The sequence below is a fragment of the Globicephala melas genome, chromosome 13 (genome assembly GCF_963455315.2).
Source record: "Globicephala melas chromosome 13, mGloMel1.2, whole genome shotgun sequence".
Classification (NCBI taxonomy): domain Eukaryota; kingdom Metazoa; phylum Chordata; class Mammalia; order Artiodactyla; family Delphinidae; genus Globicephala; species Globicephala melas.
Window position 1 is genome coordinate 82,025,744 of NC_083326.1, and position 113,268 is coordinate 82,139,011.

The 113,268-nt window shown below is 51.7% G+C and overlaps 3 protein-coding genes across 21 annotated transcripts; 2 read left to right on the forward strand and 1 right to left on the reverse strand.

The window, feature by feature from the left end:
* The first annotated feature begins 14,403 nt into the window (after positions 1 to 14,403).
* Positions 14,404 to 63,625, forward strand: TMEM120B (transmembrane protein 120B). 4 transcript variants are annotated; one of them, XM_030860236.2, is made up of 12 exons: positions 14,404 to 14,609; positions 35,939 to 36,057; positions 37,840 to 37,956; positions 42,126 to 42,185; positions 42,808 to 42,903; positions 48,669 to 48,758; positions 56,048 to 56,113; positions 56,629 to 56,690; positions 57,884 to 57,976; positions 58,848 to 58,912; positions 59,269 to 59,337; positions 59,872 to 63,625. In XM_030860236.2, exons 1-12 carry the CDS (start codon positions 14,541 to 14,543, stop codon positions 59,983 to 59,985), a joined length of 1,020 nt encoding a protein of 339 aa, XP_030716096.1. In that variant the 5' UTR covers positions 14,404 to 14,540; the 3' UTR covers positions 59,986 to 63,625. The 4 variants fall into 4 exon arrangements, with proteins under 4 accessions (XP_030716096.1, XP_060166254.1, XP_060166256.1 ...); XM_060310271.1 differs by having other exon boundaries at positions 59,936 to 63,625; XM_060310273.1 differs by lacking the exon at positions 57,884 to 57,976.
* Positions 61,566 to 85,280, reverse strand: RHOF (ras homolog family member F, filopodia associated). Of its 15 annotated transcripts, none has more exons than XM_060310279.2 (9): positions 85,008 to 85,264; positions 83,839 to 83,943; positions 78,207 to 81,898; positions 76,052 to 76,132; positions 75,367 to 75,536; positions 74,990 to 75,077; positions 64,493 to 64,602; positions 64,271 to 64,405; positions 61,566 to 63,156 (listed from the first exon to the last, which is right to left on the reverse strand). In XM_060310279.2, exons 5-9 carry the CDS (start codon positions 75,502 to 75,504, stop codon positions 62,992 to 62,994), a joined length of 636 nt encoding a protein of 211 aa, XP_060166262.1. In that variant the 5' UTR covers positions 75,505 to 75,536; positions 76,052 to 76,132; positions 78,207 to 81,898; positions 83,839 to 83,943; positions 85,008 to 85,264; the 3' UTR covers positions 61,566 to 62,991. The 15 variants fall into 15 exon arrangements, with proteins under 15 accessions (XP_060166262.1, XP_060166263.1, XP_060166261.1 ...); XM_060310280.2 differs by having other exon boundaries at positions 84,758 to 85,264; XM_060310278.2 differs by having other exon boundaries at positions 84,576 to 85,264.
* An 856-nt stretch (positions 85,281 to 86,136) lies between these two features.
* SETD1B (SET domain containing 1B, histone lysine methyltransferase) lies at positions 86,137 to 109,823 on the forward strand. Of its 2 annotated transcripts, none has more exons than XM_030860228.3 (17): positions 86,137 to 86,390; positions 86,887 to 87,074; positions 87,326 to 87,424; positions 88,056 to 88,326; positions 90,427 to 90,539; positions 91,746 to 92,984; positions 96,560 to 97,387; positions 97,818 to 98,079; positions 98,166 to 98,503; positions 98,590 to 98,695; positions 99,267 to 99,740; positions 101,106 to 102,365; positions 103,229 to 103,395; positions 104,540 to 104,671; positions 104,758 to 104,877; positions 104,957 to 105,094; positions 107,180 to 109,823. In XM_030860228.3, the coding sequence occupies exons 2-17, from the start codon at positions 86,901 to 86,903 to the stop codon at positions 107,351 to 107,353; spliced, it is 5,895 nt and encodes a 1,964-aa protein (XP_030716088.1). In that variant the 5' UTR covers positions 86,137 to 86,390; positions 86,887 to 86,900; the 3' UTR covers positions 107,354 to 109,823. The 2 variants fall into 2 exon arrangements, with proteins under 2 accessions (XP_030716088.1, XP_060166253.1); XM_060310270.2 differs by lacking the exon at positions 86,137 to 86,390 and adding an exon at positions 86,736 to 86,778.
* Positions 109,824 to 113,268: the final 3,445 nt, after the last annotated feature.

A 113,268-nucleotide genomic window follows, 5' to 3' on the forward strand; every position in this document is an offset into this window, starting at 1 on the left:
ACCAGCAATTAAAGAAATGAAAGTTAAAATAACCCTGCCATGCATTACATACTGTCTAGACTAGAAAAATGTGTAAAAATCATGGACTGTGATATTGCCAACACTGTGGGGAAAAATGCACCATTACCTACCACTAGCCATCCTGGCAATTAGTTAAATCCTCCTGAAGAACCATCTGGAACCATGTTACAGAAACAATAAAGCTATTTTCTAATTCCACTTAACGACTACTGACTACTATATATTTAATAGATAGCAGGTATGAGGCACAGTACTTGGTACTTTACAGAGTTTTTAAAAATATGTACGTGTGTTTTCACAACAATTCTATGAGGGAGGTAGGTAGCCTTACCTTCATTTTAAAAATCTGCAGACTCTTAGGTTCACAAAAGTTAAGGAAGATACCCAGAGTAAAAGAGCAAAATAAGTGGCTGAGCCAGGATTCAATCTTAGACTTTTTGACCTAGGAAGACCTGCTCAGAACACCACATTGCCTCCCATTTCAGAGAATTGCCTCCAAGGGAATGGCACAATTAGGGCGGGGAAAGAAATTTACGCAAAAATATACATATTAAAGTAATTATGACACGTATTACAAAGGAAAAATTGGAAAATGCACACAGAAGACAATGTAAGCTGGGCCCGGCACACAGAAGGCTCTCAAAAAAAATTTTTTTAAAAAGCAATTCGGTGAAAAAGATCTCTGGCCCTTTAAAAGTCAGAGGCGGGTAAAACAGAAAGGAGGCGGGTTAAGAACTGACGCGAGAAGCTGCTTGCCTTATTTAAATGAGCGTGCGTAAAGGCTTGCCCTCGTTCCTCGCCACGTTCCTCACTCAGTGCGCGTGCGCTGCCTTAACCCGGAGGCGGCTCTCGGCTGCTCCTGCCTATTTAGGTGGGCGGAGACAGTCGCGTGAGTTCCGTGGACCTGCCTTCTCCCTCCCAATTAACCAGCCCCGCCCCTCTCTTGCACATGCGCGTACTTCGGCACTAGACCAGGAGGTCGGTGAATGGCTCCAGGAGTTGCGCCTGCGCTGTGGACGCCTCTGCCGGAAGTGGGCGGGATCGTGTTCCAAAGCCGAAAGGGCGGAGGGAGAAAGCGCGGCAAGAGTGGCTGAATGGAAAGCTGAATTTCGGGACCGCCCAAATGCCCTGCTGCACAATTACGGAAACTAGAAATGTAAGGCCAGAATGTGATCACTGGAACTTAATTTTCGATTTTAGAAACGTTTTACAAGACTATTCTTTTTTACATGTGTGTTAAGTAAAGGTTTTAGGTTGAAAGAATTTTCCCTGTTTTCTTTTTCCCCATGACTTTTTTTTTTTCCCTCTCTCCGCCGCACCGCGGCGCTTGTGGGATCTTAGTTCCCCCACTAGGGATGGAACCTGGGCTCCTGCGGTGGAAGTGCAGAGTCCTAACCACTGGACTACCAGGGAAGTCCCACCATGAATTCTTATATTCTGAAAGACTTCAGGACTCAATAAGGACACATTTGGGTGACTATGTGCCAGGTTGAAAAGAAGTATTATTTTAAAAAAAAAAATAAGGCACACCTTCTCGCCCACATAAAAGTAGGTCCTCGTCAGGAATCCCAGTCAGGAAATCATTAGGAAGAGATGTTGAATAAGAGCCAGAAAAGGAACAAGTCTGCATAGAGGTAAGTGTGATTTTGTGACGTAAAAGTTAGAAATGTTTTGGAAGTCCCCTGTGTCAGTTCATCAACTTGATTCCTTGTGGAAAACGTGTTATCTTTGGAGATTCAAAGATGAATATAATTCAGCCCCTGTCCTTGACGAGTTCACACTCAGAAAGGAAGGACGGCAGGGTTCAGGGATACGAATACCCTGGGCAAGGTCCTGGAGGTAAGCATGATAGTGTAGTGACTCCGGACACTGTCTTGACCAAAGTGGAAGGATGGCCTCACACAACATGGGAGATCGTGTTGAACGCCCTATGAACAGAGTGGGGGTAGACTGGGAGTGAGGAGGTCCAGATGCCAGGCTGAGGAAGGTTGGCTCCAAATCCAGTGGCCAGGAACCACTGTGTTTTCTTGAACTTGCTGTGCTGGCAGGGGTTGAGGCAGAAGGTGACTTTTTGACCACAGTGATTGGTTGAACAGGGAGAAGTTGGGAAAACTGTCTAAGAAAGTCTCAACCTGGCAGGCAGTAAAACCTCCCCAACTGCCAAGTTATGAATTCTAATTAAGGATGCAAACCATGAAAAGGAAAGGAAAGGTGATTCTTGGGTATCCTTAGGAAGTTGCTCAGACAATTACTGGGCTTTTCTCGTTTGGGTAGCCACCTTCTCTTTAAACTGTTTTCTCCTTGAGACAGAGCATCTTAGAAGAGTCCCAAGCCAAGAATGGACCTGCCCTGAAAGGAATGAACTGTTTCATAGGTACCTCATAAAGAACAGAAAAATAATGAAAATGCAAACAAGGAAACCCTTAAATGGACTCAAAATACACCAGTTAGTACAACCCTCCTCACAGGGGAGTCACACAGGGCCTCATGCTCAGAAGTGCCTTGTGCTTGGCTTAATATTCTGCTGTCACTGTTCTGAAATTCTTAATAACTTTTTATTTTATTTATTAATTTTGACTGCATTGGATCTTCATTTTTGCGCGCGGGCTCTCTCTAGTTGCAGCAAGCGAGGGCTACTCTGCATTGCGGTTGCACGGGTTTCCCACTGCGGTGGCTTCTCTTGTTGCAGAGCATGGGCTCTAGGCGCACAGGCTTCAGTAGTTGTGGCATGCGGGCTCAGTAGTTGTGGCTTGCGGGCTCTAGAGCTCAGGCTCAGTAGTTGTGGTGCACGGGCTTAGTTGCTCCACAGCATGTTGGGGTCTTCCCGGCCCAGGGCTTGAACCCATGTCCCCTGCATTGGCAGGTGGATTCTTAACCACTGCACCACCAGAGAAGGCCCTATATTATTTTTTAAACTTAATACTTTAGTTGTTTTCTGCTTAAAAGTAATTCATGCTCAAATGATTATCCCCCAAATCAGGATAGTGGTTACCTTAGGGGAAGGGAGGGAGAAGGTTAGTATCAGGGAAGAGGGGTCTGGGGTTATCTAAGGTGATGGCAATGTCTTCTTTTTGTTGTTGTTGTTGGCAATGTCTTATTCTTGACCTGGGTCTTAGTCACACAGATTCTCTTTATGATTACTATTTAAACTGTACACGTACAATTTATGCATTTTTCTGTATACATTATATGTCACCATAAAAAGGTAATATAGTCTCATTGTTGAAAATGTGGAAAGCAAATTTTTTTTTTACTAAAGATGAAGAATGTTGACATATTTCCACCACCCCAGCTCTGTGAGTAGTAGTTTTTCAGGTGAAAGAAAAAAAGACTATTTGTGAATAAATCTTTGTTGAGTTTTGCCTTTTGTTGGAAGAAAAAGAAATTCTGTGAAGTTGCCAGCAGGTGGCGCAATTAAATAAGATTTAGTCTTGCAGGCACAAAAGCAAACCAAACCAAAACCAAAAAGCAGCCAACACTTCTCCTGGTGATTGGAAAACGTTTTGGTGAATTTCCCACTACCTACAGTCCTCCTCCAATATCCACCATTATACAAAAGAACCTGGTAAATATGGCTTCATTAGGGAACTGTCAGACCTAATTCTTCAAATGCATCGAAGACACTGGATGTTTTCTCCCTGTTGCTTGACAGAGAGCCTCCAAAATAACATGGTTGACTGGGACCCAGGATATAGCGCTTTTTGTGTCTGCAACAAATGAGGACAGCAAAGATGTCTAATAATAAATACATTCCTCAAACATTCTTAGATGGCTTTTGTTTTTGTTTTTTTTTTTTTTTTGCGGTACGCGGGCCTCTCACTGTTATGGCCTCTCCCGTTGCGGAGCACAGGCTCCGGACGCGCAGGCTCAGCGGCCATGGCTCACAGGCCCAGCCGCTCCGCAGCATGTGGGATCTTCCCGGACCGGGGCATGAACCCGTGTCCCCTGCATCTGCAGGCGGACTGTGAACCACTGCGCCACCAGGGAAGCCCTCTTAGATGGCTTTTGAGACGAATTAGGAAGTGTTCAGTTTCTAAATCTTTATCAAGCACTTCCTTCCACTCACATCTCTTTGATAATGGCCACTGGAGGTTGGGTAAGTTTTCACATAAGAAAAAAAGACGCTTTAATCTGGACACTAAGCCAAAGAAAGAGATCAACGTACTCATCATCCTTCTCATTAAGATACACTTATTTGGGGGACTTCCCTGGTGGTCTAGTGGTTAAGACACCACGCTCCCAATGCAGGGGGCCGGGGTTCAATCCCTGGTCAGGGAACTAGATCCCGCACGCCACAATTAAGACCCGGTGCAGCCAAATAAATAAATAAATATTTTAAAAAATCAAAGATTTATTTGGGGCAAGGTTGGCCTGAGGACTGGGGACAGGATGGTGGTGGCCATGGGAGGTTGGTTACATATGAGGAGGAATGATCAGATAAGTAAATATATTAAGGATGACAGGAGCCAGGTTTCCCACTGCTGGAGAGGGGAATAGTGAATCTGGAAAGGGACAAACTAGAATGAACTCTGTGGACTGGAATTGGATATTGGTGTGAAGTCATGGTTTTCAATATTTATAAATAGAGTTATAAATAAAGGTGTAAATGTGTACATATATACATGCATAATATATAAATATAGACCCTAGATCTGTCCTCAGAGAGAAGAGAATAGTGACATCCCATAGTGATGAACACACACAACCAAGTACCCAGAACTTGGTTTCTAGGGAATTTCCTGGTGGTCTAGTGGTCAGGACTCCACGCTTTCACTGCCAAGGGCCTGGGTTCAATCCCTGGTCAGGGAACTAAGATCCTGCATGGCACAGCCAAAAACAAAAAACAAAACAAAACAAACTTGGTGGGACTTCCCCTGGTGGTCCAGCGGTTAAGACTCTGCACTCCCATTGCAGGGGGCCTAGGTTTGATCCCTGGTCAGGGACCTAGATCCCGCATGTCACAACTAAGACCTGGAACAGCCAAATAAATAAATATATTAATTAAAAAATCCAACTTGGTTTCTAAATGCCATTCTCCACTGGAAAGAACCAGGAATGCTTGGAGAAATGGCTGATTTCAGAGTTGGAGCCGGAAAAGTATAAGATGTGCTTGGAACATCTTTTTGTGTCAAAAAGTAAGGAAATGCGGGCTTCCCTGGTGGTGCAGTGGTTAAGAATCCTCCTGCCAGTGCAGGGGACACGGGTTCGAGCCCTTGTCTGGAAAGATCCCATAAGCCGCGGAACAACTAAGCCCGTGCGCCACAACTACTGAGCCTGTGCTCTAGAGCCCGCAAGCCACAACTACTGAGCCTGTGTGCTGCAACTACTGAAGCCCACGCGCCTAGAGCCCATGCTCCGCAACAAGAGAAGCCACCTCAATGAGAAGCCCGCACACCACAATAAAGAGTAGCTCCCTGCTCACCGCAACCTGCGTGGCAACGAAGACCCAACGAAGCCAAAAATAAAATAAATAGAAAATAAATAAATTAGAAAAAAAAGTAAGGAAATGCTTGAAGAATGTTGGGGATCTATCAAAAAGAAGTCAGCTAAAAGTGAATCTCAGTGGCCAAGTCTGTGACAACTTGAACATCAAAATAGTTATAGTAATGGATTATAACTCGTTGACTAAGATAAAAAACATGAATTCATGCTGATATAAATAAATGGAAAGTTTGATGAAGAACAGGGTATTTACGTAGTTAGAGTATCTCCCATAAAATACTTGCAAAGGGAATAAGAGTAACTTGACAGGGGAGAAACCGGGAAAACACTACCTTAAGCAAAGTGAACGTCGTCAGTAGTGGGACACATTGGAATTCTGTGCCACCTGTTGAGCTGCAGTGAGGAGAAAATAGCATCACTTCTGCGGTTGTCCCAGCAAAGATACCTAACCTCAGTCTAATCAGAGGACCTATTAGGCAAACCCTAAGTGAGGAAAGTTCTACAAAGTAACTGTCCTGTCCTGTTCAGAAATTTCAAGAGCAGGAAGATGAAGGTAGATTGAGGAACTGTTCCATATGAAAGGAGACTAAAGAGACATGACAACTACACACGGCAGGTGAGCCTGGATTGGATCCATTTACTATGAAGGACGTTTTTGGCACAATTGGGAAACTTGAATGGGGTCTGAGGATTAGAAGGAGTAATGTATCAGTGTTAATTTCTTGATTTTGATGCTTGTACTTTGGTTGATTAGGAGAATGTTCTTGATTGTGGGAAATGCCCACTAAAGTATTCAGGAGTGATGGGGTGAACTGGATGAGCAATCTATGCTGAATGGGTTTGAAAAATAAGTTATTTGTACTGTACTTGCAACTTTTCTTTAAGTTTGAGAATTTTTTGATAAGTTAAAAAGTATATGTATATAAATCAACACACAGAATGGGAAAAATAGGGGCTTCCCTGGTGGCGCAGTGGTTAAGAATCCGCCTGCCAATGCAGGGGACACGGGTTCGATCCCTGGCCCAGGAAGATCCCACATGCTGCGGAGCAACTAAGCCAGTGCGCCACAACTACTGAAGTCCGCGTGCCTAAAGCCTGTGCTCTGCAACAGGAGAAGCCACCGCAGTGAGAAGCCTGCGCACCGCAACGAGGAGGAGTCCCCGCTCGCCGCAACTAGAGAAAGCCCGCGTGCAGCAATGAAGACCCGGTGCAGCCAAAAATAAATAAATAAATACATTTATTAAAAAAAAAAACCCCACAGTGAGATACACTTCACACAAAATTACAAGGTTGGCTAAAATGTAAAACAGAGAAAATAACAAGTGTTGACCAGGATGTGGAGAAATTGGAACCCTAGTACTTTGCTGGTGAGGATGTAAAATGCAGCCACTTTGGAAAACAGTTTATTGCTTCCTCAAAATGTTAAAGTTACCATCTGACTAGGCAATTCCACTCCTGAGTGTAATACAAAGTGAAAAGAAAACGTGTCCACACAAAAACTTGTGCACAAATGTTTGTAGTAGTATTATTCATAATAATCAAAAAGTGGAAAAAAAATTTTCCATTTACAGTTGAATGGATAAACAAAATGTGTAACTCCAGTCTGAGCCTGAAGGCTTTAGAACCAAGAGAACTGATGGTGTAAATCCCAGTCCCAGGGCAGGAGACTGAAGTCCCAGCTTAACGGGTCAGGCAGAGAGAGAGAATTCTCTCTTCCTCTACCTTTTTGTTCTATTCAGACCCTCAGCTGATTGGATGAGGCCTTCTTATATTGGGGAAGAGAAGCTGCTTTACTCAGTTTACTGATCCAAACAATCGCTTCTGGAAAAACCCTTGCAGACACATCCAGAATAATGTTTAACCAGATACCTGAGCATTCGTGGCTCAGTCAGTTGAGACATAAAGTTAATCATCTTGATAGCTCAATAAAGCTATTATTAAATATATATACATTTTACTGTTCAAAACTGTCAAGGTCGTGAAAAAAACAAGGAAGACTGAGATACTATCACAGACCAGGAGAATATGGAGACATGATATTTAAATGTGGTGTCAGATTGAATCGTGGAACAGAAAAAGGACATCAGTAGAAAGACTGGTTAAACTTGAATAAATTCTGGAGTTTAGTTCATAGTAATATGCCTTTGTTAATTTCTTAGTTTTGATAAAGATGCCATGGTTATGTAAATTGTCAACATTAGGGGAAAATGAGTGAAGGAGAGTAAATGGGAACTCTCTGCACTATCTTTGCCCTTATGTTTGTAAATCTAAAAGTACCCCAGGACTTCCCTGCTGGTCCGGTGGTTAAGACTCTGTGCTCCCAATGCAGGGGGCCCGGGTCCGATCCCTGGTCGGGAAACTAGATCCCACATGCCGCAACTAAGACCCAGCAGAGCCAAATAAGTAAATATTTAAAAAGGAAAAAAGAAAAGACTCTGTGCTTCCACTGCAGGGGGCGCGGGTTTGATCCCTGGTCAGGGAACTAAAATCCCACATGCCGTGCGGCACAGCCAAAAAAAAAAGTATCCCAAAATAAAATGTTTGTTTTTTTAAAACCCAAATATATAAAGTTAGTGCTTTCTGGTGCTTACATATCAGGCACTTTACCTACGTCATCTCATTTAGTCCTCACAACAATCCTACAGAGCAACCCCCAACTTACAGAGAAGGCGAATTATGTACTCAGGGTCAGGCATCTGGCAAGTGGCAGGGCTGGGATTTGAACTCAGGTCTGTCTGACTAGTAAATCACACAGCCCCAGCCAGCCAGGACTTTACAGTCCCAGGTAGGCCCAGTAATGCAAATAACTGAATAAGGACATAAAGGACATTTTGATACCTGGAGAGTAAATATTAAACAAATAAATTTTTATAGATAATACTGTTTACATTATAAACCTGTGAACAGAAAGATAGGGGTTTAAAATTTCTATCAAACACCTGAACAACATTTCAGGAAAAACATTAAAGGAGGGGTGGTGGTGTGATGAATTGGGAGATTGGGATTGACATATATACACTAATATGTATAAAATGGATAGCTAATAAGAACCTGCTGTATAAAAAAAATTAAAAAAAAAAAACTGGGTTTAATCTACTGTGTTCAGACTATTAAAACCCTTTTGCCTCTACGTTTTCCGTCTATCAAAACTGCTCTATTGGGGCTTCCCTGGTGGCGCAGTGGTTGAGAGTCTGCCTGCCGATGCAGGGGACACGGGTTCGTGCCCCGGTCCGGGAAGATCCCACATGCCGCGGAGCGGCTGGGCGCATGAGCCATGGCCACTGAGCCTGCACGTCCAGAGCTTGTTCTCCGCAACGGGAGAGGCCACAACAGTGAGAAGCCTGCGTACCGCAAAACAAAAAAACCCAAAAAACTGCTCTATTTAGTGCCACCAATAAATTTTTGTTGCTTTGTTTTCTTCTTTTAAAAGTTATTTTAGCAGAAAAAAGAAAATTCCATCAGTTTATATGGTGGACTATTTCTTTTTTTTCACTTGCCCCAATATTATTTATTGGAAGAGAAATTCTTTCAATTCCCTTCTTTCCTTCTTCCCTCCCACCATATGCTGGACTATTTCTGTTATACTAAATTCACCCAATCTCTTTCAGGGTACACAAATGATCATATAACTTTAATCAGTATATATACATTATTTGGAGATCTACTTTTTTACTTAAACATGCTTTAATGTACCTGTTTAAAGGTATCCATTTAGTTCCCATAATAATTTTTAACAGCCATATAGTATTACATGAAATAGACAGGTTATAGCTTTTTTTTTTTTCCTGTTTTTTAATTTTTTGGCTGCACCTCGTACCGTGCGGTACCATCTTAGTTCTCCAACCAGGGATTGAACCCGGGCCACCACAGTGAAAGCGCTCAGTCCTAACCACTGGACCGCCAGGGAATTCCCAAGACAGACTGCAGCTTACTTAACTGTTTTCCTCTTGTGGGGCACTTGGGATGCTTCCAGTGTGTGGCTGATCTGAAAAATGCTGCTATAACCATCTTTGCACAAATTGCTTGTTACAGTCTTGGGGACTATTTTTTTTTGTGGGAGGGACTATTTTGAGCAAGGGCGTTTGTGGGAAGCAGACGAAGGAAAAGTCCCTGGAATTTTCACTTCTCCCTGGGCAGCTGCTCTTATTTTAGAATAGGCTCTTGGCATCCTGCAGTGCATAAGTAACACAGCTACCAGTAGCTGGATGAGCTGGGGAAAGTTCTTTCACCTCTCTGTACCTTGGACTCTTGCTATTTCAAGTGTGGTCCTTGAACCAGTAGTATTGGCTGGGAGCTTGTAGAATTACAGAATCTCAGATCCTTCCTAGAACCTACTGAATCACAATATGCATTTTAACAAGATCTCCAGGAGGTGGTTTAAAGCACACTGAAAGCTGGAGAAACCATGCCTTAGAGTACTTACCTGTCGAATAGGGATAATAAAGGTCCTTCCTCATAAGGTCGTCGTGCATTATACATATACATAGTGCATTAACACATATACATAAAGTGCATAGAAGAACGCCAAGCACATAGTAGGTGCTATGTGTTCCTTTATTTTTTGGCCACGCCACGAGGCTCGTGGGATCTTAGTTCCCAGACCAGGGATTGAACCCTAGCCCTGGGCAGTGAAAGCACCAAGTCCTAACTACTGGACCACCAGGGAATTCCCGTTTGCTACTTTTATGACTCTCCCCAGCTGACTGAGCAAATTCTACAGCTGGTAGGTCCCTAAGTAGAGTGCCTTAAAATAAGCAAATAGGAGAGATTTCCCCCTGGTGGTGTAGGGAGGGGGTGGGGGAGGAATCTTGCAACGCACATTCTCACCATTCTCACGTATCACGGTCAAAATCCCTAAGAAGAGGCACATCCAGCCCCAGGAAGCTGATGAGTGAGTCTGAAAGCTCTTTGGGCAGAAACCGGGACAGGGTGGCAGCCAGGTAAGATCTGATACTTCTGGCACCTAAGCAGCTACACTGATGGGGGTGGCCAGCCTGTGCCATCTACAGAAAGGCTTGTGAATAATGCACGTAAAGTCCTGACCCCACAGAGAACAGTCCCTAAGATTTGCAACCTGACCGCTGGCCAGCTTGCAGAGAAGGTACATCTGCCTAGCTCTCCCTGGGGGGCAAGGCCAGCCTCTTCAGCCCAGGATCGAGCAGCTGCAAGCATAGGTAAAGGGGGATCGTCGTCCGAAATCCTCTGCTTGGTGACATTTAATTCATCCTTCAAGGCCCTGGATTTCCTTTTCTTTTTTTGCTGTACGGGGGCCTCTCACTGTTGTGGCCTCTCCTGTTGCGGAGCACAGGCTCTGGACGTGCAGGCTCAGCGGCCATGGCTCACAGGCCCAGCCGCTCTGTGGCATGTGGCATCTTCCCGGACCGGGGCACGAACCCGTGTCCCCTGCATTGGCAGGCGGACTCTCAACCACTGCGCCACCAGGGAAGCCCTGGATTTCCTTTTTGATTCTACTAACCCCAATTAAATAAACTATTTTGTTTTTTCACCAAGTGAGTGATTTATCTGGTTTTGCAAACTTCATGACACATTGTATCAGGAGTCTCAACCTCAGCTGTCTCCGGCCTACATGAAGTAGGCTAGGGCAGTACAACTTAGCCTGCAGGGGACTGTGGCAGCTGGCGAGCCTCCTGTGAAGCGGACATGTGTTCCTCTGGTCCAGCCCATTGCCGAGCACGAACATGAGCCCAGTGTGGCCAGATCTTTCCACTTTTCAAGAGAAAGTAAAAGTCTGGATTTTTATATGAAACTGTCATCTTTTTCTTAATTAAAAAAATTTTACATTTAAAAACTTACATTTAAAAAAAAACTTACATTTAAAATGTCTATATTTAAAAACTTAATTTAAAAACTTTTGTTTATAATCCAGCCAAACTGGAAACATCCTAAAGTTACCTCAACTGGTGAACGGATAAACAAATGGATCCATCCATACAATGAAATACACTCAGCAAAGGGAAAAGGAATGAATTACGGAAACATACAATAATCATCTGAATCTCAACTGCATCATGCTGACTTCTGCTAGCCAAGATGCAGTAATATGGACCAGATTTACTTTCTCACCTGAAACAATAAAAGAATGGAGAAAATAAATATGAAATGATGTGTTTCTTCAAGACGGTGGACATCAGTCAATGGAGGACGGTGATCCCTGAGACACAGGAAACAAGTGGGGTTAGCCCTGTGATTGTCCAGCTTATTGTCTTTTTTTTTTTTGGCTGTGCCATGCATTATGTGGGATCCTAGTTCCCCAGCCAGGAATCGAACCCGCGCCCCCTGCATTGGAAGCATGGAGTCTTAAGCACTGGACTGCCGGCTAAGTCCCCCAGCTTACTGTCTTGAGAGAGTTTCCAGGCCATGGTACAGGGCAGGGGGACCCCAGGTGGAGCCTGGCAGACCCCCTGAGTTGAGACGACAGAACTGAGGGTCCAGGGAAACCAAGGAGGTTAGAATTCTAGAGAGGAGACAGCTGCACATGGAGAATCCAGAGGTCTGCAAAGAGTCCCCTCTAGGATCAGCTGAGCCCTGGTCAACCCATGCTTACAAGTACAACTACCGGAGGCCAGGGAAAGAACTACCTGAAATGATCAGAGGTAAGAGTGTGTGGCACCTACATAGGCCCAGGAATACAGCCTGTTCCTGCACCAGCCAGACTGGAAAACTTCATGATTCGTGGGCACTGGTCTTGCCTCAGTAGTGGAGAAAAATTAGCTCCAGACTGAGCACTCTTTGGGTCCCAGGTAAGTGATAAAAGCAAGATTCAGGGCTTCCCTGGTGGCGCAATGGTTAAGAATCCGCCTGCCAATGCAGGGGGCACAGGTTCGAGCCCTGGTCCGGGAAGTTCCCACATGCCGCAGAGCAGCTAAGCCCGTGCGCCACAACTACTAAGCCTGCGTGCCTAGAGCCCATGCTCCTCAACAAGAAAAGCCACCGCAGTGAGAAGCCCGTGCACCGCAACGAAGAGTAGCCCCCGCTCGCCACAACCAGAGAAAGCCCGCGCGCAGCAACGAAGACCCAATGCAGCCAAAAAAAAAAAAAAGCAAGATTCAAAAGAATCAAATGGTTTCCAAATAACCACATCCAATATAAAGCTCAAGAATATTTTTTAGAACTACTAAAATACAAAAGAAGGAGGAGGAAAAGGGAGGTGGAAGGCAACAAGGTCGACTTCACAACATCTGACATCCAGTCAACGATAACAGGCTGGCAAAAAAATCCTGTTTCACCCTTTTTGAGAGGTGTTGTTATGGGTTCAATTGTCTCCCAAAAAGATATGTTGAAGTCCCAACCCCCAGAGATGAGAATCATAAATCAAAGTTGGTCATTAATTAGCTGTGAATCTTGAGTAAGTCACGCTCTTTTTCACGCCTCAGATAAGAACTGCAAATATTTCTCTGTGTGCTCTTGTGCATTTTCCCCATGCAGAGTTCTCAGAGGGGTCTATGAACCCCAGAAGTTGAGAACCTCTGCAGTAGATGATCTTTAATGTTTATTCCTTCAACAAATATTTATTGAGGGCCTACTGTGTGCTTTAGGGATCCAATGATGACCAAAACAGAGACAAGATCCCTAAGATCTCATGGAGATTATATTATATACCCATGGAGGGAAACATGCAACCAACATGGAGACAAACACTTCCATAGAATGGTAAGTTGTATGAAGGAGATAAAGCAGGTGAAATGTGACTGGGAGGAGGCATGACCCGTTGGGTGTTCAGGAACAGTTTTTTTTAGAGATGTTGTTACAGGTTGAATTTTGTCCCACAGAAAGATATGTTGAAGTTCTAATACTCACTCCCTCAGAATGTGACCTTATTTGGAACTAGGTTTTTGCAGATGTAATTAGTTAAACTGAGATGAGTTCATGTTGGAGTAGGGTGGGCCCTTAATCCAAGGAGACTGGTGTCCTTATAAGAGGAGAGGACACACAGAGACAAGCACGTAGGGAAAGAGGCCATGTAAAACAGAGGCAGAAATTGGAGGGGTGAAGCTGCAAGCCAAAGAATGCTGAGGGTTGACCACCACCACCATAAGCTATGAAGAAGCAAGAGAAGATTCTACTCAGAGTCTCAGAGGGAGTATGATCTTGCTGACTCCTTGATTTCTCACTTCTAGCCTCCAGAACTGTGAGAGAATACATTTCTGTTGTTCAAGCCACACAGTTTGTGGTACTTAACCCAGTTTGTAATTCGGGCAGCCCTAGGAAACTAATACAGGTGTCATTTGAACTAAGGCTAGAATGATGAGAAAAAGGCAACCATATGAAGATTTAGAGGGAAGAATATTCCATGCAAGGGTAGGAAGAAAAAACCAACAAAAACCGTGGCTGGAGAGTACTTATCGAGAGGGATGAGATAGGAGATGTGACTCGAAAACTAGGCAGGGATAGATCTTGCAGGACCACGCCCGGGAGGTAACGGAATTTGGATTCAATTAGCATTGAGGTGGTTATGTCATTTGAGCGACAGAAACAGCTGTCAGGAGAGTCACCTAGAGTCTTAGAGGGCAGGATCTAGGATGTATTGGTTGAAGTAAATAATGACAATGTGAGATGACAGGGCCCTCTCTCCAGGCCGTCGTTGGCTTTGGCTCAGTTAAGGCAATGCTCCCTCCCCGCAATCTCCCTTCTACCTCCGGATCCCAGACACCCCCAATACACACAATTTAAGTAAAATAAGCTCTACAAATGCGGTTTGCGGACAAGTTCCCCACCCAAACTAGGCGAGAGAGATTCTGGAGGCGCAGAAGCATTCCCAAGGGGGGGCAGCCGTAGACCCTACCAAGTTCTGCAAAGCTACAGCAACCCCCCGGCAGGCCCCCGACGCGCGGGGGCGGAGCCGGGGCGGAGCGTACGCATGCGCAGGGCCTGACTCCCGGCGAGGGGTGGGGCGGGCACCAGGGCCGGGGCTGTGACGTCAGGTGCGCGCGTGGCTCCCGCTGCGCAGGAACAGCTGGTGCCTCGGAAGGCGGCCGGCGAGCGGACAGGCGTGGGGTGCTGGTGGCCGGCCGCGCCACGCTGCAGGAGCAACCGCCTCCGCCTCGCACCACTGCACCATGGCCGGCCAGCTGGAGCGTTGCGAGCGCGAGTGGCACGAGCTGGAGGGAGAATTTCAGGAACTGCAGGTAGGACCGGGCCACCTAGTCCTGAAACTCTGCTACCTGATGTGCAGGGTATTCCGCTTCCTGCTTGCCCAGCCCGGGCGGTGGGAACCATTAGGGCCCAGAGGTTGCCCCTGGCTAGGCCCTGGGGGCTGGTGGTCCGCGTGAGCCAGTCCCCTCCCATCTCCCAGTATTTCAGTTCTTCATCCCCTTTGGGCGCCGAGTCGAAGCTCCCCATTTCCCCCGCCCTCGCGCCGGCTCTTTGCTCCGCGCACCTCCTTCGCTGCAGAAAGTTGGTCTATGGCCTCTGAGGGGAAGTTCCAGGCGTGTCCATGTGGGGGAGGCCGGAGGGGACAGGTATGTTTGGGGACTCAAAGAGAAAGCCCAGCGCCCACCTCCTCAGGGGTCTCCCCTGACCCCACCGCCGCCCTCCAGCTTTCGGCAGCTCCACTCGTCCTTTACTCTGGCGGGCCAGCCCTCTCCTCTGCAGCTCCATTTTGAGAGGTGTGCTTGGGAGCCATTCACCTTGAACCTGTAGACTTTGCTTAGGGGTTAGAGACCCCTATTCTCAGTCTTTGGGGCTCCTGTGTCTGTGCCCGCCTCTCCGACGCTGCTGCAGGCCGAGTTTGGTGTTGTGGATGACATCTGTCACTTGTGACAGCTGGGCTGCCTCCTTTAGTGATAGAGGCTGCTCCCAGCCCTCACCCATTTGGCCCAGAGCCTTACACTGGGTGGGGTGAGGGCGGGTGTAAGAGGCCCCTTGAGAGAATGGCATTGCCGCTGCGCGGGCCTGGCAGGAGAAGTTGTTTCCGATAGGAGGTTCGCAGAGGCCTCAGCTATCTACCTTGGTGACTAAAGACGCCTCAGGAAACCTTAGGGTTGGCCAAGAGTGATGCCTGGACCATTTTTGGAGATGAGGCTGTTCCCTCCGCAGCTACCGGATTGTGTCTCTTTTCTCCAGAGTTGGGCTCTGTTTGCCTTAAATCACATGGAACACCCCAGCCCGCTCCTTCCTGTCCTCAGCTGGAGCAGTGACATTTTCTCTGTCCATGTAGCTCTTGTCTGCAGTTTGGTTGGCCTCTTACTGTGTCCAGAGGAGGGGAGGGGAGATTGGCAAGGGTGTCTGTGATGGGTCTTTCTAGATATGATGTCGTAGGTCCAGGTGAATAGAGAGAGGGTTGCTGGAGAGACTGAGCAGGAAGGCAGGTGCTTTTTCAGGCATGAGCACAGAGTAAGGTACCAGAACCAGAAGGGTACTTTTTCTTGGCCTGTCCAGCATGTGTGGGTTCGTGCCCTTTCCTTCAGGCCCAGGGCTTAGGGCCCACTCAGTTCCCAGGGGACCCTTCAGGCTCCACTGCCATCGAGAAGACTCAGCTATTTCTTAACGCTTTGTCCTGCTAGGCTCTCAGGTCATGTGCAGCTGTGGAGCCATGGAGGGTATTAGAGTGGGAAGTGCTTCAGAGCTATGCAATTAATGCACTTAACACCAATTAGATAAAGGAGACTTTTGACTTGTTGTTATGTTCTTACTTGGTGTCTCTGGGACTCAGGTGTGTGAGGGACAGAGAGGAATTGGGAATTAACCCTGGATTTTGTCCCCTGGTGCACAGCAAGGGCTGTAGAAGGACTGACCAGGTGGAAACCGTGATGTCCCCTGCTCACGTCTTCGGCAGTGGGGGAACTGGACTGGACTAGGTCTGACTTCTCACCCTTCCCCCCAACCCCCATAATAAATGTAAGAGCTCTGAACTCCTGAGACGAAAGTCTCTGGAAATACGCATATAATAAGTAGGGTATATATTGTCATTATGTTTGTGTTGGGTGGACTTTCAGATATGAGACATTTGTTGGGGAACAGGGAGGTCACAACAGGTAGGCAGGTGGGCAAGGTTAACAATAGGAAGGCTCTTTTTTTTTCACCAGAAAATCCCGGCCTGTCTTAATTTGCCTATATCTGCCTCAGAATCTGGGATTTGTGGGTTTCATGTTCATATCTCTCTGATTCTGTCTTTCTTGGGATGATGTATAATATCTTTGTGTTTTACCTCTTCTTCCCTTTTTCCAGTGAAGGGAGGAAAGAGGAAATCTAATTTCAGATCCTAGAGGATTTGAAAGGTCTTTGGAATTCCTCCCCATCCCTAAAAAAGTCATAATCTCTGGGACTTTCTAGAGGAAAGGATCTGTTTTCTTTTGCCTGTGATTTGCATCTGCCAGGGCCTCTCTGGACTCGGGGGCAAGGTCGAGTCACCGTGAGGACTTTGGTTTTGCCTGGTTGCGGTTTCGGCCATGCCGGTGAATTGAGCATTAGTCTGAGACCAGTGCGTGTTTGGCCCTGTGGCCTGTGGTGTGACCACAGAAGGTCACTTACAGATGTGGTGGCAGGTGATTTAATGTGCATTTCCTGTCTTGCATCTCTGGAAACCTCGTCCCTCTCCACCCAGGAAGGAGGTGGCCCGAAGAAGCCTCTCCCTAACCCTGACCTCACAGAAATGCAGGGTAGGCCATTGTAAGATTTTTGGCTTTTGTTACCAATGAAACGGGCATCCCTCTGGCTGCTGTGTATAGAATAGACATGAGGAGGACAGGGTGGAAGTAGGAAGATAAGTATTATTTTATTAAAACCCTTGAAAAAAAAAAACCCTGTGAAATAGATCCTGTTATACCCATCTTGCAGAGTGAAAAATGTACCCCAAATCACACGGCTTATGAGTACTGGATTCAGGATTCAAACCCAGGCATTGAACATCAGAGTCTATACTCTTTTTTTTTTTAATTTTTATTAGAGTACAGCTGATTTACAGTGTTGTGTTAGTTTCAGATGTACAGCAAAGTGAATCAGTTATACCTATACGTATATCCACTCTTTTTTTTTTTTTTTTTAGATTCCTCTCCCATATAGGCTGTTACAGAGTATTGAGTAGAGTTCCCTGTGCTATACAGCAGGTTCTTATTAGTTATCTGTTTTATATATAGTAGTGTGTATATGTCAGTCCCAATCTCCCAACTTATCCCTCCCCCCACATCCCCTGGTAACCATAAGTTTGTTTTCTATATCCATGACAGGGCCTGTATACTCTTAACTACTACCCAAGGCAGGTCTGTGCCCCGGGTACTCTTTTGTTTCTCTCCCATCTTGCATTGCCTTCTGGGCCTCTTTCCCTAGAAGTGGGTTCTGTGGAAAGAACTCCAGACAGGGAGTCAGGATTCCTAGGTTCAGGCCTGAACTCTGCCACTGCCTAGCATCTGACCTTTAGCAAGCCGCCTCTCTGAGCTTTTCTTTATCTAGAAAACAAAGGCTGACAATAATAGCAGCAACGATAAGAGCTGACTGTATGATACATGGATTATTCCATTTAATCTAAACGACAGCCTGGCTTTACAGATGAGAGTGAGGCTAAGAGATGTTAAGTAACTTGAAACTCGAGGAGCCAGAATTTGAACCCAGGCCTGCTGTATCCATCAGATACTTTTTGGGTTCCTAACACAGTGGGCTCCAACAGTATCCTGAGACCCTTGGCTCTCCAAGGAAGCTTTTGGACTTGTGGGGACTCATTTCATTTGTACGGTGCTTTAACATGATGCGTTAGTAAGGATTCTTAGTGGTAAGTGGCAGAAACCCAGTTGAACCAGCTTTAAGCCAAAAAACAAAAATGTTTTATTGGCTCATGTAGTGGGAAGTCCAGTGGGAAATGGCTTCAGGCAAGGCTGGATCCAGGTGCTTCAGTGATGTCTGTGTGTGTGAGTGTGTGTATGTTTCCTCTATGTCAACTTCATTCTCAACAGTCTCTCCCATGTTGTGGCAAAGATGAGCATTGGCAGCCTCAGGCTGATATCTACCAGTTCAGCAGACCTCAGAAACAGAGCATCTTCTCTCCTGTAATTCTGGCAGGAGTCCCAGGGCTAACTCTCATTGGCCCGACTTGGGTCATGTGATTATCCCTTACTTAACCAGACCCTGTGGCACTAATTGGCTGGGTCTTGGTTAACATGTCTCCCCTGGAGCCCAGGACTGGGATAAGTGCTGTTCAAACCACGTGAAATAAGAGTGGTGGAGGGGTGGTCCCATGAAGGAAAATCAAAATACTGGTAGTAAAAAAAAAAAAAAAAACAGAGAAGGATGCTGGACAGGTATCTTTCTAGGAGTAATAGAAACAGTCTATATCTGTGCCTCACAAACTGTGTTAAGGCACCTCCAAGGAGCTGCAGCAAGCTCACAGGGGGACTGTGGGATAATTTAAATTTTCAAGGGAAACACAATATCTGTCATTAAAAAGAATGTTTCACACATCTTTTTTTTTTTTTTTCGGTATGCGGGCCTCTCACCTGTTGTGGCCTCTCCCGTTGTGGAGCGCAGGCTCAGCGGCCATGGCTTATGGGCCTAGCCGCTCCGCGGCACGTGGGATCTTCCCAGACCAGGGCACGAACCCGTGTCCCCTGCATCGGCAGGCGGACTCTCAACCACTGCACCACCAGGGAAGCCCCACACATCTTTTTAATGATGTCATATCTTTGTGAAGTTGGGTTTTGGGGGCTGATTAAAATCATTTAAATACTATGTGAAAATCAATTTAGAACAAGAAATGAGGATGACAGTGTCCAATCTATTCCCAAGGTTTGAGATTTTGTGCAGAGCCCGACAGGCACACACATCCGTAAATAATTTTGGTTACTTCTGAATGAAATAAAAATACTTTTGTCAATTTCTGTGTATTCTTTTTTCCCCAAGAGGCTACTAAGTTGGTAGGACATAAATACTTTTCAATTATTTGGCTTAAGGACTCTGTGAAAAGTTTACTGAGACGCTAAGGGTGTGGTGAACCAACAAAGTTTGGGAACCTTTGTTTTATGTCCTGATTGTGGTGGTGGTTACACAACTATATGTATTTGCCAAAATTCGTTATGTATACCTGAAAATTGGTGAATTCGTATGTAAATTCTACCTGTAAAGCTGATTTTCAAAAACCAGTACATGCCTGTTAACATATAGCTCATCCCCTAGCTCTTCCACAACTGAGGAAACTTAAGAAGTGGCAGACTCTGGACATGAAGGCAGTCTGACTCTCAAGCCTAATCACTTAACCATTATGTTATTCTGTCTTCCAAATGCCTGACATGCATGCTGATGCCCTCACTTACTGCTCCTATAACAGACATTACTAATCGATCCTGGCGCATGACTCAGAATCTTTCCCAGTATAGAATTGATACAGTTTAGGTGAAGTCAACTTGCTATCTTTGGTAGTGTTTCCATGGCATACTGAGTCTTAGTTCAGTATATTCAGCATTCAGAAATCTTTATTTGATGTTGATTCCTTGGAAGGAGAACTATATAAATGCAGTCTCTTGAAAACTTAGCACCAGCCACACCTGTAAGTGACCACATTTTAGTGGTGGCCATGGCTCTGTTGCAGTCTGCTGGGTTGCCCACCAACTTGCAATGTTCCTAGACCAGGGCCCTGTCTGAAAATGGCATATGATTCCATTGCTGGAAATTCTTTCTTTCTTTCTTTTTTTAAAATTTTTGGCCGCACCGCGTGGCTTGCAGTTTCTTAGTTCCCCGACCAGGGATAGAACCCTTGCCCCCTGCAGAGTTCGGACTCCTAAGTGTGGACTCCTAACCACTGGACCACCAGGGAATTCTTGATTGCCGGCAGTTCTTGCAATAAACGTTGACTCAAGAGTTGTGACTCAGCCAAGTTGTGTTGAAAGGGCATCTCTAGATGTTTCACAGCTGTGCTGGCACCTGGACTCATTAACCTCATCTTCCCAGTGGGGCAGAGTTTGGGGCCTCAGAGGATAGGAGAGGCGGCAGATCTCCAAATCTTCCAGCAGAAATTCAATTGTTTGTGTCTCCCATACATGGTATAAAAGGATGGTAATCAGACATGTAGGAAAGGAGCTATGGGTATCTCAGCTTACAGAGCCAATGTTAGTGTCTGTCTCTCTCTGATCTATTCTACATTTTTATAAATAATACATATCCACATAGTTAAAAACTCAAATAGGAGATATGTATAAGAATTCTGTAACAGCTGAAAACTGGAAACCTAACTGTCCATCAGAATGGATAATTCCACTGAACATCCATAGAGTGTGGTATGAAGATCAGATGAATAAACTAGAGCTATATGTATCAACATGGATAAATATTTTAAAAAGAAAAGCAACATTGGGAGGAGATATGGGGATATATGTATATGTATAGCTGACTCACTTTGTTATAAAGCAGAAACTAACACAACCTTGTAAAGCAATTATACTCCAATAAAGATGTTAAAAAAAACCCCACCAAAACCTCAAAAAAAAAAAAAAAAACCCAGCAACATTGTGTGAAAAGTTGCCAAGGGGTATGTATAGTATGACATGTATAATAAAGTTAAAAGCATTCAAAACAGCACTATGTTTTGCTTACTGATACATGTCTATGTAGTACAAATATAAAGACTTGCAAGGGAGTGATATGGGCCAGATTCAGTATAGTGGAGATTTGGGCAGGGCCCTGGCAGGAAGCAAATGACTCTTCCAAATGGGTGTCACTGAAAAAAGTCTAAGGAAGGGACTATTTACAGAGGTGTGGCAGTTTAAAGACGAGGTCCCTGGAGCTGGAACCAGTCCTCATCCTAAGGGGCAGAGGGAAGGGGCGGTCACCAGAGCTTGTTGCAGGGAAAGGGGAGCTGCAGGACAGGAGCTGCAGTGGTCAAAAGCTGTAGCAAAGCAGGGAGGAGGCAGGAGGAACCAATACCCCAGCCTCTCTCTCCTCCCGCTCTCCAGTCTTCTGTCCTGGCATCCCATTGGCTAGGTAGGAGGCAGGGCAAGGGAGCCTGGGAGATGCAGTCCATAGAGGTCAACCTCCCAGGGCACAGAAAGACAGAATTGATCTGGGGTGGGCGTGGGGGTGGACATAACCAGCATAGAGGTTCCCCTCATTGGGGGCAGCAGATGGGAATACCACGTAGAAAGAGTACATAGGGCCTCTCAACTCTTTGTGCCCTATTATTTCTTAAACTGAGGGTGAGAATATGGGTATTAATGTTATATTTGTTTTCTATTATATGATTTTCTGTCTTTTTCAATATGTCTGAAATATTTCATAATAAAATGAGCAGGAGACCAAAAAGTAACCTAACAGTACCAAAAGGCTTATTAAAAAAAATAGGCTCGGGCTTCCCTGGTGGCACAGTGGTTAAGAATCTGCCTGCCAATGCAGGGGACACGGGTTCGAGCCCTGGTCCGGGAAGATCCCACATGCTGCAGAACAACTAAGCCCATGCGCCACAACTACTGAGCCTGCGTTCTAGAGCCCACGTGCCACAACTACTGAGCCCACGTGCCACAACTACTGAAGCCCGCATGCCTAGAGCCCGTGCTCTGCAACAAGAGAAGCCACCGCCTGCTCACTGCAACGAAGAGTAGCCGCTGCTAGCTGCAACTAGAGAAAGCCCGTGCACGGCAACAAAGACCCAATGCAGCCAAAAATAAATAAATAAATAAATTTATTTAAAAAATAGTCTCAGTCATTTATGTGGTTATGACCATGCAAATATCATTTACTGAAGAATTGAGTAGTGTATGATGCTTGCGTTTTCTCTCGGAGAAAGAAATTTTTATTTATTTATTTATTTATTTTTGGCTACTTTGGTTTTTCGTTGCTGTACGTGGCTTTCTCTAGTTGTGGAGAGCGGGGGGACACTCTCCGTTGCAGTACGTGGGCCTCTCACTGCGGTGATTTCTCCTGTGGAGCACGGGCTCTAGGCGCACGGGCTCAGTAGTTGTGGCTCGCAGGATCTAGAGCACAGGCTTAGTAGTTGTGGTGCACAGGTTTAGTTGCCCTGTGGCATGTGGTATCTTCCCGGACCAGGGCCCGAACCCATGTCCCCTGCACCGGCAGGCGGACTCCCAACCACTGCGCCACCAGGGAAGCCCGAGAAATTTTTTTTTAAATTAATTTTTTTAAATTAATTTATTTTTGGCTGCATTGGTTCTTTGTTGCTGTGCGCAGGCTTTCTCTAGTTGCAGCGAGCGGGAGCTACTGTTTATTGTGGTGCATGGACTTCCCTTTGTTGCAGAGCAGGGCCTCTAGGTGTGTGGACTTACATAGTTGTGGCACGTGGGCTCAGTAGTTGTGGCTCGAGGGCTCTAGAGCGCAGGCTTAGTAGTTGTGGCGCACGGGCTTAGTTGCTCTGCAGCACGTGGCATCTTCCCAGGCCAGGGCTCGAAACCATGTCCCCTGCATTGGCAGGAAGATTCTTAACGACTGCGCCACCAGGGAAGTCCAGCATTTGATTCTTTGCTGACAGTATTTACCTTATAACTATACTCTTTCCTCCTGCCTCCAAAGCTCCATCTTTAGATATTTTATCAAGTGCGTCTCTTTTTTTAAAAATAGATCTTTATTAGAGTATAATTGCTTCACAATACTGTGTTAGCTTCTGTTGTATGACAGAGTGAATCAGCCATATGCATACATATATCCCCATATCCCCTCCTTCTTGAACCTCCCTCCCATCCTCCCTATTCCACCCCTCTAGGTCATCGCAAAGCACTGAGCTGATCTCCCTGTGCTATGCGGCTGCTTCCCACTAGCTATCTGTTTTGCATTTGGTAGTGTATATATGTCCATGCTACTCTCTCACTTCGTCCCAGCTTACCCATCCCCCTCCCTGTGTCCTCAAGTCCATTCTCTATATCTGCGTTTTTATTCCTGTCCTGCCTCTAGTTTCTTCAGAACCTTTTTTTTTTTTAGATTCCATATATATGTGTTAGCATATGGTATTTGTTTTTCTCTTTCTGACTTCACTCTGTATGACAGACTTTATATCCATCCACCTCACTACAAATAACTCAATTTTGTTTCTTTATATGGCTAGTAATATTCCGTTGTATATATGTGCCACATCTTCTTTATCCATTCATCTGTCGATGGACACTTAGGTTGCTTCCATGTCCTGGCTATTGTAAATAGAGCTTCAGTGAACATTGTGGCACATGACTCTTTTTTTCTTTTTTTTTGCGGTACACGGGCCTCTCACTGTTGTGGCCTCTCCCGTTGCGGAGCACAGGCTCTGGACGCGCAGACTCAGTGGCCATGGCTCACGGGCCCAGCCGCTCCGTGGCATGTGGGATCTTCCCAGACCAGGGCACGAACCCGTGTCCCCTGCATCGGCGCACATGACTCTTTTTGAATTATGGTTTTCTCAGGGTATATGCCCAATAATGGGATTGCTGGGTCATATGATAGTTCTATTTTTAGTTTTTTAAGAGAAATGCAAATCAAAACTACAGCGAGGTATCACCTCACGCCGGTCAGAATGGCCATTATCAAAAAATCTAGAAACAATAAATGCTGGAGAGGGTGTGCTGGAAAGGGAACCTTCCTGCACTGTTGGTGGGAAGGTAAATTGATACAGCCACTACGGAGAACAGTATGGAGGTTCCTTAAGTGTGTCTGTTTTCTTTGCTTGGTCTTGAACTAGATAGTTGGGGGGTTGGGACTTGCTTCGGGCAGCAGAATAGAGTCCTTTCTTCCATAGCTGCTTGTCTGCTTTGGTGCCCCCAGCACTTTGGGTTATTTTTGGAGGTAGCAACTTGAAGTGGGAGTCAATCACGTTTAATAAGCTGGTACTCCTTGCACTGTGTGCAGAGACCCAACTCCCAGTTTTCAGTGAGTGTCTCCCTTGCTCCAATACACTGCTGCCTAGTTTAGAAATAAAAATAGGGGTTTGGCATTCTGGCATTTTCTTTGAAAGTTAAACATATACTTACCATATGACCCAACAATTCCATTCCTAGGTATCTATCCAAGAGAAAGGAAAATAGGTATCTACACAAAGACTTGTACATGAATGTTCATGGCAGCATTAGTCATAGTACCCAAAAAGTGGAAATAACCCAACTGTCTAACAGCTGGTAGATGAATGAACAAAATGTGATATAAGTGCTGAGTAGTAATAAAAATTGATACATACTACAACATAAATACACCTCAAAAACAGTATGCTACGTGAAAGAAGCCAGACACAAAGCCACATATTGTATGATTCCATTTATATGAAGTATCCAGAAAAGACATCTATAGGGACAGAAGGTGGATTAGTGGTTGCCAGGAGCTGGGAGGAGGGAAGAGTGGGGAGCGAGTGCTCATAGACACTGGAGATCTTACTGGATAATGGAATGTTTTAAAACTGGATGTGGTGATAGTTGCATAACTTGGTAAATGTATAAAAATCACTGAATTGTACACTTAAAATGAGAATTTTATGACATGTAAATTATACTTCAATAAAGTTGTTAAAAAATGATGGTTTAGGGGCTTCCCTGGTGGCGCAGTGGTTGGGAGTCCGCCTGCCGATGCAGGGGACACGGGTTCATGCCCCGGTCCGGGAAGATCCCACATGCCACGGAGCGGCTGGGCCCGTGAGCCATGGCCGCTGAGCCTGCGTGTCCGGAGCCTGTGCTCCGCAACGGGAGAGGCCACAACAGTGAGAGGCCCGTGTACCGCAAAAAATAAATATAAAAATAAATGACAGTGACCAGGGCAAGAGCTTGGTAATAAAGAGTCCAAGATTTATGGCTTCTCTTCTTACCTGGTGTGGTTAACTTTGCCCAGATGGAAAGCTCTGTTCTTTGGCATGTTAATCTAGATTCTGACACTTGCCTCTTAAAAAGCCAAACAGAATAAAATGGCATTTGTTTGCTTACATTAATAGGGAAGTCAAAGGTGTACCGCCTTCAGATATAAGCCGATCCAGGGGCTTAAATGAAACCGTCAGGGCTCAGCCTTTGTTTGCCTCTCCATCCTGTTCTCCTCTCAGTTGGATTCATTCCCAGGCAAGGCAGCCCCATTAGCTCTGCTAAGGTAGCAGGGGTAGCTCCTGCTACCTTGAGAACTAGGGGAAAGAGAGTTTCTTTTTTTTTTTTTTCCAACAGTTCTGATAAAAGCCCCCCACTGAGGTTCATTGGTTTTGAATGCTCGTCCCTGAGTCAGCCAGCCTGGTCAGGAGGCTGATATTCTGATTGGCCAGGCCTGGGTCATTTGCCCTGGAACCTGGGGTAAACCTGCTCCTAGCCAGATCTCATGGACTGAGTGTTGGGGAGGGATGCATCTCCAAAGAAACCATAGGGACATTAACCAGAAAGGGAACAGCTGCTGAGCTGGCAAAAACAACAGAAAGCTTCCATCTGGCGACTAGTTGCATTCAAGGACACAGGGCTGGCTGGATGAAAGGCAGGATTGGATTGCCTCAGTGTGGCTCATCCTCCTGTTCCTGGAAAAAACGTCTCAAAGCACAAGTCCAACTGAGGGTCTGTGGGGACTTCCCTGGTGGCGCAGCGGTTAAGAATCCACCTGCCAATGCAGGGGACACGGGTTCCAGCCCTGTTCCGGGAAGATCCCACATGCCGCGGAGCAACTAAGCCCGTGCGCCACGACTAGCGAGCCTGCGCTCTAGAGCCTGCAAGCCACAACTGCGGAGCCCAAGTGCCACAAGTACTGAAGCCCGTGTGCCTAGAGCCCGTGCTGCACAATGAGAAGCCCGCGCACTGCAGCAAAGAGTAGCCTCCGCTCGCCACAACTAGAGGAAGCCTGCGTGCAGCAATGAAGACCCAACGCAGCCAAAAAAAAAAAAAAAGAGACAGCTGTTGTAAAATGGTACAGCCTCTCTGGAAAACGGTATGGCAGTTCCTTGAAAAAGTTAAACATGGATTACCTTATGATCCAGAAATTCTACTTCTGATTATATACTCAAAAGAATTAAAAGGAGGGACTCGAACAAATATTTATCCACCCGTGTTCATAGTAACACTATTCACAATATCCAAAAGATGGAAGCAACCCAGGTGTTCATCAACAGATGAGTGGATAAAATGTGGTATATACATACTGCAGGATATTGTTCAGCCTTAAAAAGGAAGGAAATTCTGCCACATGCTGCAATTTGGATGGACCTTGGAGCCATGATGATATGTCTAAATAAGTCAGGCACAAAAAGTATAAATACTGTATGATTCAACTTATACCTAGAGGAGTCAAATTCATAGAACTAGAAAGTAGAGTGGTGGTTGCCAGGGGCTGGGGGGGGAACAGGAAATTGAATTATTGTGTGACAGGTTTGGAGTTTCAGTTGCAATGATGAAAAAGTTCTGGAGATGGATGGTGGTAATGGTTACTCAGTGATGTGAGCATATTAGATGCCACTGAGTTGTACACATAAAATGGTTAAGATGGTAAATTTTATGTGTATTTTGTTACAAGTAGAAAATTTTTTTTAATTTAATGATTAACATGGTAAATTTTATGTTATATATTTTTGCCACAGTTGAAAAAAGACTGAGAGACAGCAGGTCTGGAAAAAATTTAGAATCCAAGAAATGAGTTGATAATCTTTCCTGCTGCTTGTGGGACTGGCATGAGGTAGAATCAGCAGAGACTGGGCGTGGGCAAGGAGTGCCCTGGGGATGGAGAGCGTGTCACACTAAGGGCCTTGTTTCCAGCCCCCCAGACCCCACGTTGTCCTCAAGACTGGCAAATCCTGAGCCTGGAGCCGAGGGCAGGGTGGACTGGACGTGTGGTCTCCAGTATCAGATCTCCCTTGGGAAGTGGTTCTAGCCAATGGCAGAGAGAGAGACTGAGAACTCTTAGGGATCAGGAATGATTGTATGTGCCAAGGGACAAAATTATGGGAAGGGCCATGGACTTCCTATCCCTACTCAGTCTGATGCCTTAGGATTGGGCAGAAAATATCACCAGTGAAGCATCGGAAAAGTGCCCTTAAGAAAGTCAGTGGGGGGAATTCCCTGGCAGTGCAGTGGTTGGGACTCTGTGCTCTCACTGCAGAGGGCACAGGTTCGGTCCCTGGTCAGGGAACTAGGATCCCGTAGGCCGTGCAGGGTGACCAAAAAAAAAAAAAAGTCAGTGGGGATAGCAGTGAGTGTTGCTTGGTGAGGTGTGGAGGACAGCTGTCATATGCTGTGGGTGGGAGTGTAAATTGTCACAGTCACTTTGCAGGCAATTTGCCAAGATCTGTTAAAACTAAAATCAAGCCTGTACCCTGTGACCCAGCAATTCTACTTCTCTTCCCCAGAGACACTTGCACATTTCCCCAGAGAGACAGTGCAAGGATATTATTCAGTGCTGCATTGTCGGTTATAGTCAGAGACTGGAAACAACCTAAACACCCAGTGATAGGAAAATGGCTAAATAAACTATTGTATGTCCACAGCATGAAGTACTGCACAGGTCTAAAAAAAATGAAATACATCTATATATTCTTATGTGGGTAGATCTATAAGACATATTGTTGAGTGAGAAAAGAAAGTTGTGAAATCATATCTATATTCTGATACTGTTAATATATTTAAAAAAATCAGAAGTATGTGCTTTAGGGTATAAGCTATGCTGCTGTAGCAAAGAGGTATCCTAATAAAAGGGTTTAAATGAGGTAGCTTCTTTCTTTCTCGCATAACAGTTCAGAGTGGGATGTGGTCCAGGGTGAGTGGTGTTCCAGTTATCTGTTGCTGCATAAAGCAACCGTTATTGCATTTTGCTCACAGAGTCTGTGGGTCAGGAGTTTAGGCAGGGCATGGTGGGGATGGCTTGACGGTGCTCCATGAGGTCAGTGGCCTTAGCTGGGAAGACGTGAATGGCTGGGAGTAACTCACATGGCTGGGGCTGGAATCATCTGGAGGTTTCTTGACCCTCATGTCTGGGACCTGAGCTGGAATAACAAGGTTTGTCTTAGTTGGGGCTATTGATCAGACTGCCTCCATGTGACTTCTCTATGTGGTTAGGGTTTCCATGCAGCATGGTGGCCCCAGGGTAGTTGAACATTTTGTTCCAAGAGCTTGTGTTCCAGCAAATAAGGCAGAAGCTGCGTGGCCTTCCGTGACTTTTTCTCAGAAATTGTATAGTGTCACTTCTGCCATTTAAAAAAAATTGAGGTATAGTTGACTTAACAGTACTATATGTTTCAGGTGTACAATATAGTGGTTCACAACTTTCTTTAAAATAAATTTATTTATTTATTTATTTGGTTACGTTGGGTCTTCATTGCTGTGCACAGGCTTTCTCTAGTTGCGGTGAGCGGTGGGTACTATTTGTTGTGGTGCGTGGGCTTCTCATTGCGGTGACTTCTCTTGTGGTGGAGCATGGGCTCCAGGCGCGTGGGCTTCAGTAGTTGTAGCTCACGGGCTCTAGCGCGCAGGCTCAGTAGTTGTGGTGCCCAGGCTTAGTTGTTCCGCGGCATGTGGGATCTTCCTGGACCAGGGCTCAAACCTGCGTCCCCTGCATTGGCAGGTGGATTCCTTTTTTTTTTTTTTAACATCTTTATTGGAGGATAATTGCTTTACATTGTTGTGTTAGTTTCTGCTGTAAAACAACGTGAATCAGTGATATGCATACATATATTCCCATATCCCCTCCCTCTTGCGTCTCCCTCCCACCCTCCTTATCCCACCCCTCTAGGTGGTCACAAAGCACCGAGCTGATCTCCCTGTGCCATGTGGCTGCTTCCCACTAGCTATCTGTTTTACATTTGGTAGTGTATATATGTCAATGCCACTCTCTCACTTCTTCCCAGCTTACCCTTCCCCCTCCCCGCGTCCTCAAGTCCATTCTCTACGTCTGCGTCTTTATTCCTGTCTGGCCCCTAGGTTCTTCAGAATCTTTTTTTTTTTTTAGATTCCATATATATGTGTTAGCGTATGGTATTTGTTTTTCTTTTTCTGACTTACTTCACTCTGTATGTCAGACTCTAGATCCATCCACCTCACTAAAAATAACTCAATTTCGTTTCTTTTTATGGCTGAGTAATATTCCATTGTATATATATGCCACATCTTCTTTATCCATTCATCTGTTGATGGACACTTAGGTTGCTTCCATGTCCTGGCTATTGTAAATAGAGCTGCAATGAACATTGTGGTACATGACTCTTTTTGAATTATGGTTTTCTCAGGGTATATGCACAGTAGCGGGATTGCTGGGTCATATATGGTAGTTCTATTCTTAGTTTTTTAAGGCACCTCCATACTGTTCTCCATAGTGGCTGTATCAATTTACATTCCCACCAGCAGTGCAAGAGGGTTCCCTTTTCTCCACACCCTCTCCAGCATTTGTTGTTTGTAGATTTTTTGATGATGGCCATTCTGACTGGTGTGAGGTGATACCTCACTGTAGTTTTGATTTGCATTTCTCTAATGATTAGTGATATTGAGCATCCTTTTATGTGTTTGTTGGCAATCTATATGTCTACTTTGGAGAAATGTCTATTTAGGTCTTCTGCCCATTTTTGGATTGGGTTGTTCGTTTTTTTGATATTGAGCTGCGTGAGCTGCTTGTATATTTTGGAGATTAATCCTTTGTCAGTTGCTTCATTTGCAAATATTTTCTCCCATTCTGAGGGTTGTCCTTTTGTCTTGTTTATGATTTCCTTTGCTGTGCAAAAGCTTTTAAGTTTCATTAGGTCCCATTTGTTTATTTTTGTTTTTATTTCCATTTCTCTAGGAGGTGGGTCAAAAAGGATCTTGCTGTGATTTATGTCATAGAGTGTTCTGCCTATGTTTTCCTCTAAGAGTTTTATAGTGTCTGGCCTGACATTTAGGTCTTTAATCTATTTTGAGTTTATTTTTGTGTATGGTGTTAGGGAATGTTCTAATTTCATTCTTTTACATGGAGCTCTCCAGCTTTCCCAGCACCACTTATTGAAGAGGCTGTCTTTTCTCCAGTGTATATTCTTGCCTCCTTTATCAAAGATGAGGTGACCATATGTGCGTGGGTTTATCTCTGGGCTTTCTCTCCTGTTCCATTGATGTATATTTCTGTTTTTGTGGCAGGCGGATTCTTAACCACTGAGCCACCAGGGAAGTGCCTAGTGGTTCACAATTTTTAAAGGTTATATTTCACTTATGCTTATGATAAAATGTTGGCTGTATTCCCTGTGTTGTACAGTATATCCTTTTTTTTTAAAACATCTCTATTGGAGTATAATTGCTTTACAGTGGTGTGTCGGTTTCTGCTTTATAACAAAGTGAATCAGCTATACATATACATATATCCCCATATCTCCTCCCTCTTTCATCTCCCTCCCACCGTCCCTATCCCACCGTCTAGGTGGTCACAAAGCACCAAGCTGATCTCCCTGTGTTATGCGGCTGCCCCACTAGCTATCTATTTTACATTTGGTAGTACATATAAGTCCATGCCACTCTCTCACTTCGTCCCAGCTTACCCTTCCCCCTCCCCGTGTCCTCAAGTCCATTCTCTACTAGAATATATCCTTGTAACTTATTTATTTTATGCATAGCAGTTTGTACCTCTTAATCCCCTACTCTTATCATGCCCATCTCCCCCTTCTCTCTTCCCACTGGTAACCACTAGTGTGTTCTCTGTATCTGTGAGTCTGTTCTTGTTATATTCACTAGTTTTATTTTTTTAAGATTCCACATATAAATGATATCATACCGTGTTTGTCTTTCTCTGTCTCACTTATTTCACTAAGCATAATACCCTCCAAGTCCATCCATGTTGTTGAAAATGGCAAAATTTCATTCTTTGTTATGGCTGAGTAGTATTCCACTGTATATATATATACCACATCTTTATCCATTTGTCTGTTGACGGACATTTAGGTTGCCTCCATATCTTGGTTATTGTAAATAATGCTGCTGTGCCTATATCTTTTTTAATTAGTGTTTTCATTTTCTTCAGATATATACCCAGGAGTGGAATTGCTGGATCATGTGGTAGTTCTATTTTTAGTTTTTTGAGGAACCTCCATACTGTTTCCACAGTGGCTGCACCAATTTACATTCCCACCAACAGTGCACAGGGGTTCTCTTTTCTCCACATCCTCGCCAACATTTGTTAATTGTGGTCTTTTTTTTTTTTTTTTTTTTTTTTTGCGGTACGCGGGCCTCTCACTGCTGTGGCCTCTCCCGTTGTGGAGCACAGGCTCCGGACGTGCAGGCCCAGCGGCCATGGCTCACGGGCCCAGCCTCTCCGCGGCATGTGGGATCCTCCCGGACCAGGGCACGAACCCGCGTCCCCTGCATCAGCAGGCGGACTCTCAACCACTGCGCCACCAGGGAAGCCCAATTGTGGTCTTTTTTGATGACAGCCATTCTGACAGGTGTGAGATGATATCTCCCTGTGGTTTTGATTTGCATTTATTTGATGATTAGCAGTGTTGAGCATCTTTTCATGTGCCTGTTGGCTATCTGTATGGCTTCTTTGGAAAAATGTCTATTCAGATCTTCTGCCCATTTTTTAATCAGATTGTTTGCTTTTTGGGTAATTTTGACATATTTTATTGGTCAAATCAGCCATAAGCCTACTTTTAATGAGAGGGAACAGAGAACCCACTTCTCTATGTGAGGAGTGCTAAAGGCTTGGTGGTCTTGTTGTAAAACAGTCACAGGTGGGAAGCCCTGTCACATGAGGTCACCCGGGATCCAGGTTCGTTTGGCTGAGGAGGGCACAGTGGGCTTTGTCATTTGTATTATGTGGCTTCCATCTCTGGTTTCAAGGTAACTGGATCCATTGTTGCCATATGCCAGCCAGGGAAAGAGAGAGCGGAGGGCGAGCCATTCCTTATAAAAATGTGGTTCAGTTATTCTTGGCAGAAAATGTTGGCTTGACATGTGAAAACTGAATAGCTAGAAATGGCAGGTGTAATGGTTAAAAAAAAAATGTGGTTCAGAACTTACATCACTTCTGCTTGCAACCCAGTGGCTAACTCTTGGTCATATTGCTACACCTAGCTGCAAGGGAGGCTGGGAAATGTCTGTAGCTGGACAGCCACGTGCCTGGCTACCACTCAGTAGGGTCCTGTTATTAAAAGGATGCAAAGGAGAATAAGTATTAGGGGCAATTAGTTTTTGCAACAGTGTGTATTTTTCATATATATGTATACATAGTTAAGTGTGTGTATATAGAAATAGGTCTATGTGGAATATAGAAATACATAGATACATACAGTCTGGAAGAATACATAGAAAAAGATCTAGAAGAAACTGGTAACAGTGGTTACTTCTGGAGAAGTGGGAGAAGACAGGATAGGGGTATATTCAAAGCCGACTCTAGCCATAGCTGCAGTGTTTTAATTTTTAACGAGGATGATGTCTTCATGTTTACTTGTGAAATTAAATATTAATTTAAACTGAAGGCCTGGTAAGCATCGGGCTGCCGATGTTTCAGTCTTGGTCTTCTCGTGCTGTGGTGGGACCCAACACCAAAGAGTGCCAGGAGGTGGCATGGCCCAGCTGGCATTGCTGGGGACTCTCAGTTCAAAGACCCCACATTCTCAAAGGCTGCTTAGTTGGGGGGTCTCTCTGCCCCCATCCTCCTCGTCCAGTTCTGGAGGGTTTCCTTTGTTACCAGCAAATATTGGTTGAACATTGAGGACTGTTTTGGCACTGAAGCCTCTCTCTGTACAGATTACTTATTAATTACAGGTAGAAAGCTGGTCACTGTACAGTGGAGAAGACAGGTGGACACCACCTCTCCCAAGCAATCAAAGTTAACATCACAGACACCACGTCCCTCCTGATGGGAGACGCTGAGGGCCCAGCGTCACTTTACTGGCATTTCTGTCCCAGGTGCATAACTAAAATTCAATCATGAGGAAATATCAGACAAACCAAGGTGGAGGGACATTCTCCAGAACAACTGGACCGAACTCTTTAAAAATGCCGATGTCACAAAAGACGGAAGTTGAGAAGCTGGTCTAGACTAAAGGAGACCAAAGTGATATGAATAGTAATACAGGGCATCAAACTGAATCGGGTCCAGGTCTGGGGGGAAACTGCCTTCAAGAGATAGTTAGCATCCAAATTTGAATTTGAATTTGGATGGTATTGGAGGTGATAGTATTGTATTGTATCAAAGTTATATTTTCTGTATTTGATAACTGAATGTATAAGAGAATGTCATGTCCTTAGGAAATATGCACTAAAGTATTTAGGAGTAAAGAAGCCTGTTGTCTGCAACTAACTCCCAAATGGTTTAGAACAGGAGTAGACAAACTCTTTTGGCAAGAAGGTCAAGTAGTGAGGATTCTGGGCTTTGCGGGCCATGTGGTCTCTGTCACACTACTCTTGCTATGCTGCTGTGATGTCACAGACAATATATAAATGAATGGGCAGGACCGTGCTCCAGTGAAGTTTATTTATGGATACCGAAGTTTCAATTTCATGTACTTTTCACGTGTCACGAAGTATTCTTCTTTTGATCTTTTCCAACCAGGCAAAAATTATTTCTAGCTTACTGCCCATACAAAATCAGGGGGCCAGATTTGGCCCGTGGGCTGTAGTTTACTGTTACCTGATATAGAAAAAGAATACACCCAACACACATAAACGCACACACACATGGTAATAAAGCAAATATGTCATAATGCTAACAGTTGGTGAATCTGGGCGAAAGGTATAGGGGAGTTCTTTGTACTCTTAAAATTCTTTTGGAAGTTTGAGATTATTTATTTTATTTTAAATTTTTTGGCCACGTCGCGCGGCTTGTGGAATCTTAGTTCTCTGATCAGGGATCGAACCCAGGCCCCCTGAAGTGGAAACACCGTATCCTAACCACTGGACTGCCAGGGAATTTCCTGGAAGTTTGAGATTATTTAAAAATAAAAAGTTAAATTAAAAAAGAGACACAGTTTTCCTCTCTTGGGGCCCGGGAAGGAGTGAGGAAACTGTATAAGTCCAGGGGACTGAGCCCTCTCTTCTGGGGGCCAAGGGGGTCTCGCTCACAGCGTTCTTCCATGTGGCTCTGAATTGCTATCTGTTCACTTCTGGGCCTTCACTTTTTCCTTATTTTCTGGTTTAACCTTCATATCTAGGAACCTGCTTGACAGACATGAGAGTTTAGGCTGTGGCCTCCCTGTCTGACCGTCCTCTTTTTCTCTGTCTCTCTGCTAATACAATTCTCTACCACCCAAGCAAACAGCCACTTTAAATATGTTCATTGCATTATTGTTTTTAATTTTATGGTCCCCATCCCCCATATTGTTTTCTCCAGATTGTTGGTATTTGTCTTAGATTATCAAACTCTAGAAGAAACTGGTCGTTTCCCTGCATATGGCATTATTTGGGGGGAGGTGTGCTGTGGCAGCAATGTCGAGAAATTACTGTGTTCCATTCTCCCTGCATTGGGGTGAAGTCTCTTGTATTTCCTCTGGCCTTATGGCCCTGAATGGTTTTTTCCAGGAATGAGATGTTGAGTGTATTGGAGTGACTGTGCCTGGGGTAGGGAGGGTTGGCTTTAAGGGAAGAGGTGTGTCCTTTTCTTAGTTGACTTAGCAAGAGCTCTCTTCATTGCCAGGATCAAAAACCCAACTCAAACTGGACTAACTGGAAAGAAATTTATTAATTCATGTAACTAAGAGTATCAGGTAGCATTACATTCAGACTCAGTTAGATCCAGGGGCTGAAATGGTGCTATGAGAATGCTGTCTCTTACCATGTCTCAATTCTGTTTTCCGTTTGGCTTCATTCTTAGGCAGGCTCTCTCCACTCAGCAGCCCCAGGTGTACCTTCTACCAGATTAGCAAACCCAGGAGAAAGAAGGCATCACTAAACCAATACTTCTAGGTAAAAGTCCCAGGGCTGACTCTCATTGGCTCAGTTTGAGTCATGTATCCACCTCTGAACCAATCAGTTGCCAGGGGATTGGAGGATACTGATTGGCCAGGCCTGGATCACATGACCACTCTTGGCATGGGAACTGTTAGCTCTACTCAAACCATCTGGATTAAAACTTGACAAGAGGTGGCTGACCTCTCAAAGGCATATTTGGTTGCTGTTCCCATCAGGAAGGATGGAACCTGCACAGGAAAAAACAGTAGTTCCTTATTACAGAAATGCTGTGCTGTGCTGTGCTGCCTTCCCCAAATCCAGTCCCAATTTTATAAGCCACATCTTTGATAGGTGTAGTTGTATCATCTTTTTTTTCCTCTCTCTTTTTTAAAAATTAATTTTATTGGAGTATGGTGGCTTTACAATGTTGCATTAGCCTGCACTGCCCAACAAAATGAATCAGCCATACACATACAGATGTTCCCTCCCTTTTGGACTTCCCTCCCATTTAGGTTACCACAGTGTAGTAGGTAGAGTTCCCTGTGCTCTACAGTATGTTCCCATCAGTTGTCTATTTTATACGTAGTATCAGTAATGTGTAAGTGTCTATCCCAGTCTCCCAGTTCCTCCCACCCCACCCCTTTCTCCCTTGGTATCCATAGTTGTATCATCTTAACTGTGAAACTGTGATTGCTGTAGTCACATCCCCAGACACAAGCAAACTGAAAAATGACCCCGTTATGTCCTCCTGCACACGCTACCTGGGCTGCTCCGTCCCTTAGGATATTCACAGGATCTACAGGCAGAAGCTGGAGGAGCTGACCGCACTCCAGACTTCGTGCAGCAGCTCCATCAGCAAGCAGAAGACACGACTGAAGGACCTGAAGCGCACGCTCCAGAGGTAGGCTGGCTGCAACTCAAAGGCTCCCCTGAATCCCAACTCAAAACTGGCCCGGCTTGAGCAGAGAATGGAAATTTTAATGGAAAAAACCAGGAGTGGCTTCAGGCATCACTGGATCCAGGGGTCAAAGGGTGTTTTTAGGAATCTGTTTTTTTCCTCTAAATTCTGCCTTCCTCTAGGTTGGCTTTACTTTGGCTGAGATGGTCACTGAGATGGCCACCAGCAGTGCCAGGCTTTTATCCTCCAGCCTTTCTTCCTCCTGGCTCGGCCACACCAGCAGAAGTTCTGGGCATGATCCCAGAACTTGGCTGGAATTGGTCACGTACCCATCTGCAAACCAGTCATTGAGACTCTGGTTGGACAAGACTTGGTCATATGTTCACTTTATGGACCTGGGGGATGGGACAGCCCTACTTGAACCATACGGGATGGGGCGAGGATGAGGCATAGTTCCCCAGAGGAAAGGTGTTCTAATAAGTCCTACTGGGCAGGTAAATAGCAAGTATCCTTCTCATGGGTGTGGGAGCTCACTCCTCACCGGGCTCTCTGGTGGAGGGGGTGAGAAGTCTGGCATCCCTGGTGGGGATATGCTTGAGCTCATGACTTAGTTCAGTTCCTGAGGCCAGGATCACCTGTTCACTTCCTAATCCCGTGTCTTCACGGCTTGAGAAGTGCTCTCATCCCCTGCAGGTGAAGGCGTCCACTGGATACTGTGACCCCCCCCAGGGAGGCAGGAAAACATGCTCTGAGTGGCTCGTCCCAGGTCACTTAGCTGGGCCTCCATTCCAGAGTTTGTGACAATTCTGGAATCCTGGTCAATTCTTCCTTTCCCTGGTGGACAGTTTTTGGGACGGTTACTGATTATACCCCTATCCTTGACTGACCATTTTGGAAATGGAGGCCCGTTAGTCATGGTGTAGAGTGTGGATGGTTCCATGTAATGACATCACCACCCTTGGAAAAACACATCTTACTGATGACAGGACTCAAGAGTCTTTCATCTGTCTAGGGTTTTTCAGTCGTGGCACTATTGATAATTCTTTGCTTTTGGGGGCTGTCCTGTGCATGGTCGGACGTTTAGCAGCATCCCTGGCTTCTACCCACTAGATGCCAGTAGAACCCTCTACCCCTGTCTTGACAACCAAAATGTTCCCAGACAGTGTCTTCATGGTTTGGGAAGTGCTCTCATCCCAGGTTTCCCCAGTTGAGAACCACTGAGTTAGAAGGTTGACCCGTGAGTTATGTTCTTACACCAAGGAGCCCTGCTATTCTGAGAGTGTCTACGACTTGCTTTCCTGGTTTTGAGATTAAGTGTCACCAAAGAATAACAGTCAGACCTTGGTTGGTTGACTGATTATACTTTCAAAGCATCCTTCCTGTCTGTACTCTTAGTAATCTTCAGGTTGTTCCTATAGAGTAGCCTGGAAAGTAGTACTGCCAGTAGATATCCATTGAACTTGTACTTTGTGTCCGGTATTCTAAATGCTTAACATTGCACTTATTCACTTTATTCTCACATTGATATTGTCTATAAGGTAAGACTGATGGGATGTATCCCTGTGTTTGAGGTATGGAAAATAAGGCAGAGAGGTTGAAGGACATTCCCAAGGTCACAAGACTAGCAGGGAGTCAGCATCAAACGCAGAGAATACAGGTGGAGGACTGAGGTTGTGAGAAGCATTGTGATGGCAAGATGGGAGGGCGGTACCCAGAGTTTCCAGATTCTTCCTGCAGTCTGTGTAACGCCCCTGCTTCTCTTTACGCCCACACCTCTGACCACAGGTACAAGCGCCACACCAGTCGGGAGGAGGCAGAGCTCATTCAGCAGTTGGGCGCCAACGTCAAGGAGCGGCAGAACGTCTTCTTTGACATGGAGGCCTACCTGCCCAAGAAGAACGGGTAGGAGCTGGGGACCTACTCCCCAACCCCCAGCGCTGTGGGCAGATGCCCCGGCCTGGAGCACCTGGTCTGTGTGACTCCTGCCTCCCTGTTGGGGCTTGAGTTGGAGGTGAAAAGGAGGGAACAAGGGCAGGAAAGAGAAGGAACCTTCCTTACACATCTCTCCATGGACCCAGGAGGGGACCTCAGCCCCTCCCGTGTGGTAGTGACATTCCTGGAAGGGCTTTTTCAAGGAACAAGATGAAAGATCTGGTTCCCGGGATCTGCCACGTTCCTGATGCCACCTGGGGTCCAGAGGAAAGGTGTTCTCTCTTAAGAGAACAAACATTTATGGAGAGCGTGCTGTATGCCTTGCATCGTGCTGGGGGCTCTCCTGATGTCACTCACTTCATCCTCAACAACCTGGTGAGTCAGGTCCATGAATCCGCATCCTTCAAGGTTCAGAGAAGAGACATTAGGGAATATCTTGCCCAGGTGGCTCAGACCGGGTGTGACTGAGCCAGGATGTGAACACTAGACATTCTGACTCTAGAGCTTGTGTTCTTTCCATCTTCCTCCTTCAGAGAAGTCCCATCTCCTTCCAAGTGACATCACCGCCACCCTGTTCCAGAGAGAGATCCTTACAATATTGTATCATGACTTGACGTGGGCAGCTAAAAGTACGTCCTGGGAAGCACCCTGACTTTCTTCCTGGTTTGGCCTAGCCCTAAGTCAGAGCCTTCTACCAGAACCCTTCCTCTTGTCTTCTTTTTTGCTGTATTTGGTTAAAAACTCTAGGCTTTGGGTGGCGATAGCTTTCTACAGAATGAAACAGCATAACCTTCTTTTAGAGTGTGGCTCAGATCCACTTTCCCAGCTCCAATCTCCCTAGTCCTCTGTGCATGTTAACATTAGTCAGGAGTCCTTGGACTGTAAATGACAGAAAACCCAACTCAGAGTTGCTTAATTAAAAATAGGGGATTTATTGGCTCTTGTAACTGTAAAGTCCAGGTGTATCTATAGGTATGGCTGGATCCTGCTGCTCAAATGATACTGTTAGGCTGTGTCTCTCATTTAGCTTTCTTTTTACTCTCTTTTCCAGCGTATGAGTTTTATTCTTAGGCAGGCTTTCTCTACAAGCTAGCCCCAGCAGCTCTGGGTTTGCATCCTACCCACTTAGCAAATCCAGTAGAGAATGCCTCTTTGTTCTTTAGTAGTTCTGGGAAACGTCCTGTTACTGATTCTTATTGGCCTAGATTGTGTCACATGATCGTTATTGACCCAATCGGGAAGTTGCACCACCTTAGCTGAACCTGGGTCATGTGCCTTACCCTAGAGCCTAGGGGAAAAGTGATTCTCTGAAGGGAAATTGTACTGCCCTTCTAGGAAGTGGGGACTATATGCTAGGTGGGAAAAATGGATGGTCTTTTCACACCTCTGCTCCAGGTACACCAGACGGGAAATGCCCCTAGAATTTACTCATAGCTAGAAAGAAGGCTTTCCTGTTCCCTTTTCTCCTCTCAAACTTCTACTCATCCTTCAAAGCCCAGTTCACATGTTACCACCTCAGTGAAGCCTTTCCAACCCCCTCTCTCTCCTTCTGTGAAATTAACCCTTCTTCCCCTGAGATCTCATAACCCTTTATTTGCACCTTTATTAGTGTGTTAGAGTACAGGCTATTGTAACAGAAGCCTAATGGCACAATGGCTCAAACATGCGTGGTTTTTGTCTCTTACACACAACAGTCCAGAGGTGAGTGGACTCCTGAAGGCCGAGAGTGGTGGGCTCCCAAGGTCACCTAGGGACTCAGGGTCCTTTTCCAACTTACTACTTCACCCCCGCTTGGGCAGTTGTCCTCAGCTACATGGCCAAAGCTGGCTCACACCATCTCATTTTCAGGAAACAGGGAAGAGTCAGGCAGCAGAGGGCAAGCAGATCCCTTTTTACAAAAATGTTTGCCATTTCCTACTGAAGCCAAACACATACATACCATACGACCCAGAAATTCCACTCCTGGGTGTGTGTGTGTGTGTGTGTGTGTGTGTGTGTCTGTGTATGGTGGAAATGGGTGCTGAATGTTCACAGCAAGGAAGCTAGACACAAAAGGCTGCATATTGCATGAGTCCATTTATACGAAATGTCCAGGATAGACAAATCCATACAGATGCAATGTAGATTAGTGGTTGCCAGGGGCTGGGGGGAGTCGTGAATGTGCTGATAGTGGGTATGGGCTTTCTTTTGGGGGTGATGAAAATGTTCTGGGATTAGGTGATGCTGATGGTTGCACAACATTATAAATATATCAGAAACCATTAAATTGTATTATTTATTTATTTATTTATTTATTTATTTATTTATTTTGCGGTACGCGGGCCTCTCACCGCTGTGGCCTCTCCCGTCGCGGAGCACAGGCTCCGGACGCGCAGGCTCAGCGGCCATGGCTCACAGGCGCAGCCGCTCCGCGGCATGTGGGATCTTCCCAGACCGGGGCACGAACCCGCGTCCCCTGCATCGGCAGGCGGACTCTCAACCACTGCGCCACCAGGGAAGCCCTATAATTTATTTTTAATTAAAAAATTTTTTATGAGCTCACTTTATTATTTATTTATTTATTTTTTTTAGTTCCAGGTACACATAGTGAGTTGATATTTCTGTACATTACAAAATGATTACCACTAAGTTGCATACTTTATTTTTAAAATTTTTTTTAATATTTATTTTATTCAACAAGTTTCATGAGCATCTCCTTTGTGCCCAGCACCATTCTATGTACAGTGGATAAAGCTCCGAATAAGTCAAAGTTTCTGCGTTTTCAAAGCTTACATTCTAGAAGGAAGTGGGGGATGAAAATATATATGTACATACACACATATGTACATAATATAATCATAATTTTTTTTATTGCAGTATAGTTGATTTACAATGTTGTGTTAGTTTCTGGTGTACAGCAAAGTGATTCATTTTTATACACACACATTTGTATATTCTCTCATATTCTTTTCCATTATAGGTTATTACAAGATATTGAATATAGTTCCTTGTGCTATACAGTAGGACCTTATTGTTTATCTATTTTATATACAGTAGTTTGTATCTGCTAATCCCAAGCTCCTAATTTATTCCTCTCCCACCCCTTCCCCTTTGGTAACCATAAGTTTGTTTTCTATGTCTGTGAGTCTGTTTCTGTTTTGTAAATAAGGTCATTTGTATCATATTTTAGTTTCCACGTATAAGTGATATCATATGATATTTGTCTTTCTCTGTCTGACTTACTTCACTTAGTATGATAATCTCTAGGTCCTTCCATGTTGCTGCCAATGACATTTCATTTTTATGACCGAGTAGTATTCCATTGTTCATATATATATATATATATATATATATATATATATATATATATATATCTCAAGTTAAAAAAAAAAATAAAACATTCACAGCAGCTCTATTCATAATAGCCAAAAACTGAAAACAGGTCAAATGTTCACCAACAGTAGAATGAATAATTACATTGGGTACCTCCACTCCGTAGAATAATATACACAACGGGAAAGAAGGAACCACTGATGCAGACAATGTGGATGAAGCTCACAGACTTATTATTGAGGGAAAGAATCCAGACATAAAAGAGAATACATTGTATACATTTATGTGAAGTTCAGAAACAGGGAAAGCTAACACAACAGTGGGCATCCTTGCGGGGGGGGGCGCGGTTTACTGACCAGGAGGGGGCATGAGGGCACCTCCTGGAGCTAGAAGCATTTTATTTGATCTGGGTGTTGGTTACATGGATATGTAAATATATAAAAATTCATCATGTTGTATACTTAAGATTTGTATGCTTAGGAAGAACCCTTTTTAAATTGACCTAGAAACTGTACACATGCCTTCACCTCATTGGCTGGAGCTTAGTCACGTGCTCACATTAGCTGCAAGGGAGGCTAGGAAATATGGTCTCTAAGCCAGCTGAAATGGGGAGAAATGGGTTAATCATGAAGGTCATGTCACAGCTGTCGTGTTCTCTACTTAATCATTTTCATTCTCGCTCCACGTGAGGCTTTCACTGCTGAGCTTAGCACCCTGTTTTCTAATATCCGGTGCTCAGTGCTATGCTTATTAAGCTTGGATATTTTTGGTTGGGGACCACTCCTGGGGCTGTTAACATGGTGACCCTCACAGGTCTTTCCTTCCAGGCTCTACTTAAATCTGGTTCTCGGCAATGTGAATGTGACCCTTCTCAGCAACCAGGCCAAGTAAGTATCCCAGGCAACCCTCCACTTGGCTTTACAGAATCCAGGCATCTTGCTCTTGCAACTCAGGAGAAATGGGACCAAGCTAGTATTTTTGCATAAGTAAAAAAACATTCACAGTTGGGAGTCTGGCTTTGGTCTTTTGGACGAGACTCTGAGGTCTCTTCCTCAGTGGGTAGACCACCTGGGGGAGGTTTCCTTCCTTCCTTTCACAGAGTCAATACCTGGGGTGGACAGGACTGCCACTTTCCCATGAGAAATGGCCCCTGCTCCGTTCCACGCCTTGTTACACACATTCCTCCTGGGAGGTAGGCAGTCCAGTCCTGTCCACCCCAAATCCATCAGTTACCAGGGGAAATGGAGCCGTGGCTTTTCCACTGAAGTAGCTGGTTGGGGGAGGAGACCCTACCTCTGCTTCCTGCCCATCACAGGCTTGGAACCTTAAGCCAGGAGTACAGGGACATGAAGCTTTGCACACTGGCCCTCTTTCCCTAACTAATCATCACCATTAATTCAAAGTCTCTCCCTTAGTGTGATCAGCAGGTCAAGATCTGATGGGGTCAGGGTCCTTCCCCCAGGTGGGCTATAGTTATGTGACCTTTCCTGGGGGTGTCTGTCTCTGCAGATTTGCCTACAAGGATGAGTATGAGAAGTTCAAGCTCTACCTGACCATCATCCTGCTCCTGGGTGCTGTGGCATGTCGATTTATCCTTCACTACAGGTGATGGGGTGTGGTGGTGTGTGTGTGTGGGCATACGGGGGTGAGGAGAGGGCCATGAGAGAGGGATCCAAGGTCTCTCTTGCATCTACAGCATTTGGTGTGATAAGGTGTAGGGTAAAGAAGGACCATTTCTTTTTTTCTCTTTCATTTTTTAAAAAATTAAATACATTTATTTTTGGCTGCGTTGGGTCTTTGTTGCTGCGCGCGGGCTTTCTTTAGTTGTGGCGAGCGGGGGCTACTCTTTGTTGCGGTGCGCGGGCTTCTCATTGCGGTGGCTTCTCTTGTTGCGGCACATGGGCTCTAGGCGCATAGGCTTCAGTAGTTGTGGCTCGCGGGCTCTAGAGCACAGGCTCAGTAGTTGTGGCGCACGGGTTTAGTTGCTCCGCGGCATGTGGGATCTTCCAGGACCAGGGCTCGAACCCGTGTCCCCTGCATTGGCAGGCGGATTCTTAACCACTGTGCCACCAGGGAAGCCCAGGAAGGACCATTTCTTATGGGAAATAGCAGTCCTGTCTGCCCTACATCTGTCCAACAAGTATCTACTAAACGGCTGCTGAAGCGACCTTTTAACGTAGTAGTTAAGAAAGAGCCCAAGTGGTCCACCCATACAATGTAATACTATTTGGCCACAAAAAGGAATGAAGTACTGACACATGCTATAACATGGATGAATCTTGAATACATGATGCTGAGTGAAAGAAGCCAGATGCGAAAGGTCACTTACTATATGAACCCATTTGTTTGAAATGTCCAGAATAGGCAGATACCATAGAGACAGAGAACAGATTAGTGGTTGTCAGGGGCTGGGGGGAGGGGAAACGGGGAGTGACTGCTCAGGGCGACATGGGTTTTTATTTTGGAGTGGTGAGAATGTTCTGGAATTAGATAGTGGTGATGGGTGCACAACTCTGTTAATATACTGAAAACCACTGAGTTTTATACTTTAAAAGGGTGAATTTTATGGTATGTGAATTATATCTCAGTTACAAAGAGAAAGGCAGTGGGGGGTAGGGTGGGGAGAAAGAAAGGAAGGAAGGAAGGAAATAAAAAGAAAGGAAGAAAAGAAAGAAGGAAATAGATTGACCACAGACTGCCCATGTTTGAATCCTGGCTTTGAAACTTACTGGCTGTTGCCATGGGCAGCTTCCTCTGGATGCCTCAGTCTCCCCATCTGTAAAACGAGGATGACACCAGGCCCTGCCTCCCTGGGTTGTCATGACAATTCAGTGTGTTAACACGGTGCGTGGCTCTGCCCAGTGCCAGGCACCCAGCATTGTGGTTGAGAGTGCCGGCTGCCCTGTTAGCATAGGATGAGGCCAGTGAGCTGAGGCTGCGCTGCCCCGGGGGTTTCGTTCCTCTCTCTGGCCCTGGCTTTTCTCCCCAAGTGTGGCTTGGGCATTTGGCCCACGTGTCAAGGGTTTATTTCCTGACAGGCGCTTGGCTGGGAGTCCAGTTGCTGGTCTGCCCACTTGAGTGTCCAAACAAAGGCTCTTTCAGGCCCTGGGCCCGTGGCGGCCTGCTGCCTCAGGCCTGGCGCATTTCCCTGGAGGGCAAAGGCTGCTCACGCCAGTAACGCCTGCTCACATGCCCCCTGGAAGGGGTAGAAGTTCTTGATGTGCAACCAGATTGCCTTGCCCTGGGGCCTCTAGGGCCCTCAAAGGACAAACCTGTGGTGTGTTGTCGAGATCTAAGGCTCACTGAGGGCCTGGCATTTCCATGTCTCCCATCCCTTTCTGTATTCATTTCCTGGGGCTGTCGTAACAAGGCACCACAAGCTGCGTGGCTTAGAACAATAGAAATATATTTTCTCACAGTTCTGGAGGCCAGAAGGCTGAAATCAAGGTTGAAATCACAGTTGGCAGGGCCGTGCTCGCCCTGAAGGCTCTAGGGGAGGATCCTCCTTTGCCTCTCCCAGCTTCTGACGGTGACCAGCAGTCCTTGGCGTTCCCTTGGTTCAAGACTGACTCCAGCCTCTGCCTCCGTCGTCATGTGGCTATCTTCCCTGTGTCTCTCTCATGGTCTTCTAATGAGGACACAGTCGTTGGATTTAGGGCTCACCCTAACCCGGTATGACCTCAGGAATTCCCTGGCGGTCCAGTGGTTAAGACAACACGCTTTCACTGCTAAGGGCCCGGGTTCAATCTCTGGTCGGGGAACTAAGATCCTGCAAGCCATGCGGCATGGCCAAAAAAAAAAGTAACCCAGTATGACCTCATCTTAACTAAATTACATTTACAAAGATCCTATTTCCCAATAAGGTCATATTCTGAGGTTCTGGGTGGATATGAATTTCGGGGGGGGGGACACTGTTTAGCCCACTACGCCTTCTGTGGGTTAAAAATAGGGCAGGCGAGGGGGCCTGGATGGGCAGCTCATCTCTGAACCTGTTTCCTCATCTGTAAAATGGGAAGTAGTACTGTCTTAGTTTGGGTTCCCCCAGAAGGAACCACCCCCACAAGACAAGTATTTGAGTGCCCATAGTTTATTTGGGAGGTGATCCTAGGAAACACTGGTAGGGGAATGGAAGTGAGACAAGGAAGGGTTATCCTGTGGGCACCTGGAGTTCAGTGCTGCTGGGGAACTGTGGGACAGCGAAGGATGTGTCTCACTTATCCCACCCGAGGGGCGAAGGAGCAGGTGGTATTTATTCTCCGACTGCTGTCAGTCTAGGAAGGATTGACTCCCAGAGAGTGTTAATCCCCCTGCCCTCCTGCTCTGCCTCTGGCACCAGCAGGGTGAGCTCTGGTGGCCTGAGAAAGCCTCTAGGCGCACCAGGAGTTGCACGTTCTGGCTGTTGGAAGCCATGCAGATGGGAATGGGTGGGGTACATGCACCTGCCATGAGAGCCAGCCCTGTGGGGTTGTTCAAGGGTCCAGAGAGATCGTCCACGTAAAATGCCTGCAGCGTTGCAAGTTCCCAGTAGTTAGTGTTCGCCTAGTGTGTCAGGTTGCATAACGGTCCCCAAAGATGTGCGTGTTCCAGTCCTCAGAACCTGCGAACGCGTGACCTTACATGGCAGAAGATCTTTGCAGATGATTCAGTTAAGAATCTTGAGATGGGGAGATTCTCCTGAATTATCCGGGCGACCCAGTGTAATCACAGGGGTCCTAGTAAGTGGGAGGTAGCAGGGTCAGAGTCGGAGATGTGATGACAGAAGCAGAGGTCAGAGTGATGTGAGGCCCTGAGACAGGGAATGCGGGCGGCCTCTGGAAGCTGGAAAAGGCAAGGAAGTGGATTCTCTCCTGGAACCTCCAGAAGGAACACGGCTCTGACCTGATGACCTATTTCAGACTCTGACCTCCAGGACTGTAATAGAATAAATGTGTTCCTTTAAGCCACTAAGTATGTGCTCATTTGTTACAGCAGCAACAGGAAACTCAAACACTTTGGCAGGGCAGACTGAGACCAGCACCTCAAGCATGTCCCTAACGTGCCAGGGCCATAAAACTATTTTCACTCCTCTCTTTACTGATATAGGAAGGGACCAGTGGAAACTATGCTGGTAACCACCGCTCGCTTCTGGGGCTGCCTCCTGTCTGGAGATATCTAAGTGACCCTCTGCAGTGGGAGGCCATCTTCACTCCCCCGTTTCCTGTTCAAGTCAAGTAGGCCTTTGATTTCCTCAGAGTTAGGCATATGAGACTCATTTCTTGGACTCTGGGCGCCCTGTGGTGCTTCCCAAATTATTATGACAGGGGACACCCATGGCTCTTCCTAGGCTGCAGGCACTGTTCTAAATTCAGCTGATGCTCACAGCAGCTTACCCGGGAGGTGCTGTGACTCTCCCCACTTCACAGATGGGGAGGTGACGGCACGGGAGAATCACTGACTTGTCCTTGGTCCCACAGCTGGGAAGAGGCAGAGACTGGATTGGAACTCGGACCCCGTGTCTCCAGAGTCTGTTCCTGACCCTCCCGAGACTACCTCTGCAGGCAGTGGTTCAGCGGGGCTGAGAGTCTGTCATCTGTGACCATGAAACAGGGTCACATAGCTTAAAAGACACCTTCCAATGTCTTTTTTAAAGATAGCATTTAGTATATCAAATTGATTATTTGGTCTAAGATTTAAACAGATATTTTAATATACACATTTATGCAATATGTAGCATTTGTGCTATAATTGTCTACAAAATAAAAAGCGGAGCATGGGACTTCCCTGGCGGTCCAGTGGTTAGAACTCCACACTTCCAATGCAGGGCACGCAGGTTAGATCCCTGGTCGGGGAATTAAGATCCCACATGCCTCACATGGCGTGGCCAAAAGATAACAAATAAATAAGTAAATAATAAATAAAAAGTGGAACAATATAAGTGAGCATAATAGGTACAAGTATCCATTTCAACAGGTCAAATTTAGTTATTATCAACACTAATGAAAGCACATTTCCGTATATTTAACCTTCAAGGCCCTACTCAACTGTCATCTCTCTTCTTTGGGGACTTTACACATTTAAGTAATTAGGAGTCTCTCATCTTCATTCTTACAGACTCTCCCAGACGCCTCCCAACGTCTTTTATTATTGTTAAAGTTGTATCCTCCCATTTCCCTCCCAGGGCCTTTGTAGTTGGGGAAAAGGATCTCCCAGTTCAGGGATAGAATGGAGGAGATCGGGGGTGTTCTCCCTCCCCATGCAGTCATTTCTGTTCCCACGACAAATGGATCTGTGTGACAGCAGGAGGTACAGAGCTGCTTCCTGTTGGGGTCAAAGATAGAGGCTTTATCGAGGGCCCGTCAGAGAGAGCCAGTGGCGGGGGAGCCCTCTGAGGGGCTGTCTGTTGCTGGCTCTGTCCCAGGATCCTTCACCCAGGAATGCTCATGGAGGGGGTCAACCTTCCCATTGTACAGATGGCAAAGTTGAGGCCAGTCAAGGTCACGCACAGCGTGTCTAAGGCTCTCCCCTCTGACCACGGCACAGCACGACTCTAGCTGCCATGTTCTGCCTGCCTTTAAGGCCTGTTCTGCCCACTGTAGAGGAGGCAGGGTTTTTTTTAAATTTATTTATTTTATTTTTGGCTGTGTTGGGTCTTCATTGCTGCGCGCGGGCTTTCTCTAGTTGCGGCGAGCGGGGGCTACTCTTCGTTGCGGTGCGCAGGCTTCTCATTGCGGTCAGTGGCTTCTCGTTGCGGAGCACGGGCTCTAGGCACGCGGGCTTCAGTAGTTGCAGCACGCGGGTTCAGTAGTTGTGGCGCACAGGCTTTGTTGCTCCGCAGCATGTGGGATCTTCCCGGACCAGGGCTCGAACCCGTGTCCCCTGCATTGGCAGAAGGATTCTTAACCACTGTACCACGAGGGAAGCCCAGGGAGTTCTTAAGTTCATCTTTTTGTATGTGCAGCAAAGTTTACAGACGGTTTAAGGGGATGGAAGGAGTTTACACTGGAGTTAACACTGCAGATAGTTTAAAATTGCAAATTAGGTTTCCTGCTTAAAGTCCTTCTCTTGTCATCCCACCGGAAATTTCATATCAGACAGATGTCAAATTTAGAAGGGAAACAGGTTGTCGTGGGCTGGGCGGTCAAGGAAGGAGGGGAAACCTCAGCTAGAGCCTTAAGGGCGGGTAGGATTCATGTAGAAAGGTGAGCGGGGGGATGGGCATTCTACGTGGAGAGAAGACACGCCGCCGCCTTCCCGGGGTCACTGGGGGTTTCTGGAGGCATGCCTCTGTGGGCGGTTCTCATCCTGGTTTGCTGTCCAGCTGTGGTGGCGGGGACAGCCGTCCCTGGTTCTCATGCCTGCCCCCCCTCCCGGGCGCTGTTTCTCTATGCCAGGGTGACAGACGAAGTCTTTAACTTCCTGCTGGTATGGTATTACTGCACCCTGACGATTCGGGAGAGTATTCTCATCAGCAACGGCTCGAGGTAATTGGGGGCCCAGCTTTGTGGCGGGTATGGGGGAGCCAAAGGGAAATCTGTCATGGAGGTGAGGGCTGTCACCCTCGCCTTGCGTTCCCTTCCTCCTTGTGGGGGTGGGGTATTCATGACCGTTCAGACCCAGGGAGGAGGAAAACGGTATCGGCTGCTGCACCTCATTTGCTGTGCTCAGTCTCTTGCTTACAAGAAACCCTAACTCAAATGTACTACTTAACACAGTAGGAAATTTATATTCTCATATCAAGGAATGGGTCCATTGGCACTGACTTCAGGTAAGGCTTAATCCAGGTGTTCAGACAATGTCATCAGGACCCAGTGTCTCTCTGTCTCTCACCTTTGCCTTCTACTGTGCTGTTTTTATTCTCAGATTCCAGGTAGGAGCCCCCAGCCGCTCCAGGCTCACATCTTTATTTCTAGCATTCCCAGCAAAATAGGGCACGTTCCTCTCTTCCAAGAGTCTCGCTGGGTCCTACTGGCACTCACTGATCACGTGCCCATCTCTGAACCAATCGCTGTGGCCAGCGAATGCGCCGCTGTGATTGGCTGGTTGTGAGCCTTGTGCCCACCCCCAGGGCTGTCAATGAAAGCCTAGAAGCTGAGTGTCAGGAGAGGAATGGTTTCGCAGAGGAAAATCAGGGTACTGTCACCAGAAGGTTGAATGGATTCTGGTGAGAAAAGTGGATGGTCCTCTCACAGGGCAATGAGAGTCTCGGGACTGAGTTAAGATCCACGACTTGCCACTTGCAGGACCCATTTTCCGCAGGTCGGATGCCTTTTGGGGGTGTCCATTTGAACCTCTGCACACCATTCTTGTCCGTTTTTCCTGAAACAAAAAGTAACAACCTCCCACCCCTCCCCACTTCCTCCTTCCTGGGGGCTGGTAAGGAACGGCCAGGAGCTGTGTGTTTAAGATTGGGGTGTTTGCCAAACCCCCAAATAATTTGCCACCATCTTACTTCTCTGCCCAGTGGTCTCTTATGGCATATCCCTGCCCTGCCGGGCCTTACCCTGAACGTAGAGCCAAGAGGTAAGGACCAGGGGAACAGCAGTTCTTAGGTATGCAGCCCTGTAGCATGTAGCCCTTTAGAAAAGATCAGTGTTTCTCAAACTGCATTCATTCTTGTCCCATGCACACCATTTTTACCATGTCCAATATCACCTGGATGATAATTTTCTCACATTTTAAATCCATCCTTCCTTTTTTTTTTCTACTTAAATAAACATTAATTTATTTTAAAAGGGAACTATTTCACCACCATATGTGGAAAAGCAGCATCAATTGCAGGAAAGAGGAAATAGTGTAAAAATAGATTTTCATTTTCATTGTCTAATTTATTGAAGTCAGTAATCTTCCTTCCTGAGGCCTGCTATTTCTCTTCAGCGTGTGTATGTATGTAAAAAGGGAGATGAGCAGATCTCGAGAGGCATTAAAGGTGTCCTAGCATTTAACTGAGACTCTCTCCTTGACTTAATCAGGAGAATGGAAAGAAGAGAAAACATGACTTCTCACCACGTGATTCAGTATCATCTAGTGTTACACTCAGGTACCATCTAAAACTTGGTGGTACATGCCGCATGCTTTGGGAAACACTGAAGTAGAAAATCTTACCAAATAAATAACATTTGTAGTTTTCCTTAATTGTAGTGAATAGTGTCTTCCAGCTTTTGGGTGGGGTCGGAGGGGACTCAGAGTAGTACATAGTGGGGAAATGGGCCCAGGACAATGGGCCAGGCTTTCTTGTTACTAATTCTCTTTGTGCATCCCTGGGCTTGCTGTCGGCCTTGGAGTTTCCTCCTTCTGCTGGACTCATATTAAGAGTGTTCAGGGACATGCTACATCTCTAACAGTCACTAACACTTTAGTAAGAGTTATCCTGGTCACTTTTTTCTGTGGATGTGGTTGGGGAGGGGGTGGTGGTCCCCGAGAGGAGGGAGCAGGACTGAGTGGAGGTGCCTGCAAGTGTGGGGCACACCCAGAAAACAGGGAGGAGGGCTGAAGGGGGAAAGTGGGGTTCCAAAGCCCCCTCACTTTCCTGACACTTTAATGGGGCCTTTTCTGGGGCCTCCCTAGGGCTTGTGCTCTGATGGGACAACAGATGTGTTGGTGGTGGGAGTGTGGAATGAGTGGGGTGGGCCCGTAAAGGTGTCTCGTTTTCTGGAATGACTGTGGGAGTTGTGGCCAGTTTGTGGGGGAGGGAGGCACGGCAGGTGGATGGAATCTGGGTGATTAAAACTTGTGACTCATCCTCAACATCTGTTGCGTATTTAGCCTCCATCCTCCCCCAGCTCCTTCTCAGAGCTGATTCCTCTCCTGGGGGCGGGCAAGGGAGATGCCTGTGAGGTTTCCCCTCACACTTGGCACTTATTAGGGAATAGCTAAGAAACCCTTTCAAGAAAGCACAGTGAGGAAGAGGGAGTGGGTCCGGATTGGTATGAATACTACCTTTCTTATTTCTGAAGCGTCTCAGGGCTACCTCTGGAGCTCACAGTCGATACCCAGTAAACACCCCAGGGTCTATGTAGAAATGAATTGAACCCAAGCTCTGCAATGAGGGGAAGGTCATTGGGGCCATACCTGTGTTCGAAAGACAGCTGGAACTGAGCCATATGGGTTTCCTGGAGGCCTGCTGCCCAAGTTTTGGCCTGACGGGGCCTTTTTCGTCCTGTTCCCAGTTGCATCCGAGACCTGAATTAGGGGTGTATTGGGGGAAGAAGGCCTGGAGAGGTGGGGTGTGGGGAGGGTGCCCCCCATCATGGGCTGGAGCCACCCTTGGTTTGTGTCTGATGCTTCCCATGTGAGATGTAGCTCATTAGCTCAATTAGTGTAATAAGCAGGTCAACCTCCCTTGCAAATTTTGCAAATGACAGAAAACCACCTGATAGGAGTAAACATGAGGGGTATTTATGGGAGCATATGAATCGTTCAAGGAGGTCAGAAGGGCTCAAACAATGTAACAGCCCCCCTCCTTCTCCTTATTCTGTTATCTCCTTCACTGGCTCCCAGCAGCCCAGGCCAGCATTCTACCAGATCAGCAGTCCAAGAGGAAAGAGCATCTTTCCTCTACTGGCCTAGGGGTGATCTTGAGACAGACTTCCAATTGGCTAGGTGCAGGTCACATGCTCATCCCTGCCCCAATCACTGTGGCTGGAGGGATGCAGAGCCCTGATTGGCTGGCTCTGGGTGATGTGCCCAGTTATCTTAGCTCCACTGAGCCACCCAGACTGAGAGTGGGGGTGAGGTGATTCCCCGAAGGAACGATAAGGGGGAGAACCAGAATAGGGAGTGATTGACAGGCAGGCAAAACAGATGTCCTCTGCCCTAGTTCCGGGCCAGAATGAATAATGAATCAGGAATCACGCTGGCTTTTCTGGCAAGCCAACCCACCAATGCCTAGATCTGATGGGTTTTTATAAGGGCCTTTCCTAGAATACAGAGGTGTAGGGGTGGCAGGGGCAAGAGGGTGCCTCCGTGTAGAAGCCATTCCCCCAGCCGCCCAGATTGACCCGAAGCTCAAAGCCAGCCAGGGGTTGAATAGTGACTGGTGCCCAGGTCTTATGCACACATGGCTGAAGGGCCCTGAAGGGAGCTCTCCGGCCACAATCCCCAGATACCAGGACGTGCTGTCCCTACATGCTGGCCATGCAGTGTGCCACCCTTCCTGGGGCATCTACCGTCTGCTCATTTAAAAAGCCCACAGGCTCCTGCAGGCTTCGTTTCTGTGGCAGAACGGGCCCAGAGGGTGACTGCTAACGGGTGCGGCTTTCTGTCCGGGGTGATACGGGTGATACAAAATGTCCTAAAACTGATTGTGGTCGTGTTTGCACAACTCTCTGAATATACTGAAAACCACTGAGTTGTATACTTTAAATGGGTGAATTGTACAGTGTCTGAATGACATCACAGTAACACTGTCATATAGACACACACATGTGAACGAAACCAGCCCAGAACCCTGGGGTGTGCAGATGGACCATGGGGCTGCTGAGTGCGCGCTGGGGAAGAGGCCATTTTTAGCCTCTCCCAGTGCCGCTGAGCTGGGTTTATTGGTGGCATCTGTCAGCGCTGGGCTCTGGGCACAGTGAGCTGTGAAATTAAAAGCTGCTGCCCAGGCAAGCTTGTGGCCCAGAGCCTGTGTCTGCCTCCAGCCGTTCCTGTACAGAGAGAGGGCATTTCTCAAGGGACCTTTGCGGGTAGGACAAAGGACAGTGGGGCTTGCCAGGCCTCCGGGGCTTGCAGAAACTTCTTGGTAGCTCTTCAAGCTGAAAGGCTAAGGGTGGGGCTAGCTGTGTTTTCAGTCAGAAAATTAGAGCCAAGGGTCCTTGTAGACTCTTGACGGGCAAGACAGGGACACAGGGAAGGGGAGACTGGGAACAAACAAGTGGACGGATGTCTCATCCTGTCCCGTGAACTCCCGTGGCACCTGCATCAGTCTCCTGTCACCTCTGTGCTGGTGGCATCTAGACCAGCTGCACCTCCTGGACATCACTTTTTTCGTTTCAACATTTCTTGAGTACCTACTGTTTACCTGATGCTGTTAGTGCTGGGAATAAAGAGCCACCTAAAACCTTGCTCCTCAGCACAGCCCCTCAGGCATCCACAGGCCATTGCCTTAACCCCCAGTTTATGGCCAGAACTTCTTTTTTTTTTTTTTTTGGCCACACCCTGCAGCATGTGGGATCTTAGTTCCTTGACTAGGGATCGAACCCATGCCCCCTGCATTGGAAGCACAGAGTCTTAACCACTGGACCGCCAGGGAGGCCCCTTTCATTTCTTTCTTTCTGTTTATTTTAATGGCCAGAACTGTTGAAGGGCTGCAAAGAGAAGACAGGGGTAAGATGCTGTTCCTGCTTTTATGATGTCTGTGTTCGGGCTGGAAGGTTTTAAGAGCAGTCAGATCCACTTATGAGGACAATGCAGATTAAAGCCTCCACGACACACCAATCGTCACATAATAAGACAGGGAGAAATTTTAAAACTGGGTATCCAGCATTGGTGAGGGTTTGGGGAGCTCGACAGGCTCTACTGAGGATGGGAGTGTAAATGGGGATAGCCGTTTTGGAGGGTAATTTGAGAAGTAACCACGCACGTGCCCACCGACCCAGCCATCCTGCGTACTTCCTGGTAGCTGCCGTGGAGAAACAGCGTCATCGCACGGGGGGGCTTCCACAGTGTGTCGTGGCATCATGGAGCATGATAGCAACATTTCAGGAACGGCAGAGCCACATCCTGAAATGTCGTGTCGCATTTAAGAAGTCAGTGACAGGTCCACAGATAGCTGCCTGGGAGTCGAGACAAGAAAGCAAGTTGCAGGATGATTTTAGTTCCAAAGAAAAGTCTAATCCAGCAGCTCGTCCCCCAAACCAGCAGACCCTCAGGTGCCACCGTTTGGTGAGCAGGAGCGCCCTGGACCCCATCTCCCCACTTGGCTGCACTCTAGTTCTCTCCCGAGAGAGTTCTGGAAAGACAAAGGTTGAGTGCTACTCCCACGTGGATGCCTCGAGGTCCCAATTCCTGGCATCCCAGGGTGCATTTGACAGGGCAGATTGCTGCCACATCATGTTCCGATAACTGAGCTCCTGGAGAGGGGCCGGGGAGCCCAGCAGAGGCCTGAAACACTCGGGGACTTCGAAGGATAAGGGCTGCCTGTGACACCGCGGAGCGGGTGACAGCCAGGTTCCCTGTCCTGCTGTGGAGTGAGAGCCCTGAGCTGGGGGACCGCTGGGCTCTGACGGCACGGTTCCCGCAGCTTCTGGACTGACTGGGGCGAGGGCCTGCTGTAGACGGAGGAGCAGATGAGCCTAGGGCATGGGGCTCCCAGAGAGAAGCTGCGTCGGGGATGGTGCGAGATGCAGCGTGTACAGCCCGTTGTCTTTCTGCATCTGTGTGGGGTAACGTAGGTAGCTACAGCTCTGCATAAACGTGTGCGAGTGTTCTGTGTTTATTCAACACGCTTACTGAGCACCTGCTCTGAGCCAGGTGTCACAGATGAACAGACAAAATCCCTGCTCTTTTGAGCAGGGAACGGGGTTCAGGAAACAAATGAGAAGAAAATAATTTCAGATAGCATGAGCACCATGAAGAAAATGAAGCAGGGTAGTGTGTTACAGATCGGGGCTGTCTAGCTGTTTTATTTATTTATTTTTAACATCTTTATTGGAGTATAATTGCTTTACAATGGTGTGTTAGTTTCTGCTTTATAACAGAGTGAATCAGCCATACATATACATATTCCCCATATCCCCTCCCTCTTGCGTCTCCCTCCCACCCTCTCTATCCCACCCCTCTAGGTGGTCACAAAGCACCGAGCTGATCTCCCTGTGCTATGCGGCTGCTTCCCACTAGCTATCGATTTTACATTTGGTAGTGTATATATGTCAATGCTACTCTCTCACTTCATCCCAGCTTACCCTTCCCCCTCCCCGTGTCCTCAAGTCCATTCTCTACGTCTGCGTCTTTATTCCTGTTCTGCCCCTGTCTAGCTGTTTTAGATAAGGTGCAGGGAAGGCCTCTTGGAGGAGGTGACAGTTGGTCCGAAATTTGAACTTGGACCAGGAGCCAGGCAGGCCAAGGTCTTGGAGCAGAGAGGACAACAAGTTCAAAGACTTTGTTAGTCTGCTCGGGCTGCCATGAAAAGATACTACAGACTAAGGGACTTGGAACAACAAAAATTTATTTTCTCACGACTCTGGAGGCTAGAAGTCAAGATCAAGGTGCCAGCAGGATTGGTTTCTCCTGAGACCGCTCACCCCTGGTGTCTCTTCCTCTGCTTCTAAGGACACCAGCCCTGTTGGATTAGGGCCCCACCCTTATGACCTCATTTAACCTTAATTACCTCTTTAAAGGCCGTGTCTCCAAATATACTCACATTTTAAGGTACTGGGGTTAGGACTTCAACGTAGGAATTTGGGGGGGGGACACAATTCAGCCCATAATAGACCTCGAGGAAGCAAGGGGCCTGATCAAAGAAAAGGATGCTTGGAGCCTCTTAGGGTGGGGGGAGGGGGGACGGGGAGGCGGGGCTTGGGGTCATGAGGAGGTTAGGGATGTGTTCTGAGGGTAGTGGGAAGCTGCTGGAGGCCCGAGTGCCTCTCTGGGTCTCTGTGTGATTGTGCATCTCGTTGGACAGAAAGAGAGAAGTCCTGGCGTGGGTACGTTTCTTCCTCCAAGGAGCTGTCTCTGGGTCACAGGGCACCCCCCCGCAGACACAGGCTGGGAAGCAGGGAGACACTTGCGTTTCTCTCCTGGCCTGAGCTCCTTTTCCTTCTCTTCTTTTAAGAATCAAAGGCTGGTGGGTGTCTCACCACTACGTGTCCACGTTCCTGTCTGGAGTGATGCTGACCTGGTGAGTGTCCCCCGCTGTGCCCCAGGGCCTCTGCTCACTCTCCCCAAGGAGCCAGTGAACTGAGCACTGGTGGTGGCTGAGGGGTCCAGATGCAGGGGCCTTATGGCCTGACATCTGGGCCATGACGTAAAGCGTGAGCTTACGACGGGGCTGCAGGGACACCCCAAGTCGGCTGGGGACTTCTCCGAGGAACGTCCTGTCTGCCTCCTGGCCGGGGTGACAGCAAGCGAGTCTGGACAGAACAAGCACAGGGACGAGGCTGTGACTGATGGAGGGTTAGGGGGAATCGGTGGGAATTTAGGCTTCAAGATGCCTGCCTGCACTCCCCTGGTTGTAGAATGGATTAAAGCAGTGATGGAAATTACCTGGTCCAGCCCCAGGGACATGGTGATAAAGAAGGTAGAATTGGGTTTTAAATCTTCTTTTCTCTTCTGGTTGGAACAGAGATGGGGTGGGGATGAACAAATGATTTCAGAGCGGGGGCTAATCTTTGCTTTTCCCTCCCTTCTCTGCAGGCCTAACGGACTGATTTATCAGAAGTTTCGCGATCAGTTTTTAGCGTTCTCCATTTTCCAGAGTGAGTGTCTCTTGCTTGGATTCAGGGGAGGCTTGGTGTGGCTTTCACCGATGGAGTCTGTTTTGTGAAGGGTGTGTCTTGTGTGGAAGGGAGGTGAGACTGGGGGAAGTCCCTGGTCGGCCAGGGACAGGGGAGGGTCCCAGAAATCCAGAAGGAGCCATCCACCCCCCATCAACTCCATCCTGCCGCCCAGCCCCTGGCCTTAAGAGAGCAATGTCTGACCCACACCCACGCCCTGGATCTCCAGCCACTGCCTTTTTCTTCCCTGGATCAGAACTGGACCAATTGTACCCTTCAGGAACTGAGGGGTGTTGGGGGCACTAACTCTGTTTTCCTCAAAATGGAAATTTATGTTCTTTTTCTCATTTAAGAATAGCTCTGGATTTATATACAACGAGGGGTTACCTCTGAGAAGCAGAAATTGGGTGGTTGGGGGACAGGGAGAGAGTTTTACTCTTTACTGTTTGTTCCCCTTAAATCTGATGCCAAGTGCATATTACCTATTCAAAAAATACAATTTAATTTTTAAATAAAACCCTGCTTACAGGCAAATACAAACATAAGCCAAGAAGGAAAATTACATATAATTACATATAATTCCACCCTTAGGGTGTTAATTGATCTATGTCCTTTCAAACATTTTTATTCATAAATATATATATATACACACATATACTGCATTATGTGTAGTCTACAAACATGGGATCCCTCTACACAGCTTTGTTTATAACCTAGTTTATATTCTATTAACAATTATCGTGGGTATTTTTCCACGTCAACACGGAATTCTGCCTCCTTAATTTTTAGTGACTACAAAGTACCCCATTGTATGGAACTGTCTCTTTCATGTCTTGGTGCTGGGAGCACACAGCTCCCATTCCAACAAGCATCTGATGAGTGCCAACTGCATGCCTAGGAAAGCTCCAGAAGTTTCTAGCCTAGTTGGGGCTTAGTTGCAGTCTCAGATAACCTGAGCTCTCTTTGAAGGAATAAAAGCAGGTTCAGACGTGTGTGTGTGCGTGTGTGTGCGTGTGTGCGTGCGTGTGTGTGTGTGTGTGTGTGTGTGTGTGTGTGTGTGTGTGTTGGGGGTGGGAGGAGGTTGTACCCTCTGGGCAATGGAGACCTGCCAGCCTGCAGTGGAGGTGTCGCTGGGTCTTCCAGTCCCTGAGCTGGGCGCTGGGCTCCCCCTGCAGGCTGTGTCCAGTTCCTGCAATATTATTACCAGAGGGGCTGCCTCTACCGGCTGCGGGCCCTAGGGGAGAGGAATCACCTGGACCTCACGGTGGGTGAGTAGCCTAGCCTTGGGGGTGGAGGGGCAAGCACCGGCCCTCCCTGCTCCCCCAGACCTCGCCCTGCACTCCTCACTGGGAACAGGTGCCAGTAAGAACCTGACAAGACCTGCCACACGCGAAGCCAGTCTGCCGACCTCACCCCAGTTGCTTTTCTTTTTTTTTCTTTGGTTTGACATATATACACTAACACAGTTGCTTTTCATAATTCGTCGTGGGATTCCATTTCAGCTGACAAGTGCGAGACCAGCTGTGGGCCAGGCCCTGGATGCTGGCCTCTAGCTTCTTTTTAAATGGATATTTTTTGTCTGTGTCTTATGATGTACATAATCTTAGTCTAATGTTTTTACACTTATGCAATTTATGTGTGCTTAACTTTCACTCAGCAAGGTGGGTGCCCCATTAGGAAAAATCGGAGACTCCTCATCTAAACTTTCAGGGGAAAGTGTGGTTAATAAAAATCTTCTATCTTTTAAGATGGTCATTTCCATCGAATTACTCTGCACAGTAGGCTCTATTTCATCAAGACTCGATTGAAGTGATGCATGCAAAAGCCAATTATAAAATGCAAAATCCCGTGCAAATTAAAGAAATTACTAGAAAGCTAGTGCCGGCACATCAGTGTTCTGTAAGAGTTGTCAGCCCACTTGGTTCACAGTGACTTGAGGCGTGAGGGCAGTCAGGCCTGGTGGCAGGTGTTCTGCATGTTTTTTCCTGGGTTACTTTCCTAGTGAGCGCTCACCCACCTGGAGGAGGTGAGGGCTGTGCCCCTCCCCCATCCGTGCGTTTGAACCTGGCTAATCTCAGAGTGACTGGCCTGCCTGGGCCACCTCACACGGGCCCTTCGCTCCCTCCTTCCTCCCCACAGAAGGATTTCAGTCCTGGATGTGGCGAGGCCTCACCTTCCTTCTGCCCTTCCTGTTCTGTGGCCACGTGAGTCCCCCTGGAGTTTGTGGGTATCCCCTACACTGGGCAGACCTCCTGGGAACAGAAGGTCTTCAGGGCTCTCCCTCTCTCACAGCCATCCCCGAGCTGGGCCCCACGGGGTCCTGGGGCTGAGACGGCCCCAGTGTCCAGGGATGCCAAAGGCAAGAGCCAGAATCGGCCCTCGGCACCAGCACGCCCAACCCCAGGCGGGGTGCCCCAGTTTCATTTGGGGGGGGGCTGTCAGTGTCTCAAGGGCAGTTGACAGCAGAAGCTGGGGGGCTTGGCGCTCTCCCTGGGCTTTCCCACGTGGGTCTCCAGGGGACTCCGGTGGGCTGAGCAGTGCCTGTCTCCCCTCTCTGCAGTTCTGGCAGCTCTACAATGCCATCACGTTATTTGAGCTCTCCAGCCACGAGGAATGCAGAGAATGGCAGGTATGGTGTTTGTGTGTGTGTGTGTGTGTTTTGTGGTGTGTGTGTGGAGCGTGTGTGCGCATTGGTTGGGGGTTTCCTGAGGAAGGTTGGGGCCGCTCAGGGAGAATTCCTTCCTCAGCTCCCCCTGCCCCCTGCCTGCCCTGTAGGGCCCTGCAGTCCAGAGCTCGCTGCAACTGGGGCCTGGGAGACCATGGGAGGGAATTCGGGAGACCAGGGAGCCCCTCAGTGGTCTGAGAAACCCAAGGAGGTTCGCGCTAGGAGGGGGGCCACGGGAGGAGCCCCCCAGGACTCTGCCTGACCCCGTAGGACTCACACCCTTCACCCAGTTAGCCCAGATCTCTGCCTTCTGCTGGCAAACGCTGCAGTTCGCAGGTAGCTTGTGCCAAGGGGGTTCTGAGCTCCCGGGGGGCGCGGGGGGCATTTCAGCAAGGAGAGCTGACCCAAGCCGGCGCGGCCTTTGCCTTCTTTCTCTTGTGCTTTCTGCCTCGCCTTCCCTGCCCTGGGCACCCCTTTCTCTGCATGCCGCCCGCCCAGGTGTTCGTGTTGGCGCTTACGTTCCTTGTCCTCTTCCTCGGCAACTTCCTGACCACACTCAAAGTCGTGCACACCAAACTCCAGAAGAACAGAAGCGAGGCCAAGAAGCCGTGAGCCACGGGGCCGGCGCCCCTCGACCCCCGGACTTTGAGACTGCAGGGGATCCCAGGCGACACCCTCGCTGCCGGGTTCCTCCCAACCAGTGCCAGTGGCCACTGGCAGCAGTGACCTCAGGGGCCAGCGGCATCGCTGGGAGCAGAGCCGAGGCCCCGGTCCCCGGCCGGACAAGAGGAATGTGACCCCAACCTGTCCGTGCAGTATTAGCCCGTCCCAGCCTCCCTATTTATGACATATTTAATATCGGCGCACCCCCTTCCCTAGAATCTGCCGCCCTCTTACCCCGCTGCTCTCCGCGAGACTGCGTCAGTCTTCCTGGGGGGTGGGGGAGGCTTAGCCTCAGGGTCCCCCTCTGTCCCCCATCCTGTCGTTTGAGCCCTTCAGGTTGGGCTTCGGACGTGCCTCGCTGGGGTTGGGTTTCCGCTGACCTGCTACTTACTGAGTCCCAGGCGGGTGGAAGGAAGCCCTTCCGTGTTCCGGGGAGCCGCCCTCCCCGGGGCACCGCTTCTGCCGTAAGCTCCCGGCCTCCGCGCGTGCGCCGCGCGGGTGTTCAGGTTCTCGGAGAACCGCTGTCCGTGTCTTTGTGCCTCGTACTCTTTGTGCTTCCTGAGTCTTCAGCCTGCTGGCCGCCAGGTGGCCCTGCCTCCCACAGGCCCAGGGCTTGGCCTGAGGCGGGAGGGTTTTCTGAGGGTCACCACCAGAGGGCGCCCCTGCATCGTCTGGCTGGTGTGAGGGCTATTTTTTTTTTTTCCTCTCAAAGTTTGGGTCCACTTTTGGGGGCTTCATGACTCCCACCCCTCAGCCCACCTTCCCAGATTCTCTCCGTGAGCACTCAGGGCGTGGGGTCAAGCCCCTCGGCAATGGTTGGGACGTAAGCCAGCGTGGAGGTCACCCACGCTCAGGCTTCCTCCCTTCACCTCAGAGCTTCTGGACCGTGGGGGGCGTCTGAGCAGGCTCACTTCGAGGCGGCGGCCACACTCTAGAGGCCAGGGCAGGTCTGTTGGTCACCTCACGTTAGGTTCTGTATCTGTGGGGAGGGTGAAGAAGCGAACAGTTTGGCTACATTTTCTGCGTCTTCTCATATGAGCCTCAGCCGTCCTTAACGACTTACTTAGAAATCCCTGTCGACCAGAGTACATAGATGGTGTCCCTAATCATGCTCTGGGTGTCAAAGGGGTTTAAACTTTTAAAGTATGAAATTTCCCCTCCCCTCCCCTCCCCCCAGTAAGATTCCACATAAAAATCCAGATTTCCACTTTCCCTAGAGAAATGGAAAGATCTAGAAACATTCCCACAGAGCAGCATCTAGCTGGGCTGAGCTGCCTTGTCTAGGGTGGGGTGCTTGCTTTCTAATTTGCCACAGGCCCCACCACTCCCTTTCATCCCTGCCCTACTTCACTCATTTGGGTCTCCCATCTGGCCCCTTAGGCACTTGGGTTTGCCCTAGACTAGGAGTTGGCGAACTTTTTCTGTGAAGAGCCAGATGGCAAACATTTTAGGCTGTGAGGGCCAGATGGTCTCTCACTCTAGTCTAGTCTGCAACTGGAGGGCAAAAGCAGCCAACGCGTAAACGAATGGGCTGTTTTTCACTAAAACTTTATTTACAAAAATAAAGATTTGGCCCACAGACTGTGGTTTGTGGACCTCTGTCCGAGACCATCATTTGTCCACGGAGCCTTGGACCGAATGCTCTCTTGATTCCCCAGGACGCGGCAGGGCCTTGGGGAACCTAGGTGGGGTGGGGTAGACTTCAGAAGTCTCTTTCTCAGGCCTAGTGGGCGCTGAAGCACTGGGCAACGGAGGAGGCTGAGGCAGGAGATACCGGGGATGGCAGGACCACCTGAAGCCATTATCTCATCTTAGGTAACGCTGATCCCTGGGCTTACTCAGGAGCCACCAGCTCTCAATCTCTGGGGCATCAGAATCACCTGGGGCACTTGTTTCAAAACTCTTGGGCCCCTGACCCCAGACCTTCTAGGAGGTTCAGTGAATCTGCACTGGGGGTTAATCAAGTCTGTTCTCGCAGGAGGCCAGGATGGCCTTGGTTCCAGATCTCCACATCTTGGCAGAATTGGAGGCTGTGAGAGACGGGAGCTCGATGACTCTTTAAATGAGCCAGTGCCGTCCTTCTGCAGACAGTCTGTAGAGAGACCTGACTTGCCCAAGATCACTCGGAGCTGGTGTCACTTTTCATCTCGGGTTTCTGGCAAGTAGTGGCGAGCGGAGGGGTTGCAGGTGAGGAGACACTGAGCGAGGGTCACATGGATCAGCCAGATAATACTTTTTGCTTTTTGAGAGAGGTTCTTCTCTGCCTCACGTGCGTCCAGCTCTGGAAAGATGGCGGCCAAGCCGAGGGCTGAGACTTAAGTCCTCTGTTTGGCAGGGAGGAGGGAGGGGGCTGGTGCCGGCCCCCCACGTTTGGGGCTGGGGCCTGTGTTCTTGTGATAGGCCTCGGTCCCATCCTGGTGCCTGAGTTCCTGCGGGGAGGAAGCAAGAAGCTGGAGGATGCAGCCGTGCCTATCTCAGGAAACCAGGGAGGCGGGTGACTGGGGAGAGCAGGCTTGGGGGCCGTGTGGAACGCTGCCAAGTCCACATTTATCCTCATACCAGACGTCATTTCTCATCTCAAGCACAGGCTTTGAGGACCTATTGGGTGTGCAGAAGGGGACACACAGCTGGGGGTTGGTAGTGATGAGGGCACTCCTGAGTCCTGGGGACAAATGCTAGTTCCAGGGTACAGAGGGACTGAGTCCAGCACCCTCGCTCACCACCACCATGCAGGCTGGAGGGGAGCTCGTGGTCAGAGCCCCAGCTGGGAAAGGAGAGAGTTCCAGAATGTTCCAAGAGCCTGGCCACAGGCTCCAGACACCAGGCCCTGGAGACGCCCGACTCCGAGTGCCCTTCGAGAGCTGGGGAGGGTGCAGGATCCGGGGAGTAGTCTGGAGCTGGGGACCTGCGTCCTCTCAGTTCTATCGTGAGGGCCGTGGGCCCCGCCGGGAGGTGTCAAAGCAGCAGGCACAGGCGGTGTTGTTTCTGCCGCTGTGCTTTCTTCAGAGCACTGAGGGCAACTTTGGCGGCCTCTCGGAAGACGTCCTCCACGTTCTCCCGAAACTTGGCAGAACATTCCAGGTAGAGGGCAGCTTGGATCTGTTCGCAGGCGCTCTGGCCCTGGTGGGGGGAGGGGCCGCGATTAGACGAGGGGCCTGGAGCATGCGGTCTCCTGTGAGACCCCTCACAGATTTGGGGGCTTGCTGGGGGCGGAGGCCTCGGTGTGGGGATGCTTCACCCCAGGGCCAGCACTCCCCAGTGTGTGCGGATGGACCATGAAGGCCAGTGTGGTGTGGCCTGTGGGCTGTAGCTGCTGGGAGCTCTGTCCTGGCCTCCTGCCCACGCTTCCCCTGAACTCAGGCAGAGACGGGGGCTGACTTCAGCCGAGAACTGGGGTGGTGTGTTGTGTCTGCCAGGCCTGTGAGGAGAGTTGAAGGCCTCAAGACAAAAGGGCTTCCTACGTGCTTCTCTCCCCTGCTCTTCCCGAAAGCGCAGTTAGGGCAACTGAGCTGGCTATTAGAGTAAAAACAGTATTTCTAACACAAATTTATTAATGCCTGTTCCTTTTTATTAAACTTCATTAGTTTTCCTTCGTGTTCCTTTTATTCTGCCATGCCTTACCCAGAAGGCCGCAGGGTTTGGTCAGGCTCATGAAAGGAACCCTGCTTTCCAACGCAGGCCTGCCCTTCCAGGCCTCTGGGGAGATGGGACAGGGTGGTGGTTAAGGGCTCAGGCTCTGGGGCTAGAGTGACTGGGATGGGATCTTGGCTCCACTTCAGGTTAGCTGTGTGACCCTGGGCAAGCTACTTAACCTCTCTGAGTCTCCATCTCTCCTCTGTAATATGGGGGGCGCTAATAGTACCTGCCTCAAGGTTATAAGGATTACATGAGGTAAGTAATGTAAAGTGCTCAGGCAAGTGGCCTGTCATTATTAATATCTAAAAATTATTATTCTTAACCCCGGCAGTCCAGTGGTTAGGACTCGGTGATTTCACTGCCGTGGCCCTGGGTTCAATCCCTGGTCAGGGAACTAAGGTCCTGCAAGCTGCTCGGGGCGGCAAAAAAAAGAAAATCATTATTTTTAGAATCCTGCTGGCTTCAGCTCCCGAAAGGCTGCTAAGGCACACCAAATGCAGAGGCCAAAGACCTGGGAAGCTTTCTGGCCATGGCTGTGTCCTGGGCTCCTGGCGATGGGGTGCAGCGGAGCGGGGCGGGGGAGGGGCCCCTGGCCCACCTGCGTGTAGGTGATGGGCTCCAGCTGGGCCGCCCGGAGCTTGCGCAGCTGCTCCTTGTCTTTCCTCAGGTCTGTCTTGCAGCCAACGAGCAAGATAGGGATCCCACGGCAGAAGTGGGTGACCTCCGGGAACCACTGTGGAAGGAGAGGGTGGGCATCAGGGCTGGGGCCCCGTCCGTAGCCCCTCCTCCAGAGGCAGGCAGGCTGGGAGAGGGGCCTTACCTTGATGAGAACGTTGTCATAGCTGGTGGGGTTCATGACGTCATAGCAGATGAGCACGAGCTGGGTGTTCTGGTAGGACAGGGGCCGCAGCCGGTCATAATCTTCCTGCCCTGAAACCAGACAGCAGGTGGAGGTCAGGGAGGTACCACTTACTTCTCTACCTGAGTCCCCTGTCTGGGCTCCGATGCATGAGGGGTTGGGGGTCTCCTGGGCAAGAGACTCTAGGCCTCGGTTTCCCGTCTGTAAACCAGAGGTGGCGGGCTTCCCTGGTGGCGCAGTGGTTGAGAGTCCGCCTGCCGATGCAGGGGACACGGGTTCGTGCCCCGGTCCGGGAGGATCCCACGAGCCGCGGAGCGGCTGGGCCCGTGAGCCATGGCCGCTGGGCCTGCGCGTCCGGAGCCTGTGCTCCGCAACGGGGGAGGCCGCAACAGTGAGAGGCCCGCGTACCGCAAAAAAAAAAAAAAAAAAAAAAAAAAACAGAGGTGGCAGCCCGCAGTCCTACACGAGATAAAAGCCATGCAGGGACTTCCCTGGTGACACACTGGATAAGACTCCACGCTCCCAGTGCAGGGGGCCCAGGTTCGATCCCTAGTCAGGGAACTAGATCCCACATGTATGCCGCAACTAAGAGTTCACGTGCCACAACAAAGGATCCCACGTTCTGCAACTGAGCCTGCCTGCTGCAACTAAGACCCATCACAACCAAATAAATAAATATTAAAAAAAAAATAGCCATGCAGTGATCAGAGATAGGCCTGATTGCAGGGTAAGTGCTGGAAAAACTGCTAGTAATCATGCCAGTGATGATCACCCCTCCCTCCCATCCTTATCCCTGGTGCTCAGGTTAATAGCGCAGACTCTGAAGCCAAATCTGAAGTGAAGCCTCCCCTCCCTGAAGTTTCAGACCAGTGGGGTTGGGTAGGCCCAGGACACTGCAGTCAACCGTGGAGTGCGCCCCCCGCCCCCCGCCCCCCCCCCCCGGCTGAGAGGTGCATGGCCTCTGGTTGAGCTCCTCCTGCCATTCCTGCCAACACTAGGAGGAGGGTGGGGGCATGCTAGAGGTGACAGACCGTGCGCCCATCCAGGTCCACTCGGCACAGTGGCTGTCAACCCCTCTGCATACCAGACTCACCAGGAAGAACTGACAACTTCTGACACTCGGTCCCTCCCAGCACCACCTGAATCAGAACCCAAGGCTGGGCTTGGGCGACGGTTGGTTTAAAAAAAAAAACTTTTTTAGTAATTTTTTATATTGACAATTTCAAACTTACAGAAAAATTACAACAGAGAGCACAGAACTCCCTTACTCAGATTCACCGAGGCCTTACGTTTTGCCCACTTGCTTTATCTGTATATATACACTTTGAATCACGTGAGAAGGAACTGCAGACCTTCGGCTCCCCCGCCCCCACCCCCACCCCCACGGCAGAGTTCCTATGCGGTTTTTCTAAGAACAAGGACGTCCTCTCACCTACTCAGGACAAGTATGAAACTCAGAAACCAACACTGACATTGTACTCTTCTAATCCAATCCATAAGCTGTATTCAGATTTCACCAATAATGTCCTGTAGTATTTTTTTCCCTAGTTCAGAAGCAGGCCCGGGATCACACACTGTGCGTGGTTGTCATGCCCTATTTTTTGTTTAAAACTACCACAGTGAGAACTGAGAGTCTTTCAGGCCCTATGGCGACCCCTGGCCACCTCTGCAGAAAGACCCAGGCGGTGACTACCTTCCAGGGAACACAGAACTCAGAGCCCAGGAATTCCTGCCCCATCCTCTAGCCTGTGGGTGCCAGGGAGGTGCCACCTGCCCTCTGATCCCTCCGTGCCAAAGGCCTCTCAGGACAAGCAGCCTCTCCCAAGAGCACAAACAGGACACATCCTGCTCCCAGACCCCTGCTGATGACAGGACACGGCCGCCATCTCCTTTCCCACTGGCCCTCCTCAGCCCAGGGATCCTTGATGGTGTGCAGTGACTGGGAACCCAGATCTAATGATGGCTGGGCCGGGAGGACTGTCTGTGCTGTCACTCAGCCAAAGTTCCCTCAACACTGGAGAAGGGGTGAGGGGTAGTCAGGGCCCCGCAGACTCAGGCCCTCCTGCCCTCATTACCAGAAAGCTGGAGAGATCCTTGTAAGATGGTGGGAAACCGGCCCAACGTGCTTTTCCAGCCCATCTCCCCTTCCCATACATGTCCCCTCTCCTGACCTTTGTCCACATCTTTCTGATAGGGTAGTCACTAGCCCCATGTGGCTATTTGAGTTAATTAACATTAAAAATTCAGGTTCTCCGTTGCATTGGCTACATTTCAAGTAATTAACTGCCCCACGGGGCTAGTGGCTACCGTAATGGGCAGTGCGGGTGTGGAACATCTCCATCATTGCAGAAAGTTCTGCTGGATGGCATGGCACTATCCTCATCCAAGCCACCGTCAGTCTTCTGTGCCACCTCCTCCCTGGCCTCCTGCTGCCCCTCAATCCATTATCCACCTGGCAGCTGGATGGATGGTAACACAAGTAAAATCACACCCCTCTCCCCTCAACTGAAACACCTTCAGTGGCTCCCTACTGCCCTTTGCAGAGAATCCAAGCCTCTCCCAGTGGTCCACATGACCCTGCTGCCCACCAGTCTCGACTTCATCCCCCTTCCTCCTGCCCCACTCACTCGCTGCAGTACAACCAAGGCAGCCTCCTTGCTGTTTCTCAAACCTATCAAGCTCTTGTGCCACACCTGGAATGCTTTTCCCTCATTTTTTCCCCCATTTCCTTCCTAGCATTTCATTTTTAAACATTCAGACTGACCATCCACAGTATTTCCTTTTTCAAGATACTTGCCTTCTCTCTACTACTTACTGGTAATGCCACCTTATACGTCACACTTTTTCTTTTGGCGACCGCGCGGCCTTGGGATCTTGGTTCCCCAACCAAGAATTGAACCTGGGCCCTTGGCAGAGAAAGCCCAGAATCCTAGCCATTAGGCCACTGGGGAACTCCCATCACACTTTTTAGAGTGCCTTTGCCTATAAATGATTAAGAAACCTTTACAGGAACTTCCCTGGTGGCGCGGTGGTTAAGAATCCACCTGCCAATGCAGGGGACACGGGTTTGAGCCCTGGTCCAGGAAGATCCCACGTGCCGTGGAGCAGCTAAGCCCGTGCACCACAACTGCTGAGCCTTCGCTCTAGAGCCCGCAAGCCACAACTACTGAGCCCGCGAGCCACAACTACTGACGTCCACGTGCCTAGAGCCTGTGCTCTGCAACGAGAAGCCACCGCAGTGAGAAGAAGCCTGCAAACCGCAATGAAGAGTAGCCTCCGCTCACCGCAACTAGAGGAAGCCTGCGCGTAGCAACGAAGACCCATGAAAAGAAAAAGAACAGCAAAGACCCAACGCAGCCAAAAAAAAGGAAACCTTGACAACAACCACCTGCCTGATGTGCTAGTCAGGGATCTTATGAATACTCCCATTTACATATAAAGAAACATGAGATGTGAACTGACCCCTCTGAGGTCACCGAATCAGAGCCAGGCCTGACTCCACATTCATTCAAGTCCAAGGCCAGCGTTCCTTCTGCTGATACGCAGCAATGCTCCATTCTGCTCTGTAGTGTGCAAAAACAGGTTCTGGGCCTCTACGATGTAATGATGCGGCTCAGAATTCTGGCCTCACATACACTCTGATTCCCTTTTAGAAACACGGCAGGAGGAGACAAGCAGTTGTAAAATGGGGCTACGGTGTTCTGACGTCTCCTCCCATCTTGCCCGGCTGATTCCTCAGAGAGGCCTTCCCTCACCACGCAAAGTCCATCCACAGCCTGTACTCACACATTTGTTTACCGCCTGTCTCCCGGGAGACTGTAAGCACCCTGAGGGCAGGGTCCATGTCTGTCTAAAAATCATTCCTGGCACAGGGTAGGTGTCCAGTCACTATTGGCTGGTGGGTGGTTGAGAAGTTGTTCATCTCTTGTCAGACTTAGCAGAGACGAGGGCTGAGACATGCCACTGGGCTTTGCAATTAGGGCCTGTGCTGACTGCAGCAAGCTTGATGAGGGCGGAGCCAGACTGCAGTGGGTTGAATGAGGAAGTCAGACCAAGCCTGCTCCTGGCTCAGGGCCTCTCCCTTGCTGTTCCCTCTTCTAGAAGGCTCTTCCCAGGTAATAGCATGGCTCACTCCCTCCTTTCCTTCAGGTCTCTGCAGAAATGTCACCTCTTCCAAGAGAACTTTCCAGACTGCTCTGAAACAAGAGCCTCCTTTGCAGTCTGTCCCATGACCAGCTATGGCTTTATTTTTCTTCCTAGCAAGTATCACTACCTGACATCACAGTTGTTTTTGTTTGTGGGGGGAGATGTCCCTCATGAGCACGTAAGACCCTGAGGACAGGCCATCTCTGTACTCCTCACTGTTAGATCACCTGGCGCACACAGGCTCTATAAACATTTGGGGAATGAACGAATGAACAAACGAGCCGGTGAATAAAGTGGAATAATCATCTCTATGGCTTTCAGGTTTGCAAGGGCATTTCACTTCCATCACCCGTTAATTTTTTTTTTTTGGGCCGCACCTCGCAGCGCGCGGGATCTTAGTTCCCCGACCAGGGATCGAACGCGTGCCCCCTGAAATGGAAGCGCGTATTCCTAACCACTGGACCGCCAGGGAAGTCCCACCCGTGTTAATTTAAGCAGTCGCCCCCCCACACACCCCCCCGGGAAGCTGGGCGGGCAAGTTCTTCCTGTTAGGAGCCCACGTGGCTGGGGGTGGGGCTGCAGGTTTCAAGGTCACTGACAGGCTCCCTGTGAGCTGAAGCACCAACGCGGTTCCCAGCTCCAAGGCCAGTTTCCTGCCCAGACGCTGTAAAAGCTCCAGTCCTCCCGGGAAGCCTTCCTAATTGGGAATTAATCTCTGGACCTCAGTTTCCTCATCTGTGAAATGCGTATGTAAGGAGCAGGTGAGCCTCGATAATAACAGTAAAAATGGTTAGTATCAACAATATTTATTGGCCGTGCTCTCACTCATCACATGCCAGGCCCCATTCAAAGCCCTTTACCTGCATAGACTCATCACTCCTCACTATGATTCCTCACTACTGGCTACTGTTTTTGTTTTGTTTTGTTTTGTTTTGTTTTTGTCGAGTCATGCAGCTTGTGGGATTTTAGTTCCCCGATCAGGGATTGAACCCAGGCCCTTGCCCGTGAAAGCGCGGAGTCCTAACCACTGGACCGCCAGGGAATTCCCACTACTGCTATTGTTATCACCAATTTACAGATGCAGAAACTGAAGCACAGAGAGGTGAAGTGACTTGCCCAACGTCACACAGCCAAAGGGAAGCTTCATAAAGGACAGAAGACCATAGGTAGAACTATTGGGGTGCTTCTCTCTCAATCCACCCCAGAGGATAGGGAGCTGTCCTCACTCTACAAGCCCCAACCCTGACCCAGTGAGGAAAGGCTGCCAACAAGGGGATCTTGAGAGGGAGGGACTCTGGGAGAGGATGGGTAGCCAGCCCAGATCCCATCGCCTCTTCCCAGTTCTCTTTTTTTTTTTTTTTTTTTGCAGTACGCGGGCCTCTCACCTTGTGGCCTCTCCCGTTGTGGAGCACAGGCTCTGGACGCGCAGGCTCAGCGGCCATGGCTCACAGGCCCAGCCGCTCCGCGGCATGTGGGATCTTCCCGGACCGGGGCACGAACCCGTGTGCCCTGCATCGGCAGGCGGACTCTCAACCACTGCGCCATCTGGGAAGCCCCCAGCTGTCTTCTTGACTTGACTGTGCCTGGCTCAGCTTTCCCCAGGAGTTCAGTGTGAGCCTCCACATAGGGACCACGCCTGCAGACTATGGACTTCTGGGTGCTGTCGACCTCATGGCTCCTTGGGAGGAGTGGAGTGTTCTGGACACCCCACCCCTATGAGTCAGGAGAGCCAAGCTCCACTCAGACTCATTTTCCATGATCTTGGCACCTTCCCTCTCTGGGCCTCAGTTTCCTTATCTGAAAAAGGGGGTGATAACCCTGCCCTTGATATTGGAAGTAAAGGACTTGTAGGCTGAGCAATGCTGGGCAAAGGTGTGGGCCTGCGGTTACTATTGAAATAGAAACTGAATGGGGACCTGGGTGGGGGATTCTAACCGCAGATCTTGGGACCCACGAGCTCTAGGAGGCCTCCCATCCACTAGGTGATACAACTACCCTCCCCATTTACTCACAGTGATGCCCAGGCTTAAAGGGGGCAAAGTCATCTGCCCAGAGGCGAACAGGGGTCCCACTCTGGCCTCTGCAGATGGGCTTGAGAGGTTAAAAAAGCCCCCCGAGGGCTTCCCTGGTGGCGCAGTGGTTGAGAGTCCGCCTGCCGATGCAGGAGACACGGGTTCGTGCCCCGGTCCGGGAAGATCCCACATGCCGCGGAGCGGCTAGGCCCATAAGCCATGGCCGCTGAGCCAGCACGTCCGGAGCCTGTGCTCCACAACGAGAGAGGCCACGACAGTGAGAGGCCCACATAACGCAAAAAAAAAAAAAAAAAAAAAAAAAAGCCCCTCGGGTTATGTGCAAAAGGACACATTTGCTTCTGGAGAGGAAAGGTCTTCTGATCCACAGCTCCCCCGGAAGCTGCCCATCTTCCTGAAGCTGGCGGTGCCGCAGGGCCTGAGGAAGTGAGGCTCACGCGAGCGTTATTTCCTTTGTGGGAAGCTCTGCCATGACAGTCATCTTCCCGGGGGCATGGTCTCTAAGACCTGGTGCCGGGTAGAGGAGAGGGTGTCATTGGGCCACAGTGGTCCCCAAATCTGCCAGAGGACATCTACAGGGCACGTGGTTCCCATCTCTGGCCGGGGTGTTGGTCAGGGGAGGGAGGGGTGCAGGCAGCGTGAGAAGGGGAAGCTGCCAGAAGAGGAACCCACTTTTACTAGTGCTACTGGGGCCCGCCCACCTGTGTCTCCTAACCGCGGTCTGGAGCTCAGACCACGCATGCGCCATAGACCCACAGCGTCAGCTCCCCCGCCTCCAGGGCTCCTGGCTCCTAGGCACCCCTCTTGTCCGTGATTCCTGTCTCAGCGACTTCTTTGCGCCCCACTTTTCCTACTGTTCCCATCTCTGGCTGGGAAGGGGACCACAGCTCCCCGACCTCCCGGGGCAACTCCAGCCAGTCCTGTGATGCCCCACCCCAAAGCCCAGATAGCTCTGTCTCCGGTTGGTGTCTTAACATCCCACCTCGCCCCCACCTCCCCTCTCTCTGCCCAGGAAACTTCAGACTTCACCGCAGCTTCCTGCCTCTGAGGGTGTCTGGGCAGGCAGATGAGCTGCTAGGGCAATGGGTGCTCACAGCGCCCGCCCCCTTCACCTTTGCGCACTGCACTGAGAGCTCCATCACCCCTCCATCCACCCTCCCGCCGCAGTGGTGTCTGTAACTGCTTCCGCAGGACGGAGACAAGTAGCCAGACTCTCCTCCCACACGGACCCCTGTGGCTGAGGTCCTGGGTGTGGAGAAATTCAGCCTCTCGGGGGGGGGCACCCCATCCCACAGCTCTGAGCACCACTGGTTGGCTGGAAAGATGCTCGCTCCCCTGCCCCCCACCTCCCACCATAGGGTCTAGCCCATCAGGTTCTAGAACCTTCTACCATAACCTTTACTAGACTTGGGGCTTCCCTGGTGGCACAGTGGTTAACAATCTGCCTGCCAGTACAGGGGACACGGGTTCGAGCCCTGGTCCGGGAAGATCCCACATGCCGCGGAGCAACTAAGCCCGTGCACCATAACTACTGAGCCTGCACTCTAGAGCCCGTGAGCCACAACTACTGAGCCCGCGAGCCACAAGTACTGAAGCCTGCATGCCTAGAGCCCGTGCTCCACAACAGGAGAAGCCACCGCAGTGAGAAGCCCACGCACCGCAACGAACAGTAGCCCCTGCTCGCGCAACTAGAGAAAGCCCACACGCAGCAACAAAGACCCAACGGGGCCATAAATAAATAAATAAACAGATAGATAAATAAATAAATAAAACCACCATTACTCATCTCTACCTGGGCCACTCCCTTCACCCTTGTCTCTATCTTTTTCTAGTTGATCACCTGGCCATTCTTTCTGCCACTTTCTTCGGATATCTGTCCACCCCAGAGAGAGAGACGAATCTCATCACCTTTATCACAAAGGACCTTCTCCAGGGGTGTCTCTGCACCCAGGTTTCTTTTTCATTCATTCATTCCACAAGCCTCGCTCTAGGACAAGCACCACGCTGGGCACTGGCGTGTGGAAGAGGAGTGACCCAGGCTTTCCTTCATGCTCCTCCTGACAGTGGGGCTTCCCAAGTCACAGCGGGACACCCTTGAGGGAACAGCCACGTTTCTTCCCCCCAGAATATCCCTCCTGGGCCATCCTGCTGACTGTGAGGCCAGTCTACTCCCCCAGGGATGCCACTGAGAGGTTCAAACCCCAGCTCTGCTTTTCTGCCGCCTGGAACAGTCCTGCTGGGAAAGCAGAGGGTGGGGGCCGGCACAGAGCTCTGCAGGCAGCGGGTTCAAAAGAATAGGCTTGGGCTGGGGCCTGGGCCTGAATGGCAGGAGGTTAAAAAATCACAATGACAGTGAGCCCTTTGCAAAAGCCAGGCCCTGCACTAAGTGCTGCATGTCACATGAATTTGATGTAATCCTCACAACTATTTTAGCCTTGATTACAGAGAAGGAAACTGAGGCCTAGGTGCCCCCACTGACACGCAGCCAGGGGGACCAGCATCAAAGCCCAGGTCTGACTCCAAAGCATGTGGCAGGAAGCTGTGGACAGGTAATCATCGCCCTGAGTGGTCACTGCTCCTGGTGATTTGGGAAGGAGCTCTCCCCATCCCTCCCACAGTAGCTCTTAGTGAAAATCATTCCTTATACCAAGTAGAAGCTTTCCAGAACCTCTACAGGACAATCTACGCTCATAAGTTCTTTGAGCATCTTTCTCTGGGTGAGGCCAGAAAGACCAGAAGTGATCCTTACTCTGGGTCCGATGAGGGAGGCTGCGGTGAAGCCCTGAGGGCAGAGGAAGGAAGAGAGTGAAATCTTCCCTCTGACTCTCCCTGCCCCACCAGCACTCCACCCACAAAGTGGGGTTAATGAACCTGCCCCCACCTGGGTCCCGGACAGGAAACATGTGAAACTGAAAGTGTCCCAGACACACCACGATTTTTACTGCTCTTGTGGCCACGCCCTTGGGAATTCCTCAGACGCCTTTGGCTTTCCCAGTTCAAGGGGCTGGAGGCATGGCCCTGTTCTGGGGGCAGCCCTGCAGGGCCCTCATCCAACAAGAGAGGGCCCTTAGAGGCCACTATAGGGGGGACACACCCATATGGCAAAGTCAGGAATGAAGGAGGGGTTTGGGGCTGGGAGAGGCCCTTTCCTGAACCTCTCCAGAGTGGAATGAGAGATGTCACTGGCAGCCTTATGGAGCGGTGGGCAGGAGGGGGTGGTCCTGGATTTTGGCCCTATCCAAGACCAGCTGGAAGACTTGACCTCATACATACAAGGCTTGGCCGACAGGGGAAGGGACACCTGATGACATAGTCCCCTGCAAATTACTGAACACTGAGTCACAGAGGCTGGGTGAGGCCCCAGCTGGGATCCTGAGCTTTGCTCCCCAAAGTTGATTCAGCCCAGAGGGGCGTCAGGGCAGGATGGAAGCTCCCCAAGGGTACCAGTACCAGCAGTGTTACCCAAATCCTCCCGTTGGCTGTGCTCCTCCACCCATCCCCCAACAATAGGAACGCTGATGACTGTGACGCAATTAGCATAAATACACTTGCCTTAGGAGCTGCAGGTGGCAGAGAGAACCTTATTTTGAACCTACATTCCCTAGAGCTCTGTTCCTTCTTCAGTGCCAGGAAGAAACAGAACTGTAGCCACAGAATCCTAGAACCACAGGCTCAAAATTATAGACCATAGAATTCAGAGTCATGCACCATAGTCCATGGAATTCCAGACACATGGGACTCAGAATGTGTAGCTCTAGGGCCCTAGAGCCTCAGGGCTGTTGGCCACAGAATCCTGGAGTCACAGGCTCTGATCTATAGCCCAAAGTATTCTAGAACATAGGACCCAGAAATGCAGCCCACTGAACCCTAGCACCAGGGGACTCAAATCTGCAGCCCACGGAATCCTAAGAGACCACAGCATGTAACACGAAATCCTGGAACCATAATAAGCAGAAGCAAAGCCCACGGTTTTCTAGAGCCATAGGAGAGGAAGGAACCCGTGAGCCCTCAGAACATCAGCGCTAAGAGGGTGGCTCAGGAACTCACCTCTTCCAAATACCCTCCTTTTACAGATGGGGCGCCTCTGTCGGCCTCCAGCACCACCCAGTCAGGCGGTGGTCAACCGGTTCCCAGCCAGCGCCCCTCCGCGGCCTCCAGGAGTGACGGGATGTCAGGGCCCCGGGAGAGGCAGAAGGGCGGGCGGGGATGCCCGGCGGGGAATGCCCCTCAGGGGAAACGCTCCTGGCGGACCCTAGGACCCTCGCCGCGCAGACGCACTCACCGGCGGTGTCGTATAAGTTCAGGGTCACCTCCTTGCTGCCCACGGTCACGCTGGCCGTGTACTTCTCAAACACGGATGGGGCGTAGTGCTGTCGGAGAACGGGCAGTGTTGGTTCTTAAGAGGTGCGGCAGGGACCCAGGGCCCGACTGGATCCCCACCCCCACCTTCACCCCATCCGGCTCAGCCCCCCTCACTCTGCTGGGCTCTGGAATTCCCGAGGGGGCGCCCCGGGGTGACGGCCGCCTCTCCGTGCGCAGGACGCCAGGGACCTGGGGTCCGGGTTCGGGGCGCAGGCTGAGGTCTGTCCCTCACCCCCAGTGGTCCCAAGCCCGTCTCCCTCGCCCCCAGCCTGCTTCCAGCCCCCCGGCGGGCCTCACCTCGGGGAAGGACCCCTGGCTGTACACCATGAGCAGCGAACTCTTGCCGCAGCCGCCGTCGCCCACAACCACGATTTTCAGCTGCTTCTTGCCCGGGCCCGGGGCGGCAGTCGGGGCTGGGGCCCCAGGGTTGTCCATAGCCGGGAGCAGGCAGCACTGGCGGCGGCGCCCTGAGGAGAGCGCTAAGGTTGAGCGATCCGGGGCGGGCGGGGCGCGGGCTGGCCCCTAGGGCGGGGCTAAGAGAAGCCCCGCCCTCGAAGCCGGCACCTCCTCCGCCAGGCAGCCAGCCGGGGTCGACCTCCCAGACTATTTCCTTCCTGCTAGGCTCTCGGCCCAGAGTCTTCACCTCTCATTCCCAGGGAAACTGAGGCAACTGAGAAACGGAGTGCTCAGCGGCAAGCGCACCTCCCATCTCTCCTGCGAGTCACGGCGCCCCCCACACCCCAACCAGCAAGATCTGATAGTTTCCGCCCCTTCCCGCCTGGCACCCTTGATTGGCAGTCTCTGTCTTCAGGCAGGGACCCTCTGATTGGCCGACTCGGCCTCCTCCATCGGGCAGGGTCTCTTTGATTGGCGGACTGCCCCCCAGCCCTCGGGTTCGAGGAGCCTTGGTCTCAAGCTCTGGGAAAAGCCCCCCAGCTTCTCCCCGCCCCAACTATGTGGCCTCGGGGAAGTCCACTCTGACCTGTTTTCCCCCAGAAGGTAGCGTCGGTGGTTCCAAGAAAGATCCTGGCATAGGGGTCCTGTCTGCCCACGTGGTCTGGCCCTATGGGAGTGAGCCCGTGTGTGGGTTGGGGAATAGCGGTTCCGCTTACCTATCACCCCACCTCCCAAAGGTGGAGATCTGGCGCCCTCTGCCGAGCGATGGCCTCGGCGCGGCAACTTTGGTAACAGGTGAGTGGCCCCAGAACCCTTTCGAGGGTTGGCCCCAAACCAAGCGGGCGGGAACCTCTTTCTAGCAAGGCCCAGAGGCGTGGGAACCAAGCAAGACGCCGTCGAGAAGGGGAAGGGGAAGGTCAAGGTAAATCTAGTTGAGATCAGCTGGGCCCCCTTCCGTCCACTTTGGAGACTGATAACCCTGCTCCCACCAAGAAATTTGTGTTCTCCAGCCAGCAGCCACATATCCTTCATCCCAAGCTTTCTCCTCAACCCCCGGACCCAAACTGCTATTTACTGAGCATTCACTCTGGCCAGGTACTATCAGGGCGTCTGGGCAAAACCACCCCTGCCTCCCACCCCTTCCCTCCCTTGGACTGTCTTTTGCACAAACCAGGCCAGTGGTCAGGAGTGGCAGAGGGACCCCCAGGATCAGGCATGTACCAGGCAGGCACTGGGACATGGCTAGGTGAGAGCAGACTCTTTCCCAGCTGGGGTAGGACATCTGACAGTTTCCTCAGAGAAGGGCTGGCAGGATTCAGGATTTTCTTGCCCTCATCCCACCCAGAAGATTCCCCACTTTCAGGTACTCAGCAAGGATCAGGTAAATTTTACTTCGGAAAGAAAATCGTCAACCTGGCACCATAAATGCCTGGTCAACGTTTTCAGAGACTGCAAGGCATAATCTGGCCACCAGATGGCAGCAGAGACTGCCCCAGGAAGCCCCCAAAGAGTCCAGAGCTGGGAAGAGAAGACCCAGCTCCAGGTTCTTAAGCGGAAAGCCCTACTCTTGTCACCGGGCCAGAGGGCATCTGCTGGGTCAAGCACCCCTAGACAAATATACAGCAATTCATTCATTCCTTCTTTGCAGCACACGTTTATTGAGAGGCAATTGTGTTCCTGCCTTTGAGGAACTCAGTCCTGGGGGAAGCAGTTAAAGGAGTCTGCGAGACGAGAACAATTCAGACACCGGAGCCCCCGTGGGGTTCAGAGGAAGTTGAGAGCTGGGCAACACATGAACTAAGCTTGGCAGTGCTGGCAGGAAGGGCCAGTGGAAGTAGGATGGGTACCCAGCCTGAGTAAATCCATGGTGGCTGGAAACCCCATCAGGTTTGGCAGTGGCTGGGGCATGAGGAGGGAGACCAGACATGGTTGTCAAGGTGGTGAGGGTTAGATCACAGGGGCCTGGCTATCAGGCTCAAGATGGGTGTCAGACAGAGGCTCTGAACAGAGGAGCCCAGCCAAAGCTCTTTCCGGTGACCAGGGGGGAGCTGTGATTGGCTGGTGAGGACAGAGCTGGGGCCATCTCTACACAGTGGCAGCCTGGGGCTGGCAGAAGAGGAGGGGGAGGAAGCCATCACTCAGGGAGAGGGAGGATGGAAGAGGGCTTTGAGGGAGGGGAGGACCACTTACCTTTGAGCCAGGCACAGGCCTGACCTCACATCAGATACCCTGAAGCTCAGGGAGTGACTGGGAGAGTAAGACTACCTCATCTGGGAAGGGCCTTGAGAGAACTCACTTAGAGTTTGCCCATTCTGAGCAAACTGTGGGAACTGCTCCAGCCCGTAGGGAGAGGGCACTTAACTTTTCCTCAAAATCCTCAGACCTCGGTTTCCACCTTTTCTGTCTAACTAATGGATTTCAACTTATAACAGAAAAAATGACTTACACGAAAGCAGGTCTTCCCAGGCCGGCCCAGGTCCAGGCAGGACAGCTGACACTGGCCCCAGCCTGCCCACCCACCCCTGCCTGGCTGAGAGGCTGGCACAGAGCCCCAGCCCCACCCTGCCTGGAGCGTGTTTGATTTGGACCTGGCTCCAGTGGTGGTGTAGGGGCTGGATCTGTAGCTAAAAATACCCGGCAGCCAGGCTAGCTGCTCGGAGCTTCCTTGGAGGTGCTGTGCCAGGGCAGGCCAGCTGAGGCACTGGGAACACCCACAGGCCCGGGGAGCCCTACTCCCTTACCTGCAAAATGTTCCGAGGACCCATGCCATTCTTCTATTCACCAGGAATTCCTGGAGAGATTTAGGAGGGTAAGAAAAAATTCTTTAAACTGGTTCTTGCCACAAAGCTGTTGAGACACAGAAGCCTAGGGGAGCTGGCAGGTGGCATCTGCGGGGGTGAACTGATTTGTGCTCACATCTAGGCCTGGGATCTAGTGAGGCCAACTGACCACAAGAGAGAAGTAGGGCCAGATCCACTTCTGTCTTGTCAGGGCAAGGTCTGGCCAGCACAGGTCAGGACGGGGACGTTAACGACAATGCTAATGGCTTCCACTTCCCTGGTGCCTCAGCATACTCTGGGAGGTCACTACACACCTGAGGGGTCATCCACCCCACGTGAGACAGAAGTAACCGACCATCCTCTGGGGCCCCAGGGATGGGAGGTGGCCCAGCGCAGCCTGGGGGATCAAGGCTGTCTATCCCTGTCCCAGGACTCTCTCCAGGCTCAACATGTGGTGGTGGGCTCAGGGGAGTCACCACCAGAGTACAAAGAGCTACCTCCACAAAGCCAGACTCAGAGACAGGTCAAAGGTTATCTGCCAACCTCCTCCTCCTGATTCACAGGAGAGACCACGACTCCTGGAGGGGTAGGAACTCATCGAGGTCACTGGCCAGATGGAGACAGCACTGGACCCAGGCGGCCTCTGAGATGGCAGGGTGCCCATCTCCACAGTCCAGGCAGAGGTTCAGTTTCCACCCAGGGGGTCCAAAAGGTCGTACTCCACGCCTCGGCTCTCGCCCAACGGGCCGGAAGGGGCGGGCCCCTGGCGTCCAGTAGGAAGGCAGGTCCGGCCACCTCCGGCCGCCCTTCCGCTGGCGTGGCCCTCTCCAGGCAGGCTCCACCGGCTGGGCGCCAGGAGCAGCCCCGCCCCGAACTTGCTGGGCGACCGGTGGGTGGAGCCACGCTCTCGGCAGAGGAACCAGTCTGAGGACTGATAGGCTGCCCCGCCCCTCCCTTCACCTAGGAGGTACTGGCGTGCCAGACAAAGAAATTAGAAAGAGGGGGTGAAAAAAGGAAGCGGGGAGGGGTACGATCCTTCCAGGTCATCGGGACCCCTCTCCCTTCCAAGAATCACACCCGGACCACAATGGAGCGCCTCATTGTTCCCTAATTGGTCCGAGGGCGGGAGTGGAGGAACTGGCTGTAACCCTCCAAGCTGCTGCTGGGAGGGAGAGGTTTAAATCAATTATTTAACTATCCAACGCCCACGGGAGATAAAGACCCCAGCCCCGTGGAGCCCCAAGGGCTCTATCAGAAGGGATGCAGGACACCCTCAGGGGGCAGAAAGGTCACCTGAGAATCCAGGGAGTTGAATGAACTCATCAATGGCAGAGCCGAATTTAAACCGCCGGATTGGGGCAGACTGTGGAAGGAGGGAAAGGCTCGTATGATACTAATAATGTGAGCCTCGCCAACTTTTACAAAGTGCTCACCCTGGGTAGGGGGAAGGGAGTCTGGTGCCAGGTGTGGTCGGCTGCACCCCTTGCCCCCCAGCAAAAGACAGCATGGACCAAATCCAGCTTATCTGGAGACCCTCATGGCGCCAAGGCATGACAGCCAGAAGGACCTAAGAGTACCACGCTGGTTACTTTCAACCAAATAGCTTTCCCAGCTCCCAGGCGGTGACGCCAGCAGACAGCTAGCACTGGCAGGAGCCCAGAATAACCCAGCAGCTGGGGCGAGGGGGTGCCATGCACACAGGTGCTGGGCTGGAAGACACCTGGAATCTCATCCTGACTGCCGGTGGTGACCTCCTGACCTTGGGTGAGTCACGTTACTCTCCGGGTGGGGGGAACCCCCCAAACCATGACCCATCATGGAACAACAGCCTGTGGACTTGAGGAAAAGCCACCATCCCAACTCACACACTGGAGTAAAAATGGAGCTGGCTCCCAGCCTGCAGAATGTCAGCCTTCCCCTTTGCCCTGAGGCTGTGCCACGTGCTACGAGGTGGGCTGGTGGGGGAGGAGCTCTCGGACAGCCCAGCCCCACCCCCCGCAGCCACCTCCGAAGGGGGGCCAACTGGTGTGAAGCCTGTGAGGCCGGCCCCCTTAATCGCACTTAATCCGCCCTCCACCCTTTACTGCAGGCTTCATTATCATCACTTTACACAGGAGACTCGCCCAAGGTCAACCAGCACAGGGGAGAGTCAAACCCACAGCTGCCTGCCTTAGAGCCTCCCTCGATTAAGCACCAACACGCCCCCAACAAAACCTCTGGGTCAAGCCCTACGGCTCCCCCAGTCCTCACTCCAGCCCCCAAACTGAAGGACGGGATAAAAGTGAGCAGAGCCTATTAGACCCGGAAGTCAAGCCTCGGCCCGAACGGGGGAGGCGGCGCAATCAGCAGCACCTGGACCCAAATGGCTCATCAAAGTAATCACAAACTAAAGATCACGTGGGAGAGGGGTCAGAGATCAAGGGCCGCACTGTCTCCAGCTGCGGAGCTTCCTGGAGATAAAGAGAATGGGAAACTGCATGCTGTCAGCTTGCGTAAGGAGAATAAGGAGAGAGCTGCCATCTCTACGAAGCGACACCTCCGCACCAAGAAATAGTTCGGGGTTCCAAGAGCACATGCTTGGATCCTCACAACACCCCAGGTGTTACCTGGCCCAAAGGTTCTCAAAATGTCTCCACAAGGCAGCATCAGCATCACCTGGGAACTTGTTAGAAATGCAAGCTCTCAGGCCCCACCTACTGAATGAGAAACTCAAGGACCGGGCCTCGGAGTCGATTCTAATGAGCCACCCGTGTGATTCGGCTGCACACTCAACTTTGACAATCACTGACCCATCTGTGCAGATGGTGAAACTGGGGCTGAGGATCTGTGCTGCTTACGCAAGATCACAGCAGGTGAAATGGCTAGCCAGGTTTCAAATCCGGGTTTCTCCCGTTCTACAAACAGGGCTTTTTCTTTTTCTTTTCTTTTTTTTTTTGGTGGGGGGGGGGCCTGGGTGAGGTGGAATCGTGGGAATTCCCTGGAAGGGGAAGAGTCAAGAAACCTCTTTCTTAAAGAAAGCTGGCCCAGATCTCAGGTCTTTCTGTTCTTCACCTCCCTAGCAGTCAGACATCAGAGGGGAAGAGGCCAGCTCACACAGTCACCCCACACGCCCCCAGCGGAGGCCGGAAGGGAGGGCCAGGGCCGGGCCCGGTTTCCTGGCAGCTGCCTGTGTCTTTCAGAAGAGGCATCCAGGGCACTCCACCCACCAAACACACAACTGGGAAATATTGGGTTGGCCAAAAAGTTCGTTCGGGCTTTTGTAAGATGTTACGGAAAGACCCGAACTAACTTTTGGGCCAACCTAATACATGCAAGTGCAGCCTCTCCTATGCTCCTAAATATGGCAAAGAATTGCACGCCCCAAACTCCTGACAACGGAAGCTGACAGGCAGGGATGGATGGACCAAGCAGGCCCAGCAGGCAGCCGATTTCAGTCCCACACATCTGTGGGGGGGAAGGGCTGCAGAACCAGACTAGCAGGTTTGGGGTGCCCGCCCTCCCTGGGCTCCAGGCCAAAGCCCCCCAAATATCTCTCGCAGGCTGGGAAAGGGCTCACACCTACCTTGGTGGGAGGACTGTCAAACTAGGCCTGCTTCTGTCCAAAGGAGGACGGTCCACTCTGGGGGTACCGGGCCCCTTCTCCGGTCATGATCCTGGGGGGAAAAATCGGAGGGTGTTTTAGGGCGTCGATGGCCACAAACCGGATACGGTCTCCATGAGGGAAGGGGAGCCTTACAAATGCCTCTCCCCCCTTCCCAGCTGCCAAGGCAGCCCTCACTCCAGAATGAATAGGAGGGGGGTGTGGATGAATCACCAAGGTTCAGCCGGGGCGCCGAGCAGCAGGCGGCGGCTCATCTGCATTTCCAAAGGCCCGCCCCGACCGCATCCCCTCCCCCAGGAAGGGCCGGAGATGCGAGGGTTTACCCCAGAGCCCTCCGCCTCTGCGGATCCCGGGGAAGGCCCGCTCGGCTTTCCCAGGCCCCAAACCCCACCCCACCTTCCAGAGCGCCGGCTGGCCGGCTGTGCCTGGACGGCCACCTAGGGACGTCGGCGGCCAGCGTGAGGGCCTCACGCCCCAAGTGGGGACAAAAGGGGCCCACCTGCCCCTCGGGCTCGGCTATCAAAGGGCGGTTGGAAGCCGGACGTGGGCGCCGAGGCTCGGGGTGGGCAGCAGGGACGGCCTGGGATCAGGGCCGGGCCGCGGGGAATAAGTCCACGGCCTCTGGAGGAGCCGGTCGGGGTCAGGGGGTGGCCTCGAGGCCCCGACTGGCCCGGTGGCCCTTTGCTACTGGCTCCCGCGCGGGAGAGAAGAGAAAAGACCTCGCGACCGCGCCGGCCTCCTCGTGCCCCCGGGGGCCCCCAGGTCGGGAGCGGGGTCCGAGGACGTTGCGGAACCCGCGCTCTTCGTCGAGGTTTCCCCGGGCCAGGGGCGTCCCCGCAGGCGGAGGCCTGGAACGCGGGCGGCGCCGCGGCGGCCTCCCCTCCCCCCACCCGCGGCCCCGCCGCCTCCTTCCCTCCTCCCGCCTGGCGCGCGGCGGCCGCCACCGCCCGAGCCGCGGGCGGCGCGCGAAATGGCGCCCGTCTGACCGCCTCGCCCGGCAGAGGCGAGCGCGAAAGCCGCGGCGCGCGACGCCCCCAGGCCCGCGGCCCCCAAAACGGCCTCCGTGACCACCCCTCGACCCGGGGCGCTGTGTCCTGCGGGCTCTCGGGGCCCGGCCCGGCCGAGGGGCCGCCGCCTGCTCCGGGCTCCCAACGACAACCGGGAAAGGAGGGAGGAAGGAAGAAAGCGGCCGCCATTAGCCACCCGCAGTCCCGCCCTGGCTCCTGCCCCGGCCTCGGCCTCGGCCTCGGCCCAGCCGGCGGCTCTGCTCTGAACCTGAAAATAAAACTCGTGTTTGGGAGGGAGGAGCGAGCGCGGCCGGGAGCACAGGCAGCGCTCGGGCTGCAGGCGGGAGAGATGCTGCGTCATGGTGCCAACATGGACGCCGGCCTTTTGTCCTTTTTCGCTCAGGAAGCGCAGGCGCACCCCGGAGCCCCGAAAAGCCGGCTTCGGAGGGCGAGACCCCCACAATCAAAAGGGAAAGAGACCCCAGGCCCGGAAGGAGAGGCTTCCTCGGCTTTTGTGCCCCCATTCCCCAAAGCACTTCAATTTCTTCTCCCCCCAAGGCTCAGACCTAGAAAAGCGAGGACGAGCGCAGGCGGCTCCGTGGATGCCCCACGTCGCTGGGGAGACCTTCCTCTCGCCTCCGGGGCAGAAGGGGCAAAAGGGTCTGAAGAGCCCTCCTCGTCCCCACCCCCCCACCCCTCCCGATCCGGCTGCCAAACATGAAGCTCCTGAAACCTTCTCCCCTCAGCTCCCAAACATTTGCAGCCCTTGGCCTGCTCGAAAAAACATTTCCTCGAAGGGGTAAAAGGCAGTTTTGTTGTTGTTGTTGTTGTTGTTTTTACTTACCCGCTCAGCCCGGTGCCATGGAGTCTGGAAGATCAAGCTGGGCGGAGGTTTTGGAGGTGTTATTGTAAAAAATATCTTTTAGGGGGATTGTTTAGTTGGGAATATTTGGAGTAGTGGTGGTGTCTTTTTTGTTGTTGTTACCTTTTTAAAGTTACACTCTCATGGCATTTTCAGCTCCTTCCACTTCTGCAAATTTTCCAGGGTTGGGTTGGCAAAAGGCGGCTTCGCTGAGGACTGTTTACTGCTCTGGATATAGCAATGGTGTGACCGTCATTAAGAGACAAAAGGCGAAAATACACAGTCAAATCAAACAAAAGGCAAAAGACGCACCGGCCATCCCAACCACCATAGAAAATACCCCCGAGTTAACGATGGTGTTTGGCTCGAACCAGCTAGGACTTGTTTTCCAGTTTTAATCTAGTTTCCTGTGACGGCTTTAGTCTCTTTACACAAAGAGGTCTTCCTTTCCCTCACCCACCCCCCTACCAAGACGAGAAAAACAGAGATGTTTTTCTTCAAATAGATTTTCAAAGAAAGTGTACATGTTACTGGGAAGAAAGCTGACTAGCATTTATTGCTATAAACATTTTCAAAAGCTTAAAGCTAAAACCCTAGCTGTATAAAAGCAAAATCGTCTAAAAGCATTTTAACTGTTTTATGTTAGACAAGAGCGACAAAGACATACATGCAGATGAAGGTTCAGAAAATTAAGGACATCTCAGCAACATTAACAATGAAAACTGCACTGCGTAAGGACAGAATGGACTGGGTACTTACAATGTAAAAGGTTTTTAAAAAACTTAAAAGAGTAACGACTGCTTACAATTTTTTGTTGCTGCCATTTCGCTAGTCCTAAAACTATACATTTAAAACATTACCTTGTTAAAAAGAGAGCAGAAGGAGTTAATAAGATGGCCAGGTTTAAGTGTTTAATAGAGGAAACTATATATATATAAAAATTTATTGTTCAGTCAAGAGAATACAGATTAAGACAGCTCCAAGCTCCCCCCACCCACCCAAGAAAAAAAAAAAGAGGAAAAAAATTAAATATGTCGTTTACTTAGGTTTTTTGGAATTCAAAATTGTTAACTGCTGACATTAATGGTGTGCTATGACCTAGTTATACAAGACAAAGATGGATTCCAAGTCATAAGGAAAAATCCAGATCTTTTTAAAAAGTCTTCTTCATTCTTCCAATTGTGAGTCCTTTAGCCTGTTGACAAATGTTAAACACAACACTGAGGCGTCCTGAACTGGATGGTGGAGTCAAAGGAAAAACATTCCCCATTTGCAACAAAGGAAAAACCCACTTGGCCATTTAATTCCATTGCAGAAAAATGGCTCCCCTCATCTGTTGGCCTCTCCTTGGTGTCTGATGAAGGATGTTTTGAGAGCAGCGTCTAATAACTCAAGCCCTATAGAAGCCGCGCGCTGATTGGCTGCCGCACCCTGCCGCCCTGCTCCAGCCAATTACCTACCCACGGCCAAATTACAAACCCCGAAAAGAGCCCCAATGTGAAATACACCACCACGAAGCCCCAGCGAGGCGACTTCCTCGCCTCGGCCGCCCGACAGGAGAGGCAGAGGGGGCTACAAACGCGTCCTCGCGAAGCCCGGGAGCCTTGGAGTTGAACTCACAAAATGGAAGCCGCGCGCTGATTGGCCGCCGCCACTCCCGGACCTTTAATAAAGAAAGGGGAAGGAAAGATAAATGCAAAAAAGGGGGACTCTCTCCTTCGTCGGTGACTGGAGGAAGGGGGGGTGCGGGGAGAGAAGCATGTGTTCACAATTACAGGGCGCTCCTCTCCAAAAATAAAAACAGAAAGAAGCTTCTATCACCCAGGTCCAGGCAAGGGCTGCATCCTCCCAGGAATGTGAATGCTAATTTGGTTAAAATCCTGGTTTCCCTTCCCCAGCTCCGCTCTGGGGGGAGGGGGTCGCGGGGCAGAAGAGGAAGCCGGAGCCGAGATACCTCGATTGCAACTCGTCTTGGAGCCTCCTTGCCGCCCCTCACGGCTCCCAGCGTCCAAACACACAATCAGACACACACCCCAAAACCCAGCCCTTTCCCCTGAGCCCCCACGCGCCCACCTCCGGTTTTGGCAGTTTGGAAACAGTTTTGGAGGCCCCAGGCGCACGCCGCGGCGGCCGCGGCTCGGAGGGTAACCCCAGCCGCGGGAGGTAGAGCTCGGGGAGACCCCCTCCCCCGCCAGCCAAGCCCCCCACCTAAGTCCCAGCAGAATAAATAAATTAAAAGGCCTTCCCCCCGGGAGGGGGGAGGCAGTGTGGGAGCGCGAGAGTGAGGGGTGGGGGGCCGCTGGGGCCCGGGGCTTTGGCGGCGCAGCTGCCGCCGCCGGGAGAGTGCCTGGGGAAGCGGCGAGGAAGGAGAGGGGAGGAGGAAGAGGAGGAGGAGGAGGAAGAGGAGGAGGGTGAGCGCTCGGGTCGGGCTCCTTAGCGGTGTATTGTGGGATGTGCGGCTACTGGGAGCCGAGCCTCCGCCGCCAGCCGCCTCCCGGGCAGCAGCAGCAGCAGCAGCAGCAGCAGCAGAGGCGGCGGCAGCAGCTCCGGGCCCGGCAGCCGCGGCGGCGGCGCTCCCCCCTCCCGGCCCCCAGTCCGGCCGCCCCGGCCTCGGTTCCCGCGGGGGACACCATGTACTGGCTGGCGGCGCAGGGAGGCCGGCGCCCGGCGGGGATGTAAGCGCGGCTCGGGGAGGGAGAGGCCGCTGCCGGCAGCCGGGCGGCCCGAGCCCCCAGCCCCCAGCCCCGGCCCCGGCCCCCGCTCCGGCCGAGCGGTCGGGCGGGCGGGCGGCGCCAGGCCTGCCGCGAGCCCCGCGCCCGAGCCGGGCGGAGCGAGCGAGCTAGCGCCACGCCGGGCGGCCGGGCGGGTACCATGGGCCGGAGCCCGGGTCCTCCGGGTGCCCCGGGCCCCGCCAGTCTGCACCAAGGGCCCCCGGGAGCCCCTCGCAGCCGCCCCGAGATGGTGGCCGAGCGGGCGGGCGCCTAATTCTCCGGAAGGGTTATTCTCTCGCTCCATTCTTATTTTGGGGGGAGCCAGCGAGACAGCTCCTTTTGGGGCGCGCTGGTAAGGTGGGAGGGGGTGGGGGCTGGACGATTTGATTCCTTCGCGTGTGTGTAGAAGCGGCCGCCGCCGCCACCGCGGCGGAGACGACAACAACTTGCTCGTTTTCAGGTTGGGTTAACGGCATGGAGAACAGTCACCCCCCCCACCACCACCACCAGCAGCCCCCGCCGCAGCCCGGCCCTTCGGGCGAGAGGAGGAACCACCATTGGAGAAGTTACAAGTTGATGATTGACCCGGCTTTGAAAAAGGGGCATCATAAACTGTACCGCTACGATGGGCAGCATTTCAGCCTGGCGGTGAGTAGCCGGCGCGCCTCCCCGCCGCCCGCACCCACCCTCCGAGCCGTGGCGAGGAGGGTGGGGGCGGAAGGGTCCGATCGGCCCGGGGACCCCCCTCCTGACCACCCGGCCAACTGTCAGCCGGGTCCGTAGTCCTGGAGTTTGACAAGTGCCTGGAGAAGGGCGGGGGGTGGGGGGGCTTGCCCCTGTCCCTGGGGAGTTGGACCAGGCCACCCATTACGTCCCCCCCCACCGCTTCCTCCCCACAGATGTCCAGCAACCGCCCGGTGGAAATTGTCGAAGATCCCCGGGTCGTCGGGATCTGGACCAAAAACAAGGAGCTGGAGCTGTCGGTGCCCAAATTCAAAGTAGGGCCCCTCCCCCCTGCCCCGCGCCCCTGACCCCCCTCCCCAAGCCCCGAATTCGAAAATAACGCCAGTCTTGACCGAGCCCAGCCGGATTCTGAGTTCCCGCCGTCCGGGGCCTGGGAAGTTTTGGCGGGGAGGGGGAGATGGCAAAGAGAGGGGTGTCCCCTCTCGGCTACTGTAAACAGAATAACACTCGGTGAAACTGTAATCAAGGCGCTGATACAGTATCCTGCCCGCCCAGCTGGGGGCTCCGGGTCCCCACCTGGCTCCTGCCAGCCCAAGGGCTCGGCCCTGGGACCCGCCCCCCTTCCCAGCCTTGTGGCTTTAGGGGTACAACTTCCTAGCCCAAGGGGTCGCCCCTGCGCTGGCAGCAGGGAGAGGAGGATAGAGTAGGGGGTGGGGAAAGAGAAACTGTTTCTTTTTCCCCTTTCCTTTCGAACCCAGAGGACTTCCACGTTCCAAACGATTTAATCCTCCGCTTCCCGGGCCCGCCCGCGTGCATTTTTTTTTCCAAAAAAAAATTTTTATTTTTTACCTTTCATTGTTTTCAAAGGGCGGGCGAGTGGGGAATTTTGTGTTTTCCATTCGGTTTCAGTGTTCTCAACCTCCCTTCCCCCTCGTCCCCTGCCAGATCGATGAGTTCTATGTGGGCCCGGTGCCTCCGAAGCAGGTGACATTTGCCAAGCTGAATGATAACATCCGTGAAAACTTCCTGAGGGACATGTGCAAGAAGTATGGGGAGGTGGAGGAGGTGGAGATTTTGTACAATCCCAAGACCAAGAAGCACTTGGGCATCGCCAAAGTGGTCTTTGCCACGGTCAGGGGAGCCAAGGAGGCGGTTCAGCACTTGCACAGCACTTCGGTCATGGGCAATATCATCCACGTGGAGCTGGACACCAAAGGTGAGTGGAGGCCCGCTCAGGACAGCCATCGCGGAGGAGCCACAGGACCTGTCAGTGTGACCCCCTCCTCTCCCAGAGGCCCTCTTGCAGTGTTGGGGAGCCCCTCACTCTTCCTTAGGTGCCCCCTACAACCTTTTCTTTTGCCCCCTCCTGAGGGTAGAGTCACGTGGAGCCAAATGTGTTGTCTGTTGCTAGGAGACAAGCTGTAATTTACCAAATGTGCCGGTCCTTGGCCACTGAACCCCAAGGGACCACCCGGAGGCTTCCCCACCGCTGACACCCCCTCGGGCCCCGCGCGGAGCCCTGGTGGCCTGGGTTTAGGCAGTCCCCAGTGTTGCCGTCTGTGTTAGGAGAGAAAGCAGGGTTCGTTTATTTGTGGTGGGGGCGCTGACGGAGAGCCACTAGAACGCCTTTAAATATCCAAAGAGTACGTCCCTCCACTAAAAAGAGAGTCCTCCAGGGATCTGGAGTGCCCCTCCCCCACAGGCCGCCCCTTCCCCTTGGAAGTGGGAACCAATCTGGGCCCAGAGTGTGGTTTCATTGATAATGCTCCCGTTGGAGCTGGGCGGGCTGCTCCCGGTGCTCTAGGGTTGACACTGTCTTCCCTCCTCTCTCTTAAAGAGACAGCACCACCTCCCAAGCAGCGGAATCCCGCTCTGTGCTCACCGAGCCTCTGAGCGGCTGCTGGGAGAGCCGGGCTGGGGAAGCCATACCTCCCACCCTCAGGGTCCTGGGAGGCTTCTCCTCCGTGCTGGCTGGGGGGCTGGCAGGACTCTAGGGCATCCCCTAAAGTTTGCCTGTGACCTCTCTAGAGAAGTTCGTACCAATACAGAAGAAAGTGCCCGGTGCTCTGAGGCCCAGCCAGCCCTGTGACTGGGCAGGGACTGTTGGGTCCAGAGCCCCTGGGACGTCCCCTGGGAGACCCTGCATGGGAGGGTTTAGGTGAGTGGCTTCCAAGGGTTTCGTGAGCACGGGGTTTAGGGGCAACCCGGGCACACCAAACCCAAGACTGGAAAATGTAATCCTTTCTTTTTCGCCTTTAATAATGAGCACATATTGACTGTCTCTAAGACCTTGCTTGGGGATGCGGAGGGATACTGCTTCTGGGTGGGCACAGTTATCCTATAAACTCTTGCCAAACCTGTGCCTAATTCTGAGGTTCCTCAGGGCACAAGCCAGGTTCCTGTTCCAGTCACAGCGCCCTTCACCCCCCTTCTCTAGTTTCTCAAGTCTGTTGGGGAGACCCCTTGGGTGGTTGCAGGCTGACCTCTCCCTGAGAATCAAATGTAGAGCCCCTCTCCCATCACATGCCCATTTTAAGGAGTAGTCAGCCCTCACCAAAATTTCATTTCTGCAAAAAAAAAAAAAAAGAAAAAAGAAAAGGCCCTTAGAGACTGCCACCAAGTTTGTATTTCAAGAAAGAGACCGGTAAAGAGTAGCTCAAGGAATGCGTCTCCTTTGCATATGTAAGCAGCTGCCTCAGAGGGCTCTGTAAATATAGATAATCTGGCCCCCTGGTCTATAGAGGCCTCTCTCTGCCAGGGGGTGGGGCTGGGGTGGAGGGTTACCAGAGTGGTTCAGTGGGCCGGGGGAGGACCTTGTGGAGTTCACAGTAACGCAGTACTAGAGTGCATTTTACAAACTCTGACAGGCACCTGAGAGAGTTAACGACAAAACTGTCACTCCTGTGTCACTGGGTTTCCTCTTCACTTGCTACAAGGCCCTGGATGTTAAGTGGGAAGGTGAGAGGATGGGGATTACCCCTTTCTTTGGGTGGCATGGCCCAGGTGACAGGAAGGGGCTTTGTGTTGAGGCTGGCATTTCTGTATTTGGGGGAGTCCCAGCGCCACGAGGCATTAAATTCTGAATCTCAGGATCAGAAAAATCATACAGTTTAGGAGCTTCATTGAACAGATCGGACTCCGGAGTGAGGTACAAAGAGAGAGAAGTGGGAACTTGGTCAGGGTTACTTAGCTTCCCTAGGCCTGGGGTCCCAGGCACAGGGGCCCCAGGCACAAGGGCCCTACAAGGATGCCCACCTGTGCGGGCTGCCCCATCCTGGAGCCTCACTGAGTCCTCCCTCCCTTGCCTTTTCCACAGGGGAAACCCGCATGCGGTTCTACGAACTGTTGGTCACGGGCCGATACACACCCCAAACCCTCCCAGTGGGCGAGCTGGATGCTGTCTCTCCAATCGTGAATGAGACCCTGCAGGTGGGTTTATGGCTGTCAGTCCTTTCCCCGCCTCCCCACCCCATCACCAGCTCCCTTGATGTGGCTGGCCCCCACCCCACTTCACCATCTCCAGTGTCAGACACCAGGAAAGGAGCCTGGCTGTGCCCACCAAGGCTTCCAGCAGGGGGTCTGAAAGCCCTGTTTGCCAAAGCTGTCCTCTGGCACGGCCCCCAGCCCTCTCTCTGCACACGCTGGGATTCCCATCCCAGAGATCCAGAGTCCACGTGCTTTCCACGTTAATGCTGAAACACTGCTGTGTCCAGGGTCCTAGTCTCTGGTGTCCCGTGCACCCCTCTACCCCTGCCCCCAGAAAGCCGAGTTCAAGTCCCTCCTTCCAGAGCAAGATGGATTCCTTCCCCACCCACCGCCTCCCAGGACCTCACCTGGACCACCATCTCATGGGGAGGTTCTCATCCCAGCTCCTACCCCAGCATCAACCCAGCCACCCTCTGGAATAGCTTTTCCAGAGTGAACAGTCTTTGCTTACTTGCTGGTCAGCTGTTTATCAGGCACTTTACGTGTTACACTATTTTTTTTTTCTTTTCCGGTACGCGGGCCTCTCACTGTTGTGGCCTCTCCCGTTGCGGAGCACAGGCTCCGGACGCGCAGGCTCAGCAGCCATGGCTCACGGGCCCAGCCGCTCCACGGCATGTGGGATCCTCCCGGACCGGGGCACGAACCTGTGTCCCCTGCATCGGCAGGCGGACTCTCAACCACTGTGCCACCAGGGAAGCCCTACGTGTTACACTATTTAAACCCTAAAACATCAAGAGGTTGGAGGGACAAGGCCCTTGGCCGCCCCCTCACTTCCAAGACCATCGTCTGCTATCTCTACCTGGAAGGTCTTTGATATCTGACAGCCTGGGGCAGGAAGGAAATCCCAGTTCACACCAAGATGTCAGGGTCTTATCTTTACTCTGCTTTAGGGATTAGGAAAAACCCTCAAGGTTCTCTGAGGATAATTGGCTACCCCAAGATTAGAGAAGGTGAGGACCATCCAGACACTCCTCTTAAATCTCCCCCCTTCCCTCTGCCACCGCTGCTTCCGTTCACTATGCTGCAGCTCTAGAGTGACCAGTTTGGCTCCGAGCTCCCCGGTAGCTGGAGTGAGAGGGGAAAACAGTCCCATTCTATTGCATGTTTTCCCCTCAGTGATCTCAGACCTCTCTCTCTCTCTCTCTCAAGCTGTCAGATGCCCTGAAGCGCCTCAAAGATGGTGGCCTGTCTGCAGGCTGTGGCTCTGGCTCATCCTCTGTCACCCCCAATAGTGGTGGGACACCCTTCTCCCAGGACACTGCTTATTCCAGCTGCCGCTTGGACACGCCCAACTCCTATGGACAGGGCACACCGCTCACGCCGCGCCTGGGCACCCCCTTCTCGCAGGACTCCAGCTACTCCAGCCGCCAGCCCACGCCCTCCTACCTCTTCAGCCAGGACCCCACAGTGACCTTCAAGGCTCGGCGCCACGAGAGCAAGTTCACGGACGCCTACAACCGCCGCCACGAGCATCATTATGTCCACAACTCTTCTGCAGTCACCGCAGTGGCAGGGGCCACAGCCACCTTCAGGGGCTCCGTGGACCTCCCATTCGGGGCAGTCAGCAGCAGTGGGGGCGGCAGTGGCCCTCCATTCAAGGCCCAGCCACAGGATTCAGCCACGTTTGCCCACACTCCACCGCCTACCCAAGCAGCCTCCGCTCCTGGAGTCACATTCAAGTCGGCTTTCTCTCCATATCAGACTCCTGTACCCCCTTTCCCCCCGCCCCCTGAGGAGCCCGCTGCCGCAACCCCCTTTGGGGCCCGTGACAGTGGGGAGTTCCGGAGAGTACCTGTGCCCCCGCCCCTGCCGCCCACTGAGCCCCTGACAAAGGAGAAGCCAGGCACGCCACCTGGACCCCCGCCCCCTGATGCCAACAGCATGGAGCTGGGCGGCCGGCCGACCTTCGGCTGGAGCCCTGAGCCCTGTGACAGTCCTGGTACGCCCACGCTGGAGTCGTCGCCTGCAGGGCCCGAGAAGCCCCACGACAGCCTGGACTCACGGATCGAGATGCTGCTGAAGGAGCAGCGCACCAAGCTGCCCTTCCTTCGGGAGCAGGACTCAGACACGGAGCTGCAGATGGAGGGCAGCCCTATCTCCTCCTCCTCCTCCCAGCTCTCCCCACTGGCCCCCTTTGGCGCTAACTCTCAGCCTGGCTTTCGAGGCCCCACACCACCCTCCTCACGCCCATCCAGCACCGGCCTGGAGGACATCAGTCCCACACCACTGCCCGACTCGGATGAGGATGATGAACTTGACCTGGGCCTGGGGCCCCGGCCCCCACCCGAGCCAGGCCCCCCAGACCCTACCGGTCTTCTGGGTCAGACAACTGAGGTGGCCTTGGACCTGGCTGGAGACAGGACCCCCACCTCAGAGAAGATGGATGAGGTACCATGGTGTCTGTCCATCTCTGTCTGGGATTGGTTTTGTCTGTCTTGTGGCTCCTTCTTTCCTCCTTGAAACATTCTCCCTGTCGGATAACTAGCTAAGACACAGAAGCAGCAGGGCTAGGGCAGCCAAAATAACAGATCACAAATAAAAAGAGAATGAAAAGAGAATACGAAAAGCACCAGGGGCTATGACTGAGCAGCTGGTTTGCTCTGAGCTCCCTAGCAGCTTTGGTGAAAAGGGAAACATGACCTAGATCTGTTGCTCTCCTTGCTAGGTATGGGAAGTCAAGACCTTTTTCTGGGGATAAATTCTGACTTGAGCTTCTTTGGTTGGAGTTTGCTGAGATCCCAGAGAGGTGGACTGTGGTGATGGTTTGGGGCCTCCTTCTCTGTTGGGAGGCTGGGACCTGATCAGGACTGGTCCTGACACTCAGGCAGATTTGGGAAGAGGGATCAGCCAGAGTGTTCTGCTGAGCTAGGTCAGGTGGCAGCTCTGGAGCACTGTCTCCTAGAACCTGGTGCCCTCTGAAGAGATGGGAAACCATGGTGGGCAGGGAGGACATTGAAATGTTCCTCCTCCCTCTCCCCCTGCGTCCAGGACTGAAGGAGTTAAGGGCTAGCCCGGGGGAGGGCCACAGCCAGAACCAGGCTGAGTTGACCACCCCCCACCCTCTGCCCACCCAGAGATCCTCCTCTGGGGTCTCACTGCAGCCTGAGGGTTGGGGTGGGTGCTGCTGCATGCCACATTCCCTTGGGGGAGGATTCCGTCATCTTCCTTGGCTCTGCTCCTCCCCCCTCCTGGTCCAGGCACCTGCCCTGGCCCTTCTGGCCTGGCAGGCATGAACAGCAGGAGCTCAGACACAGCTCTTCGCCCCCCGTGGGCGGTAGGGAGGAGGGTCCCTCCTCCCCGAGTCCTTTGATTAGGCCGATGTGGCCGCCTCAGGGAAGAACAGAGAGGAACTTGGCTTGCCTGGGAGGGGATTGCAGGTGGCTGGGGCTCCTGGGGGCCTCCAGGCTGTTCTGGGGAAGTGGTTTCTGGCGCTAAGGGGTTCAGGCAGGGAGAGCTGACAGGTGTGCAGAGGTGGGGGAGCTGCTGGCCCTGCTGCCATCCTCCCTTCTTCCCTCCCTCTCCTGCCGGAGGTTAGGGGATGTTTATTTAACCATGCTCACTGGCTGATCCAGGGCCGGGAAGCCCAGAGGAGCCAGAGGGAATGAGCTTTCCCACGGTGTCACTGTAGGAAAGGGGAGACTGAGGCCCAGAGAGCTGGGGTCGGGGATGCCCCGGGACATCAGCCCAGGGAAGCCCGGGAGTACTGATAACCTCCAAGATGGCCCTCGGGAGCCCCCTGCTGACAGTCGGGAGAGCAGCTCCCGGGTTCCTCCGGCCTGAACCCGAGGGAATCCCAGCCTAGGCTGACCACATGGGAGAGCAGCACAGGGGGACACTCCCTTTCTTCACAGAGGCTGATAGTTAAAAGTTCCGGCTCCAGTCCTTAAGTCTTGAGCGCCACCCCTGTCACTTACTGGTCATGTGGCCTTAGGGAAGTTACTTTCCCCGCCTGAGTCTCAGTTTCGTCATCTGTGAAATGGGATAGTGAGAGTAGCTGCCTCACACTAATCTCGGCTTAAGTGAGGTGCCACCTGGGAAGCTCCAGGCACGGCTGGAGCTGATGCCGAATATTCAGCCGCCAGTTCCCGCCGGTTCTCTGCCCCCCCCGCCCCCGGACGCGGGAGGGGCGGAGGGAGGGGCAGGGCCGCGGGCTGGGCTGGATCAGGGTCTCCTTGTGATTGGCTGGCAGCCGTGGCGGCGTTAACCCTATGCGTGCTGCGCTTGCCTTGCTGGGCGCTGTCCAGGACTGATCTGGCGCTGTCCCTGAGTATCAGGCTGAGCCTGCCAGAGCCTCCCTCAGCATGTGTGTGGGACCCCGAGAGGCAGAGTGTGTGTGTCTGTAGAGGGGACAGAGCAAAAGCGGGGGCTTTCTTCTGCCTTAGGTTTGCTTTTCCTCTTCTCTCTCCCCCGCCCCCCATTTCCCTTTGAAGCCTCCCTCACCTGTACGTCTGACCTCTGACCTTACAGCCTGCACAGACCCTGCCCCCTCAGCCTTCAAATGCACTCCCTGGCAACCTACAAAGGCTCTGTCTTCCCAGCCACGTTCATCCAGGCCAGGGCCTGAGCCCCCTTCTCACCTTGGGTCCTGACACAAGAGCCTGGGGGTAGCCCATCCCTCCTCGCCCTACCCCTGCTTTGCCTTCTTGCTCCACCTCTACCTTGTGGACCCCGTGCCCCCCTCCAGTTCCAGGCCTCTGCATCCACCTCCCCAAAGCCCCATGTCTGAATGAAAAGAAGTCCTTTCCCGTTTCACAGCCAGGTCATGCTCGACTCCTCCCATTCACGTGGTGCCACGGTCCTGGATTCCCACAACAACCCCCTGACGCCTCGCTCAGCAGGCACCCTGGGCTCGCATCCCAGCCCGCTTTCTGACTGGCTGGGCCTCTTGGGCCAGTGATTTATGTATAGCTCTCTGAGTGTGTTTCCTCACCTGTCAAAAGGGATTGGACTAGAGCCCTACGTTGTGAGGTTAGGGTGCGGATGAGAAATACGAGATATTATGGGCTGACAACACTCAGCCCCACCGCGGCCCGTACTAAGACTATATGAAAAGAGTAACTAAGGAAAAACGTAAAGACATACCTCCTATTCGTGCACCCTCACTACTGCTAAACGCCCCCGCTGCTCGTGTCACCTTCTCTGCCAGGCCCTCTCTGCCACAGTGAAGACTACAGGCCAACTGGGAACAAAGGCTAGTGAGCCACTTCCTGGTTCAAATCCGGGCTCCATCTCTTAGTGGTTGTGTGGCCTGGGCAAGTTACTTAAGCTCTCAAGTGTTCCAACTTCCTCATCACTAAAACTGGTGATAACAGACCTACTTTACAGGGTTGTTCTGAGGATTAACTGAGTTAAGGTACGTAAAGTGCTTAGAAAGGTGCCTGGCCTGTAGAAAAGGCTAGAGAAGTTTCAACTATTAGTATTATCTTCTCTGAATGCAAATTGAAACAGAGTCTCTCAAATTGAAACAATCTTTTACCCTCTTCACACCTCACTCCCCTTCCCAGCTTTCTTTTTCTCCATGAAGGACTATATATTTCACATTCCTCCTAGTTATCCTTTGCCTTGTCCCTCCAGAAGTTCAGCTCCAAGACAGCAGTAATTTCGTCTGTCTTGTTCACCACTGTGTTCCTAGCACCTGGAACAGTGCCTGCTACACAGCAGGTGCTGAGCAAATGTTTGTTGAATGAATGAATGAGTGAATCTGCATGATAACCCCGTGAGGCAGGTACTGTGGTGCTCATCATGCAGATGGGGAGACTGAGGCTTAGAGAGATTAAACGACTTGCTTGAGGCCACGTGGCTGGCAAGGGAGGGGACCAGGATCAGAGCTGCGGAAGCCACGTTGCTCTCTCTGTCTTGTAGAAGGCTTCTTCTCTGACCTGCGGGTGTTCAGCAGGGGGATCTGGGAGCCTGCTGGGCCACCCGGGCTCACCCTCACCTCTCTCTCCTTGCTCTCCCTGCAGGGGCAGCAGTCCTCGGGGGAGGACATGGAGATCTCAGATGATGAGATGCCCTTGGCCCCCATCACCAGCGCTGACTGCCCCAAGCCCATGGTGGTGACCCCCGGGACGGGGGCTGTGGCAGCTCCCTCTGTGCTGGCCCCGACCTTGCCGTTGCCCCCGCCTCCTGGCTTCCCACCACTGCCCCCGCCCCCGCCGCCCCCCCCGCCCCAGCCTGGCTTCCCCATGCCCCCTCCTCTGCCCCCGCCACCGCCCCCACCGCCCCCAGCCCACCCCGCTGTGACAGTGCCCCCACCACCGCTGCCAGCACCACCGCCCGGTGTCCCACCCCCGCCCATTCTGCCACCGTTGCCGCCCTTCCCACCGGGGCTGTTTCCCGTGATGCAGGTGGACATGAGCCATGTGCTGGGCGGCCAGTGGGGCGGCATGCCCATGTCCTTCCAGATGCAGACGCAAATGCTGAGCCGTCTGATGACGGGCCAGGGCGCTTGCCCCTACCCGCCCTTCATGGCCGCCGCAGCCGCAGCCGCCTCCGCTGGGCTGCAGTTCGTCAACCTGCCGCCCTACCGGGGCCCCTTCTCCCTTAGCAACACTGGCCCCGGCCGCGGGCAGCCCTGGCCACCCCTGCCCAAGTTTGACCCGTCAGTGCCACCACCAGGCTATGTGCCACGCCAGGAGGACCCGCACAAGGCCACGGTGGACGGTGTCCTGCTGGTGGTGCTCAAAGAGCTCAAGGCCATCATGAAGCGGGACCTGAACCGCAAGATGGTGGAGGTGGTGGCCTTCCGGGCCTTCGACGAGTGGTGGGACAAGAAGGAGCGGATGGCCAAGGTGGGTGGGCGGCAGAGACCCGGCCAGGCAGCCTCTCTCCTCCCCAGGCACGTACTGGAAACACCGCCACCCAGACCCCCAAAGCAGAATAGTGTGAGTGTTATTTTGTGAAAGCAGTGTGTCGATGACACAGGTGTGTACTTACAATGCGTTCCTTTTGGGTTCCAACCTCCAAAGCGCGAGGGTCCCTGCTCCGGTGCGGGCAGCTGTAGTAGCCGCTTTGCCCGTGAGGAAGCCGAGGGTCAGGGAGGCAGAGTGGGGCCCTGGGGGCGTCCTGAGTAGTCGGCACAAAATGAGGTAGGTTCCAGGAAAGGAAGTGCCCAGTTACCACGTGGCTGTCACTGTTGAGAGGACGGCAGGCTGCTCAGGGGACAGGGCTGGTGGCAGCGCCGTAACCATGGTCACCTCCCCCTCCTCTCTTGCACCCCAGGCCTCGCTGACCCCGGTGAAGTCCGGTGAGCACAAGGACGAAGACAGGCCGAAGCCCAAGGACCGCATCGCCTCCTGCCTGCTGGAGTCGTGGGGCAAAGGCGAGGGCCTGGGCTACGAGGGCCTGGGCCTGAGCATTGGGCTGCGTGGGGCCATCCGCCTGCCCTCCTTCAAGGTCAAGAGGAAAGAGCCGCCGGACACTGCCTCGTCTGGCGACCAGAAGCGGTTGCGACCCTCAGCCTCCGTGGATGAGGAGGATGAAGGTTTGCGCCCCTCCGCTCGCCGGGTGCTGGGGTCTCCTCCTCTCCCGCGCCCCTGGCCCAGCTCTGACAGCCCTCCTTCCCCACAGAGTCTGAGCGGGAGCGGGACCGCGACATGGCGGATGCCCCCTGTGAGCTCGCCAAGCGGGACCCCAAGGGCGTGGGTGTGCGGCGGCGGCCAGCCCGGCCCCTAGAGCTGGACAGTGGCGGGGAGGAGGACGAGAAGGAGTCGCTGTCGGTGTCCTCATCGTCGTCGGCGTCCTCGTCCTCGGAGTCCTCGACAACCTCGCCCTCATCCTCAGCCTCCGACAAGGAGGAGCGAGAAAGCGCGGAGGAGGAGGGGGAGGGGGAGGAGGAGGAGGGGGAGGAGGAGGAAGGCCCCAGGAGCCAGATCTCCTCCTCCTCGACCTCATCCCTGTCCGATAAGGTACCGTTCGGGCTGGGGAGGCCTGGGGTGCTGGGCCAGGGGAGGAGGCCCTTCGGCTCACCTTTCCTCCGTCCCTCCCCCCCCAGGATGACGATGATGAAGACAGCGACGACAGGGACGAGTCTGAGAATGACGACGAGGACGCAGCCCTGTCGGAGATGAGTGAGAAGGAAGAAGGGGACTCAGATGGAGGTGAGCGGGGCTCCCGGCCCAGCCCGGGGTTCCTCTGCAGAGCGCAGAGCCCGTGCAATAGTCAGCTATACTCTGGGGGCAGGTCTCTTGACTTTGAAGTGTGAACTCAGTAAAGCACAAACAGGGCATGCCCTATGATTCCTTTCTCGTGAAGTGTCCAGAAGGGGTCAATCCATAGAGACAGAAAGCAGACTAGTGGTCGCTGGGGTTAGGGGACAGTGGATAGACGGGTGATCGCTAAAGGGAACGGGCTTCTTCTAGACAAGGGCTAGTTATCCACATTGTGAATATACTGAATACCACTGTATCGTTTACTTTAAGACGGTTAGTTTTATGTTATGTGGATTTCACCTCAGTTTAAAAAAACGTGATGACTAGTTAGTACCGACACGTGCACGCGCGCGCACGCACACACGCACACACACGCGCGCGCACACACACACACACACACACACACACACACCTGAGGGCTATGTTCAGCCCAGTGCCGCCAGTTGTGAGACGTTTGGTGAAGTACCTGGCTGGAGCACAGCAGATAATGACAGCGCCCCTGCCTGTGTCCCCCGCCCAGAGGAGACAGTGAGCATCGCCACCTCCAAGGCTGGAGCTGAGTCCTCCAGTGAGAGCTCTGAGTCTTCTGACTTCGAATCAAGCTCCGGGTCCTCCTCATCACCTTCCGAAGATGAAGAAGAACTGGCAGCAGGGGAGGAAGATGAGGCGGAAGGGGAGGAGGCAGCTGCAGAAGAAAGCGTGGCTCCCGCTGCCCCTGACGAGGACTTTGAGGACGTGGCCACAGGAGCACCCGTGACGGAGTCGCTGGTCCCAGAAGAGGAGGTGGACATCGAGGCTGAGGACGAAGCCTCCGAGGCGCGGACCCCGATGCTGGAAGAGCCTCCCTTGCCTGTGGGTGTCGAGGAGCTGGCTGGCTGCAAGGAGCCCCCCGACGAGCCAGGCCTGAACCAGGAAGGGGCCAGGTTGCTGTCTCCAGAGCCCCCTGCTGGAGAGATGGAGGCCCGGCCCCTGCCATCCCCGGAGCCCACCCCAGGTAACACTTGCAGCCCCTGGGAGGGCGGTGGGCATGGAAGCAGGATGTCCTCACCGTGAGAGTGAGCCCAGCCTCCTTTATACTAATCACTTCACCTTAACTAGTCAGTTTCCTCATCTGTAAAATGGGATCCGTGTGTTGTGCTTCCCCTATGAGGTCATATGGGAGGACAGAGTGAGATGACTTATGACGTGCCAGCATGGAGCCTGGCACCTGTTAGATCCCAGAGGGGTCTGCTGCTGTCACCATTCCTCTGTCAGTATTTCCCTGGGGTTTAGTCCTTGGACCATTAATTAGTCCCATGAGATGCTCCCAGGAGAGGGCGTGTGGGTGCATGCAGGTGTGTATGGTCATTTCAGTGACAGAAAGCAGCAGAGAAGGCCTCGGGGTGCTGGGCCAGTTGAGAAGAGGCCATGGACGCTGCCCCCTCCACCATCTTGGTGGAGCTGCACAAAGCATGTTAAAGGCTCTAACAACGCTGTCCAATGGAACTTTCTGCAGTGATAGAAACGTGCTGTCCAATAGAACTTTCTGCGGTGATAGAAACGTTCTCTCTCTGTCCTGTCCAATACTGTAGCCACTAGACACCGTGTTGCTAAGAGCAGTTGAAAGGTGGAGAGTGCCACTGTGGAACAGAATTTGTGACGTTGTCTCATTTTCATTAGTATAAACTTACATAGCCACATGTGGTTAGTTTGTACCGGTAATAGTCCTTGAGAAAAGAAACCCGTTGTATTTTGTTTAATTCTGTGTTATTTGGCTATAGAACCACAGGTCTTTGAATATTGTTAAACGTATTAATTGAGCCTCTATTGTCGTCCCCAGTACTGTTTTATGAACTGATAATACAACAGTGGACCAAACAGACAAAAATACCTGGGGCTTACACTCTGGGGCAGGGTGATGGATGACAGCAGATAAGTTAGAAAATGTATTCTGTGACAGTAGAGATAAATGCTAAGAGAAAACCTTAAAGGCTCTGAAAAGTCCTGCAGCAAAGAGACTTGTTGGATTTTATTTGATAGAGCTCATTTTTTTGGTCCATGGGATGTTCCCAGTTCACAGGAACACCGTTCTAAAGACAGTGTTGAGGGCTACAACCATGTCTCCTGCATCTTTGATTTACTTCCACCAACATTTATCAGACACCTACTGTGTGCCTGACACTGGGCCGGGTGCTGAGCGGTCCTTGAGCGGCTTAGCTGGAGGAGGACAGTCCATATACTCACAGAACCCCTAGGGACCCAGAGGGTATGAGTGCATACCCAGAGACGTGTCAAGTGCATAGTAGGGCAGCATGAGTAGGGCGCTGAGGGACATCTGAATCAAATAATAAAGGTCTGGTTTTTGCCCACCTCTCTGCAGAGAACAACCTGGAAGCGGAGCCTGCGCCCCCCGCGCTGCTCTCCTTACCCCTGCAGCCACCGTTGCCGCCCGCTCGACCACCCCGGCCACCCAGCCCACCACCAGAGCCCGAGACCCCAGACCTCCCGCTCCCAACAGTCCCTCTGGAGCCTCCCCATGAGGACCAGCCCCCACGTACTCCAGGCCTCTGTGGCAGCTTGGCCAAGTCGCAGAGCGCAGAGGCCGTGCCGGCCACACCGAGTGGGGAGCCCCTGCCGTCGGGGGGCAGCAGTGGCCTGCCCCTGAGCTCCCCGCAGCTGCCAGGCAGCCCCTTCTCCTACCCATCCCCATCCCCCGGCTTGAGCAGCGGGGGCCTCCCGAGGACACCTGGCCGGGACTTCAGCTTCACACCCACCTTCCCTGAGCCTGGTGGGCCCCTGCTCCTGCCTGTCTGTCCCCTCCCAGCTGGCCGGCGTGATGACCGGTCTGGCCCCCTGGCCTCCCCTGTGCTCTTGGAGACAGGCCTGCCGCTCCCTCTGCCCTTGCCCTTGCCCCTGCCCTTGGCATTGCCCGTACCCGTCCTGCGGGCCCAGACTCGGGCCCCCACCCAGCTGCCACCCCTGCTGCCTGCTCCGCTGGCCCCCTGCCCACCCCCCATCAAGAGGAAGCCGGGCCGGCCCCGGCGATCCCCGCCGGCTGTGCTCTCCTTGGATGGGCCCTTGGTCCGGGCGCCAGGAGGGCCCCCCCTGGGCAGGGACCTCCTGCTTCTGCCAGGCCAGCCACAGACCCCTGTCTTCCCCAGCACCCACGACCCCCGGACCGTGACCCTGGACTTCCGGAACGCGGGGATCCCGGCTCCCCCCCCACCCTTGCCCCCCCAGCCTCCTCCGCCCCCACCTCCGCCACCTGTTGAGCCCACCAAGCTGCCCTTTAAGGAGCTAGAGAACCAGTGGCCCTCTGAGGCCATCCCTCCGGGTCCCCGTGGGCGCGACGAGGTCACCGAGGAGTTCATGGACCTGGCCAAGGTGCGGGGGCCCTGGCGCCGGCCACCGAAGAAGCGCCACGAGGACCTGGTGGCCTCAGCCTCCCCCGAGCTCTCACCGCCGCAGCCCCTCTTTCGGCCTCGCTCAGAATTTGAGGAGATGACCATCCTGTATGACATTTGGAATGGCGGCATCGACGAGGAGGACATCCGCTTCCTGTGTGTCACCTACGAGCGTCTGCTGCAGCAGGACAACGGCATGGACTGGCTCAATGACACGCTCTGGGTCTACCATCCCTATATCCTGCCAGGCAGGGTGGGGGGGCTGCACCTCCCAGGATAGCGCACATCACTGTCACTTACGGAGCAGTGTCTATGCCGGCACCGTGCCAGGCTCTGTACAGAGTCATCACTGGCACTTTTAAACACTGCCCTCTGTGCCAGAATTGGCAGGTCTGGGGGCTAAATGTAACAATGTGATTGTACAACATGACAGAAGCAGGGGCTGACAGAAGGTTCACTCTCCCTGGCTCCCTCTCATCGCCTAATTTAATCTTCCCAACAGCCTAGTGAGGTAGGGGCTGCTATTATTCCCATTTTACATCTGAAGAAGCCGAGGCTCAGAGAGGTTAAGTTACCTGCCCGAAGTCACACAGCTATGAAGTAGCAGAGTAGAGATTTGAACCCAGGCAAATGTGGCTCCAGAATCTGCGTTCTCAGCCACGATGCCACGCCACAGTCGGTTGTTACCACAACCCTATGAAGTTGGCGCTGCTTTTATCCCTGTTGTACCAAATGAGTTTATTGAGTTTATTTACTCTGTGTCAGGAACTCTGCTAAGCAGCCTAAGCATCTGTAGTCATTCCACGGGGCATCGTCATCCCCAATTTGCATATGGGGAAACTGAGGCAGAGGGTGGTTTTAAAAAAAAAAAACACCCAAGGCCATGCAGCTGGGTACCTGTCAGAGTTCTGACCACGGTGGAGTTGGCCAGTGGGCAGGTGCAGGGAAGTGGTGTAGGTGTGGGCTGTGGAGCTGGGCGTCCTCGGCCTCCTGCAGATGGGTCTGAGGGTGGAGAGGCCAGGCCCGGGAGGGCGGGTCTCCAGGCAGGACTGGGAGGGGCTCTCCGAGAATGTCCATGTGGCCCTTGACCCACACCCACCCACCAGCCTCTCTTCAGCTAAGAAGAAGAAACGGGACGACGGCATCCGGGAGCACGTGACAGGCTGCGCCCGCAGTGAGGGCTTCTACACCATCGACAAGAAGGACAAGCTCAGATACCTCAACAGCAGCCGCGCCAGCACCGACGAGCCCCCCACGGACACCCAGGTACGGCCATCGGGGCCTGGACACCCCGGAGCCTCCCGGGCTGCGCAGAGGGTGGGGCCCTCCTGGAGGGGGTGTCAGGCACCGGGAGCGGTTGTGGAGCCAGAGGGGCCGGTGCATGGAGCACGAAGCGTGCCACTCCCCTGGGTGCTCAAGTGTGAGAGGTGAGGTGAGGGGCGGGTAGGGGAGAGCCTCCGAAGGGTTTTAATCAGGGATACGAACAGAGTTGAGTTGCATTTCCAGAAGTTTCCTTCATTCTTCTTGAAATTAAGGAAATAAATTGGGTAGGTTGGACATGGGGGGCCGTGTGGGAAAAAGAAGATGCATTTGAAAGACTCTCAGGAATATTCGAACATTAGAAGGTCAGATGGATGGGACTGGGGGGCCTGACTGGTTACAGGAGGCAGAATGGGGTGGGACGCTGCTGGGTCCGGCCTTGGGGACTGCGTAGCTGGATGCCAAGCACTGAGGTGAGAAGGAAGGTGGGACCCCCACTTTGGGATGGTTTGAGTTTCGGGGTTTGTGGAACATCCAGGTCGTGAGGTCTGGCGGACGGTTAGATATATGGGTACAGTAGAGAGCTTGGGAGAGGGACGTCTGGTCTGGGGACCTAAATTTGGGCATCATGAGGATGGAAATGTTAGCCAAAGGCCACAGCAGGGGTGAGCCGACCCGGGAGAACATCTGGAGGGGAGTGAAGCTCCAGGTGTCAATGGTGGGGACAGAGGAAGAGGGAGGCCAAGAGAGGGAAGGGATGCGAGGCTGCTGGGAAGAACCGTGATTTTGAATGAAGCCACGGGGTGTTAGGTAGACAGACACCCACCATCTCTGTCCAAAAAGCGGAGATGCTTTCAAATCTAGCTGAGAAGGGAAACGACAGCAAGAGTGAAGAGAACGCTGCGTCGTCTTGTTTAAGATCAGAGGAACTTGATCACGTTCAGATTCCGACGGGAAGGACCCCGTAGAGGAGAGGTGGCTATTAGGAAGCTCGGAGCAAGGAAGCTGGGAAGCTAGGGCCACAGAGCTCACGGTGGGGTTGCCAAGGATGAGACCGGGATGCGGGTTCCCTGTGGCCAGCTCCCCCAGGCGGCCGCGCCCCTCTCTGATCCGTCACCCGCCGTCCCCATCCTTGTACCCATCCTCACAGGGCATGAGCATCCCAGCGCAGCCTCACGCCTCCACACGGGCCGGCTCGGAGCGGCGTTCCGAGCAGCGCCGCCTGTTGTCCTCCTTCACTGGCAGCTGTGACAGTGACCTGCTCAAGTTCAACCAGCTCAAGGTGAGGCTGGGCCCCACCTGGGGCGGCCGGGGCGGCCACAGAATCCGGAACCAGGGCTCTCACCCCCATCCCCTTCCCTCCCCCAGTTCCGGAAGAAAAAGCTCAAATTCTGCAAGAGTCACATTCACGACTGGGGCCTGTTCGCCATGGAGCCCATCGCAGCCGACGAGATGGTCATCGAGTACGTGGGCCAGAACATCCGCCAGGTAAGCGCTGCCGGCCAGGACAGGTGTCGGGGTGGGGCTGCGGCCAGCCCCGCCCAGACTGAGGCCTCTTCCTGGCCAGGTGATTGCGGACATGCGGGAGAAACGTTACGAGGACGAGGGCATCGGTAGCAGCTACATGTTCCGGGTGGACCACGACACCATCATCGACGCCACCAAGTGCGGCAACTTCGCGCGTTTCATCAACCACAGCTGCAACGTGAGTGCCCGGCTCGGGGCAGCCGCCCCTGCTGCTGTGCCAGGAGGACCCGCAACCGGAGGGCACAGGAACCGGCGCGGCCTCCTTCCCGAGCTCGGGGCCCACAAGGATAGCGGGGAGGGAGGTGGAGGTGTGAGGCCTTATCCAAGGAGCCGTTCTCCTCTGAGCTTCAGTTTTCTCATCTGCAAAATGCGCATAATGAGACCAGAGGTGCTCGTGACATGGTCCATACAGCTGGTATTAACAGAGTTCCTTCCCCGTGCTGGGCGTTTTCGATGCCTCTGGGGCATTGCTGGCCAGTAGAACTTTCGACAGTGACGGAAGTGCTCTGCATCCTTGCTGTCCACTGATATACACGTGTGGTGTTGAGCGCTTGAAACGTGGCTAGTGTGGCTAAAAAACTGAGTGTTTTTTTTTGCGGTACGCGGGCCTCTCACCGCTGTGGCCTCTCCCGTTGCGGAGCACAGGCTCCGGACGCGCAGGCTCAGCAGCCATGGCTCACGGGCCCAGCCGCTCCGCGGCATGTGGGATCCTCCCGGACCGGGGCACGAACCCGTGTCCCCTGCATCGGCAGGCGGACTCTCAACCACTGCGCCACCAGGGAAGCCCCCAAAACTGAGTGTTTAATTTAACTTAAAGAGTCACACTCGGCTACTGACGGCTGACATGGCACAGGTCTGGGTGTGGAGGTGGGCGTTGATAACAAGGGTGGTCCTCTCGTGAATATAAGCACGGGGAGCTTCAAATGGAGGACAGGCACCCCTGGCTGTAGGTTCAGGTCTTGGCATTGCTACTTAGTGAGCGACTGTAGGCAGGTCACTTCATGTCTCGGTGCTTCAGTTTCCTAATCTGTAAAACTGGGATGATAACAGTCCCTCCTCATGGGGTGTTGGGAGGACCAAGCGGGTTACCGAGGGCAGGCCTTCTGTGCAGATACAGCGGGCGCTCAGTACGTGCCAGCTCGCATGACTGTGACTTGATCATACGCTGGGGCCCGTAGGGACTTCGCTGTGCGTCTCCTGTGAGAGCTGAGGGGTAAGAGGGAATTACCCGGGTGCAGTAATGAGTGAGTGAGGTGAGGCCTGGGGCAGGGAGGGAGAACACCTGTTTGAGGGGCAGTGAGATGAGGTAGGGGCAGAGGGCAGGGTGAGAGGACGAGGTTGGCGGGGTTGGTGGTGGCTGGGTCACTCAGCCTTGCAAGCAGAGCTGAGAACTTTCTCTAAAAGCCGAGGCCGGCTGTTGCCCTGGGGTGACGGGATTTGCTGTCCCTTTGGAAACATTTCCCTGGCAGCTGGGTCAGGAGTTATTCCGAGTTCAGAGAGGCAGCGGGAGCCGCTGCAGTCCAGGCAAGTGATGACAGAATCAAGAGGCCCTTTGAGGCAGAAGCCGCTGGGCGTGGTGGGCTGGATCCAGCACTGCTAGAGGGGAGGCGGGGGGCAGATGCTTGGGGGACTGGGTGCGTGGAATGGCCGCTCCCTAGGTCTGAGTTTACTGACTCAAAGTTGTCTCCTTGAGCTGCCAAAAGGTGGATATGGAGCAGCTAGTTGGATCTGGGGGCCTGGAGTGCAGGCAGGCAAACCTTTTCTGTAAAGGACCAGGTAGTAAGTATTTTTGGCCGTGTGGCCCAGACCATCTCATAGCAACTACTTACCTGCCATTGTAACAAAGGTAGCCATAGGCAATATGTAGTGAATGAGCGTGTGCCAATAAAACTTTATTTTCAAGAACAGGCAGCTGGGGGCCGGAGTTTGCTGACCCCTTCTCTAGAGCTCAGAAGTAGGGCCTGGGCTAGAAACATAAATTTGGGGATCACCTGCGGTATAAAAGTAAATTGGATATTTCCCTGCAAAATTTATTATTATGACAATCATGATTCTTATTTAATATCAGAGACAGGGGGCCCTGGTCCGCCAGATGGGGGAGCCGAGGCCTAGGGCAGGTGGCCAGTGGGCAGTGGGGTCATGCGGCCAGTACATCAGGCCTTGAGCACGGGGCTCGGTCGGGTTTGGGGGACTGCGGTCAGGGAGGGCCCGGGTGGGGTCCCAGGTGGGTCGGCTCACCCTCCCCCCCACATCCCACCCACAGCCCAACTGCTACGCCAAGGTCATCACCGTGGAGTCGCAGAAGAAGATCGTCATCTACTCGAAGCAGCACATCAATGTCAACGAGGAGATCACCTACGACTACAAGTTCCCCATCGAGGACGTCAAGATCCCCTGCCTCTGCGGCTCCGAGAACTGCCGGGGGACCCTCAACTAGGCCCGGTGCCTGGGGATGTCAGCCGCCCCCGGCGCCCGAGCGTGGACCCCTGGCCCCGGGGCCAGACCCCACCTCCCACCCCCATTTCAGGTGCTGTCCCTCTACCCAGCAGCCGTGCCAGGGCCTGGCGCCCCCAACACTACCCCCAGGACCCACCGCAGCTCCGGCCCCTCAGTGGGAAAGGGCTTCTCTGTCTCTCAGCCCATGTCTCTTTCATTTTTTTAAAGAAATGCTCCTTTCGGGACTTTGGTTTCCGGTGTAAATGTCTCCCCCCACCCCCCTACCTCCCCGGCGTCTCCCCTTCCTCCACCTCTTTCTCTCTGTCTTCTCTGTCCAGCCTTCCCTTCCCGGTCAGCCTCTTCCCATGAATGCTGCTACGTTGTTTTCATCTTCTCATTCTTTTCTTCTTCTTCATGAGAAAAGACGCTTTAACCATTGAAATGTGAAGGCAGAATCAGAGAGTGGGGACCCCAGGAAGGGGCTGCGTGGTTTGATGGTGTGTCGGTCCACGTTCTGGAACCCTCCGGGCCCGGGCGCCGGGCCAGGTGCTGCAGAGGAGGGGGGTCGGGCCAGGCGGCTTTGACCTCAGAACACTACGGAAGGCCCGCTCTCTGCCGGCGGCGGACTCAGTGAGAAGACCCCCCTCTTTCCGACCCCCCTCCAGTCTGTTCCTTCCCCAGCAGCCTGGGGGTACCTTCCCCCCTCCCCCAGCAGACCCTGGTGGAGCCACGCTGGTCCCAGGCAGGAATTTCCCCTGGGGCTCTCCCTGCCACCCCACACCCCTCCACCCCCCAAATCTTGGGTTCAGTGTTTACTTTCTCATTCGAATGCCAGCGGGGGGGCGGGGGCTGGGGGGAGCTGGAAGGGTTGTGTTTACTTACCCTCTCCTGCCCTCACCTTCACCCCCAGGGGAGAGAAGCACCTCCCACCAGGGCAGGCGGGTCCTGAGTCCCGCCACTACGGGTGTCTGACCGAATGCCTGACCGAATGCGCGTGTGGCGTATTTTTGTTTGCTTATAAGCTTCACCCGCTCGCCCCCAGCCTGTAGCCTGACTCACCCTGCCAGCAAGCCCCTCGCCCCAAGAAGTCAAGAGCATATTTATTTTCAGAGTGAGAAGATTTATTTCTCCCAGAGAAAGGAAAATCTTGGAAAAGATTTAAAAACTCAGATCTACGTCTGACAGGTTTTTGGTTTTTTTTTAACCCTTGGCATCATCTTTAGAGTTCCTTTCCACGGATTTTTTTTTTTTTCTTGTGCGTGTATAAAATCAAAACAAAGGGGGAAAAAATAGGTTTTTGAAGTTCAGAACAGATTTCTGTACATAGGCTGCCATAAAGGACTTTTTTTCGGGAACATTGTTTCTTGTAGAAACATGTGGGAAGACTTTTTTGCTTATTTCTTTGTACTTCCAAAAAAAACCACACACACACACACACAAGCAAGTCCCCCGCACCCCAGAAAGCAAAGAAGGCATGTAAATAATTTATGGAAAGTGACTGTTGTGACCAGGAGTCATCCTCACCAAGACGGGAGAGCTCCCGGCGGGGCTGCCCCGACCCTGCAGATGCAGGCCCGGAGCCTCTGGTATCTCAGCTTGTGTCAAGCTTGTTATCATGTAAATTCTGTACAAAGAATTGTTATTTTTCTCTTTTTTTTTTGTCGTTGGTGGTTTTGTTGTGTTTTTCTTTTTTTTTTTTCAATTTCTTTACCCCATGCCCTCTCTGTTTGAGACTATGCCCACCGGTTTCAATCTTCATGAAATCGGTGGCATTAAGACACGGAGGGGGACCTGGGCACAGCGGCAACCTTCTCTTCCTTTTGCGGTTTTCTGCCTCATTGTGCAACTGAGGAAATATTTATTTTTCACATGAGGAAATGTGTACTTTGTAGAGATGGCCGATTTAAGTTACTTCTGGAGCCCCCAAGGGGCTGTCTTCAGTCTGTCGCCTCCTCCCGTAAAAGAAGTGGGGCAGGGGTAATGTGAGGAAACCAGGGTCCAGGGTCCTGCCTCAGCCCTCACTCTGGCCTCACCTTGCCCAACCAGCCTTCCCTACGGGCGAGCAAGGGCCTGGACCCTCCCTGTCCCCAGGAACCACCACCCCCCCGTCCCACCCCTGAAATGGCTTGCAATAGCCAGAAATGTGTCAACTCATTTTTCTTTCAATGCCTTCATTTTCATTGAAAAATGAAAATGCTTTTGAAGAATTGGGGGTTTCTGCTTTTTCTTTTTCTTGTCCTTGCCCCCCGCCGCCTCCCTCCTCCAGCAAAGAAGAGAACCCATAAGTTTTAGGGATGTTTGTGCATATAGATTCTCATCGTACGTAACTTGTTTTGAAGAGAAGTGTTTCCGTTGTGGGTGTGTCTTGCTGTAAATATTTGTTCATATTTTTGTGAATTCAATACTATGTACCATTGTATTATAGTAACTTTTATAAAGCAAACCATAAATATACTGACTTTTCTTACAGATACGCCATCTCCCTTGCTCTCCTCTCTCTTCTCCTCCTTCTTTCTTTCTGTTGGGGGCACACCCTGCTCGCTAAGGAGCGGGTGCTCCGGTAGTCAGGGGTAGGGGTGGAAGGAGCTAGGTGGGGTGTGGTACATTCAGACCATCTGCTTTTTTAAAAACCTATATATATTTTTCTTCCACTTTTATTGAGCTGTAATTGACATACAGCACTGTAAGACCAGCTGTTCTTAAACTCTAAGCCTGTAGGTGGATTCTTTGAACTGGGACAAGTTATAGTCAGACTAGACCTTCCACAGCTTTCAAGTTTTCCTTCTAGAACTCTTCTTAAAGCCTTAGGTATCTAACACTGCTAATGGTCTACAATTAAAGGAAACAAGATCAAATATCCTATTTCTATTACTAGAAGATCTTGGAAAGGTGGTTCCTCAGAAATGATTAACACTAAGGGGACATCACTCCGGTCTGTGAGGCAGGAGGGGGCTGATAAAACAGTCACCAGTTGAGAAGAATTAAATGTATGCAGTGTTGTGGGTATTCCACAGGTTCTGTGCCCCATAGGTCTCAACTCTGCCTGATCCAGTGGTGGGGTAACTGAGGGACCCACGGAGAGTTTGTTAGACGATGTCCACTTATCTTTGAGAAGGACAGGCTCAGAACCTCAGCAAAAAGCAGCGTGACTGAAAAGAAGTTCACTTCTTACTAAGGAAGCACAAATTATACCACGATACCACTTCCCCTGTCAAGTGGCAGATACCAGTGTTGGTGAGCGCGGGGTGAGGGGCACTTACGCACCGTTAGTGGAAGCATTAGTTGCTGCAACCTTTAGGAGGAAAAATTACATGTTAATGATCAATATTTAAAATGCACATAAACTCTTGGCCCAAATGTTCCACTGTCAGGAATTGAACCTGAGAGCCATGAGCAGGCAAGGATACTGTACAAGGACGTTCTTTGCAGCCTTACTTGCGAGCAAAGAAATGAAGGCAAGGGAGGTGTCTCATTGGTGGGCTGTTTTCTTGGAATTGTCCATCCAGACAGGTGGACACCACTAGAGTTGGATTCGTGGGAACAGAAAAGGAGTTGACAGGCAGGGCCAGAAAAGAGAAGGTAGGGGCAGCTGCTGGCCATTCGCTTATTCATTCAACCGATATTTATTGAGCACCTACTATGTGCCAGGTACTCCTCTAGGCACTGGGGCTACAGGAGTGGAGAAAACGTACTTCCTGTCTTCACGGTGATTGTGTCCTTGTGGGTGAGTCAGGCAAACATGAAGAATAAATGCTATGATAAGGAGAAAAATAGCTATGAGAAGTGGGTGTCAGTGGGAGAGAGGCGAAACTTTAAACAGGGTGGTCAGGGAAGCCCACTTACCTGACATGTGAACAAAACTCAAAGGAGAAAAGGGAGTCAGCCCTGTGGAGACCCAGGTCAAAGGAGATAGGGAGTTAGCCTGTGGAGACCTGGGGGAAAGGTATTCCTGGCAGAAGGAACAGTGAGTGTAAAGGTCCTGTGGCAGAAGACTGCCCGGTGTACTTGAGGACCAGCAAGGAGGCCTGTGTAGCTGCAGCTGAGTGACGGGGAAGGGTGAGTAAAGCAAATGAGCTCTGAGACGTAGACCTGGTGGGGGAGTGGGGGAGGCAAACGCTGCAGAGCCTTGCAGGGCAGCACAGGGACAACCCAGGGCGTCCAGCCCAAGGCTCACCAAAGAAACACACGTGCCAATCTGAGTTTCCTTCAGCTTTCCTCTCCAACCTGCTGCTGTATTTTCCACCTCGATCAATGGCGTTTCTATCCCACGCCTCCACCCACAACTGCTGCCGCTGGTTACCTAAGCTCAAAGGCTGGAAATCCTGGGCTTCTCCTTTCCCCCAGCTACCAAGGCTGATGGTTCTTCTACGGTATTCAAATGCATCCACCTCTCCCTCTGTCCCTCAGTCCCACAGGGAAAGTCCTCTCTTCACTGCTTCTGCTGTGGGGGCCAAAGCGAAGCCTCAACTCAACACGTCTGCGTCAGAGCAGACGGGGCTGTGCTGGAGAGGGGCAGGTGCCAGGTAGACTTGGGCGAGAGCCCCTCATCCAGGCCCCTCTCTAGAAATAACAAGAGCAAACACATAGCACTGAGGCTGTGCCAGCAACAGTTTTAAACATCTTTGATATCAAACTCACCGTAGTGCAGGACTCCCCTGGCGGTCCAGCGGTTAAGACGCCGTGCTTCCACTGCAGGGAGCCCGGGGTTTGATACCTGGTCGGGGAACTAAGATCCTGCATACCACTCAGCCACAAACAAACAAAACGAACAAAAAACAACAACCAAAAAACAGTAGCGCTAGGAGGTATTATCCTTATTTAACAGACAAGGGAAACCGAGGCACTGAGAGATCAAGTAGCTTGCCCAAGACCACACACAGCTAGTAAGCGGCTGACCAGGTAGTGGGGCTCCCTAGTCTGTGTTCAGCTAATGAGGGTCGGCTCTGTCCATGCCCCATCTGAAGAGGCACCTACTGCCCTGTGCCAGCTGGTTGTCACTGCACAGGAAGGCAAGGCCAGAACTGCCTGGTTGTCCCAGGTGGAACCAGAACCGTAGAGTTTGTATGTGAAATATCCTGACCTTCTGAAAGGTTGACTCGAATTTGTTAAAATCAGGCAGACGAAATAAAATACATCTGTGAGCCAGATCTGGCCCGTGAGCTACCAGTTTGCAGCCCCCTGTGTTACAGAATTTCCCTTCTTTGCATGAACCATGGGAAAATAGAGGGAGGGTATCTTTGGCCAGCAGCACTGGCCTGGGACCTGCCATTGTTCCTCTGGTTTCTCACTGCTGTTCTTTTCATTTCTGAATTCATGATCCTAGAAGCCCTGATTTCTATAACCTGAGGGGGGTGGAAAAATTCCTCCCAATTCCTCCATTACAACAACTCCGATTTTTTTTTCTTACACTGAGATCCATCTGCTTCTAGTTCTGAGTTGACTCCTCCCCAGGGAGGGTTGTCAAGCATCAGAAGTAGGGAATTCCCTGGCCGGCCGGTGGTTAGGGCTTCGCACTCTCACCGCCCAGGGCCAGGGTTCGATCCTTGATTGGAACTAAGATCCCACAGGCTGTGCGGTGCAGCCAAAAAAAAAAAAAAAAAAGAAAGAAAAAGAAAAGAAAACGAAGAAAAAAAAGAAAAGCAGAGAAAGAAAAAATCAAAATCAGAAGCAGAAGAGGTCCTATTTGCCCCCACCTCCTTTTCTCCAGTTTTGAAGAAAATTTTCCTTCTGTTTTAGGACCAGTAGCTCCTTTCCCAACTGTGTCACTCTTTTTTGCAAGGGCCATTCACACTTGAGTACGAACTAGGCTCTCTTCAAATGGAGTCCACGTCTGGAGCAGGGTTGGGGGGAGTAGAGCTGCACAGGGGGTGTGGGGGAGTAGGCACTGGTGTCTGCCGTGCTGCTGGTAGAGGGCAG

Coding starts and splice junctions, on each gene's coding strand:
- SETD1B (XM_030860228.3), top strand. CDS start 86,901: ATGGAGAACAGTCACCCCCCCCACCACCACCACCAGCAGCCCCCGCCG. Junction 88,327..90,426: donor CGTGGAGCTGGACACCAAAG/GTGAGTGGAGGC, acceptor CCTTTTCCACAG/GGGAAACCCGCATGCGGTTC. Junction 104,672..104,757: donor TCAAGTTCAACCAGCTCAAG/GTGAGGCTGGGC, acceptor TCCCTCCCCCAG/TTCCGGAAGAAAAAGCTCAA.
- RHOF (XM_060310285.2), bottom strand. CDS start 76,497: ATGAAGGATATGTGGCTGCTGGCTGGAGAACACAAATTTCTTGGTGGG. Junction 75,537..76,181: donor TTTGGGAGGTGGGGTGATAG/GTAAGCGGAACC, acceptor CGCTCTCCTCAG/GGCGCCGCCGCCAGTGCTGC. Junction 64,406..64,492: donor ATGACAACGTTCTCATCAAG/GTAAGGCCCCTC, acceptor CTCCTTCCACAG/TGGTTCCCGGAGGTCACCCA.
- TMEM120B (XM_030860236.2), top strand. CDS start 14,541: ATGGCCGGCCAGCTGGAGCGTTGCGAGCGCGAGTGGCACGAGCTGGAG. Junction 42,186..42,807: donor CTTCTCAGCAACCAGGCCAA/GTAAGTATCCCA, acceptor CTGTCTCTGCAG/ATTTGCCTACAAGGATGAGT. Junction 48,759..56,047: donor CTCATCAGCAACGGCTCGAG/GTAATTGGGGGC, acceptor TCTTCTTTTAAG/AATCAAAGGCTGGTGGGTGT.